The sequence below is a fragment of the Lissotriton helveticus genome, chromosome 5_1 (assembly GCF_964261635.1).
Source record: "Lissotriton helveticus chromosome 5_1, aLisHel1.1, whole genome shotgun sequence".
Lineage (NCBI taxonomy): Eukaryota > Metazoa > Chordata > Amphibia > Caudata > Salamandridae > Lissotriton > Lissotriton helveticus.
Genome location: NC_136065.1, coordinates 2,039,745,805 through 2,039,889,983, shown reverse-complemented (window position 1 = coordinate 2,039,889,983; position 144,179 = coordinate 2,039,745,805). Strand labels below are relative to the sequence as shown.

Genomic DNA, 144,179 nt, shown 5'->3' with positions numbered 1-144,179 from the left:
TGACTGCCAATTCAACACCCTGCCGCCAACCCTACCCTCAAGGAACACATTGCCAAAAAGACAAAGGGGGATATTCACAAGGACTTATCTCTAATTTATCTCCACCTTAACGCATCAAAAGTGGAGATAGATTTAACACCCCATCCACAAGCTGGTGCAAACTGCAGACCTCGCCAGTATTCCCGCGATAACTGCCCCAAAATGTATCTAATGAGATGCAGAGTAGGCGTTCCCGTGCAAAAACACATGATAAAACCACAACACCACTTTCACACCGAACTGCCAGATCTGCGATACGAACCAAAAACAGGCGATAAGCTGCTGTAGGAACAGATATTTAACACCTGCCGCCTGCAGGTGTAAAGCCGGATGACTACCTGCAGTAGGCTACGGAGCCCCACACACAGCCACACCCGAAGAACAAACAACGCCATGGAGCTACTCATCATGCAGCTCAGAGCCCCAACAGGGCCACAACAGCCACTGCCACCACCCCCAGGACCGCCACAACCCCCAGGACCCAGACACCTATCCCCACCCCTCGGACCACCACAGAGGCAGCGCAGAGTAAGACTGTGGACCTACCGAAAATGCACCAGTCTCACAGACCTAATGCCAGAGGAAGTCATTGCCCTCTACAGACTCAAAAGGACAATCATCATCTGCATCATGACCCACATCGCCCCCAGGTTGACGGTCCCAACACAGCAGAGAACCAACATCCCTCCACAGACAAAGCTGCTGGCTGTGCTGCACCTGCTGGCTGTGCTGCACCTGCTGGCCTCTGGTACCTTCCAACCAACAACTGCCAGAGTCAGAGGGGTCTCAAAGCCAGCCCTATCAAAATTCATCACACCTGTCCTGGAAGCAATCCTCAGCTTCTTACCCCAGTACCTTCACTTCCCCCACACTGCACAGGAACAGCAGGAGACCAAGCAAGGCTTCTACGCCATAGCTGGATTCTCGGCCGTATTGGGGTCAATAGGCTGCACACATGTCCCACTTGTACCACCTGCGGATACTGCACACCACTACCGCAACAGAAAGCACACGCTTTCCAGATTGAGAGAAAACACCAAAGATGGGCAAAGTCGACAGAACGCAACGAAAGATCTCCTTTGACCAAAGGAGGGCTAAGGGATGTGAAGCTTGGTAGAAGAAGGTGAGAGCACGCAGGATCCGCCTCAGGAGGAACCTGATGGAGACACCCGCACTAAGCTTTGTGGCAATGGAGAAGCGCCTACAGAGTAGCTCAAAGATGGACTCTCTCTCCAACCGTATGGATAGGATGTCCGAAAGACTGGACAAACATGCACATGAATGGAAATGGCGGAACGCCGCGTCACGGAGGTTGAAAAAGCGCAATTGACACTGGATGTGGGCCACAAGCCGTTGGGAAAAGTTATGCAAGTCCTGCAGGACAAGACAGAGGACTTAGAAGCGCGCTCACTCAAGGCGTAGTAACCTTAGAATCACTGGCCTTCCGGAGTACACCCCAACTGGAAACATGGAACCGTTCATTGAAAAATTGCTTGTTACACTCCTTGGGCAAGAGTCTTTCTCATCCATGTTCGTTGTCGAGCGAGCACACCGCTTTCTTGGTCCGCATCTGATACCTGGGCTCCCCCGATGCCCATCATTGTGAAGCTCCTTAACTACCGAGACAGAGACTCTGCACTTCGAGCGGCCAGAGACAAACAACCACTTCAATTTGAGGGCTCTGCTATCTTGCTGACTTTACTTTCAAGGTGCAAGAAGCAGGTCGACAATTTGCACCCTTGAAGAAGCAACTAAGAGAGAGCAATATTGATTATGCAATGCTCTACCCTTCCAGGCTTCGGATTAATCGCCAGGAACAGTCGCACATATTTACAGACCCGAAGGCCCTACAGAGGGGCATGAAAGATTGGGCTAGAGACAAACGACGCAGCCCGGAACGACCTCTGCTGGGAGAAGCATCGGGAGGAGTTCTTGATGAACAGGACTAATGGTGCAACTCTGTTCCATGCAGATAAGATGCTTGTTGCTGGGGGTTGAGCGGGATGTTGCATGGCTTCAGAGAAGATTTATTCTGAAATGTTGTGTTTTAGTGTCTTATATATACGGTACTGTTGCTATGCAGGGTAGGCGTGCACCGTGATGGTTTGCAGGTGAAAGGGTCTACTGGATTACACCTCTTTGCTGTCATGATTTGTTCACAACTTCGATGTTAGGAGGGGGGGGGGATTTTATTGTATGGTGCCAGCCTCGGAACCTCTAAATCCATAGGTGGTGTGCGAGGTAAAGACCAGGCGTGGTCTCTTTCAGTTTATGTATAGGAAGCGTGCTACCTCTGCCCGCGAGTGTAATGCACAATTGGGGTATTGTTTCAGGCGGGGTGGAGGGATGGGTCCTCTTTGCGTTGTATTGAAGTGTCTGCATTTGCTGTTATCCTATGATGCTGCGCAGGAGGTCTGTCTGACAGTTATTCGTCTAGGCCCTGTTGGGGTTGGCCTGGCGTGGGTTGTGGTTGAAGAGGGATGGGCTTTTAAGATGTGCAGTACTACTTGGAGACATTACACACATTGCACAGTTACATGACCGCTGCGCCTCTCACCAGGCCGGGTCACCCCCTTGCTCCTCCTGCCGCCCCCTGCTCCAGCCTACCTGCCGCATCTTTTCCTGCATTTCTTCCCGCCGCCACAGACGCACCCCTGGTCCCACGAGCGGCCCAGCCACTGCAGAGCCGGCCGCTCGCCCGTTCCCGCCGCTGCTCGCCCAGGCCCCGCCCACCACCGGCCCATTGGCCGAGCCGCTCCCGCCGCCGCCCAGCTGACCCGCCCTCACATCCCCCTTCTTATGACGCCCCCAGAGCGACCGTGCAGCGGACGCGCGCAGCGGGAGCACCGAATGAGCGCCAAAGGTGCGCCAAAGGTAAGCCCGTCTATGCCCGTCCGCGCCTGGACCGCGCCCAGTGCCAGGACCCCTGGCCCTCGCAGACCCCAGCCCACCCGCCGGACGTACGACGCCGCCACCCTCAACGCACTCAACTCCGGCCGATCCCCGGGATGCTACTGAGCCACCCCGAGACGCACCCACGGACCCTTCTGCTGCAACGCCTGCAAGTTCACCTGCAACCGGACTCACGCCTCACCAGCACCCACCAAGCCGACCTCCAGCAGCACCCACCTGAAGTGCATCCTGCTCAACACCCGCTCCATCCACAGACACGCCATCGAGCTCTGGAACCTGCTCGACACCACAGCCCCAGACGTCGCCTTCCTCACGGAAACCTGGATGAACGCCTCCTCAGCGCCCGACATCGCCATCGCCATCCCGGACGGCTACAAGATCATCCGGAGAGACCGCATCAACCAGACCGGAGGAGGCATCGCCATCATCCACAGGAACACCATCCGCATCACGACCAACACCGACGACACCCTCGCACCTGCCGAGCACCTGCACTTCCAGATCCACGTCAACCCCAAGACCACCCTCCGAGGCACCCTCATCTACAGACCCCCGGGACCACGCACCCAATTCAGCGAAGACATCGCCGACTTCATCAGCCCACACGCCCTCCCCTCCGCCGACTACATCCTCCTGGGGGACCTCAACTTCCACCTGGAGAACAACAACGACCGCAACACCACCACCCTGCTGGACAACCTCGCCAACCTCGGGCTCAAGCAACTGGTGACCACCCCCACCCACTACGCCGGACACACACTCGACCCGGTCTTCTCTTCCAGCAAGGACATCACCTTCAGTCACGCCACGGGACTCCACTGGACGGACCACAGCTGCGTCCACTTCAGCTTCAGGAGGACCACGCTCCACCATCACCAGCAACAGGTTCCCCGCAGAAGCTGGAACAAGATCACTGCAGACCAGCTCGCTACTTCCCTGAGCAAGAACCCTCCCGCCAGCTCAACGAGCCCCAGCCAAGCGGCCACCAACCTCACGAAGTGGATCAGCGACTGCGCAGACGACCTCGCCCCTCTGAAGACCCCGCCGAGCAGACCCGGCAGCAAGAGAGCCCCATGGTGTAACGACGAACTCAAGAGCTCCAAGAAGAACTGCAGAGCACTCGAGAAAACCTGGCGCAGAGACCCAACACCGGACAACATGACTGCCCTCAAGCTCGCCACCCGAAAACACCACCAACTGATCCACACCACCAAGAAAACCGCATTCAAGGAACAGCTGGACAACAACGCACACAACAGCAAGGAACTCTTCAACATCGTGAAAGAGCTCTCCCACCCCAACGCCGGAAACAACGACATCACCCCTTCACAAGACCTCTGCAACTCCCTCGCCTCCTACTTCCACAACAAGATCGCGGACATACACAACAGCTTCAGCACTCAACCGACGCACGCCACGACCGAACCACCGCCCCCCACCACCACCCTCCGCACATGGACCCTGATCAGCACCGAAGACACCATCCGCACGATGAACTCCATCCACTCCGGATCTCCGACCGACCCCTGCCCTCACCACGTCTTCAACAAAGCCGACGCTGTCATCGCACCCCACCTGCGGGACATCGTCAATACCTCCTTCGACACCGCTACCTTCCCGGAGAGCTGGAAGCATGCCAAACTCAGCGCTCTACTTAAGAAACCATCAGCCGACCCCACCGACCTCAAGAACTACCGCCCCATCTCGCTGCTCCCGTTTCCGGCAAAAGTCATTGAGAAGACCGTCAACAAGCAGCTGGCCGCCTTCCTCGAGACGAATGGTTCCCTCGACCTCTCGCAGTCCGGCTTCCGGGCCAACCACAGCACCGAGACCACCCTGATCGCAGCTACCGATGACATCCGAGCCCTGCTCGACAACGGAGAAACAGCGGCCCTCATCCTCCTGGACCTCTCCGCGGCCTTCGACACTGTCTGCCACCGTACCCTAGTACAGCGCCTCAGCAACGTCGGCATCCAGGAGAAGGCACAGGACTGGATCATCTCCTTCCTCGCCGGAAGGACACAGAGAGTCCGCCTCCCCCCGTTCAGATCGGAGGCCACCGAAGTCATCTGCGGCGTTCCCCAAGGCTCCTCGCTCAGCCCAACACTCTTCAACGTCTACATGAGCCCCCTCGCAGCCATCGCACGCCAGCACAACCTCAACATCATCTCCTACGCCGACGACACCCAGCTGATCCTCTCCCTCATCAACGACCCCGCCCCCGCCACCGCCAGAGCCAACCTGCACGAAGGGATGACAGACGTAGCCAAATGGATGTCGAACAGCCGCCTGAAACTGAACTCGGACAAGACGGAAGTCCTCATCCTGGGATCCTCACCCTCCGCCTGGGACGACTCCTGGTGGCCCCCCGCCCTGGGCAGCGCACCCAAACCAACAGACCACGCACGTGGAGAAGTGTGGCTCAGGGGTTAGAGGCAGCAGACCCGGAAGCTGAGATCGGTCCTGGACCAGGGTTCAATTCCCCGCCTCGGCGGGGTCTTGGGCTAAAAATTCCACGGACTCGATAATTCTCGCCCCGGTGCCTCCTCGACTCACGGGTTCACACTCTGCGACTCTGGGCAATAGCTTGCTTAATCTCCACAACGGCCCCTCGCGGCGGGATGCCTGACTTTCACCTTGTGGATACCCTGCTATCTCACAGGGGAATACCAGGAAGGGTTCCCTAAGCAAGCGCCGGGAAACCCACTGCGGGTAGCTGTGCGCTATATAAGCTCAACTACATTTACATTTACATTTACGCACGCAACCTGGGCTTCATCCTGGACTCCTCCCTCTCCATGACCAGACAAGTCAACGCCGTCTCCTCGTCGTGCTTCAACATCCTGCGCATGCTACGTAAGATCTTCCGGTGGATCCCCACCGAGACCAGGAAGACGGTCACCCAGGCCCTCGTCACCAGCCGACTGGACTAAGGCAACTCCCTCTACGCCGGAACCACCGCCAAACTCCAGAAGAGACTCCAGCGGATCCAGAACACCTCAGCACGACTCATCCTGGACATCCCCCGCCGCAGCCACATATCCGGACACCTGAGAGATCTGACTGGCTCCCGGTCAACAAAAGAATCACCTTCCGGCTCCTCACCCACGCACACAAAGCCCTACACAACCAAGGCCCAGGATACCTAAACAGCCGCCTCAACTTCTATGCTCCCAAACGCCAGCTTCGATAGACCAGCCACGCCCTCGCCGCCGTCCCCCGCATCCAAAGAGCCACCACAGGAGGAAGGTCCTTCTCCTACCTGGCCGCCAAGACTTGGAATTCCCTCCCGGCCCACCTCCGCCTGACCCAAGACCACCTCGCCTTCAGGAAGCAGCTCAAGACCTGGCTGTTCGAGCGGTAGCGGACCCCCCACCCCCCAGCGCCTTGAGACCCTCCGGGTGAGTAGTGCGCTATATAAATGCTTTGATTGATTGATTGATTATGCATGTAGCAGGATCTTATGGCTGACACTGGCGTAAGAGGTTCGACGGGGTCTGACGCTACTGACCGTACTCCCCGCAGGGTAGGTACACAAGGCACTCTACGTGCTCTTACATGGAATCTGCATGGTCTCAATGACCACAGGAAACTATGAAAAGTATTGGCATACCTGGCAAGACATGACATCGATATCACACTTTTACAGGAAACTCACCTACCTCTCTTTAGCCTGCTACTTCGTAGCAGAGGCTTGCAGGGGAACACGCATGCTGCGGGCTTCACTACACATGCCCGGGGGGTACTCACATGGGTTCGCCCTAAGTCTGCCTACACACTGGAACCCTTACATACAGTGTTAACGGTAGATTTGTGGTTTCTAGCTGTCGGGGTAGGGTCAGGACCTAATGGTTATCAATGTGTATGGGCCCAACTATGACAACCCAGACTTTTATATAGACTTGTTTAGTAGGGTGCAGACTCTCGAAATTTAGTTATGAATCCAGAATGTGACCGTTCAGGAGGACCAACCAGACGTGTCACTTCCTCGGCTCGTACATTTGCTGCCTCTTTGATACGTTCAGACCTACGTGATGTATGGAGACAGCGATTCCCTGACAAAGGGGGATTTACACACTATTCGGCATTCTATGACTTGCACACACGTATTGATTACTGGTTGGCCTCTAGACAGCTGTACAATCAGGGGCGTACTTGTGAGGTCTTTGCACGTACGCTTTCGGACCATTCCCCGGTTTTGGTCATAATTAACACCCCCTCAAAGACAATCCCTCCTTACACCTGAAGGTTTCCCCCATATTCCCTAATGGACGAGACATTCAAGGCTGATCTAGCAGATGCAATTGAAACTGGGAGGCGTTTAAAATATACATTCGAGGGGTCACGATGTCCAAGCACTCGGGAGTTCTTAAAGCGCTGCGCAAGAGGTTGACTGACTTGGAGACCACAGTGGCTGACCTGGAGACACGTCTGTAACACGGTTTGAGGTGAGGGCAGAATTCAAGACCCAACTGGAAGAATTTCAGGAAACGGCTGATGCTGAAATTAAACATTTCTGCAAATATGCCTCTGCTCATATTTACAGTGAGGGTGAAATACTGTGTAGGGTACTCGCACAGTTACTACAGAACCGCCGTGACCGCTCTGGGGGTCACTGTTCTGAATTCTACAGAGGGGGTTACACTAACAATCATGCCATAGCAGAGAGTTTTAGACAATTCTATTCGTCATTATATTCTTTGTGTTGCACAGGCTGGGCGGCAGAAATATTACACTACTTATCACATAGTAAGATGCCATGGCTGACTGATACACATTGCGAATTTTTGATGCGTCCAATAGAGTGAGAGGAAATACTTCTCGCACTATCTATTATGAGAGCGGGCGGTGCCCCAGGGATGGATGACCTAAAGGTGGCATTTTACAAGGCATTCTTGGACCTATTGCTGCCGCACCTAACCGCTTTATTTGATGATATGCTTGTGTCGGTCTCGATGCCGCCCTCCATGAGAGAGGCTGTAATTGTAGCCATTTTAAAACCGGGGAAACCGCCTGAGGAATGTTCGTCATATCGTCCGTTCTCATTGCTCAACGTTGACACCAAAATCTTAACAAAGATTTTGGCCAATCGATTAGTGCCTCTTGTGCCCATGCTAGTTGCGCCAGAACAGGCTGGGTTTGTCCCGGGACGTAACATCACTTATAATCTACGCACAGTGTTTGGCGCTCTACAGCACACCATTCCGGAGACTCGTGCAGTAGCGGTGTTTCTCGAAGGCATTTGACTCTGTTGAATGGCCCTTCATGAGGCAGGTTCTGTTGTGAATGGGCTTGGGAACGGTCTTCTTGCAGCTGTTGGGGATACTTTATTGCTTGCCCACGGCATGCATTAAAATTGGAGACTTGGTAAGAGATCTGAAATGTATATCACGGGGCACTAGACAGGGCTGTCCTCTCTCTCCGATTCCCTATGCGTTAGTGGCAGAACCCTTAGCTTGCGCGCTGCGAGAGTATCATAGATATAAGGGCATTCGCATCCCAGGGTATGAACTCATAGTCTCAACCATTGCCGATGATACGCTTCTCTATGTGAGAGAGCCTGAACGGCATCTCTCATCTGTTTTGCGGGAAGTGGTACTTTTTGGGGGTGTTTTGGGTCTGCGAATCAACTGGTCCAAATCCATTACATTCTCCCTCACGCTGTCTATGACACAAGTTGACCTGGACTACCCACTTCAACGGACGACGTACCCAGTAAGGTACCTTGGTATACAAATGCACTCAGACACGGACGTGGCTTTTAGGAAAAATGATGGTCCACTAGTGAGTAAACTGGAAGATGATATGGACCGTTGGATACGATTACCATTAACACGTCTGGGTAGAATTTCAATAATGAAAATGGTGATACTCCCTCGATTCCTGTTCCTTTTTACAAATATCCTGATGGTCCTCCCCGGTATATTTTTTAAGAAACTCACGACTCTGATGGTTAAATTGGCTTGGGCGGGCAAACAGCAGAGTGTCAAATTGCAAATACTCACGTTACCTTATCACATGGGGTTTGGGAGCTTATTGTACAGCTCACATCTGGAGCATTTTTGTTTTTGTTAACCCCTTCCACGCTGATGACGAGCTGGGCTCGTCATGAGGTAGCCTCCTCGCACGCTGATGACGAGCCCAGCTCGTCACGTAAAGTGCGCTTTTAAAAATCTCAGCGTACGAGCGGAATTCCGCCCGCACGCATGCGGTTAAAGCTCAATAAAGTAATTAATAAAAAATACATTTAAAAAAGCACATGCATTCCATCAATGCGCAGGCAATAGTAGACCACCGGGGAATGTTCACCAATGTCGTTGCAAACTACCTCGGCAGTGTGCACGATTCCTACAGCTTCCGACAGTCCATCATCAACCAGCGCTTCCAGGATGGCACACATGGGACTGCTCATTCGTAAGTGCCAAATCAACACACCACACACCTCAAAGCCACAATCACAAAACGCACAACTGTGGGAGTGCACACGTGACCAAACCACATACAACATTTCAATCAACATGCCCACCTACCAGACACAACAACACTACTCCATGGTGATCCTGGGCTACCCCTGCACACAATACAGCTATATCACAGCACCACAGCCACACAACAGCTGAACCTGTGTAGATGCGGAATGCAGCCATGTGTGAAGGATGCAAGTGACCCGTGAATGAGAATGTACACAACGATAAGTGAGGCGTGGATGTGCAGGACAGACATGGGTATGCAAGCCACAGGTATGCCAATGCAGACAACTGCTGGTGACTGAAGAGTAGTGAACAGTGGATGCAAGCATGTCACCTCAGGCCGTGGCTCAGATAGCGGAAATGTCGCTCACTGCGTCCCCCCTTGTGTGCGTGAACGTAGTGGGTTGGCCCTGAGTACTCCAAGGCTGCGCAGGGGTGTGGACAAAAACCCTGTAGCGCAGAGCGTGGTTTTCTCCCGGAAAGGCCAATGTTACTGACAGGGCGGCGCCCCGCATTCCTCCACGAGGTCGACGCGCTGAGCAGCAAGGCATGCGACCCTGTGCGCCTGCTGCACCCCTGGACGCTGATACCCAGACCAGACCTGCCCGCCCCAGCGCCCCAAGGCCGTACTGCTCACCTGCTGACACCGTCATGTGTCATAGAGGGCCCACCACGTGCCGGTGCAAGCTCCAAGATCCATTTCCGCTACCTCTGCAGCCTCCGCAGACCATCGCTGGCCCCCATGACGCTGGCCCACATTACTCCTTTCTCATTGACATACTCCACCGGCGTCCCCTTCGTCCCTGTAAGTCCCATATGTGGAACTGTGTCCTGAGCCCAGAATGGCAGTGACCCCAAGTCCGTGGCAGCGGCCACAGCACCAGACTCCTTTCGATCAGTGAGGCATAATTCCATGTCGCAAGCCTGGGACACGCGGTGCCACGAACCCTGTTCAACGCAAGCCGGCGACAAGTGGTGCCACTAACCCTGTTTAACGCAAGCCGGCGACACGTGGTGCCACTGTCCCTATGCGCCGTGAGTGACAGTCAACCTCTGGTGGAACATTGTTGGTGTCTGAGCCAGTTGCCTGGGTGTTGTCATCAGCAACGGGCAGGTAAGGACTTGGTGTCTGGCATGGGTCTGTGGCATTCATATCTGCCATGTTGCTGGACACAGCTGGCATGTGCCCTCTGCATCATGCCCTGGGGATAGACCTCCCATTCTCCCCAGAGAAACTCCACGGAAGACACCTATGACACATATAAGACCCTGCTCTGCCCTCATGACCCTAACCCAGTCTCCCACAGGTCATCGTCCCGTGGCGGTGGGCCCGTGTCGGCCGCTGTGCATCAGGGGCCACTAATCCTGTGCGACTCAAGTCATTCACCCTTGTTGTTCTGACATTGCATTTCTGAGTGCCTGATGACTGTTGGAGTTGTTGCCAGCACCAGCTACTCCCTGAGAGCTAGCTTACACTCACCCCACACACAGCCAGCACATGCATCACTGGATTAGTGGGCCTGCCATCACATCCTGCCAAACCAAGTTTTGACTCTTTTCTCCCTGCACTTTTCACAGGTGATCAAGGATATGCACTCTGCCCTTAGTTGATGACACCCCTCCGAGACCCGAACACACCCACACAGAGGCAGTACAATGGGGCCCACATACGCACAAGGGGCATCATTGAACTCACATTTGGCTTGTTTAAGTCATGTTCAGGTGCCTGGACGGCACAGGTGGAAAGCTCCTGTACATCCCTGACATCGTGTGCAAGATGATTGGTGCATGTTGTGTGTTGCACAACATCTGTGTACGCACCAATGCCCCATGGATCCCAGTTCCAGAAGTACTGGACGATGATGGGGACGATAGGGCAAGTGGCCCACATCCCACTGAAGCTGCGGCAGGAATGGCCCGTAGGAACACCATAATTGACAATTACTTCTCATGATCACGTGACATTGTGGCAGTCCATGGCAATCATGGGACACTACAAAATGTCCAAGAGCATGTGATTTGCTATGTTGTGTACATTTGCGGCACCAGTTGAGTCCTGTGTTCTGTTGTGGAGGTGTTGCTGTTTGTACCGGGATGTTGTCAATGTCAAGGTACACTTACACGTATGTGTGTATTCTGTATGGTGGTTGATTCGCTCCTACGGCTCTGATTTGTCTGCCACTGGTCCCTTTCATGCGGTGTGCCTGTCACGGTGCTGAGATGTTGCAGAATTGGGTAACTTGTGCTCTTTGTCGAGTTGTGACACTCAGGCATGGTTTGTCTACAGATGTGTTGTTGTCGTCAAGGCTCTTCCATTGTCCTCCTCTGCCATGCAACGGCATTCACATGGTCCAAGGTGGTGTGCCATCTTTGCCTCTTTGTTGCCAATGGCACGTTGGAGGTTACGTACAGTTGTTGGTGGTGTTCTGGCTCATCCGTGGGGATCATCGGGTTTTCCTGGCGACTGTACCTTGTTTTGCTCTTCCTCTTCTCATTGGCCTTCCACGGGCCCTGTATTCCAGGGTGTTCCTCCATGGGGATTGTAGGGTTGATGTTGTCCTCTGCAGTGGGTCAGGGTGCATCAGTGGTACTCCGCAGTTGATGTAGATTTTTAGTGTCAATTTCCGTATGCTGTTCTTGTGCTTTTTCCCGCATTACAGGTGGGTATTGCTGGCCTCTCGCTGGTTGTCACTGTTTTCTTATCGCGTTTGGGCACATCGCATCTTTTTAAGCGTTGGGGTTTGTGTTTTTATTTCCGTTGCGGTGGTTGTATCGGGGACATTGGCCGCGTTATCGGTAGACTATCGCATGGTATCGCCTTGTTGTGAATTCCACGTTGACACATGGTTGTTTTTCCACGATAGTCTGCAAGGTGTAAAGTTGCGTTAGCATTTTTTGGTGATGTTTAGCACATGTTCTTGTGAATATACCCCAAAGACAGCCTTGTACCAGCTCTCTCTTCTAAAGATGTTCAAAACATGTATTTGAAAGCAACCTCAGACTACTGTTGAAATCCTCCTACTCTCACATCTGTATGGTGGTAAAACCCTACTCCTTGGTCTCCCAGAATCCACAATGGCAGCCTTCAGGGGCATTCTACATGCCTCAGCATGTCTCATCCAGGGCATGAAAAAATATGATCACATCACCACCATTTTGATGGAATCCATTAGCTCCCCTTGCCTTCCCGCACCATCTTCAATGCAGACAATCTCACCACCTCTGGTGGATCTCGACACTCGCAACCAGGACACCATCAGACTTCAGACTATGAAGTGTAAAAAAGTAAAAACAAGACAGTAGGCCTTTTCAATCTACACAGCACGGATCTGTAACAGCATCCCCGCATCCACCAGGACTTCTCCAATGCCACTCCGATTCAGGAAAATGTTGAGGACTCTACTTGTTAAAGAACACTATTTCACAATGCATTAACCGTACACAACTGAGTTTCCATTGCCCTTACTCATTGAATTTGTGCTCGTCTTTGACCATGTACGGTGTTGCCATTTGGCTAGGTTTACGAATATAAATACCATATAGATAGATAGATATAGTCCAGGGGGTACTCATAGTACGGCCCGCGGGCCGCCAGCGGCCCGGCAAGCATTCCTTGGCGGCCCGCGGACCTTGCACACATCCTACTTTTTTTTTTTTTTTTAAGAGTGTCAGCATACACCGCCGGTTGGACTCCGAGAGACTTTGCTCTCTGGGAGCTGGGCGATGTTACGGTAATAGAGTGGCGATGCAGGGGCGCTAAGGAGAGGCGAATCACAACAAAGCCTCATTTGCAAGTAAATGGTCTTTAAAAGACCTGTGAAGTACCCGGGTGCGGCTCTTTGTGTGCCCGGGGAAGCTGTCTGAGACGGGCTGCCACAAGGGGTGGAGGGTGGGAGTGGGAGGGGGGAGAGGGGACAGGGGAATTTGCTGAAGCCCTTTCGGCCAGGCTCTGGGCTGGCGTGGGTGCACACTGCACACTTACAAGTGCAGGAATGGCAAAAATGATTCCTCAAACCGTGACCATGCCACAAACACAATAGCTCACCTCACAGAGCAAGCACGTGTACATGGGCATTTAAAATTTAAAAATTTTATGATTGGAATAATGAGGCTACGAAATTCAAAGCACAACACATTTTAGGTGGTCACAATTCAGTTCATCACGAGAAGAATCAGGAATGTCGTGCAACTTCACATAAGGCTGCTTTGTGTTCCTGCTCTGTCATGGGAGGGCCTCAACCTAGAAATGAATGTTGCTGAACACTTGGTAAGATCACACACAGCCCTACTAAGTATTTTCAATTAGTACATGACCTTTCAATTTGTGAGATATGCTAATCGTATTTGCAAAGTATCTTTTATTTTAAATGCACTAAATTACGATTTTGACAGCATTGTTTTTTACCTACATTTGCCCACAAAGTGCATAGATACTGAAGGGGTATCATACATATCCCTGTACTTTTATGGTTCACAACCAAGCATACCTCTCCCCAGGACTGTTGCTGCTTCCCGTGGTACTCATAGTGAGGCCGGCAGGCCTTCCTTGGCGGCCCACTGACCTTGCAGTTAATGTACCCATGGCCCTCCAGAAACCCACTTTTACCAGTGACAGAAGAGAGTGGGAAGAGAGAGAGTGGAGAGAGAGAAAGAGAGTAGAGAGAGAGGAGAGAGAGAGAGAGAGTGGAGAGAGAGAGAGAGAGTGGAGAGAGAGAGTGGAGAGAGAGTGGAGAGAGAGAGTGGAGAGAGTGGAGAGAGATAGAGATAAAGAGCGTTAGAGAGAGAGAGTAGAGAGAGAGAGTAGAGAGAGAGAGTAGAGAGAGAGAAGAGAGAGAGAGAGTGAAGAGAGAGAGTGGAGAGAGAGGGGAGAGAGAGAGGGGAGAGAATGGAGAGAGAGAAAAGAGATAGTAGAGAGTCAGAGTAGAGAGAGAAAGTGGAGAGAGAGAAGAGAGAGAGAGTAGAGAGAGAGTGTGGCGGGAGAGAGTAGAGAGAGAGAGAGAGGGAGAGAGAGAGTAGAGAGAGAGAGTGGAGAGAGAGTGGAGAGAGAGAAGAGAGAGAGTGGAGAGAGAGGGGAGAGAGAGGGGGGAGAGTGGGGGAGATAGTGGGGGGAGATAGTGAGGGGAGAGAGTGGAGAGAGCATGGAGAGAGAGGAGAGAAGAGAGTGGAGAGGAGAGAGAGATGAAGTGGAGAGAGAGGAGAGAAGTAAGAGTGGAGAGAGGGGGAGAGAGGGAGAGTGAGAGGTTGGTGAGAGAGAGTGGAGAGAGACTGACTGACTAAGAGAGAGATAATGATTTACTGAGAGAGAGAGAGACTGACTAGGAGAGAGACTGACTGACAGAGACTGACTGACAGAGAGAGAGACTGATTGAGAGAGACTGACTGAGAAAGACTGAGAGAGACTGACAGAGTGACTGATAGAGAGAGAGTAAGTGACTAACAGAGAGACTGACAGACTAGCTGACTGACAGAGAGAGATTGACTGATTGGGAGAGGCAGACTGACTAAGAGAGAGACTGACTGAGAGACTGACTGACAAAGAGAGACTGACTGAGGGAGAGAGACTGACAGGCAGACAGACAGAGAGACAGAGTGACTAAGAGAGAGAGACTGACTGACTGAGAGACTGACTGACTAAGAGTGAGACGGACTGGGACAGAGAGACTGACTGACTAAGAGAGAAAGACTGACTGCGAGAGAGAGAGTGACAGAGAGAGAGACTGTCTGACAGAGAGAGACTAGCTGACAGAGAGACTGACTGACAGAGAGAGTGACTGATAGAGAGAGAGTAACTGACAGAGAGAGAGACTGACTGACAGAGAGACTGACTGACAGAGAGAGAGACTGACAGAGAGAGAGAGAGACTGACAGAGAGAGAGAGACTGACTGACTAGGAGAGAGAGAGACTGATTGAGACTGACTGAGAAAGACTAGGAGACTGACATAGAGAGTGACTGAGAGAGAGTAACTGACTGACAGAGAGACTGACAGACTAGCTGACTGACTAAGAGAGACTGACTGACAAAGAGAGATTGACTGACTGACTGACTGACTGAGAGAGAGAGAGAGAGAGAGAGAGAGAGAGAGAGAGAGAGAGAGAGAGAGAGAGAGAGAGACTGACTGACTGACTGACTGGGAGAGACAGGGACTGACTGACTGAGACAGAGAGAGAGACTGGCCTCACCAGTCATGGAGTTTGCTCCAGGAATAAAAAGTAAACCCTTGGGAGTCCTCTTGGCTTTATGCAGTTTTTGGTCCATACCTTTCCACCATTGCGTTTGCAAGACATTGCAGGCTATTGCGGGGCTAAGGATGGGCCAAAAGTAACCCTGTAACGGAATTGGGGTAAAGTGTATATGAAGCTATGCAATGCCTGTTAAGATTGCATTGTCGACTTCTTTAAACAGAGTTGATTTTTTTTACTCTAGTCCCGCCCCCTCACTGACCCCGCCCCCCACTGACCCCACCCCTACCACTGCGGCCCTTGGCCACAAACTACACTGTCATTTTGGCCCCCTGATAGAAAGTTTGTGAGTACCCATGATATAGTCAATGCTTTGGTCCCTCATTGGCATTCATTCCTTCTCAGAAATTCTTCCAGTATTTTCCTCCAATTCATGCACAACTTCAATTATTCTCTTTTCCTTCGCTGGTTGTCATTGCTTGCTCCTACTTTCTTTCTTTGTCTCTCGCCTCCAGTCTCTGTCTTCCAAGCACTGGCTGAGCTATTGTCAGAAGTTAAACTTATAGCTAGCATTTCTACCATCACCTTTTGTGTGTTTGAAGTACCACCCTATGTGGCAAGGTTATGTTCAAATGTGGGTCTTGTGCTCACTGTGCCACTGGAGGCAAACTATACCCGAATGAAGAGCCCTAATCAGGGTGAACAGGTGTTGGGTTGATTGTGTTCCAGTTGCGGGGGGACCTGGCCGTTCGGGCTATACTGTTCCTATTGGAGCACAGTCAAGACTGGGCTTTAAGTGGGATGAAAAAAATGGGGGGGGGTCTCTCACAGGGGCGTGGCCAATGTAATTAAGGGCATGGCTTAAAAACACACAGGCTTAAAATCTATGTTTAGCTGAGTGTATCGCCTGATTTGTATTTTGCTGTTTCTGTCATTGCATCCAGATATATGATACATGAAACATCATACCTACAACAAGTCCATGACTATTGCCTTTGTCAATGGTTATTAGTTGCATAAGATAAATAAGCAGCAACTATGGCTTGTATATAATATTGAAAAAGCTTCCACTTAAAGCCCTGGTGACACCAAAACAATGTTGCTTCTCCTGAGTTTTCAAAAGAGAAGGGAAATCCAGAGAGAAAGTGACTCTCTTTAAAGGATTTCTCTTCCCCTACAACGCTCACCTGGCATGACGTCATGCCGTAACTTCTCCCCTAGTGAGAAGTGAGCAGTGTGAGCACGCGCACATGATGTGTCTTCTGTCACTGCAGCCTGGAAAAAAATGGCCCCCCTGTGTCAGGGCACAAAACAGAGCCCGATAGAGACCCGTTTCGAGGACCCCTTGAAACAAGCATTGGCATAGCCAATAGGTCTCGCTTTTGGAACCTTATAAGTATTTAGTTATTCAGCACAATATCCTTGGTGCAATAACATCAACTGTTGCATAGCTAAAAACTTATAAGTGTGATGCAAGTGTGAATGGGTGGGCAGGGGTGGCAGCACACAGGGACGATGCAAGTGTTAACGTGTGGGTAGGGGTGGCAGCACACATGGATGGATGAAAGTTTGAATGGGTGGGTAGGGGTGGCAGCACACAGGGATGGATGCAATTGTGAATGGGTGGGTAAGGGTGGCAGCATACATGGATGGATGCAAGTGAGAATGCGTGGGTAGGGGTGGCAGCACGCATGGGCGGATGCAAGTGTGAATGGGTGGGTAGGGCTGGCAGAACACATGGACGGATGCAAGTGTGAATGGGTGGGAAGGGGTGGCAGCACACGTGGACAGATGCAAGTGTGAATGGGTGGGCAGGGGTGGCAGCACACATGGATGGATGCAAGTGTGAATAAGTGGGTTGGGGTGGCAGCACACGTGGACAGATGCAAGTGTGAATGGGTGGACAGCACACATGGATGGCTGCAAGTGTGAATGGGTGGGTCGTAGTGGCAGCACACATGGATGGATGCAAGTGTGAATGGGTGGGTGAATGCTTGGGCGAATGGATGCATGATAGGCCCGGTGGATTTTGAATGATAATGTCGGAAGCAGCTCATCAACAGTTGAGGGAGTTCTGTAAAATAAAAATAATCACCAAGTGGCCATGCGTGTCACTTGAGCCAACCTTGGGTTTGTATTCGGATCACTCACTGAACATTAGGGCTTTGAAACTGACATGACAGAGGGTGAAGTTGACACTCTAGAAGGCAAGTCATGTGTGCTAAAATAAGACTGGGCATGATGACGAAAAGCCGGGACTTTGGCAGAAGTTTAAGCAAGGTTTGCTAAACTGAAATGAAAGCCCAGGCTGTGGCCCCTCCATGGAGAAGGGCCGAAAATTCATGTGACTGCAGGTTTCTTGCATGTAGATGTGCTTGATTGTACGTTTATATGGAGAGTCCTGCACAACACTCCTACAGCTGATGGCAGCGCAACGCTGCTATGATTTGTGCAGGACTTATAGAAACTGGATGATTTTAGATACAATTAATAATAAGAGGTGCTTTGCAGAGCTAGTGACGCTGCGCCTCTCTAAATGTCACGTTAAGCGCACTGAAACTATGGGAATGTCACACCTAAGTGAAATGACTGAGCAAACCCTTCCGTGGACGAGTTGTGCAGGTTCCAGACTCTCTGCAGTTCATTCCCAGGGGGAGAGTAACGTCAGTGCGCGAAAAACATTTAATTAATAAAACAGGATCCAAATTAAGTCCTGCAGCTACAAATAGCGCAAATACATAATAATGTTATTGTTTTGAACGTTTGACGCTGAAGCAAATACTAAGCACACGGGCTGTGGGAGGAATAGTTCCTCATTGACTGTGTTCCGATAATGTTTTGTAAATGACTGCATTTAGATGCAGATGAGAAATTACAAAATAAAGCCATAGCCGAATCTGCCCTGGGCTAAGCGCTCTGATGGCATGAATCACTTCCGTTATACAAGTAGACAATGGCGCGCGTCTGCTTCCGCCTATTACACAACCCATGCTGTGCAAGCACATTTAAATTGGCGGTAAGACATGTACACAGCCGTTTGACGCTGTTCATCTGGAAGGAGCCCTGATTGGACAGAACACGAAAGAGCTGAAAAGTAACATGAGGTGGAAGGGGTGACAGAAAATAAAGGTGAACAAAGTGCTAGGTCCAAAAAACACACCGTTATTCTATGTATTGTTACCAAGAAGCGATGAAGCAGCACAGATCAAAGGAAAAAAATCTGCAGCTCAGAGAGAAATCTGCATGGTGAGAACCATAAACAGCCTTCTAAAACAAGCCTGGCTTAAAAAGTGGGGCGCGCGTGAGCGAAAGTGAAAGCAGCACGTTTGCATATGTTTACAATTAACGCGAGACGCGGCGGGGGAGGGGCGGAGGAGCGTTGAAAGAGCAAGCCAGAGGAAAGCCAGATGGTGCCAGATCGGGCGATGAAAGCTGGCGGCTGAGCGCGTGCACGCGCACGTAATTGCAAGCGCTAGGCCAGCAAAAGCCGTTTTAGCACTTTTAAAAGCCCACTTCTAAATGTCTCGCAGCGCATGCGCTGGCTCAGGCAAGACCTAAAAACTGCTGGTGCTCAGCACTGGTGAGACCCGGCCCACTTAAATCCCTGGCTGAATCCAAACTAAAGTGGCATGGTGGACAAAATAAGGATGGTTTGGAATGCTACCCTGAGCCATTGCGAATGGTTAGACAAGTTGCAATGGTTCCTGCCATCAGCTTTTGTGTGTTTGTAGGTCAGTGTAAAACCAGCATAAGTCAGTGTGGGGCCAAAATCGAAACCGTGGGATTCCAGTTACAGACCAGAAGTGAGGGTCACAGGCAATCACTGAGCAGGCCCTAACATATTCCACAGATTCCTCACTCAGAGAGAGTTTGAATTTAAATCGATCTGCGTGATTAAACACGGGGGCAACATAGCTACAAACTAACTCCTTGTCACCAAAGTCAGCTTCAGCCATCCTTATCAGACAAAACAATGGTACCTTGGATGGTACCTAAAATCTGGACAGCAAAACTATAGGTCTAAGAATCCAAAATGTTGTTGGCGAAACTGCCACGACTAGCTGGAAATTACCATCATGCCTCGGCCTGTTGGTAGCTGTGCGGCAGTGGGAAGAGAGAGCTGATATGTTTTTTACAACTATGCCTATTCAAATGCTCTAGTCTAACTATGGAAGAAGGATCAGGGGTGAATCATGGGACTTGGACAAGGAGAAGACCACTATATTGGAGGGGCATGAAAAACAAGTGCAGATTTGAGAGCTTTAGCTGTTACATTTCGCTAAAATAACACTCAATGTTATGTTAGTAGAGATTTGTATCACGTGATATCTTCAGTCATTCCTAGTTTTAGCTAACAGTATTTTGCATAGTGGGATTTTTTAACACCTTGGCCGCGGCAGTAATTCCGCGCCGGTGCTGGACATTCCGATCGCGGGCGTGGTCATGACGGCCTCCCGGCCATCATCAGCACATGACGGCCGGGAGCCGTCATCAGCACCAAAGGGGTTAAACCTATGACTAATAACAGAAAAAGCAAAATAACAAGTCCCAGAATGCAAAGTGAAGTTGGCTAAAAAGTCAAGGTTGACTGAAGGTGACAGGTGATCTGGGGGCACTGGGCGGGAATGGAGAGCAGGAAAGAGGACAGTGACATGCCAAAAAGATGCGACTGTACAAAGCGGACATTAGAACAGGGCGTTTGTGGATTAAAAGCGAGAATATCAAATATTGCTACAAATTACAATGAAAAACCTCGGAATATTGCACTGTGCAAAGTTGGTGGGGGCGTCTCCACCACGTTTAAAACCCAGAGCACACACAAAATGTGAGACTGCTCTACTTAAACACATTATTAAAGCCGCAAAACTCCTCATATTAATTTTCTTTCAGTTCATACTTTACCGTGTGTGTGTTACGACAGAAATTGACATATCTGGGGATCTTTAGTTCAATGTTTAATCAGGGTTTTTTCGGTATATATTTTGCCAAATTTATATCTCCATCTCTAAATCAGTTTGCTGGCTTATATATCCATCTCTATAATACAAATGTCCTTGGTGTTCCACATGAATATTGATTCTTAGATGCTGTTAGAAATATGTAAAGGAAGTCTCAGACCCCCCTCTACAGAACTAAATAAAACCGAGCTGTGTATTAAAAATCTTCAAGTGTACAAAAAATACATTTAAAAATGATGCTGAATATAACTGAAGCTACAAAGTGGCTTCTTGTCAGAAGGGAGCGCTGTGCTAAGCAATTAAATAAACAAAATGAATGAAGAAAAAACTTGCTGCTGGATTGTCCAAGATTTGCTTTATAAAAGCTTGGCACCTGTTGACGTGCAGTTCTGTTACTCGAAGGTGCGGCCTGGGTCCCTCAGTATTCACACCTCCTTCCTCAGAATATGAGTCGCATTCCCTGTCGGACACGGCCTTCATGGAGAGTGAGGTCTCCACGGGCCTGTGGTACTCACCTGTATCACACTCTAGTTGTTCAGTGAACAACTCTTGCCCTCCTCCCTCCGAATGCAACTCGCATGTCCACTTTTCGAACATCAGTGTTTCTTGGGATGGTGTTACCATTGTGATTTTTACTGCTATAGCCATTCGAGGGGTGTTCATATAACAAATCGAATTTCTCTTCCAGATGTTGGCCCTTAACCAGAGGCATATTATCAGAGTGTCCTTCTGATGTTCCTGCTTCTCTTTTCTTGAAGACAATGCCAGTGTTTTCCCTTCTCCACATTTCCATTTCAAGTGCTTCCTTAAACCCAGGTCCCACACAAGGGTATGGACGACACAATGAGTTCAGCCATGAACACGGTCGCTGGTGCAGATCCAGGTCGCTGGTGCAGATCCACACGCGGTGTGTCGGGTGCACCTGTAATCTCACAGGAACTAAATCATGCCTACTTCATGCTTCTTAGTTCCTTCACAATTCTTATTGGTTTCTTGAGGGTGCCCATGGACTGCTCCACCTCTCCCATGATCAGAGGTCATCTGAGCGTTGATGTAGTTTGCACTACACTTTTATATGCTCTGTGTCAGCATCTTGTATTGACCATGTGTTAGTCTTAGCAGCTGTGTTTGTAAGCATTACTTTCACCAGGAACCGTGACTTTATTAACCGTAGGATTGTATACCACTGTAATGGTTTTAGGCACTCGAAGTGAGCAGCAGTTGATCCAAAGGAAATCAACACCATAGTAGTTTCTAGGAGACTACCTGTCTAGTTGGAAATTTTGTATACATACAGATAATCCATTGGTTTTAGATAGTTTTCAAACTATGAACTAGCTGATTAACAGGTCTTTGCTTGTTAAGTGTTACATCAAGTGTTTTAACTCATCTTATGCACTGGCAAGAAGGATGTACGACATTACAACGCATGCTTTTACATCGCATGCTTTTACAACGCGAGTTTTACAACGCATACCATTACAACGCATAGTGCTTTTAGGCGCTGGATAGTGATTTATTTAATTTACTATTCCAACTCCAGTCCCCGTGGATAGTAGGGAAGGTGTTGGATAGTAAATTAAATATATTCCCTATCCTAGAGCGCCCCCCAGCGCAATGCGTTGTAAAAGCTGCGATGTAAAAGCACTGCGTGGTAAAAGTTGTGCTGTAAGTGATGTTCCCCGGCAAGAAGACAGGTATGTGAGGTGATGAAGGTTTTTCCTTGCAACCAGGAGGAAATGCATTTACAGTGTTGTGACTATGTTGGATCTAAGTGGGAACATGCCTAAACAATCTATCCACTTCACCTGAGCGAGTACAGAAATTTGGAGCTAGCTGTTGCACTGGTGCAGAGTTCACTGTGCAAATCTTTCAAACATTCGCCTTTACAACAGACACTGCAGGTACTGCCCTTGACTGATCTGTGAATGGAGGTATCTTGGGACTCAGTGGTCTGGGAAGAAGATGTCTTAAATTTAAAGCACCCTGATGAAGAGCCCCAATGGCTCAAATGCAGTGCAGTAGAAACAAATGGAATTTTACAATCTGGAGGAGTATATGAGTTACTCAATACCACAAAAACAATATTACCAAGCTTAAGACCTAATGGTTTTGAGTGCCAAAGAAGACTTTAGAGTTGCTGGCATTGAGATGGATTTCGGAGCCGAAGGAGTCTTCGGAGCGCAGGATGGCTTGATGAGTGCTTCAAACGCCAGATCCGAAGTCGGCGTTGGGGCCAAAAGCCATGGCTTAAAAGAAATGTTTTCGCGCTAGTAGCTGGCTGGCTGCCGGATCAGAAGCGTGTTTTAGGTGCCAACCATGGTCCTCAGGTAGTGGCAGACTTGAAGCCTGGTGCTGGGTTTCAGGGCTCGATGCCCAACCAGCTCGAGAGTGGTGCTCAGTCTCTGTTCGGTACCAGGGAGGTGGAGGAGGGTGAGATGTAGTCACAGCAGCTGTTTTATTGATCTGGACCTGTACTAACTGAAGGTCTTCGGTCTCATATTAGGAGCAGGAACTTTCCTGAGCAGAGATCTGCAGTTTGGATCCGAAGACCCTGACTGAGGTTCGATTTTGACATCCCAGTCACCAAAGAGATTGGGGTGTCGCCCCCTTGCCGCTGTGCCATGGATTGTGTACAAGACGTTAGCCCGACAGTAACCCAATGGTTTCTTTGATCGGTAGGCAAGGTAGGCGGAACATGAGGCCTCATTATGATCCAGAGAGTGACAGAGGTTGCACACCTGATGGTTGTCTGCCCAGGGATATTTGGCACAACACTGTGTTTTGAGAAGGAGTATTTTCCATCATAGATGGAACATTTTCTGATTGAGTACGTTCCAGAATGGGGCGTAGAAGAGTTTCCGGTCATGAAAAATACAGGTAGTGCGCAGATACCAAAATGGCAGCAGATGCAGTTGTTGTTTTACCGGCGGTCCGAAAACGACAACTAATAGGCGTTGACCCAGAGCTTGGTGGAACACGTACGAAACCTAACATTGGAAAAAAATAGATTCTAACTATGGAGCCAATGCCCATCACCAGCAATAGGTGGAGTCACTATACCTTGTGACTCAAACGCTTCTTCGAAGAAAAACAAGTTCCACACGTCCGAGCCCAACACTAGGAGGTAGAAGTATGTACAGCATGTGTAGCTACAGCTACACATGCCACAAACCTGTGAATTATAAAATAGGTAAATAAAGGCAGAATTTGTAATCCTTAAAGAGCAAGCACTGAAATTGGAACACTGACAAAATATAGGAAACAGAAATATTGTGAGGAGATAATACGGTGTCAAAAATATTAAGGACCAAAATATCGAGAAGGTAAGTGCCTATAGGTATGTATAGATATACTCTTCTAAACTCCACATCTACGTACCTTGAAGAGATATATATTGCATCAAGGTCCATATATATGGAGTTATATAAAGTAAAACTTTGCTTACCTATAGAAACTTAGTGTCACAATATTTGTGTCCTCAATATTCTTGACACAATATTTTGGTTCACACTATTTCTGTTTCTGATATTCTGTCTAAATACCACTAAAATTATGACACAACTGAAAACGTATCTAAACTGTGCTCTGTAAAATTATTTGTTTAGAGCGCCTTGCTTTTTATTTTTCAATGGGTATCTATGACTAGTGATGCTAAACAAGAGGCACAAAGCAAACTGCATGTACATGGACATACAGTGTGGTTGAGACCCTCACGCTGCAACGCCTCGCTGCATAGCGCTTTGCGCTTTTTAACTTACCGCTTCTGATATTTTGGTTTTCTTCATTTGAGTTTTGTCCCCTGATTTTAATAGGGACTCCTGGCCCCCACTTGCACCATAATTGGCTCCTGCACCGCTACTTTGCGGGTCCGGGTTCTGTGGGCTCATAGCTTGCCGGTAGCTTATTAGGCGCCATCTTGGGTGAGGACGCGCCGTTCTAGAGGCGCCGGACCGAGCGCTCTAGCCTTGCGGCCCTCCTCCGCCCGCCCTTCTTAAGGCTGGTCATCGCCTGGCTCGCCAGAACTCTTCGCTGGACATACAGTGTGGTTGAGACCCTCACGCTGCAACGCCTCGCTGCATAGCGCTTTGCGCTTTTTAACTTACCGCTTCTGATATTTTGGTTTTCTTCATTTGAGTTTTGTCCCCTGATTTCAATAGGGACTCCTGGCCCCCACTTGCACCATAATTGGCTCCTGCACCGCTACTTTGCGGGTCCGGGTTCTGTGGGCTCTTAGCTTGCCGGTAGCTTATTAGGCGCCATCTTGGGTGAGGACGCGCCGTTCTAGAGGCGCCGGACCAAGCGCTCTAGCCTTGCGGCCCTCCTCCGCCCGCCCTTCTTAAGGCTGGTCATCGCCAGGCTCGCCAGAACTCTTCGCTGGACATACAGTGTGGTTGAGACCCTCACGCTGCAACGCCTCGCTGCATAGCGCTTTGCGCTTTTTAACTTACCGCCTCTGATATTTTGGTTTTCTTCATTTGAGTTTTGTCCCCTGATTTTAATAGGGACTCCTGGCCCCCACTTGCATCATAATTGGCTCCTGCACCGCTACTTTGCGGGTCCGGGTTCTGTGGGCTCTTAGCTTGCCGGTAGCTTATTAGGCGCCATCTTGGGTGAGGACGCGCCGTTCTAGAGGCGCCGGACCGAGCGCTCTAGCCTTGCGGCCCTCCTCCGCCCGCCCTTCTTAAGGCTGGTCATCGCCTGGCTCGCCAGAACTCTTCGCTGGACATACAGTGTGGTTGAGACCCTCACACTGCAACGCCTCACTGCATAGCGCTTTGCGCTTTTTAACTTACCACCTCTGATATTTTGGTTTTCTTCATTTGAGTTTTGTCCCCTGATTTTAATAGGGACTCCTGGCCCCCACTTGCACCATAATTGGCTCCTGCACCGCTACTTTGCGGGTCCGGGTTCTGTGGGCTCTTAGCTTGCCGGTAGCTTATTAGGCGCCATCTTGGGTGAGGACGCGCCGTTCTAGAGGCGCCGGACCGAGCGCTCTAGCCTTGCGGCCCTCCTCCGCCCGCCCTTCTTAAACTCTGCCCTAGCGCGCAGCGGTGACGCGCAGCGTCCCGCGCCTTCACTGCGCCTGAGTCGTGCCAGAGTCCTGCCCGTCTGCGCCCGTCAGCGCTGAGGAAGCGCTTGGGCAGGGCTCTGCACTTTGGCTGGTACGTCTTTTTGCTTTTAGCTTCCGTCAGGCATGTATTCTAAAACTGACCTATTCTGCCTTCGCCCGACCCTCCCCCCTTGCTCTGAGACTTCTCTCCATCCTCTATGTGGCCCTTTTAGGTGTCCCGGCTGTGCCTTCACGCTTCCCTTAGCCGCCCCGATCCCTACTCATGGCTCTGTCTCCCGTAAGCCACCAGATCCTACTTTATTTAAGATCTACCATCTCAATGTTAGATCTCTGGTGAAGCACCATCTTGCTGTTCGTGACTTACTTGATGAGGCACCGGATATCTTGTTCATGTCTGAAACCTGGCTCCATAACGACGCTTCGGTTGCCATCAATTTAGCACTCCCTCCGGAGTACACAATTTACACCCTCAACCGTGACTCTAGAGGGGGTGGCATTGCAGCCGCTATCAAAACCAGCTATCCATGTACCTGGAAGGCCATGGACATTGCGGGATGCGAAAGTGCCTTTTTCTCAGTTTCTGTTAATCCACACTTTTCCTTCTCGGGCCTACTCATTTACCGGCCCCCGGGCCCCGACGCTGCCTTTAGGGCTGCCCTCCCCGATGTAGTAAGCTCCCTGGCCCTTTAAACTGCCAATTTTAGCATAGTCGGGGATCTCAATCTCCATTTTGATTCCCCTTGTCCCTCGGCGGCCAGTAGTACTTGTGCCGACCTGGAGGCCCTCCAACTTTCTCAATTAGTTGAACATAACACACATATTGGTGGTCACATTCTGGACCCTTTCTTTACCTCCCTTTCATCGGTCCAAGTTCTGCCCCCTAGGCCTATGGCCTGGACAGACCACTATCTAATTGAATGTCACCTTTCGCTTGAAGGTCCTCCTGTAGCTGCTCCTACTTCTGCCATTCTCAGGCGCCCTTGGAAAAAATTGAAACTTAGTGATTCCCATCAGTTCTTGGGCGATGCCCCTTTTGCCCCATTTACCGACGTTGAATCTGGCTACGATTTATATTGCAATTGGCTGACTCGTGCGCTGGACAAGCTTATTCCTGCTACTCAGACCAAACAACGGCGCTCTCATTCCAGTCCTTGGTATGACGACTCTCTTCGGCTGTTAAAAAAACCCTGCAAACAAGCCGAAAGAGCCTGGCGCAAGTCATATAACCCGGTCAGCAAAACTCTGTACCTTGCAACCATCAAGCAGTACCACAGAGCTATTTGTAGGGCCCGGGCCTCCTATTTTTCTCGTGAGTTCAGTGCCAGCACCAATCCCGTTAAACTTATTTTTAAGGCACTTAAAGAGCTCACTATTTGTAGAACCTCTGCCGCAGAGATTTGTTCTCCCTCTCACTGTGAGGACTTAGCTGCCTTTTTCATTAGTAAAGTGGAAGGTATCTATCGAGCTTTCCCCAGTTCTACAGGATCTCGGCAGATTACCACCGCTACTGCTAGCACTACTATCTCGCTATCCCATCTTCCGGAGCTTTCCATGGAGGAGTTCAACAAACTTGTTATTAGAGTGAAGTCGGGTTCCCCTAAAGATCCTTTGCGGCCTGCACAATTTAGAGAATCTGCTTCTCTCTGTCTTCCCCCGCTTTGTAAGCTTATTAATTTGTCCCTGTCCTCGGGCTCTGTTCCCTGTGCATGGAAACAGGCTCAGGTAATCCCTATCTTAAAAAAACCTGCTCTTGACCCTCTAAAATCTGAAAATTATCGCCCCATTTCCCTCCTCCCGTGGGCTGCCAAACTGACTGAGGCCCATGTCAATACCATCTTAGTTAACCATCTCCACTCTGCGAATATTTTAGATCCCTCGCAGAATGGCTTCAGGCCTGGTCACAGCACCGAGATGGCGCTCCTGTACATGGCTGAACATCTGCGCATGTTGGTGGATTCAGGTCATACGGCGGCACTGGTGCTACTTGATCTAAGTGCCGCCTTTGACACTGTCTCCCACGTCATCTTACTCCAACGTCTGGCTGAGGCCGGGGTGGACAATTTGGCCCTTGAATGGTTCAGATCTTTTTTATCTGATCGCTCCTTCAGGGTCACCACCCCCCCCATTCGAATCTAAACCACATGCGATCGCCCAGGGAGTTCCGCAGGGATCGGCTCTTAGCCCCACTTTATTCAACCTCTATGTTCAACCGCTAGCTGATGTCGCCAAGCGTGGGAACCTATCCATCGTGTCCTACGCTGACGACACTCAGCTGGCGGTTGCCATTAGTGGGGCTTCCGATCTTGAGGCTACTAAGTTCCGTGAGGGACTAATATCTGTGGCTCACTGGATAAATGACAATTTCCTGCAATTGAATGCCAAGAAAACCGAGGTGCTCATTGTGGGAAAAAAAACGCATCTATGGGGCCATAACTGGTGGCCGCATGAGCTTGGTCCTACCCCTACCCCCGTCACTGAAGTAAAAAATCTTGGCGTTTGGTTTGACTCCCAACTGAGCTTTTCCGTCCACACAAAAAGGACGGCTGCAACGTGTTTTGGGATTTTGCGTCAACTTCGATCCACCTTTAAATTCTTCGATGCTCCCACCCGACAACTCATTGTGCAAGCCATGATTTTGTCTAAACTAGACTATGCCAGTTCCCTTTTTCTTGGAGTCAATCAGGCTGAGCTTTCCCGTCTCCAACGCGTTCAAAACGCGGCCGCCAGGGCTCTGGTTGGCCTACCCAAATTCTGTTCAGCCAGGAAAACCATTCATAATCTCCATTGGCTTCCGGTGGCTCAGAGAATAATGTTTAAGTCTCTCACTCTGACGTTTAAAATCCTCAAATACTCATCCCCTCAGATTTTGGAGCATCTCATCTCCCCCTATGTCCCAGCACGCTCTTTGAGGTCCTCTGGTCTTCATCTAGCCACAGTGCCTCGTTTTAAGAGATCCAGGATTGGCGGACACTCTTTTAGAGTTCTTGCCGCCAAGCTATGGAATTCCTTGCCTGTCCACATACGTGCTATCGATGGGCTTCTCGCTTTCAGGAAGGCTGTAAAAACCTTTCTTTTCCCCTTAGTCCCTTAGTTCTGTTGTGCTGTGTTTCTCACTCCTGTCCAGTTCTCTGTTCTGTACCAGCGCCAGGACGCCCCTTTGCTGGGGCATCTGTGCGCTCAATAAATCCAGGTAACATAACATAACATAACATATGTAAACTTCCATAACTAAATAATTTAGCCATAGCAATGGTTTGCAGCAGACTTACCCAGATCAGTCACTTTGAGGGGTTAGTGTGAGCTGCAGTTAAATGACTGCTCCCACTGACTGAAGCAGTACATCAGTATCAGTGTTTGAATATACGCAAATGTTTGATCCAACCTGGAAATAAGTGATTCTTTTTTGTTTCACAGTATGTTCTAGGTGTGTGTATTTATGATTACCTGGACTGTGATAGAAGTCTTAGCATGTTTCCTGATTGTACCAGACATTATCTTATTATTGAGACTGGAAGGTACTCCAAGTCTCGCCACGCGTTACCAGGTGTGAACTTAATGACAAGCTCATCTCCTCAGCCCTGATGCTCACTCCGCTGGCTGTGGACCACATCTATGACATTGCTTAGAACATTTATACCTGAAAATATGACATCTGAGCAACTCATAAGACATTCCACCGCAACTACTGCCAATAAAATTTTCACCGCTGACAGTGGATTTGCCAAGATGTGTTTGAAGGTTGATAGTCAATCAGCTTATAATAAAACGAAGCACAGGATATGGGGTTACATTCATAAGATGACTGACTGTGACATGTCAAACCCCTGATTTCTTTGCAAAACGTTTGTTCACTCAACCTTCTCTCCCCCAAGCCATTCGCCCGAAGCTTATCAATCAAAACACACATTACAGATAACATCACACAGAGACAATGGTGGAAGCTCAACTCTATTTCTCGCATTTCTGTTAAAAGAGCTGGTTTATGGTATTGCAGACAAATATGTATTTGCACCGCCTGTGCTGAGGAGCTCCTCAACAGATACGTGGCCGGACAAGTCTATGTAGGTGTTCCATGCCGGGGTCTGTTTTGTTACTTTTTCTGCTGCACCACTTAGCGGGTGACTAACACCTCAATTACCAGAAGTTCAAAGAAAGGGTGGAGGTCCAGTGGCAGTAAATGGAGCATGCACTGCGGCTGAAGCGGGGTCCAGGCGGGTGAAGCAGAAGGCACCACTGAGGAGATGTATCCCAGGCTAGTCCGGGTCCATAAAATGTTCATCTTCCTAGTTGATGGTTAACACTCCAACACGTTCTAGAGGAAACGCTGCTTCTTAGAACTTCTGGATTGTTTCTGACATGGCTCTAAGTAGCCTCCGAACAAAATATCAAAGTAACAAGGGCCCTGAAGGCGTCATGTTTTATGAAATCAGAGCTCCCTTTTAGCAGTCCTAGCTATCTCTGCAGTAGGGCTTAGAGTTTCTTGTTAGAGCCCAGAACTGTCTCTCAGAGATTTGCAGCCAGACAGGAAGTCTTACTAAATTGTACTGAAATTGGACAATAGCGACTCTTGCTGTGGTAACAGCTCTCTTCTAACCTACACAGATATTGCTTTGCACTAATGCATGATTATAAATATCCTTCAGGTCATGGACTATACATAAAACTCGGAAGCCTTGACTTTGCCAAAGTATTGTCAATTGATTGTTGGGTTCTGGTTTTTCATGGCAGACGTGGGGTTTCTTCATCACCTTCTGAGGCAATCGGGGGTGGTGATGTGAGAAGTGTGGTTCTCTTTGGTTAACTCCCCATACTCAGCCGCAGGCCGGTGACCTTCATCAATACAAACTAATTTTCCTCTGCTGTAGGGCGACGGGCAGCTCTGTCCGCTGCTCCTCCATCCGTGCTCCCTGCAAACGAAGTAGCAGCTCAAACAGGTCCTCAGCAGCAGCCGGTATGGGAGGATCGCTGCGTTGCTCCTCAATGCGTTCTGCCTGCGGTGTAGAGTGTAAAGAAAAGAAAAGAAAAGAAAGACACTTCAATGGTATTGTAACTTAATTATTCATATAGATTGCTTGTTACCACACTCTTTTATGCAGCCTTGGAGAGCTTCGAATAAAAACCTTCATCTGTATTAGGCTCTGTAAGACACTACATGCGCTTTGGTGTGCTGGTTATGACATTTGGGGACACCCAAGAGGTGGGGCTGGAGACCTTTTCAATTATTAGACCATGTATCTCTATTTATGAAAATGGCAGGTCTCTGCCTGCCCTTTTTTGATGGATTAGAGCAAACCTACTCAACATGGTCATGCACATTGCTCCTGCAAGAATGGGCAAAGCGTTGTAGCTGCCCACCGGCTTAGCATATCTTGCCTTGTTGTGAGAGGGCATGTTTGAATGGGGTGAAAATCGCCACCACAATCTCTGAAAACCTTATGTGTCTAGATTTGAGATGCTTTTCAAGGGGTCCTTTCCTTTTATCTTATTTATGTTCACTTTCCCTGCCTTTGGTTGGTACAGTTCCATCTTGTGTGAAATTGTTACAAGGGTTTCGTACCCCATATTTTATTTCCTGTCACTGAGGCAGTGTAAGAAAGTTGCATAGGGTTGGCCTATGCAGCTCGCATAGTATCGAACGCCTCTGCATTGGTGAGTTGCACCCCTCGACTATGCAGGCTCCCAATTTCCTTATCATGGCCGTCATTCATGCAGCAGCATGTAAACTTGAAAAGACGACCGTGAAAGTTATCTAAGGACTCCTCAATTTTTGGAGATTGCATCAAAATGAGCCTCTTGTAATCAGAAATGGTTTGCGGGTTGGAATGGGCTTCAAGATTATATTTTGCTTTTTCATGGACATTGCAAATTCCAGCGTCTGAGAGGTTTTAAAACAGTTTGCAAATGTTCTTCTGCGTATTGCAGAACAGGGATTTTTTTTAACTGCATTGTCAATTTGTCACCGTCACTGGTGGTCATGAAATAGTTCTCCAGACTGCCAATTCAGATTTTCCAGCATGGTGCTCCTGTCTCTCGCTGAATGGGGACAAAGGGTTCATTACAGCACCAGTAAGAGGTCTTGTTGGGCTAATCACAGATGTGATGTCCTAATCCCTCATTGTGTGGATTTGCCGACGAGCTCGTGTGCGAATAGATGTGGTAACCACTTCCAAGCAGAAGATGGAAATCTGTGACAATCATCAACGCCTAAGCAACGATGGAGGTGAGCATGGCTGAACGCGCACTCTCACATAGCGACCTCTTTGGACGGAAGAGACTGAGGCATAAGGGCACAGAATCTACGCTCGCATGTAAATAGGCATGGCGTGAGTATATAGGTCTCTTTGCTGCCAGTTTTCAGTTTTCAAACACACTTCTGACCTGAACACTATAAGAGTGCGGGTCCTCTGCAAGAAACAGCTCTTGGGGGCTAATTTACTATTATTTCATGCAGCGTAGCTTAGCAACCAAAGTTGCTGCACTGTGTTCTGAGAAAGGGACAGAGCAGGACAGGACCATATCTACTAAGATATAGTGCTAATACTCTCTTCCCAAATGCTGATGCACTTTCTGGCTTCTTAACACCATGCATACATTTTTGGATCATACTTCAAAGGTGTGCTTGAGTCTAGCATGGATTTGGAACTGAAAGGACGCCTTTGCAGTACAAGACACAATGTGTGCTGTACACATACAAAGTTAGAAAAGTTTGAATAAACCTGTTCTCCTACTTTGCATCTACCTGAAGGATGTGTTTCTTTATGGTGCAAAGACCTGTATACAAATGTTGCCTTAGACCTGAATACACATGGACTTAGTTTTAAAAACCATGGGTGGTTGCATCGGAATGCCCATGTACCACCGATGGAACGCCCCCATAATGCAAAGTAATGCAAAGCACTACTTTGCATTTCTTTTTTAGTAAACTTTCCAGTGCAAAACACATTTTGCTCTATAAAGTAAATAACAAACCAACACTCTGCGCTTGCATGCATCACTTTTGGTGACTTTGCAGTGGCATAATTTGTTGATACGTTTGTCCTTTGGTGTTGGATTGAGGGTTATGCACCCACAGCATCTCCTTTATTGTACTGTGTAGCTGTGCCCAGCCACACGTGTTTGTGTATGCTTGAAATCTTATATTAGCCTCGTTTGTTAGTCTGTTCATTTCTAGATCCCCTAATGCAAGGCTGCAGCCAGCACCTACCTGGTGAATGAGGATCATGTTGTAGAGGGCCTCGTCGGGGGCTTGTGTGGGCCGTCCCGGTGATCCGGTGGAAAAGCGCCGGCTCTGCTTGAACCTCTTCTTCTTCTCCTTCTCCTTCTCTTCCTCCTCCTTCTCGCTCTTCTTCCTCACCTCATCGGCCGCCTTCTGCTCGGCGGCCATCTTCTTTCCAGGTGGTGGGGCGGCAAGGACAAGCACAGGCAGGTCAGGCTCCAGGAAGTCCGCCCGCTGGTCGTTGAGGCGATTAGCCTGGGCCCAGGCCACCAGGTCAAAGAACTCTTCCGTTTGCAAGGACATAGTGGATGGAAAGAACACTGGAAGGGAGGAGCAAGAGAAGAGAATGGAGATGTCAGAAGAGAGACAAAACTTTTATCAGTCACCTCTCCCTGCAGCATCCACAGATAATGTTACCAGATGCCCTCATGTCAGCAAGATCACAATGCTCTAGTTTAAAGTTTTCTATTGCTTTCATGCTGGTGTAATCTTGTGGCTTCGTCCCACGTAATTTGTAGATCACAACACACTTCGTTCCGCAGCAGAACGGGATGGTCCCCATGATGAAGCATACCACAAAGGGGTAACCCTGGTGGGAGAGGGTTATTTAAGAAAACATTGTGTTTTCTTCCCCTTGTGGAGGGTTATTTTGCAGCAAACTGAGTGGCTCCCTATATTTTGGGTACTTAAATACAGCTTTAGCCTTTTTGCCAGCCTCATGTTTAGTAGCTTTCCCCAAAAAATTACCTTAAATGTTATTAAATATATTTACCAAAATGCCGGGGTTGGCAGAAGTAACACAACACAACCTTTGACCTAAGAGGAAGAGACGTCAAATGATTTGAATCTTCCAATGAAGTGATGCCACAAGACCTTAATCCTAAGGGCATAAGCTTCTATATTAACCATATGATTAATATGACAACACAGCACAGACAAATGTCTACCCGGCAAGAATACAGGTGCTACCACATTGGAGGTAATTAGCACAAACTCGTACTACTACATTGGAGGTGATTAGTTCTAGTATGTCATTACCAGTACAAGTATTTAATCATGGGGAAATGCTGGTGCTAGCACACTGGATGTAATTATCTTTAAATTGCCCGTATCAGTGTTTTACAGTGGGTACCTATTATGCCAAGAATTACCTTGTTCGTCACAGGTACCTGTCATGTTATGAATTGCCTGCAGAATGTAAATGTAAATGTACATGTAAATGTACATGTATTTATATAGCGCAAATCACCGACACGGTATCTAAGCGCTTGCTTAGGGAACCCGTCCTGGTATTCCCCGGCAGGGTGTCCACAAGGTGAAAGCCAGGCATCCCACCGCGAGGGGCCGTAGTGCCAGTATTTTACGATGGGTGCCATACAAGCCAAGAATCCCCCTCAGTATGCCAGGGCCAACAGCAGGCTCGCAGGCATGACACCACATGCTCACTCATTTACTCTGACTCACTCATTCTCTTTCATTTATTCACACTCACTTTCACTCACATTCATTCATGCTCTCACTCATACTTTTTGACTCACTCACTTGCACTTGTTCATTTTAATTTGTTCTCATTCGTACAATCGTTTTCTAACACTACCTCACAATCATGCATACTCATTCCTTCTCAGCCACTTTCGCTCACACACACACTCACACAAAAACTCACTCTCACCTGCAAGCATGCACACACCATACAATTCAAAGCAGCTCCTGGTGCTCCATTTTGTATTACCCTTATAGTGAATAAAAGTATTAGGATCATAACAAATGGGCAGAAAACAAGAACGGCGAAAAGCCAGAAGGTGGGGCACCATTGTGTTGTTGCCAATGATTTTGCCAACTCAGAGGCCAAGAGTTGCTAAATCAGTGCCATGGGTTGCAAGGGGCAAGCCAGGAGTTGCAGCTGCAACCCCTGGTGACACCTAAATGACGTCCATGACAGGAAGTGATGGCATTTTGCTTGCACACATTTACACATCCGCCTAAAAAGGGGCTCACTTCTGTGCCAGAGGCGGAGGGTCTCTTCTGCTTTCATTCTGATTTCACTCCATGTTTTTTTTTAATTTAGTTTCTCAAAGTGTAATTTTTTGGGAAAACATATACACGCCGTGTTTATGGGGTAGCATTTTGATTTTTAAATTTTGAATGACAAATGTTTATGTTTGCAAAAAATAAAGTCAATTAAAAAAGGCTTTCCAGAGGCCAGGCCTATTGGCTTTGCCAATGCTATTTTTCATTCAATGTCACTGCTCCCTTTGAATAGGGAATTCCGGCTCCATGAAGTGTCTCTCTGAAATTTCCCAGGTCAATGCGTGAGTAGCTCACACAGACCAAGGGTTTGGCATGGCATTTTCAGATTTATTGTTAAATCATTTTTTATTAAAGAAAAATGACACAGGAATACAAATATAATAATCCGTTCAGATGAAGAAATAAATATGCAGTTATACATTAATAACATCTATAGTCCAAATATTTGACTCAAATAATTAAAAGGCAAAGAGGCGTTAATTGATACATTTTCATACCCAAGTCAATGTGTCAGTGTGACCAGAAGACCGAGTGACACCGCAAAACCAGAGTCACGAGTCTGCAGTCGCCTCCATGAACGATAAACTACACATCTTGCCATCCCCAGGTCAGCTGGATGAATGAAACCCCAACTCAATCTGACCTGCACAGCGCCTTCTTCATGAACATCCCCGAAGTGATGTACCGACTGACCGTCCTACATCTGACCCCCCTATCTCTGGCATATAATGCAACGTAAAGGCTACGTCATGAATGTAGAGGAAGTTGTGTGCAGCCCCATCCGCTTCCGGTCACTCTGTTGCAATTTTATCTCGAATAGCGCCTTGAAGTAATTAAAGTTTGGAGTGCGCTCTACGAAAACTAAATAATCCTGCACATAGGCTGTCAGAAATGCTCAGCGAGTTAAACAATCACTGACAATATATGGAGCGTTCTGCAGATCATAAGTCTGAACTCCTGCAAGACTGACTCAGGGTTCCATCCTCCCAAGGTCGGATAACTTAGTATCACTAAACTGGATAACAGTAAATCTGTTAGTTACAGCACTTAGAAATGGTAGTTGTGCAACAGAGAGCGCTATATAAAAACAAGATATTCTTATTATGAACATTTTTAGTGAGCGTGCATGTATGTCTCTGTTTCGGCCCCATGCTGCTGCGGTTATTTACTGTAAGGTACACATATTATTTACAAAATGACCCTCGCTGCTGACAGCTGGGATCTGCGAGTCAATAGTTCAAATGCGGCATAGCCAAGCCAGTCTTTCAACTATATATATCAGTGAATTGTGTAATAGTACCACCTGATATTTACAGCGCCTCAAAACTGCAGAAACAGGAATACGAAGCGCTATAAAAATGTTATTGTGATTATAAAAACAACGCATTCTTTGTTATGCCTCTTCGGACACAAAAAAGAACATCTGCTGAACTTTCTAACAGTGGCAGGCATGAGACCTCTAGATCAGGACACCAGGCAGTCCCGAAGGCCTCGCAGTGCCACACCAGCCGTCTGTTTCTGAGCCAGGTCAGCTGTCAGCCTGCAGTGTGGTAAGAGCCTCGTTGCAACATGATGATGTCACAGGCCGCCGCTCACTTCCTGCTGTTTCTGGAGCTGCAAAGTTGAACCTTGATCAATAGGCTGTCCTGACAAAGGTCCTGTGTGTGATGTGTTTGCTGCATTGCAACAGAGACCGGAAGTTGGGAGGACTCCCACTGTGGCCAGACCAACCATTAAATGATAGTCAAGAGAGCATATTTTGTTGTCACAGAGACTTCTAAAGTGACATCCAGAAGCTTATTTGGTGTTTATTCTAAAGGTTTTTACTGTAGTGCTCGAAATGAGACTCATACCCAGCTGTATTTTCTTGCAACTGTATACATAAGTATTATGTCTTTGCTTATATCTTTAAGCATCCTCATATCTTGCGATGTGATAAAAAAAAATTTATTTTCCTTTGTGTATGTAAAGCGCTCTGATACCCACGGGTCTAGCTAGCGCTATATAACACTTTATAAATAAATAAATAATTAGTTTAACAGAGTTTTCAGAGGGCGGACATGATTGGTTGGTGGTGTAACAGCGCCTCCAGGGGTTGGGCTTCTGTCCGCTACGTGATGGAACCCAAGTAATATTAAAGTTGGTTTAAGCGGCCAAGGCCTCTGTCGCTGCTCCTGGCGGGATCCATATTGTGTTTTGCTCGTGGCTTAGCTGTGCCTCTGTCATGTGTGACACAACCTGCCCTGGTGGGAGCTCCTCTCTGTCCAGACATGCAGGCTCTCAGACAGGCTCCCATGGACACTAGGGCCCCTCCATGGCCTTCTGGGGACCTGGGGCAGTGAAGGACAGGCTGTTTCAGTCCTATGCATGATGCAAAGCTGCCCCCCTCAGTCTGTGCTCTGGCCCTCACCACTGACACCAGAGCACATCACTCGTAGGTGCCCCCTCAAACAGCCCCCTTCTATGGCCAAGCAGAATCAACGGAGCAGCAACAAGAAAGCGCCTTGGGGCCTTGTCAAGGGTAGGGAAGCGCCATAGAAATGCAACAATGTGATACGACATACCATCCAGGACACCAATTTTGAAGTAAATTAATGGTTCTGAGAAAATGTAAACTCCAGCTAATGGAAGAACAAGAATGAATGCCCTGCACCTCCCCTCTGACCAGGAACACACCACAGTTCAGGGCAGCTGCCTGTGCCGGGAGTGGCTTCTCTGGGAGCCAGAACAGCGAATAAACCAGGGAACAAGGTGCCATCTTCATCTTCGTACTCTCAACTCGTAGCAAGAGTAGGTACGATCAAGTTCCAACAAGGGAGATCCCCTGTGTGTGGTTATGTTGTACTCAAGACTGGAGCACTCAAAATGTGATAGGAGGCTGCTGGCAATAAGTCTAACCACTGCCAATCACTGAGGGTAGCACTCAGCCCATCATTCTCTTGCTCACCATGCCACCTCAGCTTGGACACAGACATACAAACAAGTCTTGACCCTGCTCCGCTGACACAGTAAACACAGAACCCACGTCTGGGCATACCCATGCCACTTAGGGAGGCCCTGTCTAGCAGCTCGGGCTGGAGTGTTCCCATGAGGAGCAGGGTCAAGACTGATTTGCATATGACTGGGTTCAAACTGGGGTTGCATAGTGAGCAAAAGAACGATGGGTTAGAATTCTACCCGAGCGATTGCCAGTGGTTAGACTTATTGCAATCAGCCTCCCATCACCTACTGTGTGTTTCATGTACCACCCTAAGTGGCATTGATATGCCCAGACATGGGTCCTATTCTCACTGTGTCACTGGATTCAAGCTCTACTCAGCTGATGAGCCCATAACTAGGGCAAAACAAGTCCTGGGTTGCTTATGTTCCGGTTCAGGAAGGATCTGGCCTGGTAGTTCAGGACAGACTGTTCCCATGAGGAGCAGGGTCAAGACTGATTTGCATATGTCAGAGTCCAAACTGAGGTGGCACGGTGAGCAAATCAACAATGGGTTGGAGTGCTACCCCACAGCGTTTGTGTGTTTCTTGTACTCATAACTGGGTCCGGAGAGTTGGACTTTGCCGTCTAAGAGATGACCCACGTAGTTCTCCCAATGGGAGTGCCATCCACTCTGGGGTTGTCGGTCGGTGGTCGTGTTTGAGGGCCGTGGTAGCAATGCAGTTCATTTCATTCTCTTCAGCTTCCACTGCGCCTGAGCCGCATAGGATTGTAGCTGCTATTTGTATCGGTTAGGCTATGTACCTACCCTGCTCCTACCCCCTAGACTATGACCCAAGATAACACTACTGCTTACTAATGGTGCCCACTGCATTCCTTGTAGGAATGCAGTGGGCACCATGCTCTCTGCTCTTGGATACTTTGGGGCAGATTTACAAGCCCCTTGTGCCACTTTTGCATCACTTTTCCCATGTTAAAAGTGACGCCAAAAGTGGCACAAGGGGTTTGTAAATCTGCCCCTTTGAGCACATGCAGCCATATATTTTGTACTTATGTGTAGTAAAGTTACGATTGCAGAGTTTCCGCACTCATGGTGGAGTCTCCGCACTTATGGCAGAGTCTCCGCACTTATGGCAGAGTCTCCGCACTCATGGCATAGTCTCCGCACTCATGGCAGAGTCTCCGCATTCATGGCAGAGTTTCCGCACTCATGGCAGAGTTTCCGCACTCATGGCGAGAATTAAAATATTTTAGGGTATATCTATGTTTTTACCCAATTTCCACACATTTCCCCCAGTCTGTCACACAGAGATTTTGATGTGAAAACAAAGACTTGGAATCAGGGGCGGCCCCTCCATTATGGCAGAAAGGCATCACCCCACTGCTTTCTCGCACTGTGGGAAGGCAGAAGTGCCTGGTTGTGGGCAGGCAGTCGGGCAGGTATGCTGGAAAGTAGGGGAGGCGTAGCTAGCCCAATGATGTGGGCCCTGACTGTTTGATCGGCTTGGTTTGAGGGTTCAAGTGGGAGGGCTTTGACCCTAGCATGGCCGAGGCTTTCCAAGTACAAGGCGTCGTCCTAGGAGGCTTCTAAGAGACACTTTAACCTATAGACAGGAAATGCAGCTCACATTTGTGCAGCGTTTATAGACTCAGAGAGGTTGCAGGGTGCAGAACCAAACGTATTTCAGTCCAGGATTTACAGACAACAGTGAAGAGACATATTTACAGGATCAATATTTACAGGATTGGGGTGCTTGTACAACAGAGAAAGGGCATACACTTAAATACAATGGAAAGGGCTCAATGGTGCGACAAGCGAGAACTCTCTCCGAAGCAAGGCCCTGGATTACCGAAAGTTAACTACCTTACCAGCCGGATGTCTATGAAGTACTTCTTTTCTATGTGCCCTGACTCTCTGGTGACATCTAAAAACATACTGTGCCCAGATCCATCCGAGCGGATGCCTTAACACATGAGACGTGGTAGAGGTAATGCATGTAGGGGTTCTCCCGGCATCAGGTTGCGCTGTTCAGGTATGTTAAGGTGCTTTCATATTACCCACTGCTAGTCTGTTTAGGGTTGAAACATCCATCCAATCTGATACAAAGCCATTTTCCTATCATGGGCTTTCAGTCACAAATAGGTGCTTTGTGGGAGTAGTTGTTTTATGCGGTCCACCTAATCTGCTGTACTTAGCCACTTTATGTTATCAGTGAAACGGGGTGGTCTCCAGACTCAGGGATCGTCCAATCCAAGGTAAGCTGTGGTCGAGCCTTCTGAACCACTGTCAGTGTATGCACCGCTTTATGATTGGCATAGGGTGGTTTGAACTGACTCAGGGATCTTCCAACTAAAGGTATGCTGTGAAGGTGTCTTCTGGCCCCCTGCCCCTGTACGCACTGCACTAGGGCGGTCTCCACTGACTCAGTGATTTAGCCACCCAAAGTATGCTGTGGCGGTGTCTTCCGGCCCACTGTAAGTGTATGCAGTATGGAGTGGTCTACCAAGTTATGCTGTGGCGGATTCTTCAGGCCACTGTCCATACACGCACTGCTCTAGTGTGGGTATGGGGTGGTCTTCAGATACTCAGTGATGTAGCCACCCAAGGTAAGCTGTGGTGGAGTATTTTGGCCCACTGTCCCTGTACGCACTGCTCTAAATGTATGCAATCAATCACCTACATCATCAATCAGTAATACTCTACATATGCCTCCGAAGTGAATTAAGGGCTCCGTGTCTTTCATTATCTGCAGTAATGATATTCGTGGAATTCAAGGAATACCAGCTCAGTTTAGTACAAACCATCACTTGTGAAAGAATAGCACACAGTGGCACACATAGACAGAGCACCTGGTAGCCCTGCGTCTGATATGCATCCGATTAGACTGACAGTTTTGCCAGTCACTGTCTTTGTTAGAACATGTTCACAATTGCTTTATTAACCTTCCTGCTTTCTCAAATGTACTCTTTTTTCAAAAATTTCTCGGGGAAGAACCCCCCCCCGAATCCCCCATAGGTTGTTGGGGCTCGCTCGCCGCTGTGCAGTATGAAAAATATTTCATGCCTTACCACTTTCAAATGCCACCAGCCGCCACTGCTTGGAATTCTGTCACTCCCTGCCACCCTATCTGGCCTCTGCCTTCTGCTACCAGACCCATCAGAATGAACAAGTGGTTGGTACGGATGACCATTTACTGTTCATATTATTCTTTAATCCCATGACTGTCACCAACAAGCATGGCTGTCTCTGAGTAGATGTCAAACTCTCTGCGAAGTTTCTAGTAAGTCTTGCCTGTACAGATCTATCCTGCAGTTGTATCAAAATGGGCACAGCTCCAAGAGGACAAGTGAACCTGCTGTGCCAGGCCATAGAACTCATTTTCAGCTGGCTGCAGCACTCGCTCAGTCATATCTCCTTCGTCTCTAGATGATGTGGAAATTTAGTTCGTGTACTAAACATTATCTACGCCATCTTGCAGACCCACGTACGAGCATACACGACAGCCATTTTAGGTACCATGGTCTCCCTGTTCACGATCGCTCATCAGCGCACTTCCCTGACCCTGCAAGCGTCCACCATGCATCCTGACTGCCCCCGCTCTCTCATGCACAAGTCATAAGCCCTCCCCTCCCATGATTCTGTCCCAGAGAATCGCACCCCGCGCCTGACCAACACCTCCTTTCTGTCCATGAATACCCCTCCTTTGATGACCCCTTCCTCTGAGCCTAAACGTCAGTACTGACGTTGGTCATCCTCTAGCCCGAGGATACAGTTTATTGCCCACTACTGCATGCACTCGCCTCTCCTGAAAGAGGCCACTATTGATCATGATATCCCCACCCCCGGATATTCGATCAGGCGCACACATTCCAAAGAGATCGGCAGAACACTCAGCTGCGTGATAGCCCCTCCCGATCATCTGAGGGGAAAGGGTCTCTACTGTTGTCATGTGTTGGAAGGGGCCGGAACTCGGGGGGGGGGTGCCGGTGATGTCGTTCTCATGCTCTACAATGTCCCTGTTGTAATAAAGGACGTTCACATGTCTTGAACCAGTGTATAAAAGACCAGGTCTCAGAAAGGTTGGGAGAGCACCTCGAGACGATACCTTGTTGTCCGATCTGATGTGTTCCACTCCGTCGGAATAAAACTTGTTTCCTGTCTTCCAGTCTCCAGCGCCTGCCTCTTTATTGAGTAATTTCGTATGGTATTAGAGGCGTTTTACGCCGGTCAAATTCAACTTAGGAAACAACTACTGAAATCGCCTGACCATTGTAAATTGATCTTTATCAATTGGCGCCCAACGTGGGGCCCATCAGCGACACGTGGATCCAGTGGGAGAGGTCCCGATGACAGAGTGAACGACTGCAACGATCGGAAGAGCTCCTGTCCGATAGACCCTCGTCTGACAGCCGATCATCTGAACTTCACTGATTCCGAGCAGACCTCTCCCGAGTGATCTACGGTCCTGACTGGGAACCACCAGGAGTGCCGCGATAGCAACAGAGAGTAGAGGACGATCGGGCGCTGGAAGCGGAAGACGAGAAACTGTCCATGCGGTCCGGGTAAGGTCGTGACACACGACAAAATTGCGAGATTGATTGATTGATTGTTTGATAATACTAGTATTACTTATTTGTCTCTGAGAAATTCTCTATTTTGCAAACAAACACAGAATCGCCATACTCTGTTTAGTCTTTGCAGATAGGGGAGAGTAGGCAACGCAAAACTTTAACACGTCGTGCCTATTCTGTTTTTCTCCCCATTGATTGATTGATTGAATCGAGCATTGAATTGTTCGAAGTTGGTTCTCTTAGGAATCTTCTCTGCCTACAAACGGGGAAGAATAGGAATATTCTCTCTCCCTTTGCAGAAAGTGAAGGGTAGGTAACGCAAACCTTTAACACGTCGTACCTATTACGTTCCTCATTGATTGATTGTTTGACCAAACATTGACTGTTTGGAATTGGGTCTTTCGGGAGGTATTCTCTGTTTGCAAATAGTGTAGAATAGAATATTCTGTCCAGTCTTTGCAAATAGTGAAAAGATAGGTAGTGCAGGCTTTTGCCCCCCATGGTAATCCGTCATGCCTATCTTCTCCCCATTGGTTCATAGTTGGGTCAACCCGGACCGCTTATTAGAGATGAACCATCCAGCTCCACTGGAGGGCACCCCTAATAAGGACATGTTTACTAAGCAAGGACTAGTCACTATAGCTTATAGTAAGTTATGGCATAAATATACAAAAAGGGATCCTGAAAGCCAGTGGCCACTGATAGGTTCTTTTGATGAAAATAAAATAAAAACACTAGAAACAGCTGTAAAAATAAATAAGGCAACGCCCACTATGCTCGATAGTATCGGCATGTGGCGCAAAGAAGCAGAGCATCGCAGGAAAAGAGAGGAAGCAAAAACAGTGAAAGAATTACGGAAAGCAGCCCATCTGGCCGCAAAAGAATTAGATGAAGAAATAAGAAGAAGAGAGGAAGTTAAACAAACGCAAGAATCAGGACTGACAGGTCAATGCCCTGTCAGGACCACCCCTACGCTCTACCCGGAGGTTCCCTCCAAACAACGGGCAAATGACGAGTTACTGCTCGGTCCTCCAATGATCTACATGCCTCCTCCTTATGCTCCCTGCCAGCCTCTAGCACAACACTCACCAGTCCAGAGTGCAGTCGAGGGTAACCCTAGCGCTAGTGCCCCGACTCTTACGGTCTTCGCACCAGCCGCATCGGTAACAACACCAGATGAACTTGAGACTGGCAAACAATTAACAGCCAGACCAAATAGGTTGAGCAAAGATGAGCGGGATGGAATCGACCAAATAGCAAAAACCCTGGTAGAACGGAGGGAGAGTGAAGAATATACGATGAATATGCACAACTCGCATGCCGGTAGTCACAGACGGCATTTTATTTTACGGTTCAGCTACCACACTCTGAACGCATATGAGGATAGGTACCAGACTAAAGGCCCTGCTAAATTGACGGCTCTATATAGAAAGGTTGATGTCGGAGATGGGGCTGAAAGCGATATGACGGACCTCTTCATGCAAATGCTTGAGGTCTTCCGCCACCTCGCGGAGCAGAAACCAGAGGTCAAGCTCACAGTCCCTGAGACGATTGAACCCTCACTAGGAGCAGCCAACACTATGATGCCTATCAGAGAAGCCGCCCCCTATTGGGTTCCCCCGAGAGGTCAGGGAACAAACGATGATATCAACCATGCAGATGCCAAAGGGAGGGTTGTGTACAACTGGGTTTACCAACCATGGGATCGGCTAGATATTTTAACTTTTAGACAAACCCTGCCCGATTTAAGGAAAAACCCTACAGCATTCTATACCGAATTAGGCACAGCCTTGGGCTCAACTATAATGACTCTAGCGGACATGGATTTGTTTTTCGGGTTGTGTCTGCCGGCTGATGTGTGGAAGCAAATCCGGAGAACTGACCACACAGAGCTGTTCGGACACACCTGGACAAAACTCGATGAACTAGATAGGCAGCGAGAGCCCGGAAAGAAACCTTTAAAAGACATACTGGAACTCCCCGACAAAATAGTGCAGAAGCTAAAAACGTTGGTCCCAGAAAAGAAGGTAGACTGGTCGATAGTCACGGCCTGCCGCCAGAAACCTCAGGAGGACGTATCAGAATACTTCTCCCGATTTGAAACAGTGTTCTCCGACTACAGTGGCCAAGATATGACCAACGCAACCGGACAACACCTATTCGTGCAGAACTACGTAAAAGGGCTATCGCAAGAGGTCTCCCAAAAGTTACAGACTAGCGAAAGTAGTTGGGGAGCCTCTAAACCTGCAGCTATCCTTCAGATGGCTCAGTATTACGAACACCAAAAGAATGAGAACGAAAGGGCAACTGAGAAAAAGAAAAAGGACCTAAAGGAACGAGTAATGATTGCACAACTACAGGGAGTGACCACAGGGAGGGAACGGTATAGGGGGAACTACCAGTCGAATGCCCCTAGGAGTTCGACCCCTAGAGACCGCAACCCTGCCCCTGGCGCTCCACGAACCGACCTTGATGAGAACCAATGTGCATTTTGTAAAGAATTTGGACATTGGAAGTCTCAATGCCCAGCCCTTCGGGAACTGATTAAAAATAAAGAGACAAGGGACATGACGAATGGGCCCAAAACTGGAGGGCAGGGACGAGGACAGACCCACGACACCACCAATGACCGATCTGGTAGACCAAACACATTTGACCGCCCCCGACAGAATCAGTGCCAACAGTCCGATGACTACAATGATCACGACTCTGCATAGGACTGCCAGGGGCAAGGGAGGGATCCAGTCGAGCTCTGTGTAGACCAGCAAGGTCCTTATGTCACCGCTAAGGTCCTGGGTACAAAGTCTCCATTTTTGGTAGACACCGGAGCGACACGTAGTGTGTTATCAAAACGACTGATTCCAAGGGCACCCTTGTCTGGCTCACACATTACCTCGATAGGTTTCGATGGGACGCCCTCCACTAACCCCCTGTCTGTACCTATCTCCTTTGACCTAGGAAACAATCCCACTGACACGACGTTTCTGCTCTCCTCCAACTCCCCTGACGCTATTATGGGTATTGATTTACTGAAACATTTCCGAGCTACTATTAGGTGTTCCCCGGAAGGAGTCCGAGTCATCCTGTACGACAACCCGAACATGTCCGGACCCTACCCCGCACGACATATGTACATTTTAACAGATGCTGACCTATCCTTGCTCGATTCGCTACCCCCGCACCTATGGGCCAGAAACGACTCAGATGTGGGACGAATGATGATCGATCCTGTACACATAACTGTTCGACCAGATGCAATACTCCCGAAACTCCCACAGTACCGGATATCGCCCGAAGGCGAGAAGGCATTGGTGGCAATTATTCCAGAGCTCTACCAGCCTGTCTTCGAGCAGTAGCCGCTGCTGCTGTCTCTATCCGACAGAGTGAGGGAATTGTACTTTCGAACCCTCTCACAGTATTAGTACCCCATGCAGTTGACACACTTTTGAACCAGACAAAGACTCAACATCTGACTAGTGCACGACTGACAGGATACGAATTGACTTTGCTTGCGCCCCACATCACTCTGAAGAGATGCACGACATTGAATCCTGCTACACTGTTACCCTTGCCCGAAAATGACCCCGATGTGCCCCCTATACACGACTGCGTGACTCTCACAGACGAGCAGACTAGGAGTAGAATTGACCTACGAGACGTTGCTTTCACAGATCCTGACGGAGAACTATGGGTAGATGGCTCTTGCATCAAACTTCAAGACGGCACCACTTCTGCTGCCTATGCGGTAACGACTGCTCGAACAGTAGTTGAAACAGCTTGCATCATACAACGATCAGCACAGGCAGCAGAACTAATTGCCCTCACACGAGCATGTATCATAGCAGAAGGAACCACGACGAACATTTACACGGACAGCCAGTACGCCTTCGGAGTGGTTCATCATTTTGGGATCCTGTGGAGGGAAAGGGGATTCCTGACGTCCCATGGTACACCCATCCTTCACGGAGATCTAGTCTCCGCCCTGATTGAAGCAGTTCTCCTCCCCAAACGATTAGCAGCAATTAAATGCCAGGCACACAAAAAGGTGACAGATTTAGTGGGACAGGGCAACGCACTGGCCGACATCACCGCCCGAACCACAGCTGAGAATAGGGCCACGACACGCATGTATGTGACCAGGTCACAGGCAGAAAAATGGACCGACGCTAGGGAAACGATCAGGGATATCCAATCGACCGGCACACCACACGAACTGACTGAGTGGGCACGGGTGGGTCTAAGGGACGATGAAGGCTGCTGGCGGACAAAGGACACAAACAAATGGTTGCTGCCTGATGCATACTTGATCCCCATAGGTGGAGTAGTGTGGCTCACTGGTTAGAGGCGGCAGGCCTGAGAGCAGAAGTCAGCCTGGGACCAGGGTTCAATTCCCGACGCGGCAGGGTCGTGGACCTTGGTCAGCGGACTCGATAATTCTCGCTTCAGTGCTTACTCTAATCAGGGGTTCCACTCGGCAACTCTGGGCATTAGCTTGCCTAATCTCCACAACGGCCCCACCAATTCCGGGGATGCCTGGCTCCACCTTGGGAACTCCCAGCAGGGACCATCCCACAGGGAAAGCCAGGACGGGTTCCCCAGAGTTATACAGCGCCGGGACGCCCCGTTGCTGGGGCAGCTGTGCGCTTTACAAGTATACTACATTTACATTTACATACTGACAATGGCACACTCCCCTGCACACATAGGTTCTGCCCCCATGATCCAACTCATTTCCAAAGTCTGGCACAATGGCAAGATCCCCGACTCAGCCAAACGCCTAGTCCAACAGTGCCTTATCTGCTTGCAACACAACCCCGGGAAAGGAACTGTGGTACCCCGGGGAGGGTTTGGGATCCCCGACCACCCCTTTGAGGTCCTCCAGATGGATTACATCCAATTAGAGAGGTGCCAAGGCTTGAAGTACGTATTAGTCATTGTATGTGCCTTCAGCAAATGGGTGGAAGCCTATCCGACCCGTGATAACACTGCCATGACTACTGCCAAAGTACTACTGAAGGAGTTTTTCCCTCGCTACGGCCTTTGTCGAATTTTATGGAGCGACAATGGCCCCCACTTCATAGCTGAAGTTATCCAACTTATCCTGAAGGGGTTGGGGGTCAAACAAAGGTTCCATGCGGTCTTCCACCCCCAATCCGCTGGCCTGGTTGAGCGACACAACGCTACACTGAAACTGAAACTGTCAAAAATAGTGGCCACCACAGGACTTAAGTGGCCAGATGCCCTTCCACTGGCATTACTATCAATGCGCTCCACCCCCACTAAACATCACTTGACCCCCTACGAAGTTGTGTTTGGACGGCCTATGAACCTCTGGACTGCCCCCAAACCAACCTCCATTCATGACGTCCCCGACGTCCTGCTGTCAGATTATTTGTACAAGTTAACTAAGACATTGTCTGTCATTCATCAACAGGTGCAGCAGGCCATCCCCGATACTTCCAGGGGTCCCGGTCACGATATCCAACCGGGTGACTACGTCCTAATCCGGAACTTTCAACGAGCGAAGAGTCTGGAACCCCGGTGGACGGGCCCCTGGCAAGTACTGATCACCACTCGGACGGCTCTTCGAGTGGAGGGGAAGAAGCACTGGCTGCACGCCCACCACTGCAAAAAGGTTTCCTCAACCCTGGCTACGACAGACAACGTCAGCACCCAAGAAGAGCTCCTGAACAAAGACCGACCATCACTGAACTGTTATCCTGATACCGAGGCACTTGAACTTTCAAAACACTCTGACCCCACTGTGCCATCTCGAGAAGGGTATTTCCTACGTCGAAAGGAGGGAGCTTCGGCTAAGTAGGCCACTGACTAAGTTAAAAGTCTCAGAACGGTGACCCAAAGCAACCAAGGGTTACCTGGAGAGAAGCTAAACTAAGTCTGGGGTTCTGCCCACTACCGAGCACCTTGAAGATGAAGATGATGGAAGCGCCAGATAAGAAGATGATGGAAGCGCCAGATAAGAAGACATCGGAAGCAACAGGAAATACCCACTATAGGAATCCAAAGACTGACAAATTGCACAGATCAAAGACAATCGCTTTCTTTGTTATCTCCCTGTTCTGCCTCCTCCTCATGACTTCCTTCTGGATCCTGGAGGAAAGCACGCCCGCTCACCAAATGTTGCCGACCACTGTCCAGCCAACCACCGTGAAAGAGCACCACCTGATCACCCTTTCACCTCAGCTTCGAGAAAGGCGTAGGGAATTCTGGAACAATTCCTTTGTACAACTGTTGCACCAGCACAACCTTGCTGCAAATGCCACAAACTGCTGGATCTGTGGGTTGCTCCCACATGCTACCGGACACTCCATCCCCTTTATTCCTTCACCTTTCTCAGTTCACGGCTCTTGCCTCGCCTGGTTGATCCTCATGCAAGAAACCCACAAGGACAACGCCGCTTCTGGTCAGACAGTGTCGCACTTCTACTATGGGTTCTGGCTGAACAACACAGGAAAACCCTTTTGTCCCGCAATTTCAGGTTCAACCTTCCTTACGAACATCCCTGCCAAAGAAAGGGTCGAAATGCAAGTGCTCCACAATCCAGCCAGATCCACCTTCTCTCACCTGCGGAAACAAACGGCTGCCACCCTGACTGCGGCCCTGTCCGTCATCAATGTCACAGGGCTCGTATGCCTCGAAGGACAAGGAACACAGCTGGTGGGTCACAGTTCTTGCCGCATCACCAAACCATTGGCCTCAGCTGACCCCCTTCCTTTGTTGCTTCCCCGAATATGTACTTTGTTTGTGGCACCAAAGCTTACACGTGGCTTCCAAAAGGCTGGAAGGGTACGTGCTACATCGCCTTCATTCTTCCTCCCACGTATGTGGCCCCAGCCAACCACCACCGGCAAAAGCGCGCTGAAGATGTTGAACAAGCCGACTCCACCGGAGCACAGTTCCTGGATGCAGCAAAGGGACTAGTTCCTCTGTGGGGACCAATGGCCAATAGCCGCGCAATCCGACATCTAACTCAGGCATTAGAAACAACCATCAACATCACCGCTGGCGTCCTCGCCAACAACACGGCTGAGCTTCAGGCAGTCCGCCTGGTGGCTCTTCAAAACCGTCTTGTTTTAGATGTGGTTCTGGCCGACCGTGGAGGTGCATGCCGTGTCATCGGCTCCAGCTGTTGCACCTACGTGCCAGATAACTCACCTTCAGTCTAAAAAGCAATCGAACACCTCCACAGACTGTCCTCGGAGGTTCACCAGGAACAGGAAGGATGGTCGCTTGGAGGCTGGTTCTGGGACACTTTAAAGAACTGGGGATGGAGACTGTTCACGTTTTTATTGATACCAATCACGATACTATGTGGATGTTGTTTAGGTATTCAATGTTTACCACCTTTATGTGCACTCATTTCCAACTGTATGTGCCCTAAGACTTTGAACTTTAAACCTGAGCGCATGAGTCCCCTATACGAGGTAGAGGTGCGGGTCTCATGGGGATTGATCCAAACTGACAAGCTGGCGAGACATGTTAAAGGGAGGACTGTGGAAATTTAGTTCGTGTACTAAACATTATCTACGCCATCTTGCAGACCCACGTACGAGCATACACGACAGCCATTTTAGGTACCATGGTCTCCCTGTTCACGATCGCTCATCAGCGCACTTCCCTGACCCTGCAAGCGTCCCCCATGCACCCTGACTGCCCCCGCTCTCTCATGCACAAGTCATAAGCCCTCCCCTCCCATGATTCTGTCCCAGAGAATCGCACCCCGCGCCTGACCAACACCTCCTTTCTGTCCATGAATACCCCTCCTTTGATGACCCCTTCCTCTGAGCCTAAACGTCAGTACTGACGTTGGTCATCCTCTAGCCCGAGGATACAGTTTATTGCCCACTACTGCATGCACTCGCCTCTCCTGAAAGAGGCCACTATTGATCATGACATCCCCACCCCCAGAGATTCGATCAGGCGCACACATTCCAAAGAGATCGGCAGAACACTCAGCTGCGTGATAGCCCCTCCCGATCATCTGAGGGGAAAGGGTCTCTACTGTTGTCATGTGTTGGAAGGGGCCGGAACTGGGGAGGGGGGTGCCGGTGATGTCGTTCTCATGCTCTACAATGTCCCTGTTGTAATAAAGGACGTTCACATGTCTTGAACCAGTGTATAAAAGACCAGGTCTCAGAAAGGTTGGGAGAGCACCTCGAGACGATACCTTGTTGTCCGATCTGATGTGTTCCACTCCGTCGGAATAAAACTTGTTTCCTGTCTTCCAGTCTCCAGCGCCTGCCTCTTTATTGAGTAATTTCGTATGGTATTAGAGGCGTTTTACGCCGGGCAAATTCAACTTAGGAAACAACTACTGAAATCGCCTGACCATTGTAAATTGATCTTTATCAATGACAGCTGCTTAAATAGTATGAGATCGTCCATAACCAGGGCCACTGGAATTATGCGAATGTGCGACTGCTGTGATTTTCGCATACTTATAGATTTACCATATTTGCTACATAATCCATCATCTGCCCCATAATCTGCAGATTTTAACAAACAAAAAAATAGTTTCTACACAGTTCAAAAATGCAGCGACACGTGTTGCTGCTCACTGAAAGACGCTTTGCAATGCTGGACTGGTCACCTTTTTGTTGTTCAATGCTATAATTGGGTATTACAATGGTACTAATTAGGTGCACAAATGCCCAAACAGTATTACCAAGTTTAAAAATGACGAAATAATGGAGAAATACTATAAAAAAATGTGCCGCATAATTTGCCATTTCTGACCACATCATTTCCTCAACCCTGCCGCATAATTTGCTCCTCTCCAGCCGCATAATTCCAGTGGCCCTGTCCACAACCCATCCCTGCTTACAATCGCGCCCTGACTGATGTCAGCTCACCTGTCCTCCTTTCTATGGTGGGAGTGGCAGGGGCCGACTGCCAGGGGCGGTCATCGCCCCGCCGCTTCTTCCGGAAGGAGCATCGCTGGTCATTCATCCTTCGGCTCTGAAAATGGCAGATCTGGTCGAAGAACGTCTCAGTATCGCTCAAGGCTAGAGACTCCTGGAAGACAGAAAGATCCATGGGAAAAAGGCACCAGGTACAACAGCAATGGTCTGGCTGGCCCTTTCAGGGGCTTAGCTTGGTCAGTAAGATTGGAGGGTGCTCAATGGTCAATTTGTAAATTAATAAGTAATGGGGCTCTCTTCAGGAGGCAGCCTGCACCAGCCAATTTCTCCTGTTAGTGCTGCCGAAAACAGAACGAACTACTAACCATGAAATTGGGGAGAGGATATGGTGTAATGGCCTGAACTGCTGACTTCAGAGCTGGGGAACCAGGTTCGTTTCTCAGCGTCAGCTCAACATCCTGTGATTCTGGGCAAATCACTTAATGTCCCCATGCCTACCATAAATGAATGTATCCTTAACTGGTGCTCATGAAAAGTGCAGATGTTGATGATTAAGTGCTGGTGCTGAGCACCGGAAACCACCGTCTCAAATTAAGCACGGAGGTGCTTCAGAATTTCCAACAATCACACTGATTAAAATACATTATATAAGAAGCGGAGCATGAGGGGGGCTTCAGGAGCAGTAGACAGGGAGAGGAGTGAGGATTGTTAGGGGTACTTAGAACTCAATATTTTGACAAAATAAACCATTTTTAAGATCTTTAAGACAAAGGTGAGTGTGTGTCTATTTGTCTGTGTGTGTATATGTGTAAAAACCCCAAATGAAATCAGAGAAACACCTCACAATACCCTACCTGCTATACCTGTTCCCGATTATTTTCTATACAATACATTTATTAGAGGGGTGTAACATCCCAAACAGTCCCCCTGAAGCTGCACGCTTGGGCCCCATCCCACAGAATGTTGCTGACCCACTGCCACCGTCTCCTTGTTCCACCGGGGATGTTCCCATGTAATCCGCCAAGTTCCTTCCACTGTTCCAGTGTAAGTGACTGTGTCATCAGTGTCCATGTGCTTCCTGGATAGGTCCCACAGTCGGTGTCCCTCTGTCCCAGTTACCACGATTTCTTTGTTTCAGACTCTGATGCCCTATTAGTGTCACTCCTTCTGCCTTTTTTCTGTCCCAAAGTAGAGTAATCTCTGTCCCAAAGTACACGTCGTGTCCCACTTCATATGATTCCCCAGCCGCGTGTCTCCTACTACAAAGCTTGTGATGGTTTTAGAATGTCCCTGTATGCTTTTCATAGCAGGATGCATATTCCCCTGTCCCAGAGTGTGTGTCTCACTGTCCTAGTTCCTGTAGTGTGCATGTGGGTGTCATAATAGGGATGTGATTGTGGCCTCACAGTATGGGTGCTTTCACGGCCCCCAGGTACCTTTCTCCTTACCCAGCTGCCACCTCCCCGGTCCGAATGGAGGCTGCGCCGTACCCCAGTGTGAGCGTCTCTCCTGAGTCAGGGCACCCCACTACCAGTGTCAGTACATTCCCTGTAACAGTGTACTCCCTGCCCCAATGTCTCCCTCTCCAGTACTGTATACTCTGGTAGGAGTACCCCGGTCTGAATATAGGCTTCGCCATACCCCAGTGTGAGCGTCTCTCCTCATCAGTGCTCACCCCATACCAGTGTCAGTATATCCCTGTACCAATGTACTTCCTACCCCAGTGTCACTCTCCATCTCCGGTACTGTCCAGTACTCTATACTCCAGTAGCAGTATCACAGTCCAAATGTAGGCTTCAACCGTACCCCAGTGTGAGCGTCTCAAGTCTGTGCGTACCCCACACCAGAGTCAGTATATTCATTGAACTAGTGAACCTCCTTCCCCAGTGCCAATGTCTCCTTCTCTGGCATTGTCCAGTAATCTATACTCCAGTAACAGTATCACAGTCCAAATGCAGGCTTCACCGTACCCCACTGTCAGCGTCTCCCTGAATCAGTGCATACTCCATACCCATGTCATATTTCTTGTAATGGTGTACTTTCTGACCCAGTGTGTGTGTGTGTGTGTGTGTGTGTGTCTGTCTGTCTCTCTCTCCCCCCCCCCCAGTATGGTATAACCCGGTAGGAGTATCCTAGTCCGAATGCTGGGTTCACCGTACTCCGGTGTGAGCGTCTCCTCTGAGTAAGTGGAACACCCCAGTAAAACGTGGGATGTCAATAAGGCTCAGCCACTGGACATCTCTACAAGCCAGTGATCACCCAGATGGTCCATGAACACAAAACAAGTAGTCAATGCAGCATCTTTCAGAGCCATTACCTGTGACGCTGGGCTGTGATCACCTGCTGGTGGCAACAGAACGTGGAGGTCCTCCTCTTGTCTGGTGGCGTCTGGGCCAACCTCTTCTTCCAGGCATGGTGTAAGCTGGCCAGATCGTACCTTTGACCCTTCCACCATCTCTGACTCCACCACAGGCTCTGAAGAGCACACCAGGGCATCTTCTGCGTCTCTGCACCAGGGTACTTGGGTGGTGCAGTCAACGTCTGGAATGGATACGTGTCGCTGGGCAGATCTCTCATGAAGGTCTTCTCCAGCCTCCTTTTCACTTTGCATCATTGACTTGACCTCCAGCATCTCCAGCTCATTCCACAGGGCCTCCTCCTTCAGGGACACCTGGCCTTCCTGGTGGAAAAAACATGATGAACAATATTTGCCAGAGAGAATTAAAAAAAAACAATGGGTTCAATCAATGCAGGAAAAATCCATCGCTGCCAGTAGGGTAGGCACTGAAGAGCTGCTCCAGATGACATTCAAGGATGGATGTGAGGGCAAAACAGGTAAACAAGGATTTAGAAGGATGCGAAATAGGGAATCAAATAGGCTGTCCAGTCTTGTCTAAGATTTCATGACAAGGTAGCCGAGTTTGACCCCAAGAATGTTTTAATTCCCCATCAATTGGTGCGCGTACTACCGTGCAATGCAACCCAGGATTTCCATTTTGATTATTATCCTCGGCAATAGAGGATATAGTTGCAGCCCCCTGTGAAACTATTCAATTTTAGGAATGCAGATTATGACCATTTACATTATAAATGAGTGAGGTCAGGACCAGATCCAAATCCCTTTGGGAGCAGAGTCAATGGTAAGCAGAAGAAGAAGAAGGCCATTGAAGTGCCCCTCAGATTCTCTTTTACAATGGGAAAAGTCAGAGAACTGGGCATAACTTAACCTCTTCACCGCGGCGGACATTTTACTGTGGTGCTGAAAAAAATAATGCGTGCGCGGTTCGGACGGCCCCCGGCCGTCCTCCGCACACGCCCACCGAGACGTCGGACGACCGGGGGCCGTCCGACGCATCGAAGAGGTTAAGAGTGCTGCAATGGTGGATGGGTAATGCTTACAGGTATCTACTAACAACCATATGAGGGATAAAAAACATCCACTCTCCTATCCAAAGCCCAGTAAAACAAACTTAGAAATGTGCTTCTGTATTGTTTCTTGTACCCTCCTTTTGAGCTGTTTGTCTCTTACATTTATTTACAGACGCTGATGTCTTGAATTTACAAACACTAATGTTCAAAAGTCCATGGTGTTCACTAGGCACAGACAGGCCCAGATGAGAAATATTCAGTAGCACTAACTATTTATTTAAATATTGGCCCAGATACGTAATAGTCTGTGGTCCTTCCCATGTTTACAAAACCGCTAATGAGCAATATTCTGTGACCCCCGTCATATTTACAGACTCTGATACTTAATTGCCCTCTCGTCATGTTACACTGATTCTGATGTTCTAGATTCTGTGGTCCTCACTATGTCTGTGTTTACGCTTACACTGATGTTCAATATTCAGTGGCCCTCATGCTTACATTTGCGTCTGATGTTCTATATCCTGTGGACCTCGCTGTGTCTGTGTTTACACTGACGCTGATATTCAATATTCTGTGGGCCTCTTGTTTACACCAAGTCTGATGTTCTATATTCTGTGGTCCTCACTATGTCTGTGTTTACGCTTACACTGATGTTCAATTTCTAGTGGCTCTCCTGCTTACAGTGGGTCTGATGTTCTATATCCTGTGGTCCTCGCTATGTATGTGCTTACACTGATGCTGAGGTTCAATATTCTGTCACTCACATGTTTACAACGGGTCTGATGTTCTATATTCTGTGGTCCTCACCATGTCTGTGTTTACGCTGACACTGATGTTCAATATTTTATGGGGTTCTTGTTTACACTGGGACTGATGTTCTATAGTCTGTGTTCCTCGCTATATCTGTGTTTACACGAACACTGATGAGCAATATTTTGTGGCCCACATGATTACATCGTCTGATGTTCCATATTCTTTGATTCTCCCTTTGTCTGTGTTTTGCACTAACACTGATGCTTAATATTCTATGGGCCTCTTGCTCACACCGGTTCTGAGGTTCTCTAGTCTGTGATCCTCGCTATATCTGTGTTTACACTGACACTGATGTTCAATATTTTGTGGCCCACATGATTACATCGAGTCTGATGTTCTATATTCTTTGATTCTCGCTTTGTCTGTGTTTCCGTAGATACTGGTGTTCAATATTCAGTGGGCCTCATGCTTACATTGGGTCTGATGTTCCATATCCTGTGGTCCTGCGTATGTCTGTGTTTACACTGACGCTGAGGTTCAATATTCTGTCACCCACATGTTTACAACGGGTCTGATGTTCTATATTCTGTGGTCCTCACCATGTCTGTGTTTACGCTGACACTAATGTTCAATATTTTATGGGGCTCTTGTTTACACCGGTTCTGATGTTCAATAGTCTGTGGTCCTCACTATGTCTGTGTTTACACTAACACTGATGTCCAATATTCTGTGGCCCAAATTGTTACATCGGGTCTGATGTTCTCTAGTCTGTGGTCCTCGCTACATCTGTGTTTACACTAACACTGATGTTCAATATTTTGTGGCCCACATGATTACATCGTCTGATGTTCTATATTCTTTGATTCTCCCTTTGTATGTGTTTACACTAACACTGATGTTCAATATTCTATGGGCCTCTTGTTTACATCGGGTCTGATGTTCTCTAGTCTGTGGTCCTCGCTACCTCGCCCTTTAGGCAGAGGTGGTGGGGTCGCCATTATTCACCGGGACTATCTCCCCTGCAAATTCAACGACGCGCAGGTTCCCGACTCTGAAAGCCTACAGTTCACAATTAAGTTAGACCCGACTAACTCTCTCACAGGCATCCTACTGTACCGCCCCCCCGGTCACCCTGGTTCCTTTTCTAGCGCTCTCCTGGACATGGTAGCAACTCAGGCCCACTCCATCACCAACTTCATGATACTAGGAGACCTGAACATTCATTTCGATGACCCTTTAGATACTGGGGCAGCCGACTTGATCTCCGATCTAGCGGCTCTCGACCTCCACCTCCTAAACTCCGGAGCTACACACAACAAAGGTCACTTGCTGGACCCGGTGTTTACAAGCACCCCCACCATGCAATTCAACGAGTCCCTCCCCCTCCCCTGGACGGACCACTTTTTAGTCTCTTTCCAACTACTAGGACCTTTCAGGAAATCTCAAAAACCTTCCTCTTACACCAGGGACAGGGCCTGGTCCAAGCTCCCCACCGAAGACTGGGCCAGGACCCTAGAGTCCACTATCCCCGCCCATGCAGAAGACCCGGCTATCGCCGATAGTAAATTCAGAGACTGGATTACTACCTCCCTGGATTCCGTACTCCCATTTAGAACCCGGGAGGACAAAAACGGGAAACCAGGTTCCGCCCCGTGGTATACCCCGGAACTTCGATTACTACGTAAAAAATGCAAGAAAGCCGAACGGCTATGGAGGAAAGACTGGCAGCACGCCAGCAAGGAAGCCTACCAGAACTCTGTTAGATTTTACAAAGCCTCCATTAAGCACTCTAAAGCCTCCCACTACGACACTCGGATAAGAGAATCTACCAACTTAGCTAGGGAATCCTTCCTAATCGTAAAAGAGCTACTGAAAGTACCAACCACTCCTTCCTCCAACGCCCCCCCTGTTGACCGAAGCAACGAATTAGCCACCTATTTTAATGACAAAATTGCCCGAATCTTAACATCCCTCCCCCCCCCCTGTCCCTCTAGTCACACGGACAATGAATCACCCTCCAGCCAACCAGGAAGCAGCATGCGCCCCCAACTAGCTACATTTAGGGCAGTAACCTGCAACGAGGTAGATGCAACCTTGGCCAAAATGAAAAGCGGATCACCTCTGGATCCAGCACCAATTAGATTCCTCAAAACCGTAGCCCCTGTCATAGTTCCCACGATCACAGAGCTTATTAACAGCTCGCTTGCCCAAGGATCTGTCCCCGATAGCTGGAAGAGCGCAGTCGTGAAAGCACTCCTTAAAAAACCCCAGCTAGACCCAGCAGACATGGCAAACTACCGGCCAATCTCACTCCTCCCTGGCATCAGCAAGGTAGCTGAGAAATTGGTCAACGGACAATTGTCTCAGTTTCTCGAGGCAAATAACATCTTACGGCAATCCCAAACTGGGTTTCGCCCGGGTCATGGCACTGACACCGCCCTTCTGACCGTTATCGAGGAGGCAAGGCGCATTTTGGATTCAGGAGGGTCAGTGGCAGTGATCCTCCTGGATCTTAGTGCAGCCTTCGACACAGTCAACCATCGTGTCCTCATCCAACGGCTGGCGGCAGCAGGGCTCACCGGGATGGCGCTCAGGTGGATAGAGTCCTTCCTTGACCGGCGCACGTTCCAGGTATGGGACAGCAATCACCACTCGTCCACCCTCCCCCTCACGAGCGGAGTCCCCCAGGGATCATCTCTAAGCCCTACGCTTTTTAATGCTTATATGGCCCCCCTTGAAGACGTGGTGACACCCTTCGGCATCAAAATTGTGAGTTACGCGGATGACACACAGCTGGTCGTCTCCCTATCCCAACTAGACGATCACCCAGACAATTTGGCAAATTGCCTTACGAAAATCTACAGCTGGATGTGTGAATCTTCACTCAAATTAAACGGGTCGAAGACCGAAGTGATGCTCATGGGAAAGCAATGGGTGACCATCCCCCCATCAGCCTGGCCAGACGTGTTCGGGGAAATTCCCACCCCGAAAAAAGAAATTAAGACCCTAGGAGTCTGGCTAGAACCCGAGTAATCAATGAAAACACAAGCGGCCAAAACTGCAGGAACCTGTTTTGGGCTTATGCGCACCACCCGCAAGATTCTTCCCCTACTCCCGCCCACCTCCAGAAAACTCCTAGTCCAAGGGCTAATATTGTCACGGCTGGACTACAGTAACATGGTTTACCTGGGTGCCCCTGAGGTCACCTTGGCTAAAATACAACGAACACAGAACGCTGCAGCCCGACTACTCATGAACCTTCCCTCCAGAGTGTCAGCTAAACCTGCCCTCAAAGCCCTGCACTGGCTCCCGGTGCGTCAAAGAGTGGAATTCAAAGCCATGTGCACGGCTTACAAACTGATTAATGGAGCTGGCCCCCCGATTCTCAGCGACCTGGTAACGCCTTATATAGCTCCCAGATCCCTGCGGTCCGAGAATGAACATCTAGCCATCATCCCCAAATTTAAAAAGACACGCACTGGTGGCCGACGCTTCTCTGTGAAAGCTTCCACCAGATGGAACTCACTCCCCCGTTCCCTCAGACTGGAACCCAGCTATCTTATTTTTAGAAAAAAATTGAAAACACTTCTATTTCCGAAATAACGTCCCCCCCCCCTTTTTTTTTCTTCCTTTTCTCTCCTCCATCTCATCTGGATATCAAAATCATTACAGCGCGGGGATGCCTTCGGGTCACCAGGCGCTCTACAAGTCGTTAAAATAAAATTAAAATAAATTTGTGTTTACACTTACACTGATGTTCAATATTTTTGGTCCACATGATTACATCGAGTCTGATGTTCTATATTCTTTGATTCTCCCTTTGTCTGCGTTTACACTAACACTGATGTTCAGTATTCTGTGGGCCTCTTGTTTACACCAAGTCTGATGGTCTATATTCTGTGGTACTCAATATATCTATGTTTACTCTGATACTGGTGTTCAATATTCTGTCGCCAACATTTTTACACCGGGTCTGATATTCTATATTCTGTGGTTCTCGTTATGTCTGTGTTTACACTGATACTGATGTTCGATATTCTGTGGCCCTCTTTTCTACACCAAGTCTGATGTTCTATGTTCTGTGGTCCTCAATATATCTGTGTTTACGCTGACATTGATGTTCAATATTCTGTCGCCCACATGTTTACATCGGGTCTGATGTTCTATATTCTGTGGTCCTCACTATGTTTGTGTTTATACGGATACTGATGTTCAATATTCTGTCGCGCACAAGTTTACACTGGGTTTGATGTTCTATATTCTATGGCCCTAGCTATGTCTTTGTTTACACGGATACTGATGTTAAATATTCTGTATTCCTGTTGTTAACACCGGGTCTCATGTTCTATAGTTTGTGGTACTCAGTGCTTAATTTGTAAAAATAATAAGTGTCAGGGCTCTCGTCAGGAAGCCACTGCAGCTTGCACCACACATTGCCCCTGACAGTGCTGCTAATGACAGTAAAAAACACAACTAATAATCATCAAAGTCCTATGAATGTGACAGTTAAGACTATTCCAGGACCCCAAAGCAATAAGAATGGCTTGTGCTGCAGGTAATAGTCATTTTAATGTATTTTGAATTAATAATTGACTGTTGTGATCAGCTCAGACAGCGCCACCTTGTGGCAGACTGTCACAAGTGCTGGTGTTGACAATTAATTGACGGTGCCGAGCACAGAAAACCGCCGCATCAGATTAAGCACTGCAGTGGGGGCTGCAGAATACTTACCGTCAATGTTAGCGTAAGCATGATCAGGCTATAGAGCGTTTAACATCAGTGTAAATATGGTACATTGGTATCAGGATAAATATGGTACATCAGTGTCAGTGTAAGCATGGTACATCAGTGTCAGTGTAAACATGGTACATCAGTATCAGTGTAAACATGGTACATCAGTATCAGTGTAAACATGGTACATCAGTATCAGTGTAAACATGGTACATCAGTATCAGTGTAAACATGATGAGGAGGCAGAATATTGCCCATCAGTGCCAGCGTTAACATGGAGAGGGTTACATTATACTGACCACTAGTGTCATTGTAAAAATGGTGAGACAAAACATAGAGCATCAGTATCAGTGTAAGCATGGTACACCAGTATCAGTGTAAGCATGGTACACCAGTATCAGTGTAAGCATGGTACACCAGTATCAGTGTAAGCATGGTACATCAGTGTCAGTGTAAACATGGTACATCAGTATCAGTGTAAACATGATGAGGAGGTAGAATATTGCCCATCAGTGCCAGCGTTAACATGGAGAGGGTTACATTATACTGACCACTAGTGTCATTGTAAAAATGGTGAGACAAAACATAGAGCATCAGTATCAGTGTAGCCTTGATGAGGCCACAGATTAATGAGTATCGCTGTGACTATACACTTGACGGGGGCTAACGTATATTGGACATCAGTATCTCAAAATATTGAACATCAGTGTCAGTGTAAACATAGTTGAGGCCAAAGAATATTGAATTTCCAAGACAGTGTAAAACTGGGTGTGTGCACACTGTCAATGTAAGCATGGTCTCTTTCACTGGTTGCCCATCTGAGCCAGTGTATAAAGGGTCAGTGTCACAGAACATCACCCATAAATGCATATATAGCAATGGTGAGCGCCACAGATTATTGTCAGTGTCAGCGTATACACAGGCATAGTCAGGACCACAGAATATAGAATATCAAACCCAGTGTAAACATGAAGGCCACAGAATATAGACATGAGGGCCACAGAATAGTGAACGTCAGTGTCAGTGTAAACACAGACATAGTGAGTACCACATACTATAGAATATCAGACCCAGTGTAAACAAGAGGCCCACAAAGTTTTGAACATCAGTGTCAGCCTAAACACAGACATAGTAAGTACCACAGACTATAGAACATCAGACCTGGTGTAAAAATGTGGGTGACAGAATATTGAACACCAGTAGCGATATACACACAGACATAGTGAGGACCACAGAATATAGAACATCAGACTCAGTTTAAACAAGAGGCCCACAGAATATTGAACATCAGTGTTTGTGTAAACACAGACATAGTGAGGACCACTGAATATAGAAGAGCAAATGACAGGGTTTTGGACGTATGTGGTAGGAATACTGGCGCCTACAGTGAGTGTACGTCTATCTAGCTATCGTAATCATGGGACTGAGCCAACAGGAGGGGGAAATGCCCTGAACCCCCTGAGTTTTAGACCAGTGGTCCTACAACATTACTGACGGCCCGTGCACATGTCTTCATTTAGCTGCAGAGTAATTACTCTATGTCATAAGTTAACACCAATGTACATGCAGTATGCAAACATGTATTTGAAATAACAATGAACACTGGATTTTTGTGTTCTTCTTTAATCCTGAACGATTGCCCAGACAACACGTGTTTCGTCTGGGGAAGTACCCCAAGACTTCATCAGGGCTTATGGCAATGGGAACGGAGAACAAAGATCGTTCTGCCGGTTTTATTTACGTCCCGGCTTGTTATTAGGAGTGAGTGTTTCTTAGCATATTGAAAGGGTCCAGGATAGGGACCACGGAGGTATAGGTATAGGGGCTTCACTCTAAACCAGTTATACTTCCATCCCGGTTTCAGGGAAGAGGTAAGTAATAAGAACCAAGTAGCGGTCCAGAAGGTGCATCGGAGAGTGGAGCCACGAGAAAGGACTGAGTTAAGACAGCAAGTGCGCTGAGAATCAAGAGCGGTCGAAGCGTCTGGGACCAGACGTGTGCACAGGCCTTCAGTAACACTTAATAGAGAACATCAGACCCTGTGTAAATAAGAGGGCCCCAGAAAATTGAGCATCAGTATCCATGTGAGCACAGACATTGCGAGAACCACAGAATATAGAACATCAAACCCAGAGTAAGTTTGTGGGCTACAGAATATTAAACATCAGGACCACGGAATATAGAACATCAGACCCAGTGTAAACATGAGGGCCACAGAATAGTGAAAATCAGTGTCAGCGTAAACACAGACATAGTGAGCACCAGTGCTTAATTTGAGCCAGTCATTTCCTGGTGCTCGGCCCTGCACTTAATTGTCAACACCAGTCCTTGTGACAGTCTGCCACATGGTGTCACAGTCTGCCACATGGTGTCACAGTCTAACTTAGAGATGAGCACATAAACAGTTGTTTATTAGTTCAATATACATAAAAAATTACTACCAGCTGCCGCCCAAGCCATTCGTATAGCTTTGGGGGCCTGAAATAGTCCAAATTGTCACACTTGTAGGAGTGTGATGATTAGTAGTTGTGTAAGTACTGTTACTGGCAGCATTGTCAGGGGTAATGTGTGGTACAAGCTGCAGTGGCCTCCTGGCGAGAGTCCTGGCACTTATTCTTTTGTTTACAAATTAAGCACTGCTTTTGCCTAACCTCTTCGATGCGTCGGACAGCCCCCGGCTGTCGAATGTCACGGTGGGCGTGTGCGGAGGACGGCCAGGGGCCGTCCAAACCGCGCTGGCGTAATTTTTTTCAGCACCGCAGCGGAATGTCCGCTGTGGCGAAGAGGTTGAACCAATAAGAACCTGACCCTATGACCCTTCTGATTCACTGGTGGCAATCAGACTAGTGTTGCTTCCATTTATAGCTGACTGAAAAAAATCACCCAGCCCTTGCACCTGAATAAAGACTTCAAAGTACACTAATACATATATGTCTTGCTGATTCCAATTATACTCGTCTACCTGAAGTCCTATTTAGAAAACGTTATTACACAGCACTCCATAATGTTTCCTGGGTCCCTTGCACAATCGAAAAACGTGCATGAAACTTTAGTCCGCTTTCCCCCTTTTACTTAAAGCTATGTTTCCCGCACTATGCAAATGTTGTATAGTACGTAAGTGGCAGACTCAAGAACCAGCTTCGATATCTGGGTTCGAATCCCAGCCATGGCACTTTAGCAAAAAACATCATGTGATTCTGATCAAATCGATTTCTGTCCCATGCCTCAAAGTGTAAATATGTGTAAGGTAAAATATTTTTGAAACATTCACTATAGGACGTGTAGTTACTGTCTTAATGAAATGATTCAGCATCTGCTTTTCACATCCTGATTTCTGTATTCTGGTCTCAGCTGACCCTGCATGAATAGTGCTCTTCTGTTTATAGTTACTCGTGTTAGAGATGCTTCTGCTGCAATAAAATTTTTATTTGTAAAGTGCTTTGCTGCTGCTTAGAGCTACGTCTGCGCAAAAACAATACATATACCTGGTTAATCTCATTGGTCTCCTTGTGCTCACATCACAGCTCTCACCAGGAAGTGTTAATCTCAACATGGCCTAGAAGCCATGTCTCAGGTCTGTATCCTCCCTTTTAAATCTCAGGGGTTTGAATCACCCTTCAGGAAACACAGTCCGATTCAGAGTTTGGTGGGCGGAGGAAAGGTAGACTGGGTGGCGTAAGACTTTACGTCTGCCACCATACCTTTACTTCACCCACCAAATTTAGAGTTCACCGCCGGCCCAGTGGTGAATTCTATGGGTTTGTTTGAATGGGCCTCACGGCGTTTCGTATAAAGCCATTTAGAAGTTTGGTGTGTGTCCGTCATTGGCGATGGATGCTTACACCACACTTGGAAAAGTTTTCTTTTCTAAACAAAAACTCCCAAAACAGGAACAACGTATGGCCCCAATATCATGGGAGTTTTTTTGCCAAGGGTAATTTTTATTTACTGTCTTGTGACTGACAGTAAAAAAAAGGCATCCAACAACCCACTCTAAATCGGGCGGACAGTTGGATGGCTTAGTTCCAATGGCCCATCAGAGGTAGGTTTATGCTGATGGAGTAAATTTTACTCCATTGGTTCAACCTGGCAGTCCACCCAACTCAAAATAGGGGAGGCGTACTCAGAAAAGTCGGGCAGATTGAGAGGTTGCCGGACAGGGTACGCTGCCACAAAACTCTAAATAGGGCCCATCGCCACTACAAAATAACTTATGCCAAAACACATGCTACTACTGTTGACCTCAGTGTCCTCACGTCACAAAGAGTCCTTTGTTCATCATCTTGATTCCAAGTGCTATGCAAATGCTGGCAGTATAATGTAAATTTCCCCTGCACTGTCCCTGAAGGAAGACAATGGAGGGATTGTCTAAAGGTTCATTTGATACATTTTCAGTGCTTGTCACTAAGCCTCAGCCCACGAATGCTCCTTGCCACCCACGCAGGATATCTTCTTCCTCCTCCTCTACCGGATGTCGCATGACATGTGACACCCTTGCTGGCTCCTACTGCACTGCTGGTGCAACCTCACAACGCCTCACAGAGTGCCAAATTACATAACATTAGGGCTGAAAAGCAGCTAGCTCTCTGGCCCAGGCGGCTTACTGCCGGCCCTACCAGCTAGTGCCTTGGCCTCTTGGCTGCCTGCCTTTATTTCCTGGTTCGGTGCCTTCCCCATCCACCTATCTGCCTGAACCCCCTCCAAAGTATTGCAAAGACTACCTGAATGAGTCGAAACACAACACGAGTCCCAGAAGGCGAGTGTACAAAGAAAGATCTGTGTGGTTAACTTACAAGAATTTGCAAAGTATCAAATATACAAACAAAGCTGTGGGAGAGCAACACAAGTGACTGTGGAACCTAATAGCAGAGAGTACGTCATTGAGTGAATAACAAAGTGTATGTAGCCTTTAGTGGGCCATCCAGTGTAGAGAAAAAAAGGTTCTGTTTACCCACTCCTGTGTCACTAACAATCTCCAATAGCAGGCCTTCTGGAATGTTCCTTTGTTTGAGATCGTCTGCTTGGGTTTGAGATGGGTCATCACTCACTGTATGATGACCCCTTAAAGAATCATTAGTGTCTCTAAATCTCACTTTAGGGAAGAGACAGGGTGTTCCAAAGAGAAGTACCTCCTTCATGTACTTTGCCAAAGAGACGTCCTTTCGATAGAGCCAGTGGAATGAAGGGTGTGTGCACATTCTAAAGGTCTTACTAAAAATGTAAGGGGTTTGCAGTGGCTTAGCAGGGCCCTTAATGCTTCAGGGCACCATCGGACACTACAGGGGGCCATCATTCAGCCCAAGGCTAATGAATATTCGTGAGATATGGGACACTCAGGGGTCCCTCTTCACATTCTGCAGGAGGGGCCCCATCATTTTGCGTTGCGCCACTGGGGCTAGGATAAAAGACTCAATAGCCAATGCAACAAGATTTACATTTATAATGTGTGGTGACCGGCAATCTGTGAGGTGCTCGTGGGAAGAATGACAGGATACACAGTCCAGTTAGGCATCTCAACGAGAAGTCACATATGTTCCCTTCAACAGAGTTCAACATTTGTGTCAAACAGAGGAAATTACAGAGGTTTGGTTTACTGCACAAGATAGCTCGTCCAATAGCCACCCTTAAGAGAAATAGGAGGAATTAAATTACTTTTTGCGGGTGTTTAGTGATGAAAGACTATAGAGTAACTACCATGAGGCGAAAGCTCGAGAGGCAGCAAGGTGCACTGAAGAAAGATTCTGAAGTAACTACGATGAGGCGAGAGCTGGAGAAGCTGCACAGTGAGCTGAAGAAAGACTATGAAGTAGCTATAATGAGGCGGGAGCTGGAGAAGCAGCACAGCGCACTGAAGAAAGACTATGAAGAAGCAACATAGTGCACTGAAGAAATTAGGTAAGAGCTGGAAAAGCAACATGGTGTGTTGAAGAAAGTCTATGAAGTAAGTCTGAGGTGAGAGCTGAAGAAGCAGCACGGAGCACTGAAGAAAGACTATGAAGTAACTACGATGAGGCGAGAGCTGAAGAAGCAACATGGTGTGTTGAAGAAAGACTATGAAGTAACTACGAGGAGGCGAGAGCTGGAGAAGCAACATGGTGTGTTGAAGAAAGACTGTGAAGTAACTACGATGAGGCGAGAGCTGGAGAAGCAACATAGTGTAATGAAGAAAGACTATAAAGTAACTACGAGGAGGTGAGTGCTGCAGAAGCAGCATAGGATAAAGCAACAGGAGTATAACCGAATTGAGATTTTGGTGTACATGTATTATCAACAACATTGTCTCAATCGGATTCAGTAAAGGGGGCAAGTATATATATATATGGCTAACGAAGAAGACCGCCTGGTCGAAACGCGTCGCCAATAAACGATTTTTGAACATGGACCCTGGAGTGCGAGTCTTCTGTGTTTCCTGGAACTTTACTGTGTGGGGAACCCTTTCTAACATATATATATATATATATATATATATATATATATATATATATATATATATATATATATATATACATATATATACATATATATACATATATATACACATATATATATATATATATATATATATATATATATATATATATATATATATATATATATATATATATATATATATATATATATATATATTTCTTTTTTTTTTGACGAAGCCTGCAAAGGCGAAACGCGTCTGTAAGGGGTGAGGGGGGTTTGGTGTTATTAAACTGTGAAACCGGATACCAGTGTGCCTGCCTTCTTTTTTCTGGAACCCACAAGATTGGACACAGAAACGTGCGTTTATATATATATATATATATATATATATATATATATATATATATATATATATATATATAATATATGCACAAAACATTACGAGAACGTGGAAAAAAGGAAGAGAGACTCTGGATTTCAGTTTTTAGAAAGTGCACGTAGCATCATATATTTGAGGACACATTTCATACAAAACAGTAAAAGCAGCACGGTAGGCATAGAATGTGGTGGCAACCCAAGGGGGCTTTGTGCACTAAGTGTTAGTGAAGCAAAGAGTGACGGCGCAAGTGACAAGGGGGTGAATACAGCGAGGACACAAGGTGACAATGTGACAAAAACGCAATATATACAAAGGCAATGGTTCGTCCTCAATCAATGAGTGATGATTCTCTGTTTTGTGAGCCAAGGTTGATGGTGCGCCATAAGTCGCACTGTAAAAGGGTCAATGGTGTTTCGATACTATTTATTTAGGATCTTCATCAGGACCGGATTGCCAGTTTGGTGAGTGCGGCATGGGGAAGGAAAAGGGAAAATGAGGGCCGAAAGGAGGACTGGGGTCGCGGTGTGGCTGGGGGGGTCGCGGGGCTCGGAGGAGTGGTTGTGTTGCATGCGCGGGTGCGCCGAGCCAGGTACAAGCTAAAACTCTGGGGAGCGGGGGAATAGAATCAAGCTCAAGGATGGCTGGTCATCACAAGGCGTGTGAGGGGCAGGGGAGGATGTGAGAAGGTGGGCCACAGCAGTTTATAGAAAAAACGCTGGTAGTGCGGTAGCTCCGGGTAGATCAATGTCCAACAAGTGGTTGGTGAAATCACGGGGAGAGACGCGGTGGGCGGGGAGGAAGCAGGCGAGAAACTGGAAAATCGGACGTGTGGAAGCGAATCGAGTGCCGGATGGCGCTCATGCGAGGTGGTGATCCAGTGATTAGACGCAAGCCAGATAATTGGAAGTGTGGCTGTAGATTTGAGGGATCTGGCAAACAGGCACAAGAGGCGCAGTAGCCTAAGGTAGGGTGGGTGGGTGGAAAGGGACCACAATCGCCTGGATGCTGGCGATAACCTAAGAAGGCAGTTGAGTGTAAGCGGTGAAGCAAGGAGCTGGGGGGCAGGGGGAGGAAGGAAGGGCGGGGGGAGTGGGAGGGTAAGGGCGGCGGACGAGGGATGTGGTTCAAGGAGGCGCAGTAGAGGAGTGCGTTTCCGGGAGAGCGTGGCAAGGGAAACTTACAGCAGCCAGAAATTGGCAAGGGGTAAATTGGTGGTACTCAGGGGGACCCAAGGCTGTGGGTACGGTCTTCACAGTTCCAGAGGACGGGTGTCAAGGGGGGTGCGGCGTCGGATAGGGGGAGATGATAATGTATTGGTTCTGTTGTCATGGTGCTGCTGTGGGGCTGCAGGCAGTGGCAGTCACCACTGGATGAAAGTGGGGGCACCACGCGGGGAGCCGGGGCTTCAATAAACCCATACCCAGTTATCCTGGGTGTGGAGAAATCCTGAGTACAGCATTTTTCTTCATGCATGGTCCTTTTCTCAAAAGCTACATTACAACTTTATGATCAGTAATCTTTATTTGCCAAGTGTGGAAAGCACACAAGGAATCCATCTGGCACTGTGTAGGAAATATTTACAGAAACAACTTAGATAAATCTTGCATGATTCACTCTAAAGAAAGCACAAAATAATGCTCACACTGTACTGTGTTACAGCCTCTAGCCTGCACTTAAATTCGGGGTGTTCAACATGGGTCCGTGCCTCCTAAATATGTTATCCACATAAGACACATGTACATATAATAATACATCAAAATGGGCTCATTAGCATAGTGAGTGGTAATGCTAAAATCTGCCATAGATCAACCCTCGACGTTCTAGACTGGAAATAACTCATGTAGTAGGAGAGGGCTTGTGTTTTTTGGGGTCACAAGACTACTAAGAATCTTTTTTTAATGTATTTCCATTCCAGAATGTTCCCTCCCCTCCCTCCGGGCACCTGCACCCCCCGTGCACCATTCTTTAGAATGCCAGCTGATAGCCTGCCAGTTTAGAAGAGCTGTGTTCTACTACGCTGTCCACCACTCCCGGTGTGCTGTTTCTACTTGAAGAATGAACCTCATACTTTGAATTCCTGCCTACGTGTATTCTTCCTAATAGATTGTGGAAAGAGAGGTGGCTGGGCTGTTATTATTTGAGGTTGGCTGTATTTGCAGCACTCTGTGGGGCGCGTCACGCGTGCCACCCCTTACTCTCACCTGTGTCTCGGCGGCAGGCAGGGCGCCCCTGGCCACCCCCGCCTCGGGCTTCGAGGAAATGCTGAAGTAGGAAAACTCCTCCTGGCGGTGCCCTCCAGGAGCCTCGGAGTGGTCTTCGCCGTCCTCCTCCATCGTGGTCTTCCTCTCGCGGTAAACGTCACAGCCCTGTCAGGGGACACAGAGGTGAAAGGTCAAGCACATATTGAGTGATGCGCATCGGCAGAGCAGTGTGTGTTCAGTGCAGGCCCAGTTCTAGCGGATGGGCCGGGTGGGCCAGGCCCACCCAAACAGGAGCCTTGGCGCAAACATGAGCCTGGCCCACCCAAACAGGAGCCTTGGCCCTCGCAGTGGGGGCTTGAAGGCAGGCGTGCAACAGGTCGTGTGTGTCAGCCCAGGCCGAGACAGCTTCCCTGGCGCGCGCACACACACAGAGACAGTTTTAGAGATGTTCGCAGCCGCACCCGAGTACTTCACAGGTCTTTAAAGAACATTTAAATGTTAACAAGGCTTTGTTTATTTTTTCACCCCTTCATCTCTGCATGGCGAAAGGCGACAAATCCTTTCTTTGACAATGGTAACCTTTGCCTACTGTCCTGCTGCGTTGATATATATTTTTTTCTATGCAGCACAGAAGAAAAGAATTTTGTTTATTCCTAGTCACCTTTCCTGACCCCTGCAGAGGTTTATCACATCAGGCTGTGACACAAAGTTTGACTAATTTAGTAGGTAAGAGAATGTGTTACTACATTTTTTTCTTTTTAAAATCTGCACAGGCCCAGCAGGACACATACTTTGTGTGCGCTTCATTTAAACAGTTTTTATCATTCTCATGGCTGATGCAGGACAACAATAAGACAATACAAAATGCCCAGATAACGCTGGTGATTAATGGTCCTTCTAGAGAGCAATCATTTGTCTGTTAATAGTTTTTAAATGTAGGTGAACTGTATTGTATGTGGATAGCTCAGTGGGTTACTGCCAGTGTCACAGAGATCCTTGTGTTACTTGCAGTTCAGAAGTTACAATCCTAACATAGGACAGTGACCAATGAACTGTCACAAAAGAGCTGCATACAAACATGAATGGTATAGTTAGAACTTCGCTTTTTTTGTTTTGTGATGTAGTTAGAACTTCCCCAGTCTTTCATTATTCTAATGTTGTTAAAATGAGAATGTTTGGGCAGATATACATTTTTATCAGTAAAGCTGACCCCCATGGAATACTCTTTAAATCCTAAGGTTGTGTTTCCCCAGACCAAACCCTCTTAAAATATACTGCTCATCAGTATGGATGACATGGATGACGTGTGATTCATACACCTTGTAATCCTCATTGGTTTATGTGACATTCCCTATAGGCTGATTTACATACTTGTATGATTAATTGTCTCTGTATATTGTGTGCGTTGTGTAAAGTACTGACACACACTACACTGATATGAGTAGCGCTATACAACAAATGAAATGCATATGAGAGAGGGGCTACGTAAAGATGAGGGGCACTGTTGGAGGGTGGCAGTGAGGGAATCCGAGGGAACGCCTCAGAAACATCGGGATACAAGGAAAAGCACTTGAATGGATCACCTCGTTCCTCACCGGAAGAACCCAGAAAGTCCGCCTTCCACCATTCAAGTCCGAAGCCACTGAAGTCATCTGTGGCGTACCACAAGGATCCTCACTCAGTCCCACCCTCTTCAACGTATACATGAGCCCCCTTGCGGCCATCGCTCGCCAACACAACCTCAACATCATCTCCTACGCGGATGACACCCAACTGATCCTTTCTCTCACCAACGACCCCAGCACCGCCAAAACTAACCTACACGAAGGAATGAAAGAAGTTGCCGAATGGATGAAACACAGCCGTCTGAAACTCAACTCAGATAAAACAGAAGTCCTCATCTTAGGTACATCCCCCACTGCATGGGACGACTCTTGGTGGCCGGAAGCCCTTGGAAAAGCACCCATCCCGACAGACCACGCACGGAACCTAGGCGTTATCCTGGATTCTTCACTCTCAATGAACAGACAAGTCAGCGCCGTATCCTCATCCTGTTTCAACATTCTTCGCATGCTCAAAAAAACATTTCGCTGGATCCCCACCGAAACCAGAAAAACAGTCACCCATGCTCTGGTCACGAGCCGACTGGACTACGGAAACACCCTCTACGCAGGTACCACCGCTAAACTCCAGAAGAAACTCCAACGAATCCAAAACGCCTCAGCCAGGATCATATTAGACATCCCGCGTAACGAACACATCTCCGGTCACCTGAAAGACCTCCACTGGCTACCCGTCAATAAGAGGATCACTTTCCGACTGCTAACCCACGCACACAAATCACTCTACGACATCGGACCAGAATGCCTCAACTCACGACTGTCCTTCTACACCCCCCCCCCGCCAACTACGTTCTTCCAACCAAGCCCTCGCCACTGTACCTCGCATCAACAAGACCACCATGGGAGGCAGATCCTTCTCATACCTGGCAGCTAAAACATGGAACTCACTCCCCACTCACCTTCGCCTTACCCAGAACCACCTAGCATTCAGAAAGCAACTTAAAACATGGATATTTGACAAGTAATCCTCCTCCCCTCCCTAAGCGCCTTGAGACCCTATGGGTATGTAGTGCGCTATATAAATTCTTTTGACTTGACTTGACTTGACTTGAGGAGAAGGTAGTGGGAGGGGCTATGAAGCAATGAGGGGCACTGTTGGAGGGTGGCAGTGTGGGAATCTGAGGAAGAGGTCATGGGGTGGAGGGGGAGCTAGGGAGAGATGAGGGGCGCTAGTGGAGGGTGGCAGTGAGGGAATCCGAGGAACAGGTCATAAGGTGGCGGGGCTATGGGGAGATGAGGGGCACTTGTGGCATGCGGCAGTGAGGGAATCCGAGGAAGAAGTCAATAGGGGGGCCATGGAGACATTAGGGGCACTGTTGGAAGATGGTAGTAAAGGTATTTGCTGAAAAAGAGGTCATTGGTCGGGCGCCAAAAAAGACTTTCGCATCAGCCCTGAAGCCAGCCCTGTCATGGCCTTTATGTTTTTGTTTATTTAATTAGCAGTCGGGCCATAAGGGCTACTGTGGAACATACTTTAAAGTACCTGCTACTTATATTTACTGCTATATTGAATGTTTTAAGTATGAAGGTGATTTTACTAATGTTTTTACCAGGAAAAATGAAAGTGGAGCCTGATGGTGCCTGATATGGGGCTGAGGCCCAATGTCATCTGTGAGATAAGGTGCACTGGAGAGGAGTAGTGGATAATCAAGCCTGTAAGGGAGTGCGTTGCAGAGTCCAGGGTGAGGTGGAGGTAGTAATGAAGAGGGATTCTCCCTGAGGCTCCCACCTCAGAAACCTCCTCTTCCCATCAAAGTAACATTACATGGAAAAAACACTTTTTGAGAGTGATAACATTAAAAAGAGATTTGGAAAAGAGTGAGTTTTACAGGTCCTTGTAAGACTAAGAAGAGATAAAGGAGTGCCCTGAAGCAGGCCTGCCCAGACATATATGCAACAAATCAAGCCCGCAGAGGCCCACCCAAATGCACCCTTGGCCCACCCAAATAAAAATTCCTGGAGCCGGGACTGGTTCAGTGCTAGATAACAAGGTGCGATGCATGCCGGGAGGTGCATCTGTGGGCTGCCCAGTGCTGGAACAGCAGGGGGGACTCACACCTGGGCTGAGGTGCAACACAGGAGCCAACACGCCTCAAGTGTGGATTGAGCTTGGCCTACATAGAATGTCACTAGACAGGTCCAGGCTGTGGTGCACCAGCAGAGCTGTGTGTGTTTCAGTACTGGATAACAGAGGTGTGGCAGGACTGAGTGGTACTGGTGGAGCTGTGTGGGACACATATAGACGAGGTGTGAAGGAGACAGGTGAGTGCCTCCTCTGTGCAGGTCAGAACCAAGGCGCTGTAGATGAGGATTGAGGGGCACAGCTGGAGCCACGTCACATGAACTTAAACAGACGCAACGGGTGGTGCTGCTGCCACATTGAGGTGTATCGGGAAGAGGAGTGGTGCAACGGCCAGGGCGGCTGACTCCGGCACACGGTTCACAGTTCGATCGCGGGCGGCAGGTTAACCCAGCACCATGTGACTCTAGGCAATAGCTCGCTTAATCTTCCCGACAGCCCCCAGCGCTGGGACACCTCGCTTTACAACGGCTGGTATTATTATTATTATTCTCATCATCGGCAGAGCTGTATGATAGACCCACAATATCCACAGTGTGGTGCAGTGACAGAACTGAGTGAATGTCGCTGGGCTGAAATAGTATGGGTTGCTGCAGGTTAGCATTGAGGTGCACTGGCAGAGCTGTGTGCAAAGCCCAGGACATGAAACTTTCACCAAATGCCAAGTCACTTGGATTCACTCTGGACACCCGTCCCCGCCTAAAGGAACAACGTGCCAAAAACCAAAGACGGCCTGGCGCCAGCTCTCTCTGCTAAATAAAGTAAAGCAATTTTTCCTAGAAAGTAACATCAGAAGCAACTTCAGAACTACTTTTCAAGCCCTCAGACTCTCGCATCTGGAAGGTGGTGGCTCCCTGCTCCATTGCCTCCCAGGCTTCACAGTCGGGTAGCCCACACAGCCCAGGGCTGGAAGAAATATGATCAAATCACCCCCATCCTGATGGAACTCCATTGGCTCTCGTTGCAGACCAGCACCATCTTCAAAACAATCACTGGCTATGCCACTAGGTCTGGCTAATGAATGAAAGTGCCTTCGGTGTCATGATAGAATTTGGCACTCAAAAAGTCATCATACTTGCACTCTGTCACTCATCTCTGCACCCATTCATCCATCCACTAACTCATTCTTGCATTCACCCTTTGTCTCAGCCTTAATTGTAACTTTTCATTATAAACAATCACGCCTATAACTTTATCGTTGGCTTGCCACCATGACCTACTGTATTGGTTTATCAGCCTTCCCACATGGCAACCATAAGGTATACCATAATGAAGCTACAAATATGTACAATGCACACTTGTCAAAACACTACAAAATCTCTGCTAATAGAGCCTACTAAGTATTACAGTAGTGCACATTGTCTGTCCCCATGGTTTGTTTCAACACCAAAGCTCTTGCCTACTACAGTGATCTGCGAGATTCCTAATAGCAAAAAACCTACCTACAGGCTTTAGCACTGTGTAATAACAATCCACCCCTAAAAACCTTTTGCCTTTAACACATATATTTTGCAATAAGTAAGGCATACTTTGTGTACAAAACAGAGTGCATGTAAAGACTCTGACAACTTTTCCCAGTGAAAGTATAAGACTTCTAGCCTTTATGATTTGGCTTGTTGCTATAATGAACACAACCCCATTATACTGAGCGGAAGCGTTCCACGAGGCACCCATCCAGCATACAGTCAAAACAGCACAAATGCTTACAAAATTACATTTGACAAAGAAAAATATTATCTCTCCAAAAAGAGCCTAACTAAGACGACTGTGGTGCATTTCTTCTATCCCCACAGTTAGTTTGGGAGGATCACCAATACCAAAACCAGAGGTAATCTATGAAATTCCATGTCCCTAAATACCTGCCTACAGGTTTTAGGACACTGAAATTACAATCTATCCATAATAGACTATAGTCTGTAACACATGCTTTTCACAACAAATAGGGTGGGCTGACTAGCTTTACCATATGTTCAATTATAAAGAGATCAAACCTATGAAATTCGGCACAGCTTTCCCCAATGAATTAAAGAAGTTGTACCCTTTAACACTGGCTTTACACTTCTACCCACACCGGCCTATTTAATTGCACATAAACTGGGAAACTTCATGCGAACAGTAAAAATATTCCAAATATGTAGAAAAAGACAGCTTTCAAAACAATATACAACTCCTCTCAACAGGGCCTAACGGAATCATAAACATGACAAACCCCCAGGGTTTGTTAGAATGGGTGTCCAACACCCTTGTCTGCTAAGGTAACAAAAAACCTGTCTGTAGCCTGCAATACAATGTGAGAACGACTAACTGTTAAAAAGCGTACTGGCTTTAACATATACTTTTCACAATTAATGAGCTAGGACAACTAACTTTGTCATAACATTTCATAATAAATAGCCCAGGCCTATGGCGTCATACATAACATTTCCGGTGCTCTAATTGGGCCTAGGGCTTCTCACTATAAACAACTCTAGCCTCCGGTTGGAGTAAAAGCTTTTCCACAAACCGCCATCAGACACACCGTGATAAAACTAGAAAGGTATACAAAATTACAGTTGGCTAAACAAAATACAATCTCCTCTAAGACAGATCTGACAAGGATTCTGACAGAGCAAGACTTCTGTTTTCATTGGTTGTCACAATGGGTGACCAACATCAAAACCACCGCCTACTCTGGTAACCTGTGAGATTCAATGTAACAGAATATCTAGCCGCAGGCTTTAATAAACGGAATTAATAATCCACCCTTAAATGCCTTTCGACTTTAACATGTGCTTTTCACAATAAATACACCTGGCCTACCACCTTTATCATAACTTTTTCTTATAGATAGATCTGGCCTATTCCCACGTGGAAGCAGAACCATACCCCGATATTCTGAACCAAACCCCAATAATGAAGACATCCCAAAATTTACCTCAAGCGGTTCTGCTCCAGATTGATCTTGCGTAAAAAAGCACCCTTCTCGACATCAATTTAGCAGAGTTGCATAAATAAGTAATTGATAGCACTCAATTACTGAATTCTAGATCATGCAAAACTTAAAGAGATGGATTACAGGCATGTCAAAATCAAGCATAACAGAATAAATGCCAAAAAGGCCCAAATGCAGACTTATATATAATAGTCCTAAATATGGATCAAAATCAGAAAGAAAATGGGAAGCATCTCCAGCAGCATCAAGGAAAGCTCAAAACTCTCTGGCTCAACCACAAAAATCGGCGGATCTTATACAAAATTCTTGCATAACAAAGGAATAAGACAGCAGATTCACTGTAGCGTTATTCCAAGTAACAACTCTCTTGACAATTCAGAATAATCTACATCACTACTTAAGTTTATAAGCACTAACCCACTTTTACGTAAGCATCTAACATCCGTAAGCATCTAATATCTACATGTCACCTCCGTCCGGAGATGTTTGAACAATGAACCTCTACACCAATGAATAAGACTAGGTGCATCAACAGAACTACAGTGGAAGGGCCTTGGGAAAATGTTACAGTTAAATAATTAATTCAGAGCACATTTGTAAAGCTTCCATTATATCAGTATCTTCATTTCTGCAGAGCTGGGAAGAGAAAGGATGTACAGAGGGACCAGATGGGAGGGGTGAAGGCAGGAGCTGATTGAAAGAGCAACATCCATTTAATCCAATATGGGGTTTCATGTAAAATGTGGCATCAATATATCACACTAATAAACACACTTCTATACGTTGTGCTAGATTTGTTTCCACTGCAATCATAGTAGTTCAGCATTGGTGTATCGGATTAATCATAAAAATCATTATTGATCAACATTACTTTTCTGCAGAGATATAACCTATGGCCTTGATCACTGACTTACCACCATAACAAACTCAGTCCTGCAGTACAGAGTGTATACTACGTCACAGCCACAAAAGTGCAATACAATCAATCATTTTAGCGGAAGCACACAAATTCCGCCCATTCAAATACTGTACTCATGGGAACCAACATGTGGGTGGAGCATAAGCCCCTCTCTCAGTAGAACTCTGAAATCTCTTTTTGTTGATCACATTAGGTCAGGAAACAGTAGCACTGCCTTGCCAGACCTAAAATTCCATTTAGAATAGTGTAGCCCTGGGCTCTTAACCACAAAACTGTACTCTGAATCCTAAAGATAATGACCACCTTCCTCCCATCTGTGCTGCTGCCTGAGAAAAGCGAACACTGTAAATAATCTACTTATCGAAGACACATTAATATCATTACAATGTCATGTGTGCACCAGAAAGTTCAATCTCAGACATACTACTGCTGGCTCAGGCAGCTGGATTTCAAACAAAATGATCACAGCTGCAAGGAGAGCAAGCACTTTTTTGTGAAAGCACACAACTTCTACCCAATCGTAACAAGCCCTCCTGGCTAACAGCATGTGGGCAGAGACAAAGTCGATCCCCTAGTCATGCTACTTAAAGTCCCATTTTAGGTTACTTACCTGTCTGGCGACAGCTGCGCGGTCAAGCCTGACCGTAGCAGCTGTGTCCTTTTCAAAGCCATCAGGAACAGGACCTCTGCTTTTCTTACAGACAAGCTCACAATCTCTGGTAGTTCTCAGCATACCCGGAGCAAGGACACCATCAGATTGGAAACTAAACAGTGTCAAAACAAAAAAAAACAAGGCAGTACACATTTTCCATGTGCGCTCCCAAGATCGGGAACAACATCAAGAGTGCCCCATTACTGCTCTAATTTAGGAAAGAGTTGAAGTTGCCCCTCTTTTAAGAACAATACATTCCTATGCAGTAATGGATCTACACGTGCGCTCAGAACCCAGCTAACTCTCCTGAATATATGATGTTACTTAGCATACCATTACTCAGCAGGTATTTACTTCGAAGTTTTTACTTCACAAATACCATTACTACTCAGGATTTTAGTGTGCATGCTTTTACTTCGCAAATATATACAAATACATAAAAAATGCTTTTACTTTGCAGTTAAATATTACGCATACCGTTACAACGCGTTATTGGTACTTTAAAACAAAAAAATAATCGTAACCTATCCCCTGGCACGCACCCTGAACCCTAAAAATACCACCTAGACCCCAAAACCCTATCTCACCCTGAAAAATATCCCAGCCCCCCAAAACCTACACGCACCCTGAACCCCTAAAATACCCCAGCACCCCAAAACCTTAAATGCACCCTAAACCCTAAAAATACCCCATGCACCCCAAAACCCTAACCCACCCTGACCCCTAAAAATACCCCAGTACCCCAAAACCTAAATGCACCCTGAACCCCAAAAATTCCCCAGCACCCCAAAACCTTAAATGCACCCTGAACCCTCAAAATACCCCAGTACCCCAAAACCTAAACGCACCCTGAACCCTAAAATGACCCCCTACACCCAAAACCCCAACCCACCCTGACCCCTAAAATTACCCCAAAACCTTAAACGCACCCTGAACCCCAAAATTACCACAGCACCTCAAAACCTTAAAAGCACCCTGAACCCTAAAAATACCACCTACACCCCAAAACCCTAACCAACCCTGACCCCTAAAATAACTCCAGCACCCAAATACCTAAATGCACCCTGAACCCCAAAAATACCCCAGCAACCCAAAACCTTAAATGAACCCTGAACACTAAAAATACACCCTAAACCCGAAAACCCTAACCCACCCTGACCCCTAAAAATACCCCTGTAGACAGTAACTACATTATGCGTAGTAAGTGCATACTAAGTAATGGAACATGCGTAGTAAATGCATGCTAAGTAAAGGCATGCTAGGTAATGGCATCTGCGAACTAAAATATGCGTAGTAATGGTAATACGAAGTAATGACCGATTAGTAACGGTAGAATACCAACTCTCTTACCTATCACATGTTGTCTTGGTGCTTGCCTTTCTGCCTGTAAAAAGCTCTGAACCCAGCTAACTCTCCTACCTATCACATGTTGTCTTGGTGCTTGCCTTTCTGCCTGTACAAAGCTCTGAACCCAGCTTACTCTGCTACATATCACCTGTTGCCTTGGTGCTTGCCTTTGGCTAGGTTTCACTACACAGATATCTTGTACATACAAACTTACAGTCAGTCGCGCTAACACTGGGCAACCTGCATACACATTTGGAGGTGAGGATGCGTACATTAATCATTCTAATTCGAATACTACAAACATTAACAATAATATATTATTGTGGGGCTATTTACTTCTAACGCCAATACTACAAATTTTGGGGTAAGAACATATATTTGGGTGAGTTGAATTTAGTAATTTAACTTCAGTCCATCAACCGTTGGGGAAAGTGCATATACTTGGTGGTGGCATATTTACTATTCTAACTCTAGTCCCACTAACACAGGGAAAAGAACATATCATTGGGATGGGGACATATTTACTATTGTAACATCAGTCCTAAAAACATTGTCAAATGCATATAATACAGTATGAAATTTCATATGTTCCAATTTAGCTTCAGACCTACAAACTTTGGGAAAATATGTATATTTGAGTGACATCATTCACAGTTGGCATTCATGTCATACAAACAATAGCTTTTCAATTTTTAAATTTACTACAACTTTTTAGAAAACGTCTTGTTTTTCACATTTGAAATTGGCAGTACATCCACCCTAATGTTACACCACCCTAATGTTAAATTTTATAAAAATGTTTTTGAAAAATGTTTTTAAATATTCTAAATATAAAAGTACATAGGTAAACAAATATTAACTTCTCAATTGTTTCACAATAATTTTAAACATTCAAAACATAGTAAAATTACATTTTTAATACATTAAACATTTCATTTAATTGGCTTTCATTTTTTCTATGTTGTATTTAATTATCTTACTGTAAAACAAAATTAAAACATACTAGTACTGGAAATAAAAATTATAAACAAATTTCTTCAAAAATAGTTATTTCCTTAATATGTCACTTAATTGTAAATTACACCCCTATTAAAATTAATTAAAAATGTATATTTTATTTGAAATGTATTTAAAACGGTAATTATTAGAACCTTTTATTTTATTTTGATTTATAATTTGTAACAGATTAATAATATTTTTTTTTTAAATGTATTCTATCCACCCAAGATCATCAGTAAGGCCTCGTACCCTGCCTAAAATATATTTAAAATTACTTAACAATGAATTCAACAGTTAAATGAATGAGTAAACAATTAATCAGAAATGTACTATTATATAAATATTTTAAAATACTACCCACTCTATTCCCCCAATAAAAACCAACAAATATTGTAAATGAATTCAAATTAATACAATAACTAAACCAATCAATAAATAATTAACCAAATTCGTTTTAACATCAATATCATATGAACATAAAAATACATATTTGTGATGAAACATTACCCACTCAATACCCCAATTTAACCCAGAACCGAAAATAATAAATACATAAACTAATATATATTTTCAAAATATATTATTTACAACATAAATGTGACAAAAATCTAATGAAGTACCATACAAAAACAATATTAAGTACAGCAATGTTTAAGTGATCAATATTTTAAACAACAATACTAATGTTACCAGAGACATATACTTACCTACAATATTCACTTCGTCAATATTTTATAGTCACATTATTTCAACAACAATATTAAGGTCAAGCAATATTTTGGGGTCAATATTCAGCATCCATACTGTAGTGATGAAAGACTAGAACTATTTTAGAACTATGTTGTCCATTCCCATACTTGAAGATATTTTTTTCAGAAGGGTTTCCATGGTCTATGGTGTTAAATGCTGCTGACAGTCTGGTAGACATTTCCTCCATCCATCACCCGTAGAGTATCATCTATCATTTGAATTGATTGGGTTTCCATGCTACATTTAGGGTGGAAAACACATTTTACGAGGATGTTATTTAATCTGTGGACGAGCAGTTAAATGAATAGGACTTTTCCAAAGACCAGTAATTTGGAAACTGGAGTCAGGCTTGGAAGTCAGTGGGGTCAAGGATACATTTCTTCAGAGTTGTGATCTGTCCAGCGTTGAGGGAGGAATTAAATAAGCCTTCATTGTGAGAGGAGTTAATGATATTGAGATAAAGGGGCCAGTGTCTTTGCTGACGTGTTTGCCAGTTTACCTGGGATGGGACTATCTGTGTAAGAGGAGGGTTTCATTCATTTTTTTGATGTGTAGTGTAGAATGCAAGCTTATTTCTTTAAAGGTTGACCATTTTGGGAGTTGCTTTTTCTGACATGTAGAGCCAGTCTGGTTCAATGGAGGTATTTTTGACTTCATAGTGAATTTTGGCATTCTTGTTGGCAAATATGTTAGCAATTGCTTTAGAGGTTTTAATGATGAGCCAATCAGGCCTGACCCTTGTGGGAGTGTTGTAGGGTCACCCATCCCAACACAACATTTTTGGGCATGTTTTCTCTAACAAAAAAGTGGCTAAAAAGCCACAAATATTTCAGGCAACTAGATAGGTAATCTCACATAGAGAATGTTGTTTTCAAAATGTTTATAGCATTGTTCTTCCCTTTTACATTTTGCTTTATTTTCATGTTTCCATTATGTATACTTCCAATTAGATGCTCAGTCATTGGATTCTCTACACAGGTTTCCCAATATCAACAGAAACCACCAGAGCCAGACAGTTCCTAAAGGCTCATACAGTAATGCTGCCATTTGGGTCACAAGAAACTTACAGGTTCAGCCAGGTTTCATCAATCTTAAAAGTGTAGGCCTCAAGCAGCAGTCATGATCATTGTTTGAAAAGCTTTAGGAATGTAGATGATGAAATGCCTCCCCACAAGACATGGTATAACAGGAATAGCAACAATTGCCTTCTGGTACCAAGAAAATAACATCAGCATTATGTCTATTGACCTCGGAATTATTTATCACTCAAATGTAATATTTGAATATATGTTGAAATGCAATCATTCTAAAAACTCTAGACTCTCAAAACACATGTTCTTTGGTAAAGTATACGCTTTTCATTTGGGACTAAAAAACATTATTCTGATTTACTTACCTACATATCCCTATCCCAATCACGTGACAGGGATTTCCAACATTATGCTAGAGATACAACAATCAAGTCAAGAATACCCACAAACTGTACTGCTAGGCGAGGGCTCGCATTGATTGATTTGAAATTTGTAAAGCGCACAGGTACTCCAAAAAGGGATATCCTTGCCCTGACAGGCAGTGGGAAGATGGTGCTACACAGACTTTGGAAAAAGGTGTGTGTTCAACTGCTGAGCAATTTATTTTCCGCATGAAGCTCAGATGGCAGAACACTCCAGGCTTCAGCTGTCACCAAAGGAAAAGAATGGGTGTCCAATCTGACCTTTCTGTATGTAGGTACAGACACAAAATAAAGAGAGGTGAAACGAATAGCACATATTAGATTGTAGAGACAGAAAAATACAGACATGTAATTGCTAGAAGTGTGGACAAAAACAGCTTTGTGAAAAAACACAGAGCCTTAAATAGTCCGTATTTAGAGAGCTTTTGCTGGTGAAGTTGTGTCAAATGGGGAGAGATGGAAAACTGGCCAAAACCAAACATAAAGCAGCATTTCGTAGAAACTGCTACTAAAGTTTTTGTGTCAGCACTGCACTATAGGGCATTGAGATAATTTTCACGGTAGGTCGTATGTGAAGGAAAAGGCATCAAGGGTCCTCCATAATTTCCTATGTGATATACCCCAGGAAGAGGCGTGAAGTGAGATGTTGTCAGCCCCTCTAAGGAAGGACAACCACTCTTGCCACATCCTAAAGGAGACTTCTTTGGAATGTTTCCACTTATTGAGTACAATTTTACAAGCCACTGTGGTACACCACCATGTCCTCCGTGGTACACCTGTACTGTATTGTATTTTTTTTTCATGACATGTGAAAATTGTGTTTGATAGACCACTTGTATTTCTTTACAACTTCACTGCGACTTCCATGTAACTTGCTGTTTTCTACTTTATTTTTCTTTGTCAGTATTCTTGTGTTCACTGTAATGTTGCCATTGTGTTTATCATTTTACCATTGTGTTTATTATTTATCTGTCCTTTTTGTGAAAATTCAATAAAAACGATTTGAAATAAAAAAGTTTTTGGGTCAGATAGCGCAGGAGGTCTGTGAGCAGAGAGTTGCATGAATCTAATAGAGATTATGACAGCCTGCACCAAAGATTTCCTGGAGGACGAGGGCAGATATAGCGGTACTTTTCTAATGATGATTAATAAGCAGAAACTAGTAGATGTCAAGGTGTATATGTGAATCTCGAAAGAGAGAATGTGTCAAAAATGACCCCCAGATTCTGTGTGCACAGGGCTATTGCGGGAAGAGGGTTTAAAATATCAGGCCACCATCAGGAGTTCACAATGTGCGGTTGCCAAAAGAGAGGACCTCTGTCTATCCTTATCGACAATTCAAAAGTGAAGAGTTGACTCTCATCCATTAGGGAACTTCCCAATGTTCCCTAAATTGTTCATGAGATGAACATACATGTCCATCTAACCTGAGGATGATTTGCGAATCGTTAGCGTAAGTCAAAAAATTTAGTCCAAAGAAGTCTAGCAAGCATGCCACAGGAGAGATTTACAAATTGAATAAGTTAGGACTCAAACCTTGCGGCACGCAGGTATGGATAGTTTTAAAATAGGAACGAAAGTTGGGCAAGGATACTGCCTGTGTACAATATGCCAGAAAGGCGGTGACCCAGCCCACCAATACCGATCTCTGTACGTCACCTTAAAAGGACACTGTGAGAGACAGAGTCAAAGGTGTTAGGTAAATCAAATAAGATTAAGGCGGCAACTCCATCTACATACAAAATAAGTTGAATGTCATTGGTGGCCTTCACAACAACAGTTTCAGTACTGACATTCTTGTGGAAGCCAGATAGTCAGTGGTGTAAAATGGCCTTTTATCTGTGAAATCAGTTGTCAATTGACAACATGCTTGGGCACTTTGGTAGCCAAAGGAAGTAAAGAAATTGGCTTGTAATTAGGAAGGATGGAAGAATCAGCTTTGGGTTTCCTTAGTAATAGAATTACAAGGGCCGATTTCAAAGAGGTAGGAAATATTCCTGTTGATAGAGAGAAATTACAAAGGGCAGTCAAAGGACGAACAACCACAGAAATAACCTTTCTTAGGTAGTGAAATGGGCTAGAGTCAAGTGGAGAACCAGAATTAGTAGAGAGGAGTTTAGAAAGAATAGGCCATGTTATAACCCACGGATTTAGAACGTATGCCATTACAACGTAGTCATTACAACAACCGCATTGTTGTATCATTGCATAGCATTACAACGCAAGTCATTACAACGACTTGCTGTAGGGGGGCGCTGGATGTTGGAATAGTATAATTAACTATTCCAACTCCAGTCTGTGCAACAGCAGGGAAGGTGTCAGATTTAGAACTCAACACCTTCTTCCCCCTGCAGCAAGTCGTTGTAACGGCTTGCGTTGTATGGGCATGCGATGTAACAATGTGGTCGTTGTAATGACTGTGTTGTAATGGCATGCGTTGTTTCGCATGCGGGGTAAATGATGTTTCCTGTTTAGAAGCCACCTGGTCAGCAGCGGCTGAAACAAAAGAAGTTCAAGAAGGAGTTTTAGAGACAAAGGAAGAGTCTATAAAAAGGAAGGAGAAAAAAACAAGATATTAGGGAGGTCCAGGGAGCCAATGATAATAATTTTATCATGAAAGAAGTTAGATGGTTCTGAAAATAGTCCCTGAATTGTCTCAATCTGATAGGTGTTCGCACTCAGTGAAGTCAAGCTCCGATAGCGTGCAAACACTTCCTTGGTGAGAATTTTAGAATAAGAAAAACAATTATGTAAGTGGTTAGCCCTAGTCCTAGGGTGGTAGGTGAAACTGTTAGGTGAAAGTGGTTGGCTCTAGTTGTGGGTAACAATGGAGTTCAAGTTTGCAAAGGCCATAGTCTTCAGCATTGTAACTTCATCTCCAATCGTCTGCAGTAACGTTTCGCAATGCTCAAGCCCAAAGAGAAACAGCGAGCCGAGGGCATTATTCGATGCTGCTTATACATTTTTAGATTAATCAAAATCTCAAGTGACTCAGTTTTATGTATTAAATGACTCCGTGTTGCTCTCAGGGTCGACCGCAGATGGTGTCAGACAAGAACTGTTAAGACGCGAGCACCACTTCTCATGATTCCATTTTGCTCATGGACGTTGTACTGTTGGTGGGTTCAATAGCAATATTGTACTAGTGGCGAAGAAAGGAAGATCAAGTCGATGGTATGACCGCCTGGGTGTGCAGCTCCATATTTTACGCCAAGCAAGCTTTAACTAAGTCCTTGGCTCCAGCATCTCACAAATCAGCTACAGGAACATTACAACCACCTAAAATGAATAACCAATCGATGTTTAGCAAGGAAGAGAACACTGCCTGAAAAAAGGATAAGATAAAATGAATTGAGAGGCCCAGCGGTCTATGAACAAGAATGCAGTTTAAAGCTAGGAGTGGTGGTCAAAATATAAGAATGCACTTTAAAGGTGGGGTGGAGTCAAAAATGAATTACTAGTGAAAGATGTTCCAGGTCTTTAACTTAAGGTGTAGAGTATAACAAAATGTTTCGAAAAGCTCTAAAAATGCAGTATGCTCCACCACCCTTGCTAGAATGACTGACATATCTAATCAGGAATCGAGTGGGAGTGGCAATTATAATTTTGGAGGTAAAGTCTTCCTTCAGCCAAGATTCAGTAATAAAATGTAGGTCTAATTCATTATCTATAATTAAATTATGCACGGCAATGCAATGTTTAACTGAGCAGTGCGCGTTCAGAACAACGCATTTCAAGTGATTAGGACTGGTTGGTGAGGTGAAGCCCTCCATAGGTTTAGAAGCCCTTGAGCTTTCGTCAGCCATAGGAGTGTGTTTAAGACAAGACAAAGAAGAGTAAACTGATACCAAGTTTAGGGGATGGTCTAACTCAGAGGAACATAACTTAGAGACAAGAGGTTCTTAGGGCTTACCTGAGCTCAAAAACCAGTGGCCATGGACAAGGGCCGCACGGGTGCAGACAGGCTTGCCCTTGGGGTGTTTGAGCTTAAATAGGTGTAGGAGGCCATGGCTGAAACGCAGCCTAGGATTAGCAGGAACCAAATTGGCGGCTTTGTCGTAAAAAACAAGATTACAGCTCACAATGGGGTCTTGGGAAGAAAGCTTATTTACCTACCAAGAAAGTAACATTTGCACAAAGTATAACTGGACTTAAAAGGTAAGAAAAAGGTGAAACTAAGATCTGGACAATCAGCCCACAAGTATCTGCACAATGAAACCGGAATTCAAAGCGGTTGTAATAGCAAGCAAAAGCGAGCATAAAGAGTAGCATAAAACACCAGATAGCACTAAACATAATTAAAATCAAAAGCAGGGTCTAAATATATTCCAGCTACCAAGGGTATTCCATTGTGACAGGAATTGGCTTTATAGTGCCAAGGAAGATAGCACTATGCCAGGAATGGCCAGCAGCGAGTCACGGTCAAGTGCCATCAACTAAGGATGCACACAACAGCCAGGAATGATCATCATCATGCAGAGCAAGCATAGCGCTGGGGTAAGCAACAACATGCTCAGGGTTCTCAAAATATGATCTCAATGACCACAATCATGCTACAGATGGTCTCCAACATTCTCCAGAATGTATGTGGGGTGCAAACAGGTGGTCCTTGATGCCATTGGTCAGATGATAAAGACGCCATGTTAGGTGCACTCAATCAGCCACACATCTCAAAAAAGCATTTTGCTATTACCAAATAGGGATTTTTACCAAATCGCTATTTGGTAATCGCAAAATGGTATGCATGTAAGGAATTTGCGATTACCTAAAATTGTGACTGCAAAGCCCTTTATACATCATGAAAGGCTATTTTGTATTCACAGACGGCTGAATTTTGCGATTCGCACCGTTTGTGAATGCAAAATTGTTACATACATGTGGTCCAATGTCACAAATACACGTAAAGGCACGCACATACACAAAAGCAGCAAATAGCCTTCAGTGGCACCCTTGTTCTGCTCCTTCTATACCAGTAAAACTCTGAATTCAGAATGAGTGACACTGATTTTCTAGCAAAGTCTTTAATTCAACTGGAACATCCAGTGGAGGAATGAACCTTAGCAACAACGTAAGGCACTACTGACAACCAGTGGCGGACGCCTGCCTGACTGGCGCAGTTTTAATTGCCACCTAAGGTGACACTAGCTTTTAGATTTTGGGGCAGATTTACATGCCCCTTGAGCCACCAGTGCATCAATTTTCGTGACGCACTGGCGGAGTACTTCACTTCCCCATATTTACAAAGACAGAAAAAGCCGCCCTGCGTGACTTTTCCTGTCCTTGTAAAATACGGCCCCTTTACACGCAACACTTAGCGTGAAAGGGTTCCATGGGTGTTGCTGTGGGTGTTCCAATGCAACACCCATGGAACTTGAGACATTTCCAGAATTTTGAGGAATCGTAAACCTGGAACAGCGTTAGAATGTTTCAGGTTTACGATTCCTCGTAAACCTGGAACATTGCTCCTTGCTACGACATAGCAAGGAGCAACGAAGAGAAATATTTTCATTTCTCCTTGTTTTTTTCCTCTTTCAATGCGTGGTGCATACTGTAGTATGCATTGAAAGAGGAAAATACCTGTAGTGATTGTTTTTCTGCAGGAAGGTGTCTCTTCCTGCACAAAAACAATCTCCCCCTGACGCAGGCATCCTTGCACCATGGTGCAAGGGTGCCTGTGCCGGCGCACGGCAGCTGTTTGTGTGCCAGCGCAGGGGAGAACATATTGTAAATATGTTGCATTCCTGTGCTTTGATAGTGCTGCAGCGTGGCGCAGCCAAAGGGATTGGGGTGCCGCGCGGCTGCAGTTTCTTGTAAATCTGCCCCTCAATCTTTTGTTTGAAGTGAAAATGCCCAGAGAACCGAGCTGTGAACAAATCAACATAATCACCTGCAACTAGAAGTCCTGGCACATGGGTACTCAAAGGGGTCAATTATATTCTGTATTTTGTTACTGTCGCATTCACTCCAAATTCACTTCTTGTGGCACTGGTAACCTAAGGTACAGTTCTACTGAGAAGGCTTCTCATGAAGTGACATTTGGACCTTTTCGTCCAGACAGAACAACCATTTCTTTGACAAGATTCATGGCAGCTGTATTCAAGAAATTGTGCTGTATTAAAGTTAAACACTCTAAGCAAGAAGTTGAATTTTTTTCTAGAGACGGTAAATAACCTAAAAAGTACTGATTTCCCACTTCAAGTGAAAAACTGGCAGAAACTGTCTCACACCCTGAAGAATGCACTTTTTTTGCCAAATGTTGACAAACTTGGTGAAGTTATCTGGACTGCCTTCTCTCAGCGAGACAGCATTCGGAACACTTTTTAAGGCCACCAGCATTTGGAACACTTTTTAAGGCCGAGCCTCAGAGAGCATGAGCTCGCTTGTGAGACACTATTAGTTTCAATGAGGAGTTGTAGCCAACCCATTGCTTACCATGTGTTGGCTTCAGTTTCACTCTACTTTGCTGCCTCCTAATTGGCAGGATCATGCCAAACGTCACTGCTGTTCATCTCTGTGCAGCACAGACCAAGCACAGATTGATCAAACTCAGTCAGTGTCTGTCTGCTGCTCCTGGCGTGATTGAGGTACTATATTTTCTACCCCACCATCCCCTCGCTTTTCTTCCACTCCTCCCACTTCCCCCATATCTGGTGCTCTCTCACTCCTCTTCCGCACGTCCCTTGTATTGTTTACCCTATACTCGTCCCCCCTGCTTGTTTTAAACCTATTGCACGGCAGCGTGGGCAGCTGTGCCCCATGGCTTGGAAAAAAAGTTCTATGACGCGGTCAACGATCGCGGTGTCATAGTGCTCTTTTTTTGCTTTTTTACTTTGATTCCATGTTGCTTGTTTTTTCTCCTTGCTTAAACAACTCTGTGCACCATGTTGCTCAATGTGCTGCAAGTTCTCGTGCGTTTCTCCACCCCGCCCCCTGCCATCCCTCATGTAGCTTCACCCTTGGCATCATTGCACCTTTTTAGATTTTTTTCATTAAACTGGGTCAGTGCGCAGGGCGTCTGGGCTTTTGGTAAACAATGTGATTATGGTCTTCTCTGATCTGTCTTCTATAACCAGCATGAACCTGGCATTGTGTCTGGTGTTTGATTGGTGCTTAGACAGAATATGGGAAACAGAAATATCGTGTCAAGAATATCGAGGACAAAAATATTTTGAAGGTGGACAAAGGTTTACTATATATAACTCCAATCTACGCACATGGACGATATAAATATATATACGCACATGTGGAGTCAAGAATAATAAATCTATACTTACCTTTTGCACTTACTTTCTCGATATTTTGGTCCTCAATATTTTTGACACAATATTATGTCCACATATTTTTTTTTTCGATATTCGGTCAGTGATCTGGTTCTCAACCCCACTCCTGTTTCTTCATTGCAGACTGACTCCCTCAGAACCTCTACTGCCGGCTCCATCCAGCCTTCTGGTGAACGTGCGCGGGTTGTCACTCACTTTCTCTGCTTGATTCACACAATCTCCAACTTGCATTCGCCAGCTGCCCTTTCATAGTTCCTCCTGGTTCCAGGGAGAAGCTTCCTTTCCTTCTCCTGCAGGTAGCCCTCGCTCACTCTGTGCTCAGAGCTACTGGAGCTCATTGGTGTAGACCTCAGTGGAAAAGGCAGTGACAGTGCAATGCGACAGACACTGGACCTCTGGACAGCACGTTGGAAACCATCATAGGCTCCACTCAGTTACCAGGCAGCGACACATGAGAAACCTCAGCAATAATAACAATAACTAGGTTTTATATAGTGCCTAACCCACGTTTTTGTGGTATCTAAGCACTGTAAATGCAGGCTATCACAGTACAGGCTCCTCTAACCTTCCATGCACTGACAGACGACTTCCACAAGAACGAGAGCCTGTTTTTATAATGCACTTCAACCACACTTCTTTGGCTTCTAGGCACTGTCCATAACAGAACATCACAGCGCAGCGTCTTCTTATTCCCACACGTCGGACACACAAGTGCTCCCAGCAATAAGAGGGACAACCTGTCACGCATGAGCCTACCAGGCAGCACAAACTTTCTGGTTGCAAAAGACCTATTGTGGGCTTACCAGGAACTTACATAGACCTACAGCCCGCTGCCCGCCCATTCTTTCCCACTGGTTGGCTTTATTGTCACTCTCATTTGCTTGTTTCTTATTCAGTGTCTTCCCTTGTCCCAGTCTTCCCACCTTGTGTTTCTCCCTCCCCTGGAGCACAGACTCTGAACCACCTCTCTGACTGGCTAGCTTTTATCCTTCCACTTTTCACTTGTAGGGAACCTCTTTTTTTGCGTAAGCACTCCACGAGAGTACATGTATTATCTAGTTCTCTTCCTTGTATGCTTTCCCCCGCCCGCCAGATACCCACCCCTACATCATATACTGCCAAGTGCTTTATGCTGCAAGCACTGGCTTGTGTACTTCTGCCCTACCAAGCTGCCTCCCTCTCTCACGATCCGTGTTGCTTTCTCACTCAAGTGGTTCTCCCGGCCCCCATTTTCCATTCCCTCTTGTGCTGCTTTTTCTCCTCCATCACCCTTCCACCGAAGCCCCCCCACACCCACTGTTTTATATCTTATTTTTTGTTTTTTGGGAGGTGGCACCATGCAGCAAATTGCTGCCAGCCCCTTTACCTTAATGTTTTAAAAAACTATTTTGTGCAGCTTCTTTTTCATGTTTATTTCACAGATTGACTTGGATTGGTAAATTTAAAAAATGTCACTCCCCTCATTTTGTAGACGTGCATGCTTAATGATTCATGCTCACGTGTTATCACACATGCACATACATTCAAAATGACGCAACCACTGCAGACATGTCATCGCACCATTTTTATCTGCCCAAGGCGCACACCGCCGTGCCAATGCTGTACAGAGTAATCAAACAGCATTGGTAAAGCCTGCAGGTCCCAAAGGCGAGATCAATTGGTTTTGACAATGCTTATTTTACATTCTGGCATAGTGCCAATTTATCGTAACTGGAGGAAAACATAATTTTTGATAAGACAATGTCTCTTCGACAAGTAGTTGGTTAACAACTTAAATTCCCATTTTGTTATGTAGCCTTACACTATAATGAAAAGAGGTGTTTTATTGCAACGCATGGACAGTGAAGTATCCATTCACTGCAATGGAAGCCCGCCGCTCCTCTTCATTACAATGGGGCTTCGCCACCTCATAGCAGCAGTCTGTAAATTTGGAAACCTAGACAATGCGCTGACATAAGTAGGAGTTCAAGCAGCAGAAGCGGTCATGTTACTGAATGCTAAAAAGGGAGTCAGTTGTTTTAGTTGGGGAGACTAAACTAAGGACAGGCTATGGAAGCCAGGGGCAGTGTGGATAAGAGTGGAGATAGCTGGCGTTTTATACAGTCTGGCCCAGCTCTAGCTTGTATTTCGCTCTGCCGGTGCCTACCAGGTCCCCCATGTCCCATTGCTCATCCTCCACCCATCCCATTCTTGGCAGCCGCCTGTGCCATTTTCCAACCCGTAGTGGAGAACTGTGGCTCAATGGTTAGAGCGGCAGACCCTGATGCAGAGGTCTGGCCCGGGACCAGGGTTCGATTCCCGCCTCGGCGAGTCTTGGGCTCAATTTCCCCGGACCTGATCATTCTCGCCTCGGTGCCTATTCTAATCATGGGTCCCACTCTGCAACTCTGGGCAATAGCTTGCTTAATCTCCACAACGGCCCCAACAGCGCTAGGATGCCTGGCTTCACCTTGGGGGTGCCCAGGAGTGGGCACTTCACAGGGAAAGGCCAGGAAGGGTTCCACAGCGGTATGTGCCCAGCGCCTGAGAGACCCCTTTGGGGGTGATTCGGGGCGCTATATAAATGCACGACATTTACATTTATTATTTTTCCCAATCATCACCTCCCAGTGAACCAGCCCTGTCCACTTGCTGTGTGGTTCTTTCTACCCAGTGCTGCACAGAGGAGGGACCTCGGGGGCTAATATCCTGATAACATTGCTGGGTACCTCAAGCCTCCACAGTGTCCAGTTCAGTACATCTGAACATATAGGCACAGGGGCTGCAGTGGCACCCACAAGAATTTGGTGCATGCTTTGTTGATCTGCAGTGGGCTGCGAGGGAAGGGGGGCTGTAGAATCTTTTTCATCCTAGCAGAGTGCTCAGTTCCAATTCCAGCCCCTCAAATCAACACGGGTGGCCGCGATGGGCAGACTCAGCACCAGATCAAGAACAAGATGTCTACAGGTAGCGCATTCTACTTTCTCGAACTTTGTAAGTATGTACGGTATGCAGGCCTACGTGTGTAATTACACTAATAATTTCAAATTGTTAGGCAAAGAATTAATAATTTGGTTTGAATTAATACTCAAATGAATGGGAAGCCATGTTATCTAAATTAGAAGAAAGGAAAATGTCATTTAAAACAGCGAGTGTTTGTTCAAATCCATACCTTACAAATTTCACACCTCTTTGCAGTGTGCATTTAACCCACTTTTACCAGGACCGGAATATCGGACCTAAAGGTTACACACGGATCTTTGCGGAAACTAGATTAACTAACTGAGCTATTTTATTAAGATACAATCCCCTGACCTGCAGGTTACACAGATTGACAATGTTAATGGTTTTGTCTTTTGAAAAAAAATGTCTCCAGCTCCAAGAAAATGGATACCACATTGACAACAGCAGTACAAGCTTCTCTGACACAAAACAGCAACTGCCTGAGGGGGCATCAGTGCAGCACCCACATGGACATGGTATATTGCAGACAGAAGCAGTGCAGCCTTCCCTCACTCAGAACAAATGCAGCCTGTACTGTGATCCTACATTGTTATGACAGAAGTAAAACAGTCACAGAAGGACCGTACAAGGAGACAGACCCTCCTGGCAGTTGTAGGTACTTAAAAGAACATCAAAGCTATATGAGGCTGTGAATAAGAAAGTGCCACAAGGTAAAAGAAAATACCCGCCAAGACCTAATTTACTTTCTATAGGACTCAGAACTGAAACAAATGCTTGTCCATTTGGCGCACTGCAGCAGCTCAGTGAGCAAATGTATGGACCTCCAGAAGGAGAGACACCTACTTTCAATCATGTTTAATACACCTTCTGCCTCAAGATGCACCTGATTGAGTGCAGCAGCCCGCTCTTCAGTGCTATAAATGTTGCCTGTCTGTGCTGGGACCTGGTTTTCATGGAACATGGGGAACGCAGGACATAAAATAAAACCAATGCTATAAAGTCTGCATTTGAGTCAAACCCTGACAAAAATATGCCTGTTACTGGGCATTTACGGATGAGCTGTGAGGGCTGGGAGCACCACAGAGATCGAAAGAGACAGGGACTTTAGGGGTAAAGCAGCACATTGGGGAGAGAGCAAGTAAACAAACGCATTTCCATGGAGATCTGGAACAGAAAGATAAAAGTAGTTCTCTGATGTGAGCCGCTGAAGGATACAAGTCTTCTAATCAAAAGGATAGTAAAGAAGCTAAGTTGCAGGGGAGGGGCACACACAAGAAGAGGAAAGAAAGCCATTGAAAATGAAGCAAACAAAACCCATAAATGATAACCAATGTGCTGAACCAAATCCTATACATGGTATAGTTATTGTCCACAGTGGATCTTTGGTAGGTGAGACCTAAAGCCTTGCTTTCCTGCCACCCAGTGGTCACAAATATGGAAATGCTTTCCAGTCATTAAATGAACATCAATAACAAAGAGTTAACTAGTGCTCAGCTCAGTCCCGATCATCAGGTCTACTGCCTCCAGCCCTGATCTTTTTTAACAAATCATTTATTTCTGCTGTGTTAGGCGAATTAGGTCAAAGGAAGGAAAACCAAACTACAACACCCAGAAATCATAAGTCTAGCACACAAAAATCCAAGACTGGAAAGTATTCAGGGAGGTGGTCAACCAAATGTCTAACCCTGCTGTGGTTTCACTGGTTGATGTGTTCATGGCTGATGAAGTAGCAGGAAAGCCTTTTTAACTGAACTGTGAGTATTGAATGACCAAGATCAAAAGTTAGCAAAGGGAACCCTTGCCCGGTTGTGAACTTGTATTTATCAGGTCGCTTCGAATATTTATTTTTAGCCTGGAATGTTCTCTCTGTAAACATTATTCTCAGGAAATGCAAACCATGGCTTGCCCTCTCCCAGATCTGTGCTTCAGCCTAGACAATGCCAGCTCAGCCGTAGTCCCATTTTTCAATTGATAACCCAGGACATTGGTTGTGGCGGAGATTGATGTCGGGCTGGAATGGCAGCAGCAGTTTAAAATATCTTGCTTCAGTGTCACCGACGAGGCGGTGACCTTCGCTATTAGGCAATGTGCACCATAGCTTCAAATTAAATGTATGTCAGTATAATGCGCTTTATCCAAAAAGCTGAAGATGAAAATTAAACAGGAAAGAATCAGAAAGTGCAATTAGAAGCCTACAAGTGAGAAGAAATTACAAGACGGGAATCCCTGAGATTGTGACAAAATGAGTGCAGATTAGAAGCAGTAAGGGGAGAGATGAAAGATGAGAGAGAGAGAGAGAGAGAGAGAGAGAGAGAGAGAGAGAGAGATGGGGCAAGGGGCGTTATTTCTGTGTTTGGTTAGAACAAACCAGTTGGTTACTTTTGGTAACTGTCTTTCTGGTGGATACTCTAACTATCTGCAGATTGCTCACCTTTGAAATAACAAATTCAACATTTTCTGCAGAGTGCTCGGGTAAATGTCTCCCATAAGATGCCAAGGGGCAGGTCGTGTCGTGGCTGCATGAAGATTTCCGGCACCTGAGCTCTGGTCATGACTCCAAGTCACGTGAGAAGTGTGCCCTGATGCACCTGAACACAATCATGGATCGGGAGGAGCAGCTATTCATCCCTGAAGAGAAAGCAATGGCCCTGCTCCCGGTCACAGGGCCGAAGTCGCTCCAAGTTGCAAGACCATTCCCATGCTAAATCCCGCTCCTGCTCAAAGTCATCGTCAGAGTCGTAATCCAAAAAACCCCACAAGCACAAGAAGGATTCGCCCCTCTGACCACTCAAAGTCAGATGAGAATCCACGCGGTTGGCCCTAAATGCCTCCATCACCCTCAACATCTACTGAGTCTGCTCAATTGGTTCCGGCACACCTTGATTTTCCCAGGCTGTTGTTGGGGTGTGGTGTGTTAAAGATGAGGATTGTAATGTCCGAGTGGGTGATTATGTGGAGATAACTGGGTTGGAGGGGTGTAGACTGGGGCATAGAAAGGGGCGAAGGTTGTGCAGGTAATTGTTTAAGGTGTGGTGTGGAGTGTATGAGGTCCTGGTGGTGGTGTAAGGTATTGGAGATGGCATAGATTGTGGATTAGAGTTATGTTTTGGTTTATGTCTTTTATGTGTACAATTAGATTGCTGTACTGTGCAGAGTCATTGGTGCTGTGCGTAGTTGTGTAAGCTGTTGAAGAGTTTTAGTGTAAGGATGTAGGAAGAATGTGGTAGAGTGTATAAAGCTGTATGGGATATTAAATAAAAGATGGCTAGGGTGTGACTAGCGGTAGGAGTTGAAGGTGGTTTAGAAAATAGTGGGCAGCCTAGTGTGTAGGTAGTCTTGTAGGGTGAGTCTTTGTAGACATAGGTGTAAGATGGTAATGCACGTTTTTTGGTTCGGAACGATTTAGGTAGTGTAAAGTGGACGTACTGGTGCAGGCAGTCATGTAGAGGTGAGCAGTCGATTGTGATCTTAGTGGTAACGTGCTGGGATGAAGGGGGCAACAGGGCTGGTACCAGGGAAGAGTTGTGTTATGTAGGTATATGCATAGGATGTAGTACCTATAGGTTGAGGTGCAGGGTGTAGGTGGTATATAGTTGTACGATGCAGGGTGCAGGTAGCGATGTTTGTAGTGGAGTAGGGGTCAGACGGTAGTGAAAGTTGTGCAGGTGGTGGTGTAATTGAGAGTTACAGGTATGTGTATGATTGAGTAGACCGGAAGTGTAGGGGTAGCGTAGGGTGTTATTAGTAGCTCAGGGCAGTGAACTGGAGCAAACAGGAAGTACTGGGGGAACCGTAAGGCTAATGGCAGGAAAGAAGTACCGCCTGCTCCGGGTAATACTCGGGAAACTACCAGCCTGGAAGTAACAGGGGATGTGATGATGCCAGCTGTGAGTTATTGTGTAAGGTGTAAGATATAGATAGTGGTACACGGTTTAGGGTGTTGATTGTTATTTCCGTGGTGGGGCATGGCGTATTTGACAGCGAGGTGAGGTATACCGGTGGCTTGAACACAGCTCCCCAGTTTCTCAGGCCCAGTGCTTTTTCATTCTGTGTTTTCTTTGCATTCTGGGACTTGTAGTCATGTTTATCCCATAATAAAATCAGGCCTATAAATCCCAGAATTAAAATCCAAAAGCTGCGCCTGGGAAACGTGAGGGGTCTGCTGCAATGGTCTTACATTATTTACAACAAGGGGTGGTGAGGGACAGAGTCTCTGAATTAAGCAGAAGACGGCTGAAATGCCAGAAACCGGTCCCCGGAAGCTTGTTTCCTTCCCAGTGTAAGAATTGGCTTTTGTAGTCTGGTCTGCCCTGTTCCCATGATGCACTGGGCCAGGGACAGACTAATTTGCATACAGCCAGGTTCTGAAACTGGGATGGTGCAATGAGCTAAAAAACGGTGTTGGATCTAGCCCTGATCTCTTGACTGGGTGAGAGTATTCTGCTTAATTCAGAGACTCTGTCCATCACCACCCCTTGTTGTAAATAAATGGTCTTACATACACTCACAAAACAATGATGGACAGAATGTGGATCAATGTCACACATTCACCCCAGTCCAAAGATCTGGGCCCAAATCCATCGTTTTTCCACTCCACACCACCCTGGGTTAGACAATGGCGATATGCAAATCAGCGCTGACCCTGTGCCCCATGGGAACAGTCCAGTCCGAACTACAAAAGCCATGTCCTTCCCAGAACGGAAACAAGCATCCGAGGACCGGCCCGGTTTCGAGGTAACACCTCTCATCAGCCCGGCTAGCTTGATTCCAGTGGTGTGGAGTGCCTGGGACTCACGTCTGAGCATCCCCAGTACACTTAGAGCGGTAACTGCAAACAAAACAATGATGGACAGAATGTGGATCAATGTCACACATTCACCCCAGTCCAAAGATCTGGGCCCAAATCCATCGTTTTTCCACTCCACACCACCCTGGGTTAGACAATGGCGATATGCAAATCAGCGCTGACCCTGTGCCCCATGGGAACAGTCCAGTCCGAACTACACTGTTGTGTTTGCAATTACCGCTCTAAGTGTACTGGGGATACTCAGACGTGAGTCCCAGGCACTCCACACCACTGGAATCAAGCTAGCCGGGCTGATGAGAGGTGTTACCTCGAAACCGGGCCGGTCCTCGGATGCTTGTTTCCGTTCTGGGAAGGACATGGCTTTTGTAGTTCGGACTGGACTGTTCCCATGGGGCACAGGGTCAGCGCTGATTTGCATATCGCCATTGTCTAACCCAGGGTGGTGTGGAGTGGAAAAACGATGGATTTGGGCCCAGATCTTTGGACTGGGGTGAATGTGTGACATTGATCCACATTCTATCCATCACTGTTGTGTTTGCAATTACCGCTCTAAGTGTACTGGGGATACTCAGACGTGAGTCCCAGGCACTCCACACCACTGGAATCAAGCTAGCCGGGCTGATGAGAGGTGTTACCTCGAAACCGGGCCGGTCCTCGGATGCTTGTTTCCGTTCTGGGAAGGACATGGCTTTTGTAGTTCGGACTGGACTGTTCCCATGGGGCACAGGGTCAGCGCTGATTTGCATATCGCCATTGTCTAACCCAGGGTGGTGTGGAGTGGAAAAACGATGGATTTGGGCCCAGATCTTTGGACTGGGGTGAATGTGTGACATTGATCCACATTCTGTCCATCACTGTTGTGTTTGCAATTACCGCTCTAAGTGTACTGGGGATACTCAGACGTGAGTCCCAGGCACTCCACACCACTGGAATCAAGCTAGCCGGGCTGATGAGAGGTGTTACCTCGAAACCGGGCCGGTCCTCGGATGCTTGTTTCCGTTCTGGGAAGGACATGGCTTTTGTAGTTCGGACTGGACTGTTCCCATGGGGCACAGGGTCAGCGCTGATTTGCATATCGCCATTGTCTAACCCAGGGTGGTGTGGAGTGGAAAAACGATGGATTTGGGCCCAGATCTTTGGACTGGGGTGAATGTGTGACATTGATCCACATTCTGTCCATCACTGTTGTGTTTGCAATTACCGCTCTAAGTGTACTGGGGATACTCAGACGTGAGTCCCAGGCACTCCACACCACTGGAATCAAGCTAGCCGGGCTGATGAGAGGTGTTACCTCGAAACCGGGCCGGTCCTCGGATGCTTGTTTCCGTTCTGGGAAGGACATGGCTTTTGTAGTTCGGACTGGACTGTTCCCATGGGGCACAGGGTCAGCGCTGATTTGCATATCGCCATTGTCTAACCCAGGGTGGTGTGGAGTGGAAAAACGATGGATTTGGGCCCAGATCTTTGGACTGGGGTGAATGTGTGACATTGATCCACATTCTGTCCATCACTGTTGTGTTTGCAATTACCGCTCTAAGTGTACTGGGGATACTCAGACGTGAGTCCCAGGCACTCCACACCACTGGAATCAAGCTAGCCGGGCTGATGAGAGGTGTTACCTCGAAACCGGGCCGGTCCTCGGATGCTTGTTTCCGTTCTGGGAAGGACATGGCTTTTGTAGTTCGGACTGGACTGTTCCCATGGGGCACAGGGTCAGCGCTGATTTGCATATCGCCATTGTCTAACCCAGGGTGGTGTGGAGTGGAAAAACAATGGATTTGGGCCCAGATCTTTGGACTGGGGTGAATGTGTGACATTGATCCACATTCTGTCCATCACTGTTGTGTTTGCAATTACCGCTCTAAGTGTACTGGGGATACTCAGACGTGAGTCCCAGGCACTCCACACCACTGGAATCAAGCTAGCCGGGCTGATGAGAGGTGTTACCTCGAAACCGGGCCGGTCCTCGGATGCTTGTTTCCGTTCTGGGAAGGACATGGCTTTTGTAGTTCGGACTGGACTGTTCCCATGGGGCACAGGGTCAGCGCTGATTTGCATATCGCCATTGTCTAACCCAGGGTGGTGTGGAGTGGAAAAACGATGGATTTGGGCCCAGATCTTTGGACTGGGGTGAATGTGTGACATTGATCCACATTCTGTCCATCACTGTTGTGTTTGCAATTACCGCTCTAAGTGTACTGGGGATACTCAGACGTGAGTCCCAGGCACTCCACACCACTGGAATCAAGCTAGCCGGGCTGATGAGAGGTGTTACCTCGAAACCGGGCCGGTCCTCGGATGCTTGTTTCCGTTCTGGGAAGGACATGGCTTTTGTAGTTCGGACTGGACTGTTCCCATGGGGCACAGGGTCAGCGCTGATTTGCATATCGCCATTGTCTAACCCAGGGTGGTGTGGAGTGGAAAAACGATGGATTTGGGCCCAGATCTTTGGACTGGGGTGAATGTGTGACATTGATCCACATTCTGTCCATCACTGTTGTGTTTGCAATTACCGCTCTAAGTGTACTGGGGATACTCAGACGTGAGTCCCAGGCACTCCACACCACTGGAATCAAGCTAGCCGGGCTGATGAGAGGTGTTACCTCGAAACCGGGCCGGTCCTCGGATGCTTGTTTCCGTTCTGGGAAGGACATGGCTTTTGTAGTTCGGACTGGACTGTTCCCATGGGGCACAGGGTCAGCGCTGATTTGCATATCGCCATTGTCTAAGCCAGGGTGGCGTGGAGTGGAAAAACGATGGATTTGGGCCCAGATCTTTGGACTGGGGTGAATGTGTGACATTGATCCACATTCTGTCCATCACTGTTGTGTTTGCAATTACCGCTCTAAGTGTACTGGGGATACTCAGACGTGAGTCCCAGGCACTCCACACCACTGGAATCAAGCTAGCCGGGCTGATGAGAGGTGTTACCTCGAAACCGGGCCGGTCCTCGGATGCTTGTTTCCGTTCTGGGAAGGACATGGCTTTTGTAGTTCGGACTGGACTGTTCCCATGGGGCACAGGGTCAGCGCTGATTTGCATATCGCCATTGTCTAACCCAGGGTGGTGTGGAGTGGAAAAACGATGGATTTGGGCCCAGATCTTTGGACTGGGGTGAATGTGTGACATTGATCCACATTCTGTCCATCACTGTTGTGTTTGCAATTACCGCTCTAAGTGTACTGGGGATACTCAGACGTGAGTCCCAGGCACTCCACACCACTGGAATCAAGCTAGCCGGGCTGATGAGAGGTGTTACCTCGAAACCGGGCCGATCCTCGGATGCTTGTTTCCGTTCTGGGAAGGACATGGCTTTTGTAGTTCGGACTGGACTGTTCCCATGGGGCACAGGGTCAGCGCTGATTTGCATATCGCCATTGTCTAAGCCAGGGTGGTGTGGAGTGGAAAAACGATGGATTTGGGCCCAGATCTTTGGACTGGGGTGAATGTGTGACATTGATCCACATTCTGTCCATCACTGTTGTGTTTGCAATTACCGCTCTAAGTGTACTGGGGATACTCAGACGTGAGTCCCAGGCACTCCACACCACTGGAATCAAGCTAGCCGGGCTGATGAGAGGTGTTACCTCGAAACCGGGCTGGTCCTCGGATGCTTGTTTCCGTTCTGGGAAGGACATGGCTTTTGTAGTTCGGACTGGACTGTTCCCATGGGGCACAGGGTCAGCGCTGATTTGCATATCGCCATTGTCTAAGCCAGGGTGGTGTGGAGTGGAAAAACGATGGATTTGGGCCCAGATCTTTGGACTGGGGTGAATGTGTGACATTGATCCACATTCTGTCCATCACTGTTGTGTTTGCAATTACCGCTCTAAGTGTACTGGGGATACTCAGACGTGAGTCCCAGGCACTCCACACCACTGGAATCAAGCTAGCCGGGCTGATGAGAGGTGTTACCTCGAAACCGGGCCGGTCCTCGGATGCTTGTTTCCGTTCTGGGAAGGACATGGCTTTTGTAGTTCGGACTGGACTGTTCCCATGGGGCACAGGGTCAGCGCTGATTTGCATATCGCCATTGTCTAAGCCAGGGTGGTGTGGAGTGGAAAAACGATGGATTTGGGCCCAGATCTTTGGACTGGGGTGAATGTGTGACATTGATCCACATTCTGTCCATCACTGTTGTGTTTGCAATTACCGCTCTAAGTGTACTGGGGATACTCAGACGTGAGTCCCAGGCACTCCACACCACTGGAATCAAGCTAGCCGGGCTGATGAGAGGTGTTACCTCGAAACCGGGCCGGTCCTCGGATGCTTGTTTCCGTTCTGGGAAGGACATGGCTTTTGTAGTTCGGACTGGACTGTTCCCATGGGGCACAGGGTCAGCGCTGATTTGCATATCGCCATTGTCTAACCCAGGGTGGTGTGGAGTGGAAAAACGATGGATTTGGGCCCAGATCTTTGGACTGGGGTGAATGTGTGACATTGATCCACATTCTGTCCATCACTGTTGTGTTTGCAATTACCGCTCTAAGTGTACTGGGGATACTCAGACGTGAGTCCCAGGCACTCCACACCACTGGAATCAAGCTAGCCGGGCTGATGAGAGGTGTTACCTCGAAACCGGGCCGGTCCTCGGATGCTTGTTTCCGTTCTGGGAAGGACATGGCTTTTGTAGTTCGGACTGGACTGTTCCCATGGGGCACAGGGTCAGCGCTGATTTGCATATCGCCATTGTCTAAGCCAGGGTGGTGTGGAGTGGAAAAACGATGGATTTGGGCCCAGATCTTTGGACTGGGGTGAATGTGTGACATTGATCCACATTCTGTCCATCACTGTTGTGTTTGCAATTACATACACTCACAGCATCTGTTCAGGCGTACACGATGCCTCCACCTCACCAGAACACCTAATATTCCGTACAGGGTTCGTCTATTGTCCTAGTCCAATTGGTTCAGGCTAATCATAGTTAAAAGATTCAATTATAAAGGGTGCACTGCTATGTTAAATTAAATCTCAGAACTGCAAATAAGGTTTCACTGTGATATGGCGTCATTCAGTAGCCTTATGTACAATGCTGCTGGCCTGCTACTGTATCCCAGAACTATCGACTGAGGTATGTCCAATGATGCCAACCAAGCTGCACAGTGGAATAGACCGGCTCAGCAACCTACATACTTGTATCTGCCTGTCCCTCCCTCTCTGAGGTTATAGCATGCCTGGATGTCTCCAAGAAGGCAATGCTCCAGTCCTGATTGTTACCTTTATAAATCACTGTTTTCTGGAGTGTTAGTTAAAATGTGGTTCAACTGAAGTGAACCAGGACTACAACTCCCATAATGCACTGGGTGTATTACCAAATATTCCGAACTGCAGCACTGGCATTATCTGGTAAACTTACCCCTCTCAGAGAGCATGGCTTCCTGACTATCCTGTCTGTTAGCTTTCGGTTAAACCACTGTGTGCACAACCATGTCACAACGAAAGGTCTTTGCAAATACGAGTGACACGCCAGCATAGGGCACGAGCCGGTAGACAATCTCCCTGGGCACAGCACCTTCATGTGCCAACTGCTTACAGTGATTTAGTGATCACATAAAAAGTACACAGATACACTAGATGTATGGCTACCACAGTGCCCAATAGTTCATGTCATCAAAAAATGCGTAACACAAACATATGCCTACCAGCGCCAAAGAAACGGTTGGTGTATGTGCGTTTATAAAATATTTTTTAACATAACATAACAAATCAAGACTGCCTTAGCACTAGTATGTAGGTAGAAGCTGTATAAGGAATTGGTAAAGCCCTCTGGGCTCTTGTTTCTGACACCAAATCATAAAAACACACAGCTCAATGAATAAAGTGCCAGATTTGTATTCTGCCGGACTGTCCTTTTCTTCGCCAGGGCAACGGAGTAAGTTTCTCCATCGCTCTTACGGAGGTACCGTCCGCCAGATTAGGAAATGACTGCCAAGCAGGTTGGCATTTACTAAAGCATTGCTAGAAACAACCGTCACAGCAGTTCCTGCAAAGGCGTGTTCCAATTTGGTGCAGGGCTCCATCAACATGACAGAGCCGTTTACCAAACTTTGTTCTTTTTATTTTTTAAATGAAAATCCTGCTTCAGGATTTTCTTTTTTAAAGTAAAGAAATAATGCCACCCTCGCCATTGAAGTTATCTTCCATGCCAAGGGGGCATTTCAGCCCATCCTAATGGGGTGGATGGACATATAGCCAATTCTCTGACGGTCCTTGCTCCGTTGGGACGTCAGAAAAGCTTAGCCATGGTGGAGACAGAGTAGCCACCGAAGTAGCCAAACTATGTTCTGTCCACATTTAAATTGGGTGGGCGGATTACTGTGTTGGCGGGGAGGGAACATCATCACAGTTGCAACAGAGTACCCTCTCCGCCAACATATAAATTAGGCCGTAAGTGCCAAACTAAGAGACCTATTGGAATACAATATCCATAATACATCATCAACGGGAGACCTATTCAAACACAATACCTAGAACACATCCTCACTGGGAGACCAATCTGAGCACAATATTAGTAACATCACCACCGGGAGACCTCCCAGAAGACAATATCTATAACACATTATCTCTGGGAGACCTATTAGAACACAATGCCTAGAGCACATCCTCACTGGGAGACCTACCAGAGCACAATATCCATAACACATAATCACTGGGAGACCTATCCGAGCACAATATCATTAACATCACCACCGGGAGACCTCCCAGAAGACAATATCTATAACACATTATCTCTGGGAGACCTATTAGAACACAATGCCTAGAGCACATCCTCACTGGGAGACCTACCAGAGCACAATATCCATAACACATAATCATTGGGAGACCTATCCGAGCACAATATCATTAACATCACCACCGGGAGACCTCCCAGAAGACAATATCTATAACACATTATCTCTGGGAGACCTATTAGAACACAATGCCTAGAGCACATCATCACTGGGTGACCTACCAGAGCACAATATCCATAACACATCATCACTGGGAGACCTATCCGAGCACAATATCAGTAACATCACCACCGGGAGACCTCCCAGAAGACAATATCTATAACACATTATCTCTGGGAGACCTATTAGAACACAATGCCTAGAGCACATCATCACCGGGTGACCTACCAGAGCACAATATCCATAACACATAATCACTGGGAGACCTATCCGAGCACAATATCATTAACATCACCACCGGGAGACCTCCCAGAAGACAATATCTATAACACATTATCTCTGGGAGACCTATTAGAACACAATGCCTAGAGCACATCATCACTGGGTGACCTACCAGAGCACAATATCCATAACACATCATCACTGGGAGACCTATCCGAGCACAATATCAGTAACATCACCACCGGGAGACCTCCCAGAAGACAATATCTATAACACATTATCTCTGGGAGACCTATTAGAACACAATGCCTAGAGCACATCATCACCGGGTGACCTACCAGAGCACAATATCCATAACACATCATCACTGGGAGACCTATCCAAACACAGTATCAGTAATACATCATTATTGGGTGACCTATCTGACCACAGTATAAATAACACATAAGCAATCAGAAACATTTAGAAAGTAAACCCCCATCCACAGACAGCTGAAAGAGCTACATAGACATATCAATATCAGACTGTGCACACTACACACCAGACACACTACAGGCTACAATACAGCCCTTCCTCTGTAACAGTGTACACTGCATCCATCCGCCACATCCTGGTACACACTGCAGCCTTTTCACCATGGACCTCTGTAGAACAATCCCCTACTGCTGCCCTTCCCCTACAGCCAGGGCTTTAACTAGGAAGCAAAAATGTGGTGGTACTCTGAAAGAGCTGTAGACAAAGAAGCAAAACTATGGCTGCTCTACAACAGAGACGTGGCCTAAGGACGGAAATTAAAGCATGTGAACTAAAACCCAGTGCTTCACACATTGTAGCACCTGAATAGTATTTGTTTGTCTGTGAGTTTTGTGTTATTGCATACAGACATATCATATGACATCAAATAAAAGCCAGACTTATTGGGTTTGCCAATGCTTGTTGGCTGGATCACATAAATGAGTAACAATTATATTATTGGGAGTAATTAGAAGTGAAAATGTTTTCGTTTTGAAAATATAGACCTGCCAACTGCTAAAAAAAAATGTATAATGCGTGAGGAGGGGTGGGGCTTAATGCCCAGCAAAAGCTGAGGCACTTCTACGCGCCCACAAATCCACCACCAAAAACAAATAAAAAAAACCTCAATACTACAGGCAAACGCTTGGGAAGGTTTCACACCCCATAATGAAAGTGTTTCCAGCTCACATTTTGTTTCACGTGTAATATCAGCTTTTCACCAGGCGACCGTGTGAAAGGAGCAGATATCGTGTTTCACACTATGACACCGTGTGAGTTGTCAGGCCTGAAAATGAGACTGCGAGTTAAACATTACTAAGGTCTGTGGAAGGGTTCTTCAGTGTGTCTCAACCTCTCCCGTTCTGCCCTTCACACCACTTTCGTTTGCAATCTTCACTCTGTTAGAAAAATAGACTTTTTCTCCTGACATCTTTCTAAAATTTGCAATCTGCACGTTTCACACGTCATCTTCTTTTTACTGTCTTTCACTCTGCGCTTCTGCATAAACCTTTTTTCATCACCTGCGCTTCACCATGTCTTCTCTCTATTACACACAAATAAACTTTCCATATAGATCACCTGTAAACACAGCATTTTCTTTTCCTTTGGTGCTACCAATATTTCAGCAGCTATGTGTGTAAGCCTCCTTCATACACGTCCGCATAAAATGGAAATTACAATTGTACGTGTGTGGCCATTGCTATGCCCACTTCACAGAGAGGCCATGGATTGCATGAGCAAGTAGTGCAAACGCAATTGGGAACCACTGACAGGAACTGTGAGAAACTGGCACTCCCGTCATGAACCCCCACCCATAGCCTGATCTCACCCAGACACCTAGAGGCGTCGCCGTTCACAGAGTACAACACACAAGGGTGAAAATGTTTCATGACAACAATCTACAGAAACACTTAATCTAGCAAAACAAATACTCATAGGAAATTTCAGATGATGTAGAGCAGGTGAAATGTACACAGGACTGCATGGACGACGTGCATTACCCAAAGGGATTTTACAGTCACGAGTAAGAAATCGATCGGGTTTTTTCCCCAGTAAAGTTGAGGTCGTGAATATACAGCCCTTCCACCCTACAACTTCACCGTCATTTTGCCAGAGCGCCCTTTTCACACACAATATACAGGTGCTTTTAAAACCATATTATATACTTGTAAGCACGGCGCCCCCAGCGTCCGGTGCGGTGGCACCGCTCGCACCGCCCATGGGCTAGCCCTCAATACAGCCCTTCGCTGTATCTATGCGCACACTGCAGGCCTTTTTGTAGTGCATCCTACAGACCCCCTACTGTCAATAACAATTAATATGTACTCTGTACATATCACACGTCACGGACTGAGTGACCAGGCCCCTAAATGGATTGTAAGCCGTCAACTGCAGTTCACGCACACATCATGCAGCAAGCTCTCAACCTCCCGAGCTATCCACGGGGCTCCCATAAATCTCTTCCCTTTTTTTGTTACTCTTTATCGCCCACACGATGCACTTTGTACCTTTGATGACGCTGCACTCTGGCGCACAGGCACTCCTGAAATAAAACGGTGCTATGGTCGCGTGTCCTCTCCCCTGCCTCACAGACCATCTTTTGCACCGGTCATCTCACAGCCCTGCAGTTCTTGCGGGAAGAGACCTCCCCCACCCCCTGGCGTGTCTCCTCGGCCTACCTCACAGCGTCCTCCGGGTGGGCTCCATGCTTCCTTCTCGGTGCACTCCCTTCTTTCTGCGTCTGCAGCAGGCCGCCCTGCCCCTGGCCTTCAAAGATGGCGCCTCACCGCCCCGTGGGGCGCTTGCCTCCTCTCCACACCCCAGGCTCGGGCCGTTGTGTCACGCCGCCCTCTGATTTGCCTTAGGTTTCCTGGCCCTCTCTTCCGTGTCTGAGGTCGCCCCCAGTCCCCATTGTCGTCGCAACGAGCGCGATACGTGTCTCACCACTTCCTGTGTCGCCGACCACAGCGGAGGCGGTGATGCTGCCTCGCGCAACTTCTGCTTTCTTGCTGAAGTAACACAAAAAGGAAAAGCTAAAAAAATAAAATGTAAAGCCAGTGCCATGGTTGCTTCAAGCTACCAGGAGTCTTCAGACGACCCACTTGAGTTTTGTCCAAGTTTAGGGGTCTTTCTTTCAAAGGGCGAGGCAACCTCTATTTTAGGAGACAATCGATAACAGGGGGTGATTGCTGGGCGCCATCTTGTCACTGTTTGGCATCCACTTCTTCAACTTGGTAACTTCAGAAACAACTAGACAACACGTTTTGGTGCCCATGTCCCGTTACTCAGTCAAGGGCTGCTGTGAAACCAACACCACACCAACACAACATAACACACACTGAGTACTCTCACACCGATTGGCAGAAGTCCAGAAGAATAGACAAAGGAGTAACCTGTAACATATGGTAGGAAGCTGGGACAGGCGAGGCCACAAGAACATGGAACATAACTGACTCATTTTATCTTACTGCCATTTAAACAGGGCAACATCTGCCACTGATGGGCACTCCTGTGCCTTCAGTAGTCCAGGGTGGCGTTCCAGATTCCAAGTTTTTCATCTCAGACCTGAGCCGGCTCATTCAGATGGGTCATCAGAAGGATCAATCAATAAATCAGGGGTTTGTAAAGCGCACTACTCACCTGTTACGGTCTCAAGGCGCTATGGGGGGAGGAGGGAGTGTGCAGTTCCGTTGGGGGCACCTGAAGAGCCTGGTCTTGAGGTTTTTCATGACCTGGAGCAGAGTGGGACTTTGCCAGAGGTGGAGTGGAAGGTCCTGGGTGCGAGGTAGGAGGCGGCTTTCCACCCACTCTAGTCCTGTAGATGCGTGGGACGGTGGCCAGGGAGAGGTCAGCTGAACAGAGGTTTATCTTGGGGGGCGTGGAAGGAGACGTTTTTTGAGTTAATGTGGTCCGATGTTGTGGAGGGCCTTGTATGCGTGCGTGAGCAGGTTGAAAGTTATTCTTCTTTTGACGGGGAGCCAGTGGAGATCGCAGAGCTGTTGGGTGACATGGTGTGCCAGGGGGATGTCAAGGATTAGTCTTGATGTGGCGTTCTGGACCGTCTGGAGCTTGCGGAGGAGTTTTTTGTTAATTCCGGCATAGCGGGCATTGCCATAGTGCAGTCTGCTGATGATGACGGCATTCGTGACAGTTTTTCTGGATTCAGAGGGGATCCATCCGAATGTTTTACGGAGTATACAAAGGGTGTTGAAGCAGGCTGAGGATACGGCGTTCATTTGACAGTTCATAGTGAGCGATGAGTTCAATATGATGCCGAGGTTACGTGCATGATCTGTCGAGATGGGTGTTTTTCCAAGGGAGAGTGCCACTAGGTGTCGTCCCAAGCTGAGGGGGTGGAGCCGAGGATGAGGACTTCTGTTTCCTCTGAGTTGAGTTTCAGGCAGCTGTCCTTCATCCAAGGTGCTGACAGCTTTCATCACTCATTGGAAGTTGTGCCTGGTGATGTTGGATTCCTTGGTGAGGGAGAGGATGAGCTGGGTGTCTTCAGTGTAGGAGATAATGTTGAGCCCGTGGTTTTTGACAATGTTTGCGAGGGGGGCCATGTAGATGTTGAAGAGGATGGGGCTGAGGGAGGATCCCTGGGGTACAGCGTCAGATTGGTAATGCGGGCACTCAGGCAAGGCCAGAGGGGCTGGTGTCCAGTTCCAGCTGTGGGCTGCTTTTTTTTAGCAGTCTGGGGGGCTGATTTGGGTGGTTTCTGCGTTGTTAGGATACAGCCAGCGGCCCAGTGGGTGCCTGAGTGGCCTTTCTGGAGGCAGATGGGTGTCCATTACCTCCCTGTTATCAACGGGCAGAGGTGTTACTCCCTTTCTCTCGCTGGGTCGGCCCATTAATATATGCATATTGAGCGAGGGCAGGGGGCCTGAGCAGAAGTGGCCTCACTTGTTTTCAGGTGTGTTTCACCAGTGTAAACTAATCCGTGCATTTTTTTTTTAGCCCTCCCCCTTTTTTTAATAAAATTTCACAGAAGCTGTGTTTTGCGGAAAGGCAATATGCAAATGTGGGCCACTTATTTTTTTGCGTGCCCGGCCCGATTTTTAATCCTAATCCAACCCTGCTGGAGTACTCCGCATCTGGTCTCTGTCGGTTCTGAGAGGTAGGGCGGGAGTCTGACTTTCTGTGTTCTTCCTGTGAGGAATGAGCGTATTCAGTCTAGGGCCTTTTCTCGGATGCTGGTGCTGTGGAGTCTGGTGGCTAGTGTGCAGTGGGAAGACGGTGTTGAAGGCTGCCGATAGGTCCCGGAGGATGAGGGCTGCTGTATGGCCCCAGTCGAGGTGGGAACGGATGTTGTCAGTGGTGGTCTCGGAGGGTTGTCTCGGTGCTATGGTTGCTGCAGAATCTGCATTGGGAGATGTCTAGGACGTTGTTAGTTGTTGGCTTCAATGAAGCTTGCTCGTTGAGTGTTGACGGCCTTTTTGATTACCTTGGCTGCGAATGGAAGCAGCAAAATGGGCCTAAAGTTCTTTGAGGTCTATCGGGTCTGCGGAGGGTTTCTTCAGGAGGGGGTTGACTTTGGCGTGCTTTCAGTCATCAGGAAATTTGGCGGTCTTGAGGGAGCAGTTGATCGTTCAACATAGCTCAGGTGCGATAGTTGTGGCCGCCTTGTGGAAGATATAGGGCTGACAGGGGTCTGAGGGTGCTCCAGAGTGGATGCTCTTCATGGTCTTTAAGTTGTCTTCTGTCGCAAGTGGGATTCACATGAGTAGGGTCTGTTGGGTGGTGTCACTGGGGGTGAGAGTTGAGGTGGTGTAGAGGTGCTTGGTCGTTGAAGTTGTTGTAAAGCGTCTTGTGGGGAAAGAAGGTGCTGAGCCTGTTGCAGAGGTCTTGGGAGGGTTGGACATCTGTGGTTTCGCTGTCAGGTTTGGCAAATTCCTGTATGATGGAGAAGAGTTCCTTTGAGTTGTGGGCGTTGGAGAGTCTTCTGTCTTGGAGTAAGTTGCATTTTGTGGATTTGAGGAGTTGGTGGTGTGCTGTGGTGGCCATTTTGTAGGCGTGCGAGCTTCAAGGGTTTTGCTGTTTCTCCATGTCTTTTCAAGTCATCAGAAGGAGCGCTTGGATTCTTGGAGTGCTGTGGGGAACCAGCTTGTTTTCTTGTAGTGTCGTCCTGTAGACTTCTGGAGGGGGGGGGGGGTGTTAGCGCAGTTGGTTATCCATCAGCGGAGGTTGCTTGCCGCGGTGTTGGCGTCTAGCGTCGTTGGGGGGAGGTGAGGTGTTCTTCGGTGACTGTTCTATCTTCTGCGTGGAAGGCGGCACGTGTGCTTGTGTGCGGTGGGTTTTCTAAGGAGAAATGGATGCAGTAGTGGTCCATCCACAGCAGTTCTGTGGTGTGGCTGAAGAAAAGGCTGTTTCCTCCTGAGAAGACTGGGTTGAGAGTGTGTCCTGCTGTTCGGGTGGGGGCGGAGACAAGTTGCTTCAGTCCTATGTTGGTGAGGTACTCTAGGAGAGCGGTGGTGGAAGTTTAGGTCTCCGAGTAGTATGTAGTCTGTGGAGGCGAGGGCGCGATGAGGTCATCGATGATGGTGAAATGAGGGCGGGGGCCAGACGCTCTGTAGACAAGAGTTACGCGTAGCGTTGTTTTGAGGTTGATCTGTATCTGGAAGTGGAGATGTTCCATAAGGGGAGGCATCGTCCGGGTCATTGGTTGTCATGCGGAGGGAGCTTTTGTGGATGATGGCGATGCCTCTTCCTGGGCGGGTGGGGCGGTCTTTTCCAGGATCTTATATCCGTCTGGGATGGCGGTTGCGTTGTCAGGTAATGAGTTGACATTGGTCCAGGACTCTGTGAGGAAAGCGACGTCGGGCATGTCTGTGCAGCGAACGCACGTTGAGGAGAATGAAGTTCAGTGGCTTGAGTGCGTTGGCGGGCTGGTGGCTGCTGCTGGGGTCCGGAGGTGGGTGAAGGCGTGGCGGCAGTGTCAGCAGGAGATCGGGCATTGGGTGTTGCTCTGCATCGAGAGCTGGCAGTTGTTGCTGCGTCCGGGGTTTAAGAGTGTGGAGGGTGCTGGGGTCGTAACGGCGGGGGGTCGGGGGACCTGGGTCCCTGGCGCTGGTTGGGGTCGGGTCGTGGACGGTCGCTCATGGGTTTGCCTTTGGCGTGCCAGCGGTCGCCATTAAGTAGTGGTCAGGAGGAGGGTGGTCAACTGTGAGTGACACGCTAGGGGGGAGGGGCAGCGGGAGCATTAGCGACGGGGAGTGCAGGAAGAAGGATCAGAAAAGTGGGGGCAAAAGAGAACAAGCATTGAAAATGCAATAGGTCTCGCCTTTGATTAAGTTAAAGCCATTTACTTCGCTAATGGTATTGTATTCTAGCTTTGCATTATTTAGTTTATATTTGTGATATGGGCATATATTTGCTCTCCCCTCGCCCCTTTTGTCTGCCTCATGCTATTGTAATCCTCACTATACGAAATTAACACACATACTATTCTTCTAATCATTCACCTCCCAAATCTGAAACACTGCTCTTTTCCTACTAACGCTATGCTTTAAACTACTACACAGCTAACAAAACAATTCTAACTACATACAACTACAACATATCACAAATGTACACTAAATAATGCTAAGCTAGAATACAATACCATTAGCAAAGCAAATGGTTTCAACTTAATCAAAGGCAAGACCTATTGCATTTTCAATGCTTGTTTCATTTTGTTTCAGCTCGCTCCGAGAGTGCATGTTTTCCCGATGGCTCCCTCCCCCGCCTAAAGATATGTTCCTCTCTCCCACATATGCCTTTACCGAGGGCAATATACGCACGAAGGTCTTTAAATTTACAAAAATTAAACACAATCAGTTTTTAAAATGTCACCCACTTGCCCCCAAATAGTCTCATGAGAATCCCCCTAATGTAGCATCAAAATGCTGAATGCCCTTTCACCAACACTGTGGCTAGGAATCACCCATTACTGCAAACATCCCTGTGAGCAGCTTTTGTGGGGCTGGGATCGCCACCTGGATGTGGGGCCCTCCTCTAGTTTAATGGTGACAGTGACCCCTTGTGGCAGCTAAGGTTATCTGCCTTATCGAGAGTATATCAGAAGAAAACCATGCTAAGCCTTCTTTTGTGAAAAATACTACATTTATTAGTAGCGGGAGGTGGGGGGGCCTGAGGAGAGCGGAGTCTTGGGGTAAACAGCCTGGGCTGCTCCCTTCCCGTGATGGCTCATCTGATAGTGGAGGGGGCGACAGACCGCCATCCTGGGGTTTTCATACTGTTATGAGGCCAGTATTCCTTCAGCACACATTTCAGCAGAAGATGTGTGTTTTAGGCTTAGACACCCCGACACAGCCGTGCCTTTACTTGTCATGTCTCACCTGGGCTCAGCAGCCAGTGATGTGTGGGTTCACATCTGAAACGATGGAAACAATATCTGAAATACACCAACCACCAATGTCTTAAACGTGCCCAAAATAGTACAGCAGAGCCCCCATGTCCCCTCTCCCTCCCCCACACCTTTCACCCCAAGGACAGCAAATACTGTGATTCATGTGTTAAGGATGTCTCAGTGTTACATAAACAGGTAGGTGTAGATTCTTGGTGCTGGATGTTGCTCTCCTACGTGAGGTTACTGTGCCGGCTTCAATGAGTTGTAGGTGTGGGTTCTTGGTGCTGGATGTTGCTCTCCTACGTGTGGTTGCTGTGCCTGGATAGTGTGCCGGCTTCAATGACTTCTAGATGTGGGTTCTTTGTGTAGGATTATGCGCTCCTACGTGTGGTTACTGTGCCTGGATAGTGTGCCGGCTTTAATGACTTCTAGATGTGGGTTCTTTGTGTAGGATTATGCGCTCCTACGTGAGGTTACTGTGACTGGATAGTGTGCCTGCTTCAATGAGTTGTAGGTGTGGGTTCTTGGTGCTGGATGTTGCTCTCCTACGCGAGGTTACTGTGCCTGGATAGTGTGCCAGCTTCAATGAGTTGTAGGTGTGGGTTCTTGGTGCTGGATGTTGCTCTCCTACGTGAGGTTGCTGTGCCTGGATAGTGTGCCGGCTTCAATGAGTTGTAGGTGTGGGTTCTTGGTGCTGGATGTTGCTCTCCTACGTGTGGTTGCTGTGCCTAGATAGTGTGCCAGCTTTAATGACTTCTAGATGTGGGTTCTTTGTGTAGGATGATGCGCTCCTACGTGAGGTTGCTGTGACTGGATAGTGTGCCGGCTTCAATGAGTTGTAGGTGTGGGTTCTTGGTGTTGGATGTTGCTCTCCTCCGTGAGGTTGCTGTCCCTGGAAAGTGTGTCGGCTTCGATGAGTTGTAGGTGTGAGTTCTTGGTATAGAAGGGTGCGCTCCTACGTGAGGTTGCTGTGACTGGATAGTGTGCCGGCTTCAATGAGTTGTAGGTGTGGGTTCTTGGTGTTGGATGTTGCTCTCCTCCGTGAGGTTGCTGTCCCTGGAAAGTGTGTCGGCTTCGATGAGTTGTAGGTGTGAGTTCTTGGTATAGAAGGGTGCGCTCCTACGTGAGGTTGCTGTGACTGGATAGTGTGCCGGCTTCAATGAGTTGTAGGTGTGGGTTCTTGGTGCTGGATGTTGCTCTCCTCCGTGAGGTTGCTGTCCCTGGAAAGTGTGTCGGCTTCGATGAGTTGTAGGTGTGAGTTCTTGGTATAGAAGGGTGCGCTCCTACGTGAGGTTGCTGTGCCTGGATAGTGTGCTGGCTTTGATGAGTTGTAGGTGTGGGTTCTTGGTGTTGGATGTTGCTCTCCTCCGTGAGGTTGCTGTCCCTGGAAAGTGTGTCGGCTTCGATGAGTTGTAGGTGTGAGTTCTTGGTATAGAAGGGTGCGCTCCTACGTGAGGTTGCTGTGCCTGGATAGTGTGCTGGCTTTGATGAGTTGTAGGTGTGGGTTCTTGGTGTTGGATGTTGCTCTCCTCCGTGAGGTTGCTGTCCCTGGAAAGTGTGTCGGCTTCGATGAGTTGTAGGTGTGAGTTCTTGGTATAGAAGGGTGCGCTCCTACGTGAGTTTGCTGTCCCTGGAAAGTGTGTCGGCTTCGATGAGTTGTAGGTGTGAGTTCTTGGTATAGAAGGGTGCGCTCCTACGTGAGGTTGCTGTGACTGGATAGTGTGCCGGCTTCAATGAGTTGTAGGTGTGGGTTCTTGGTGTTGGATGTTGCTCTCCTCCGTGAGGTTGCTGTCCCTGGAAAGTGTGTCGGCTTCGATGAGTTGTAGGTGTGAGTTCTTGGTATAGAAGGGTGCGCTCCTACGTGAGGTTGCTGTGACTGGATAGTGTGCCGGCTTCAATGAGTTGTAGGTGTGGGTTCTTGGTGCTGGATGTTGCTCTCCTCCGTGAGGTTGCTGTCCCTGGATCGTGTGTCCCCTTCGATGAGTTGTAGGTGTGAGTTCTTGGTATAGCAGGGTGCGTTCCTACGTGAGGTTGCTATGCCTGGATAGTGTGCCAGCTTCAATGAGTTGTAGGTGTGGGTTCTTGGTGTTGGATGTTGCTCTCCTCCGTGAGGTTGCTGTCCCTGGAAAGTGTGTCGGCTTCGATGAGTTGTAGGTGTGAGTTCTTGGTATAGAAGGGTGCGCTCCTACGTGAGGTTGCTGTGCCTGGATAGTGTGCTGGCTTTGATGAGTTGTAGGTGTGGGTTCTTGGTGCTGGATGTTGCGCTCATACGTGAGTTTGCTGTCACTGGATAGTGTGTAGCCTTCAATGAGTTATAGGTGTGGGTTTTTTGTATAGGATGATACGCTTCTACGTGACTTGGCATTGTGTGAAAATTGAGCGTCTAGGTCAATGTCACTAAGTTAAGTTTGGAGCAGATGTTACGAGTGAGAACAGTTTGGAGTAGTTTTCAATGAGAGATGTAGACACTGAGCTGAGTGGGAATGAGAGTCAACCTGTGGAATAAGCAGACAAGAACCTCAGGGCAAAATGGAGAAGACAGAAGTGAGAGGACAAAAGTAGACGGCGCATGGAAACTGCAGGAGATAAAATGAAAGGAGTACTGAGACAGGGCGTGGATAAGGCTGGGGGCACTTGGCTTAGATCCTTCGACTTACGTGCATGGGTGAGTAAAGCTTACTAAAGGAGCAATGTCTTGTGTAGATCCTGATTAATAGCCTATCTTTAGTTTGAATATTTTCCCAGGTGTAGAATAGTTCCTCTGGCATTTCAATGGAAGCAAGTCCTTGATGCGGAATGATAAACAAACAGCCAATAGCATGAGGTGAGAGAAAAACTCCTCTCGGTGGAACCAAAACCTACCCTAGCTATTTTAAACAATTGGTAGAATTCGACTAGATCATGCAGATAGCTACCCCGTCAACCCAGACTGAAGAGATCCCTCCATCCAATTTTCACTTCATATCTCTACTTCCTTTTGCACTGGAACTCTTGAGCGGCAGTATATCACTGTATACTTTTTCACTGAGATACCATTATTTAGAAGGCACTACATCAAAAAGTCACTACTGTAAATACTAGAACAGTGAATAAGATAACAGTTAACCCTCAAGCATAAATCTTACTTTAACCACATGCGGGCTAGCGGTTTTCCCGCTGTGCGCTGCGTTTTTTTTAAAAAACGCGTTACATGACGAGCTCAGCTCGTCATGAGCGTATGAGCGTCGTCACTCATGACGAGCTGAGCTTGTCATGAGTGCGGAAGGGGTTAAATCTACCTTTGTCCTAAACCTGACTCAAATGCTAACCTTAAATCTAAACCTATGCCTAATCCTAGTCCTAAACCTAATATCTACACTAATCTGCACATTAGCCTTAACACTACCTCTTACCATAAACCTTAACTTAATTCCAACTTTGTCTTTTCCTTACTTTCTGTATCATCTACGTACACATTTATTCTCAAGCTCACACATCTAGCATGGTTTAGGGCTGTGCACCCAAGCACTGGACCACTGGGGATGCTGCTGAACCATCTCAAACACAATTCATCATAGACAGAGATCATCGCCTGTGAAAACTGAGTGAAGCATTGCCCGTCCACCTACTGGCCTTGGAAACCTTCATCAACTATCCAATAACATACCAAAGGTTATGTTATGCCTATTTGTAGAGCACGCTACTCACCCGTGAGGTTATCCAGGTGCTTTGCAGGCTGGTACATGGTGGTCTCCCAAGGTGAAATTATGGGAAAAGCCAGGTCTACAGCTTTTTTGGAAGTCAAATGTAAATGTATGTGTCTTGTAAAGCGCACTGCTGCCCTGAGGCGTCGTGGCGCTGTAGACCGCTGGGGAACCCGTCCTGGCTATCCCTGTGAGATGGTCCCTACTGGGTATCTCCAAGGTGAAACCAGGCATCCCCGGCGAATGTGAGGGGCCGTTGTAGAGATGAGGCAAGCTAATGCCCAGAGTTGCCGAGTGTGATCTCTGGTTAGAGTAGGCACCGAGGCGAGAATTATCGAGTCCTTTGACCCTGGTCCACGACCCTGCCGCATCGGGAATTGAACCCTGATCCTGGGCCGTTCTTTGCTTCCGGGTCTGCCGCCTCTAACCAGTGAGCCACATCACTCCACGAAGCAGTGATGTGCTGTAGGAGAACGATCCATGCTTTGGGTGAGATGTACGAGAAGGTGCAACCTCTGGCTCTGTATTTGTGTATGCAGGGTACGTGTGCTAATAGGATTACGACTAAGCAGAAATGTCTGGGAGGTTGGTGAAGTGCATGTGGTTGTTGTGGAGGGTGGGGCCTATGTTGTGTAGTGATTTGTATGTGTGTGTTTGAGGCTTGAACTGAATGCTTTTGTGTATGGGGAGCCAGTGGAGGTCCTTGAGGTGTGCAATTATGTTGGTGACTTCTTCACCAAGCAAACTCTGCTCCATTCTTTCTCTTAACTAGGATTCTCTCAGAGGGCCAAAGTGCCACCTACTTGGTACGGTCTCACCTGGCTGCGATAACAATCTTTTCACCGGAGTCTCACTCTACAGATTACAAAGACTACAGAAAATTCAGAAAGGGGCCACCAGACAAACACATCATGACCACATCACTCCTCCTGTGTATGCTCTCCACTGGGTACCCGTTGCTTTACGCACTTCTTTCAAAGCTTGTTCATTCGTCCACAAATTCAACAAAATCAGACCGTCTTTCCTTCAACTGAAACTTTGCCAATACACTTAAAAGAGGGCCCTCCATTGACAACAGGCCCTTTTGTCTGTCCTCCCCCCCCCCTCAATATAAAAAGTGCATTTACTGTACTTCTTTCATTGTACGGACAACCATGTTCTGGAATTCTCTCCTGGCCAAAGATAAAGAATATTGAGAATCACATCAAATTGAGGAGGCGGTAAAGTGAATAGATCTCTTCCACCGGATTTGGCACAGCAGAACCAACACTAGACTGTGCCTAAACCCAGCATTATACTTGTTGTAAAATGTGCAGAACAACCATCCAGTTCCAAACAAGACAATGAGTTCCCACACAGTTCACTCTGCACACCAACAGCCTCACAAACCTAACAATGGAGAGAAGAGATAGATACACAAAGTTGGCAAGCATCCGCACATACTAACCCCTACCCTCAACTCCATAATTATTGTAAATGTGTAACCTTTGGAAACCTCTTGTGGCTTCTATTTTGCTAGTTTGGTTTATCTGTATTTGTGATTTGCCTGCATCTTTGTTACTATTATTCATCCTATTGTATTGTCGCTTACTTCACGTGTAACCAGGGCACAAGTCCTAAAAAAATAAGTGAAGGGAATAACAAAGTTAGGCAGTATGCAAGTGACATCATGGCACGTGCCGTCAAAGAGCGTGGCATCGCACGTGACCACAAGATGTGACCTCACTAGAAGTGACATCACAAGAAGTGACTTCAGATATTAAGACCACATACATTATGAGTACATCAAGCTCATTACGAGATATAACAAATTAAATTTCAGGTTGGGATTGTGCCAAAAAAGTCGCGCAACCGGACGCACAATCTTGGCCTTAACTAATACATTCATTTATTTATTTTAAACCCTGTCACAAAGAAATTGGCAACAAGGGAAAGTATGGTAGTAGTTCTGCTTAATTGGTTGCAAAGTCTGCATTTTTAAATATTTTATGGGTTTAAGCCATCTGCTGCAGAGATCTTTGTGTGCCCAGAAAATCTCAATGGATAGTAATATAGGTAAGATAACTCTGGAGGTTATCACATTTTCTGGAGAGATCTGTGTTTTGTTTAGTCCTAGACTTGAATCAAAGTAGTATGGAAGGTTAATGTGCATCCTGCAAAGCACATCATGTACCATGCAGATGACAGATTTTTATTTTATGAAGATAGGCAAGTTGGTTACTGCTTTCAACTCAGAGATACTTTTGTTACTTGTAGTTCATAAATTCTAATCTTTCTAATATAGCACAGTGAGCTGTGACTGACATGTGATTCCTAAATCGTGTAACCCTCTCTGTCTGATGTACCACATCGTGTTCATTGATTTACACACTTACATGATTTACTGTCAATGTATAATGTGTATGTATCGTAAAGAGCTCTGACACCCTGCATTGGGTTGCATAGCACTATAAAAGAAATAAAATAGTGCTATTTAAATTATCTGTATAAATACTGGGACAGATCAACACATCTTACATTCTTACAGTGCATGCACTTATATACAGGGACTGAACAAAGTCAAAAGCTACCTCTCTTAAGTACCTGTGGAGTGCAGTGGTGTAACGAAACTTGAGGGGGCCCTCCTGCAAAGAACATGGAGGAGGACCATACACTCCAGACCCAGTCAGGAGGTCTTAGGCCAGGGGTCTGCCACCCATGCACAGTGCCGGAGGGGGACCCCTGGAAATCAGGGTGGACCCCTCGCATCGCATGGCTAATGTCACGCCACTGGCTGGAGGTGAAAATTTAAAAAAACCTTGCTACCTGCACGTTGCTCCTGGGAATGGAAAGCAGACAACGTGCAGGCGCTGCTGAACGTGTCCCAGTGTCTGAAAATTACACCAGGATAAGTTGAGCATATTTCTGTGGGGCCCAACTTCTTAGCAGGGTGGACGGCGTCTACCCAGTGAAAATAGTGTGTGGGCGCTGTCTACCGGCATGTACCCACCCCCCCGACTCGTGCCGTGCGTGTAACGACCCAATATGTATATGACCTTAAGGAAAACCCAATGTGAATTAATCACAAGTGCCTTTAGAGCACAACGTAGAAAGATTATCTGCAACATGATAAACGAAAACTGTAAAATAAATTGCTCTTGCCCTGAAATGCACCCCCTGGGCAGCAGTGGGCGTGGCGTACACTGGAAGGTCAAATTAATTATTCTAACTCCAGTCCTAGAATATTTGGCAAAGAGCAGCTTTCCACCAAACATTCCAGGATGCTCATTTTCTATTCTAACTTCAGTCCTGGAATATTTGGGGGTAAATTATAAATCCCAGAAGTATTTGTAGGAAGAGTTGAAAAGTACTAATTTTGAATGGCAGAAAGTGCTGCCCTGAGGGCACATAGCTCAGGCCAAAAAACTAGGAATACCAATAAATGTACATGGCTGTGACATTGGGCTGAACTACTTTTCAACACGCTATTGGTTGGAAGCGCACACGTGACATGGGACAGACACTATGACACCAGGCAGCTCAGGTCTTAGAACTCAGGGCAGGGCTGCTTTAAAGATGGAGACACGTGGAGGGAAGTCACACTTGTACACGCTGCCATTTTCCTTCCAATTAATAACTCAGGCCCAATTACTCGCCTGTCTTACTTAATTACAAACCAGGAGCGAGCAGGGTGGCATTTTTTTTATTTGTCTTATTTATTAATGCACATACTGCGCCACCTTCACACTCGGTTAATTAATATCAACTCTCGCTTGCTGCTTAATTGCATTGAACCTAATTAGCCGTGCAAACGAGGTTTGCATGCGGAGGGAGGCCAGCCGGTCGGTACCGGGTGGGCAGGAGTGGCTAGGTAAGTGTTAGGAATTACACAAGAAGTGGGCGGAGAGGGGGGCTTCGAGCACCAAAATGTGGGCGCAGCTGCAAATCTGCGTTTTATGGGGTGAGAAAATGAAGGGAGGGGGCAATCCGCTTCCGCTGACGTTCACACCTTGGAATAAGAAATAATGTAACAACATTGCGTGTTCTGGGGTGAGTAAACAAAGCACGTGCCCTCCTCAAAGCGCCTAAAAGGCTCGTCAGAGGTAGTAAGCGCTATATGGTGGACACAATTACAATTTGCTCCAGTGAATTACTCTCACGTTGTAATCCGGTTTCGGGCTCACATTCCACTGCAACCAAAGCAAGAGTTTTCCCCCATAAGGGAAATCCCCGTCCTATATGGATCGGGGTCTAAGAAGGTGGTTGCTAAGATCAGTATATAAAATCAGTGGCGTGTGAAAACTGACCTTTTAGTAAGTACCCTGGGGGGTAAAATATACGCATTTCTCATATTTAAAGCTTTTCCGCCAACAGGGAGTGGCAGTAACCGGACAACATGTTATTTTAATTGCCTTAATATAGCAATAAAGCCACTAATACACGTTATACAAAAAAAGCATTGGCAAAACCAATAAACCGCTTTAATGTCTCAAATCGGCAAACAGCATTTATGCATGGCTGTGTTAGCAACCGGCTACCACTTTAAAGCCAGACATCTTGGCTTTATTCAAGTTTGTTTTTACTAAAATGACACTACATAGAAAGTGAATGAAAAAAAACGCAGACCGCAGAAATTAGAACAAACACTAAAATAATCTTTCACCAGGTGCGCATTCGTGAAAAACAAGAGTCACCCAGAAGAAGGCACCCTGAGGTAACCCCAGCGCATGCACGTCAGGGCACAAGGCGCTGTCAGCTGCAAACAGTAAAGCGCACACACAGCCCTTCATGCAGTCTTCAGCTGTGAAAGTGAGGACGCCGCAGGCACAGGTCAGCCCTGGGGCAAGCTGATGGGGGAAACCGAAGCAGCCTGGAAGTTCGCCCAGTCTGTGCTGTTTACATCCAGTAGATGGCAGCAGTGTGTAGGACAAGAGCGGAGCATCACAAGGCAAGCACGCATGCGTGTACAGTCAGACAAGGCATCTGCGGCCATGCTGTAGTGAGAGAATGCATTTTAAATATTGAAGTCTGGTAACAACCAGCACACGTCAGGAAGTACAATGTATTGCACAGCGGAGGCTCGTCCTTAAGGGTGGAAGGGCCCGCCCCCCTCCTTTTTCCCCACCTGAAGAGTGTCTCAGACTCAGCAAAGGCCAATCTGGCAGACGCTCTTCTTGTTTAGGCCAGGCATCTAGAAGCAAGACCTGCGCTAAATGTGCAAGCGGGCTCACGGCTGCCCGAGCTGAGCTTTGCAGGGCTGATGATGTCACATCCCTGTGGGTGTGACTTCCTCAGCAGTGGCAGCTCCTCCGTAATGGCGGAGGTGCATTGCCCCCTTGTCTGGCACGTAGCCAGCAAAGAAAAGTAAAGATAAAACGATGCTCTAGCATTGTTTTATTTTTCGTTTGCCAGCTTGTGCACACCCTATTCCCTAAGTGCTCATGTGTGTTTGGCCGGCCGTCTCCAGCTGACCAAAACACACATGCGCACTTAGGTTTTCTCCAGCCCAGCTGCATTGAGCAGCCAGGCTGGAGAAACCCCCCAGTATCGTCTGAGCAGGGTGTCTTTTCTGCCTGCTCAGACCAATCCGCGCGCTGCTCTGCACCACAGGGATTGCCTGGGAGTCTGTCCCAGGGGCTGCTGGGACACAGGAAATGGGCAGCAGGAGCAACGCGTCGCGGGAGCCAGCCGGCGGCGTCAGGTACGTTTTAAAAATTATTATGAATCCCCCTCCAACCCACGCGCTTGCTCTCACCCTCCACTCCCTCCCCCCAAGCTCACCCCACTCACTCCACGGCCCCACCACCCTTTGTTACTGGCGGCCACCACTGCTCTTCAGCCGGACAAAGTGCTTGGTCTTACCCCTCATGATGCCCCCACCAGTCCAAAACCAGTCCCCACCCTTCTGGCCCACCGGGAAAACGCCTGGTGCCCGCTACAGCCAGTCTGGCCCTGGAGCCAGCAGTTCCAATCCTCAGGAACCACAAGGCTTCCTCCCTGCCACCCGTGATCACCACTGCAGACCTGCACACATTTCTTTTTAATGTTTGGTGCATGTGTAAATGTATGAATGTATGTGTATTTGTTACAGTATGTTTTGAATGGATGTGTGTGTAGGTTCTTGTGAATGGTGGGTGAATGTGTGCTCATCTGTGAATGCAAGGGTGTGAGTGAGTGAGTGTGCATGCAAGCGTGTGCTCGCCCACCCCCTTCTGCTCCAATTACCGGCAGCCATTGGCATTGAAACTGTTTTACTGCAGCATATCACAACCATTTTAAGCCAGCCCAAAAACATTTATTGTTGAATCTGTTTGATATTAGAACGATCTGACACCAAGATAGCCCACAAAGTGTTTCAGTATCGCAGCTGTTGTTGTCTCATGAAACTTTGGGCGGCCAGCATGGGGTTAGTTAGGCCATCCAAAAATGCAAAAACAAAACGGAAGACATGGCTCTTCAGGCACTCAATCTAGGTGCCTTGGTCTGCTGCCATTAGTCTAAGCGCCTGGACACTCTTAAGTAGCTGTGCGTACAAATCACACTAACACAACAACAACATAACAAAATCCAATAGGACATATATCACAGGGTCTAACTCACACCGAGGCCTGACAAATGTATTAAAAAAGAAAGACTGCTGCAGTTTAAAAAAAATAAGTATTGCTTTGTGTTTAAAATGAAGTGGAATATAAAAGATTGAATGTAATAAAAAGTGTGATAACTATTGCACTTTTCAGAGGTAAAATAGTCCCTCTCGCATTCCAATGGAGGCACTCCTCAGGAGGATTCATGCACTAAAAAGCCAACCGCATAAATTGAGAGATGTTTACAATTCTAAAACCTGCTTTTAGTATACCATATGTATATTTTAGAAGAGAAGTAAAAAATTCTCCTTCAGACATTTGCACTGTCAAGCCAGACCTAAAAACAAGTTATTGTTTACCATAAAGCAACATCTCCACATTGAGCTATCTCAAGGCACACAAAACTAGTGATGCTATTATCACAATTACAAACAACTCTATGCTTCCTACGATCTGTCTTTAACATACAAAGATCACAAAGCACTGTAACAAGACAGCTATCAACATTAAAAGACTAGCAGAAAAGAGTATGCTTAATAAATCCCACCTAACACTAGGTAACAGGCTCTCAAATACTTCGTACAAAAGTGCATTATGTAAAAAATGCTTACTTTTAAATGGGAACCACACACAAAATATGGTTGCACATGAAGAACAATACAGCTCTTAATTTTCGGAAAACTATACTCATAACAATCTTATCATTTCACGCCTCTGGGTCTTTTGACAATGATATATTAGGAAAGGGAATGCCCCGGAAAGCATTAAAACAATAAATGGCAATTCAAAATAAATGTAAGGAACATGGAAAAACTATATTAAGTGACTTGATTCATTACTTTCATATCTTAACATCTTAGTAAATTGGGAAGATTCCGCTCATGACAACTCTTGGCACACCTTTACACCCCTCAGTGAAAGTGACATCTACAACACTCTTCTTGCTATCAAACCACCCAGCCACTTCAGCGACCCTCTACCACCTCCCATATTCAAAGAAATAAAAGCTGCCTTCCTCCTCATTTGTGCAAAGGTTGTAAACGCATCACTATTGCAAGGCACAATACCCGTCTGCCTAAAAACAGCGAAAGTATCCCTCATTCTAAAAACACCTAACGCAGACTGTTCTGATCTGAATAACTTCCATCCTATTTCCAACATCCCCATGCTCGTGAAACTTCTAGAAAAATGTGTGCAATCTCAACTCTGCTCTCACATTGAGAAATTCCACTTGTTGGACGTGATGGTGGATGTGGTGGACGTGGTGGTGATGGTGGTGGTGGACATGGTGGTGGATGTGTTGATGGTGGTGGACATGGTGGTGGACATGGTGGTGGTAGACATGGTGGTGGTGGTGGACATGGTGGTGGTGGACGTGATGGTGGTGGTGGTGGTGGTGGACGTGATGGTGGTGGTGGTGGTGGGGGTGGTTGACGTGGTGGTGGTGGACCTGGTGTTGGTGGATGTGGTGGTGGACATGGTGATGGATGTGGTGGTGGATGTAGTGGACGTGTTGGTGGTGGACGTGTTGGACGTGGTGGGGACATGGTGGTGGACGTGGTGATAGTGGACGTGATGCTGGTGGACGTGGTGATGGACGTGGTGGTGGTGGTGTGGACGTGGTGGACGTGCTGGTGGACATGGTGATGGACGTGGTTGTGGTTCTGGTGGTGGTGGTGGGAGACATGGTGGTGGACGTGGTGGTGGTGGACCTGGTGGTGGTGGACCTGGTGGTGGACGTGGTTTGGTGCTGGTGGTGGATGTGGTGGTGGTGCAAGCAAAAGAGAGAGTGAGTGAGGGGGGAATAAAAAAAAACCATGGCCCACGCCAGATAAAGTACTGACACTGCTTGAGTTATTCAATGAACTTTATGCCCTGCAGCTGGTAGGAGGTAAGTAACATGCAAACATAATGCCATGAATGTGATGGGACACTTTGGAGAGAAAGCTGTGCACGAGGGAAAACTTATAATGTGATATTTTAGGGCTCCGTAGTGTCTGCCTTATATTGAGGCAATGGTAAATTGTAAGACGAATTGCTGTCTCTGTGCGACCTGCGGCAAGAAAGAGAGCGAGAGACAGAGTGCGAGCGAAAGAGAGTGAGTGAGGGGGGAATTAAGAAAGAAAACGAGGCCCACACTGTATCTAATGCTGAAACTCAAACAAGCAGCAGCTTTTTCAAACACACTCGTGCTTGTGGTGGCATCCGCTTTGCGGGAGCGAGCAGCGTCCAATTAGCACGCGCCCCGCTGCTTGCTCCTGCAAGGTGGATGCCACCACAAGCACGAGTTTGCTAGAAAAGGAGCAGGCCGATGGCTAAAGGCCCTCCTCGAGCAGCGTATTCACGCTGCCTAGGCGAGACCTAAAAAGGAAGTGAAAAAAATCCTAATGCTCAAGTTCTTGCCCGAAAGGCCTGGGCTCTGAAGCTTCATTATTGCCCTCTTTTCCGATGCTCTGGCTGTCTTTTCCTGGTTGTACACCTGGGAATAACCGTGTTAGCCGGCCATTGCCCATATTTGTATTGCATAAATGGATTGTTCTTCTCCCATTACCTGATCGGGAAGTACGTCGAATCCCATTAACCACTTCTTTCAAAAAGGAATTAACATTTTTATTTGTAATGCTCATGTTTCTGCCATATAGGCCTTGACTCTGCTGCCTCATTCTGCCATCTTTTCTGATGCCTTGATTGTCTATTACAGCGTGTACTCCTGTGATTAACAGTTTTGGCAGGCTATGCACATATTGGTATTGTATATATATTGATTGCTCTTCTCCCATTACTCAAATGTTAAGCGCGGTGAATTGCGCCAGGGTCATGCTTACGCCTTGCACTTATTTGTAACAAATGTTCTTTTTCCACTATTGTATCCTACCGACCCAAATTGTGAAACGCTCAGATACCTGCCTGGGTCAGGTTCGAACTATAAAAAACGTTATAAATAAACTGTTACATTCATGTACATGATATGTGTGCTCTGCTTAACGTGTACACTGTACGATTGATTCATCCTTGTACTTGGTGTATACTGATCAACTTTTCAATAAAAAGAGTTAAAAATATGTACATATACTTTCATCTTTCTCCTCTATTTGCACAGAGCTCTTGAGTTTCCCAGTTCCATGCGGCATGAATTCATCCAGTACAGGTTTTTTAAGCGCATTCTGTGATTTATAGTTTTGTTAACCTCATATAAAATCAGGACACCAAGCCCCAGTATCAAAAGAAACAAGCACTTGCAAAGACAATAGATCTGGCAGTCATTTTGAGCACTGGCTAAAACATAAAAAACATAATTCACTCCAGTGAAAACAAATATTAAAAAGCCTGCTGCAGTGAAAAAAACTATTGTTTTCTGTAAATGGTGATATAATGAGATAATGAATGTAATGTGTGATTGCAGAGTGTACTTTGGAGATGTGAAACAGTCCATTAGGCATTGCAATGATGGCCCCATAGGTAGTGGCCTGAAGTTAGAGAGAATATTCCTCAGGGCGGAGCCAACACCACATTATGTATACCTTAACCAATTGGTAACAACCGGTCAAGCAGACAACGGCAATGTCAAGGAGACCTGACCTACTAATCTGAACTGGATGACTTACTTGCATATGTAGCTTTGGAACCTCACCACTCTGTGTGCAAAGGTAAAAAGCAATAGCTTGACAGGAAGACTTAAATATTATTTAGAGGGCAGGATCCAGGGTCACTGGGTAACGTTCTCTGTTTCTGTAGCAGTTTCTCCTACCCATCTTGGTTTGCACCCACTGCCCTCAAATTAATTCTTTTCAGATAGCCTCTTAGCCACCCCCCATCCCCCAAGTCATGACAGTTTGGGGGATGGGCGTGCAGGAGGCCGCTTTGCCGAGAGCCGAAAAAATCATGATTTGGGGGTTACGTCCCTTTGTCTGAATTTAAGAGTATATAGAGTACAGTGCCATCAGTAATTTTCACCGAGTTGCACCCACAGAACAACTGGGAAGGGTAATACACTATTCTAACTCCTACAGTATATGGACAAAGGGCACCTTTCCCCAAAACAGTTTGTGAGGATAATTTACTACTCCAACTTCATGCCATGAATATTTTGGGCAAAGTTATCAATCTACAAATAATTGTACATCAACACCGAAATGTTGTAAATTAACGTTCCAGAACTCAGCTAAATGCAAAAAACTAGGAATACAATTCCGCTTGAACTGGAGCGGGCTGATGACATCAAGGTTGAGACCAGATGCTGGCGCCTCTTTATGTGGCCTTTGGGTACTTATTTTAAATGGTGACATTTGGTGTAAGAGTTGTGACTAGCGGCACCATATCCTGCTTTTGTGCTTGTAACCCCACGCAACACCACAAGTCTACTTTCAAACATCACCCATGACACACAATTATTTCTCAAGCATAAAATAACCTACAGCTAACATCCTGAGGCCTGTAGTGCACCCAGAAGCCGGAGATATCTTTGCTCTTGTGACCTCATCAGGGCCAAGGAGGAATGATACATAACATTTACATATGAAGTAGTTACTTATGCAACCATTGCAAAAGCAGTTCAGGCCTAGTAAAGGGTATAAAAGAGCTACATCAACAAGAGTATCGTATACCATGAGGTCGCCTTCTTTCCAGTCCCGTGCTTTCATCTACCACACTAGTGCATTCTGGACCACCGCCTCCAAAAACAATGGAAAACACACACACACCGGTCTGGAAAAGTTGTGTACTTATGTCCTCAAGTGATATGAGGCAAGGTTCTCCAAAGTCGATCCTAGAGGGCCGGATCCATGCCAGATTTTTAGTATATCCCCATTTAGATAAATGTAGTTATCCTAAAAATCTGGCATGGATCCGACCTTCAGGACCAACTTTGGAAAACCCTGATATAAGGTATATCCATGTTATGTTTATCTGTAAAATGTTGTGCATGGTAAACAACGTTTGCGATTCCCTACGGGGAAAAAGGCTGCGGGATTTCAACACATATTGGTTGTGCATATAATGTTTTTCGTGGATCTCTGTTGATGCATCCAACTCGGACTGCATAGCTGCCAACTGGCCCATGAGTGCAACACCTTAAAAAAACTCACACTTTAAGCCCACTGTACTTTAACCTATTCAGAGGCCTATTATGTGGCGAAGTGAAAGCCATGTTTCAGCCAGTCCTGGCTTATTAATCTATCATTAATCAACTAGGAAAGGCTAAAACATGGCTTTCACGCCGCCACATGTAATATGTGACCATCAGCCTGTTCTGAGTCCTTAGCTGCCAGCCCGTTGCATACTGGAGCTTGTAGTTTTGCTGTAAATATCACAAACATGTTCAAAAATCTCAAATTTCAAGGTGCTGTTTGAATTTTTTTTTAAACTGTTGGGATTAAATGAGGCCACTTGGCATGCTGAATATGTAATAATGTGACCAGAGACGATATGTAGCAATTTTACCAGGTGCGCATCATTGATGCGTGCGTGCTATATCTGCGTCTTTGTGAATGAATCATACATATTTTATGGTGCCTGTATTTATAGTTGCCTGTGCATGTGTTCAGAGCTGTGCGTTCCCATTCCATGTGTGATCTACTCATCAGCACTAGCCAGGGTTTTTAGGTTTGGCATTAGTCAAAAAACTTTGATTACACTAAAATTACACTGGGGCGGAGCTTGGTCAGTAAGATTGGGAGGGGGGTGTGTGAGCTTCAGATTTTCTGACAATCAGGCTGGCATATAATGTTAAAATACATCCTATGAGAAGCAGGGTGCATGAGAGGGGCTAATGGGGCAACGGAAAGGAAGAGGAATGCAGATTGATAGGCGTACTAAGTGAGAGAAACACAATATTTTGTAAAATAATACAAATTCTAAACAGAAATGAGTGTGTGTGTGTGCGTTTTTATCAGTGTGTGCACGCATACATCACAGGTGAAATCCGACAGACACCCCACTATACCCGACTGAAAGCCCCTGTACGCAACTCTTCGTCAGGAAATACATTTATTAAGAGGGGTAGGGGTAACACCCCCCTGAAGCTACGCCCCTGAAATTACAGGTATAATATACTTACTTAAAGGGACTTTCAATCAGTTCTCTTCATGCACTATTGTTGTTTTTCCATTGGTGTCATTCATATATTTCTTCCACCCACTACAGCATGGGCAATGGGTCAGCCCACTTCTAGCCCTTTGCTGACCAATGACTATAAGTGACGACTTTTGGTTCTTTCACTAGGAGTACGTCCACACACGAGGCAGTTCCCTTGTGTGCCAGAGACTACTATGGCATTGTGTGCTTTTTAAGACTAAAAACATATTATGGACTTTAGTGATAGATTCCACAACAATATTGTTTTGGAAGACCCATGCCAAAACAAAATAAGCACTAACAAAGCAAAAAGGTTAGCCGCTAGTGCCAGACCTATTGGTTTGCCAATGCTTACTTTTTTTTATTCTGGTCCTTGTAGGGCTGCATGAATTAAATGTCAAACAGGACTACAAACCCAGGAAGAAAAAAAGGGCTGGATGACGCACTGAAGCCTGGAATAGGAAATTTGAGAGAACTGGCATTTGTGTGTCTCATGCAGGCTGTTGTATGATTGTACATGATTGCTTGTGTACCTGTGTGCCGCTTTATGTGTGTGGCGTACGTGTGTTGATAGCAGTAGCAGTGGGAGTTTTGTGTCTAAATTAGATACACCCAGCCACATTCCCAGCACATTCTAAGGAGATCACCTGGTCCTAGGCATATATTTCCCTACTCGCCTACAATCTGCAATCATTTATATTAGTGGATTTTTAGAAAAAATATGTTCATGTATACACTTACAGGTGCAACAAACTTGTTTGCAAAAATGGGGGAGATTGGTTTAAATGATCAGGGGACAAAGTTTAAACATACTCAAATCGCCTTATGTTACGACAATACTGCAGGTCAGTGTTGTTTCTACCCGCCTCTGGGTCAATGCATTTACTAACTAGTTTATGGATTAGTGTAAATGGCACAAAACAACTCATTTTATGGTGGCAGACTGGTAGATTTTATTAATCCCATGTATGTGGAACATTAACTGATGTGACCCAGTGTGTAAGGCCTGTCTGTATATAAATATGCCCACAAGTCCTCATTTAGCAGCAAGAGAAAGGCATGTTCCACTTTCAAATGCATGGGAATTGCGATTCATCATAACACAGCAGGTACCTGAATTAAGAGATTTCAAACGCTTGTTTCTTCAGGTTTATTCCGTCCTTTTGGTTCTGGTACAGAAGCTCGAACGGACGGATGCGGTGGCTAAAGAGGACCATCCACCCTTGGTTATCTGTCCTTGTATGTCCAACACCTCTCATGTTGCCCCTGGGCTGTAGGATCATTTCAGTAGCCAACATCTTTCGGCCTTGATGCATTGGAGTAGAGGAATTTTGGTGAGGGTCTTAACCACTCCAAGAACTGCACTGGAGGGTCTTCGGTAGGACCTGAAAAGATGAATGTTTACAGCATGGCAACTGTTTTGTGCATTGCGCTGCAAGAGAGAGGTGCATGAACCAGGAAGTAATGCATGAGTTTGCAAGTAATGTTTATACCAGGTAAGTATTTGTTAAATAATGAAAAATGATGGACTGGGAGAAACCCTTCAGCAAGGCTCATACTTTTATACTGAAAAGCTCCTTGACCGGGGTCACCAGGGTTCATTTGACAGATGTTCAAAGATCTCAAGGCCCAAAAGTTCTGCCAGAAGGATATAAAGACCTCACTAAAAGATGGCAGGGAATAAGTTCCAAAAGATGTTATCCAATTTTTTGGGGCGGGTTATGGTGTTTTCAAGAGGGGCTTCTGTCGTTCCTTTGAACCTTCTGGAGGAAGGAAACTCGAGGTGACTGTGGACCATGGATTTTCAGTGGCCTCCCAGAATCAGACTTCGGGCAGACAGTCTGTGCCTTGATGTGGGCCGATGGGGACGTGAACCCTTCCCATCTTGAGAACTCCCATAGACCTGCTGCAGGACGGATGGAGGTTTGGTGGCTTTTGCTGGGGCCTTCTTTGCATGCCGCTGCTTGCACTGAGGGACTGGTGATGTTGGCCGCTGGTCAAGTGATTTCCCCCAAGCCAATTGGATAATGCAAGCTGTTATCTGCCGTATCCACCTCTCTCCCAAACGAGTGCATGGCACCACGCTCAGGAGCTGGGAGAGCTTCTGCCTCAGCATGTATCGACGCCATGCCTCCTGAATAATGCTAGCGGCACGTATCTTCTTACGAAAGAGCTCCTTCCTGGCTCGTTCTCTTTCAATGATTGCAAGCCTGACTGAGGTTGGGATGGCCTCTATACTCTCACTCTGCCAAGAGATAGGTGGGCAGAGCTTGGGGTTAATAATATCCCGCTGAGTACATTTTAAGTCAATGATCTGTTCTGGTAAAGTCATCATGGTTCTGGTTGCTGAGGCACGGTTTGCAGTTCTGTCTTGATAGCGCAGGTGCGCATGTGCAGAGCTCTTCCATCCATTGCTTGCTTTTGCACCATCACTGTTTTTCACAGGTCCCCCATTGGCACTACCAGGCCTGCTGGAGCCAGCTGGTGAAAACCTCCCATCCACAAGTCCTCGAATCACTGCATCATTCCCAGGCTTTGGGCCTAGAGCAGCATTCCCTGTGGTGCCTGGTCTTGGGGCCTTCGGTGTTCTGCTGAAGAAACCAGTGGATTCGTGCTGACATCTACTCATAGATGAAGCTGGCCTAGGGCCTTCCAAAGAAAGTCTGGTGCAAGAGGCATGCTTTTTTTTGCACAGTGTTCCATCGTTGATTGTGTCTGCCAGTGTGTTGTTACAAGTCCTGCCTTTCGATTCTGGTTGCATGACGTGATCAATAGATGTTCTCTGTGTGTGTTGTTCCGACTTTTTATTAGAATGGTAGTTGATAGTTGATACCCTACTCTTAGAAGATCGCTGGGACACTTCTTTCTTTCTATTTCCTGCTTCACTCAGTGGTGTTGACTCTTCCTCTAACTTGTACTTATTTTTGGCTATCTGTGGTAAGTGGTTGTTGACTTCCTCCAAGACGAAATCCTCTTTGGTTGCCTTGAAGAACCTCTTGCTTGCTGTAAGAGGAAAGGGCTTTTCTTTGGCTGCACTGGGCACCTCTTCGTTGGCTTTCTGGTGTGGATGTCTGTCTTTAGTTGTCTTCGGAGAACCTCTGTTTATTTCCTTGGACGAAGGTTTGCCTTTACCATCCTTCATTGATTCTTCATTGATTTTCTTGGGTAGGGACTTGCCTATGGCTACCTGGGTGGAACCATCAATGACATTCTCAGGTGGAGCACTTTCTTCGGCTGCCCTGGGTGACTTTTTGCTGGCTTCCCTTGGCGAACAGGTCTTGCCTTTATCTGACTTAATTGATCTCTCCACTTCCTCCAATCGAATATTATCTTTGGCAGTCGGTAGTGACATTGTGTTAAGTTCTTCTGGTGGGGACGTTTGTTTGGTTTCCTTGAATGAAACTCCCTTAGCATTCTCTGTTTCGGCACTCACAGTAGAGGTAATAGCTTCTTCCCTTTCTCTGCTGTCCACTGGCTGCAAACAAACACCCCTCTCCATCCTTTTCTCAAAACACGGGGATGCCTCTGTCACCAGACCCGGGTTGTCTCCCACAGCCTCTCGCTTCCTGTGGCCTTCTTCCCTCTTCTTCGCAGCAGCACCCTTCCTCAAGAGCTCGTGCTTCATGAGCAGGATCCTGCGCTCCTGGAAGGCACGGCGTACTTTGTATCCCTTATAAACTGCTTGTATCCTGGTGGCAGCAATGTCCTGGATAGCAGCAATGGACAGGGCGCCACGCTCCAGCATGAATTGGACCACCTGATGGTGCTCACCCATGAGGGCGTAATCCAGCGGCGTGTACCTCTCCTCACTACTTTCCATCTGGTTGGGAAAGGCTTCAAAGGCCAATAGGAGCTTGACGGCATCAAGGTACCCATTGTTGCAGGACCAGTGTAGAGCTGTCCTGCCCTCTCGGTCCTGGACATTTGCATCAGCTTTGCTCTCCAGCAGCGCAGCCATACAGGTGATGTAGCCCCCATGGGCAGCACACTGTAGTGGAGTGCGCCCCCCTAAGTCCTGCATGTTGGGGTCAATGGCATTTTCCATCAGGATCCGGCAGACGCTGGCATTCCCACCTAGGGCGGCCCAATGCAAGGGGGAACGTCCATCTTGGTCCACAAGGTCCACCCTGGCTCCACCCTCAATGAGTGCCTGTACTACAGCCTGATGCCCCATCTCGCAGGCCCGGAAGAGTGGTGTCTGCTTCGCCAGGTCAGAGGCATCAGCCCGAGCACCCCGCTCCAGCAATAACCGCACTGTTGTCACATGGCCTGCAAGTGAGGCAGCGTGAAGAGCTGTTCCGCCATAGCGATCTGCCAGATTTATGTCCAACTCTGGCTTCAGAGCCAGCATAGTCTGCACGACATCGTCACTGCCTTTGCCAGCTGCCCACATGAAGGCAGTGCGACCTTCCAGGTCAGCATCATCGCTGCCAGATGGGTGTCCCAGGAAAACCTCCACAGTTTCTGGGTAGTTGCTCTGCGCAGCATAATGCAATGGAGTGGCCCCCTGGGCATCAGAGGGCACAGCACCCTGGCGGTGGCGCTCTAGGAGCCGACGGGCAATAGGTGCATATCCGAGCAGCGCTGCCCAATGCAAAGGGGTACGGAAGAGGTTATCGTAGGCAGTTACGCGGCAACCCTGGTAGGAAGTCAGGGCCTCTACCACTGCCTCATTACCAGCAGCCACAGCAAAATGCAGAGGTGTGCGCCCCTCATAGTCTTGCCAGTTCAGCAGTGACTCGGTTGGGGCAGCATCGAGGATGCAACGTACCATGTGGACTGCAGCAGGGTCTGAACTGTGGGCTGCCCAGTGCAGCGGAATCCGGCCATCTACATCAGGGATGCCGATGTTTGAGTTGTGTCGTATAAGTAGCCTACCATGCTCTGGGTTATTGTGGTACGAGCTCCAGTGCAGGGCTGTTTGCTTGTTGCGGTCCTGTGCATCTACTTCGCCTGGTGCCATGTGTTTGAGCAACAGTGCCAGGCACTTGGCACTCTTAGGTCTTGTGGCCAGGTGGAGAGGTGTCGTTTCCTCAGCGTCCTTCTGCATCCAGTTGGCCCGCCGGGCAAGAAGCAGCCTGACAAAGCGATAGTTGCCAGTCTGTGCAGCCAGGTGCAGGGCAGAGCGTCGGCTGCGGTCCGCCCAATTGACATCAGCACCAGCTTTAAGAAGCAAGGCAGCGCAGTCCATTCGGTCAGCCAGCACACAGTACATAAGTGGCGTCCGGCCAAGTTGGTCCTCTTTGTCTTTGAGCTCAGGATGGACAGCCAGGAGCTTCTCTAGCGTCCGCTTGTCGCCAGTTACTGCTGCAGCATGGATCGCTGAGACCGGCGTTGGGTCTCCCGGGAGACCCTCAGATGAGACGTCAGCCATGATGATGACAGCGGGTCACTAGATCCTTCCTCCAAGAATGGAAACTCTCAGGAAGCTGCTACAGCATTCGCTGGACCAGCCACGTTGCCTGAGGCGGGTCACAGGACTTGTCTGAACCAAGACCCCAGGCCCGAGCGTTTCTGGGGTGGCCATAGTGGGTGCGATTGGTCAGCGAACACTCCTGCCGTACTCCTCACAAAAAAGAACGGAAAGTTAAGGAAGCTGCTGAGGTTTTCAGTAGATTTGCCATGATGGTTACTCATTGGTCTCAGGATTTTGTCTCGTTAGGTCCGAAACATCAGGAAGTTGCTGAGACGTTTCCTGGTTGGCCCTAGAGGTTGGTGTAGGCCTCTTTAAGCTTGCTCTTAGGGGTCTAGAAGCTCAGGAGGCTGTGGGGGTCCTGCCTGGGTGGGCTAGCCAGGCTCGGGCGGGATTTCCGGCTTCTTCCAGTCACTCTTTTCCTCACAGTGTCAGCAAAGTTCAGCAAGTTGTTTTACCTCCTCTGGTTCGGGTTCTGAAGCCTGCAACCTGCAGTAAGTTGGGCTGGGTCTGAAAGTCGTGGCCGGTCTTCCGGTTCAGGAAGCCGGCGGGGGTCTCCTGGTCAGCAGTACCTTGTGAGGCCAGTTTCTGCAGCCTTTCCACAGGGTCGAAGTCTGAAGAGTGCAGGGAACTGCTAAGAAGCGTCTGTGTTTGTTGTGAAAGTTGAGGCGGGTCTTCCTCTCTTCCTGACTGAGTTTGGAAAGTTTAGGAAGGGCTGGGGCGTCTCTGGGTCAGCAGTAAGCGCTGAGGACGGTGACCGGGTCCTACCTCAGGGTCCGAGGCCTCGGGGGTGACTGTATCCGCGGCCTTCCCCCGTGCGGCCTGGGGCCAGCTGTCCGTCCGTCCCTCCCTCCAGGAAGCAGCCGAGGCCTGCTCTGAGCCGGCGGCTGGGAGTGTTGTGTCGAGGCCGCCTCCTGGGCTCCAGGAAGGGAGGGAAGGAGAGAGGGAGGACCCAGGAGCAGAGGAGGGGGCCGAGGGGGCGGGGGGAGCCCGGGGCAAGCAGCTGGAGCAAGGAGGCGGCCAGCCTGGCTGGGAGGGGAGTATGGAGGGCTGGACTGGGGGGCGAGGGGAGGAGTGTGAGCAGAGGGGGCAGCTGGGGAAAGGGACGGAAACAGCAGCCGTGGAGGCGCGAGGTTGCATGCGTGAGACCGCCGGGCTCCCACATTTACCAGGTAGGGGTGTCAGCGGCAGCCCCCCTGCACCGTCCTTACACTAAGGCTCTCAGAAGTCGCCCTCGACCGCCGTGGGAGGGAACGGATAGGATGCCTGGAAAATGCCGCCTCCAGCGGGAAACAGCGCCGAGGCAGCACCGTGTCACTGCAGACACCTGGCACAGGATGCAGCAGGAAACCGCACACACACAGAGGAGGAAACTGCAACAAAACCACGCCAGGCACAGCATGGATGTGACGTGTGTCAGAGGCAGAACGGGCATGTCTCACCAACCACGAAACAGCAATACTAACCGGGGAACAGCAGAGGGAAGAAACGATAACGCTTTTATTTATTTATTTATGTACCAATAGTAGAGTCACTCAAGGAAGAGATACAAATTGATATACTGACGAGTCACATAGGAATGGTAGAGAGTACCACGGTTCGAATGTTTTGGCTTGGGAGGGTGGCTTTGAGGGGACTGTATTTATGCTGTTTTCCGTTTATGCCGTCTCCTATGCCTTAAAACAATAACAATTGTGTTTAAAAAAAAATAGGAATGGTAGAGAGTACACAGGTCTACTGCATATACTAGTGATTAGAGTTATCTCTATATACTTAGAGAAAGGATAAGGATGGATATACTCTAAGAGTCACATAGGAATGATAGAGAGTACAAAGGTCTACTGCATATACTAGTGATGTAGAGTTATCTCTATATACATAGGGAGGGGATACGGGTGGATATACTCTAAGAGTTACATAGGAATGATAGAGAGTACAAAGGTCTACTGCATATACTAGTGATTAGAGTTATCTCTATATACATAGGGAGGGGATACGGGTGGATATACTCTAAGAGTTACATAGGAATGATAGAGAGTACAAAGGTCTACTGCATATACTAGTGATTAGAGTTATCTCTATATACATAGGGAAAGGATACGGATGGATATAATGTAAGAGTCACATAGGAATGATAGAGAGTACAAAGGTCTACTGCATATACTAGTGATTAGAGTTATCTCTATACACATAGGGAGGGGATACGGGTGGATATACTCTAAGAGTCACATAGGAATGGTAGAGAGTACAAAGGTCTACTGCATATACTAGTGATTAGAGTTATCTCTATATACATAGGGAGGGGATACAAATGGATATACTCTAAGAGTCACATAGGAATGGTAGAGAGTACAAAGGTCTACTGCATATACTAGTGATTAGAGTTATCTCTATATACATAGGGAAGGGATACGGATGGATATACTCTAAGAGTCACATAGGAATGGTAGAGTACAAAGGTCTACTGCATATACTAGTGATTAGAGTTATCTCTATATACATAGGGAAGGGATACAGATGGATATACTCTAAGAGTCACATAGGAATGGTAGAGAGTACAAAGGTCTACTGCATATACTAGTGATTATAGTTATATCCATATACTGAAAAGCAGAGTTCCATTAAGTGGGGTCGGAGGAGGGATGCAGTCACAGCACCAAGGGAGGGTGGGAGGGATACAAGGGTATGGAGAAAAGGCAAATCAGAAAAGGGAAGAAACATTTGAGGATCGTCAAGGGGGAAACGAGGGAAAAGGGTTAAAGGACGAGGGAATGGACAAGATGGCAGGTCAGAGTCCAGAGAAAAGCGTCCGAGAGCAGCAGCAGAATGGCGGCCAGGACAAAAGAAAAAGTAAAGAAGTCCAGGAGAGTCCGTGGCGTAGTTTCTTTCATTCGAATCCGGTGCTGCTCTGGCCCCAGGGGGCGCGGGGAGCCCGGGCTCCGCTACAGAGCAGGCCGGGGGAGCCGCTGTTGTTGGGTGGCGGGGTGGACGCCAGGCTGACGGGACGGAGGTAGTGTGCGCGGGGCATCAATGGAGCGCATGGTGGGACTTTGCTCTTTGTGCTGGGGGGAGACTGCGCTTCTCCAGCAGCTCCCCCAGCACCTTTGCACATCAAGTTTACTGGTTGATTTGTAAAACTCCACCACTATCCGTGCGATCGGAGCAAGAGAAGAGACGTTTCGCGGGCAGACAGGCATGGGTCGGTGGCGCCGGCTGCGAGCCCAGTATAGAAGGGGCTCCACCAGCGTCACGCCGCCATTTTGGGAGCTCCGGTCGCGTTATTCCGCATGAAGGCACCTAGTTGTGAAGGGCATGCTAGGGTTGACTGAGTTACTTCCCTCAGTAAATCTGGTTCGGGAATTTCAGAATAGTTAAAGTTATTTAGTGCGATAAGTAAGGTCCCGGTAAATTATAGCCGCGCTGAATGAAATGGCCGCCATGATAAGGTCAGGCAGTACGGAGAAGGCAGTCGCAGCGATCTTATGTTTGCTGCCGAATAACAAAGCACCCACCTTCCGTATCACTGGAGCGGAAAGAAGGGCAGCGCTGTCCTGTGTGAGGAGGGGTCCGCAGATGTTAAAGCGTGGGGTGTTGGTCTCGGCAGCTCCCTGGATTTTCCCTCTAATGGCGGCTGCTGCAGGTAGGGGCCCAGCCAGGCTGACGGGACGGAGCCTCTGCGCCCAGCCACCTCTGACCGCGCCCGGGACTCACCGAGGGCGGCGCTGCGGGCCCCGCGTCCGGCCAGGAGCCCTCAGAGCCAGGGAGCGGCGCACAGGGAAGGGGATGCCGGCCTTCCAGGCTCATTCTCCTGCCGGCCGCAAACAGCCCCCTCCAGCAGGTTCCGGGGACCCTATTAGGGCGCGGCGGCGCCCCCAAAACATTGATACAGCAATGTAGAGCAGAGACATGCTGCAGTAAAACAACACAAATCAGGAGATAGCAAGCAGCAGATAACTATTTTAGTAAAAGCAGAGGCATGACTCACAAAAAACAATACTAACCAGGAAACAGCAGAGAGTAGTACATTTTATTGAGTGCAGAGTAGTGCCACAATAAAATAATAAGAAGCAGGAGAAAACAGAGAGCAGCTCACGTATATGCATGATAACGAAAACACATTACAGCAAACAAACGAGGGACGTAATGCTGACAATGTAAACATTCTCCCCCAGTTCTTTTTTTTGTGCATTTTTCACCCCGAGTGGGACAGGTATGCCCAGATGTGGGTCCCATGCTCTCCATGTCACTGGGGTCAAGCTATCATAGCTGTTGAGGGGTGAAAGCCCGAAACCAGTCCTAGGATGCTTGTTTCCAGTCTAGCAACCTCCTGGCCTGTCAGTTCGGGCTAGACTGTTCCCATTGGGCGCAGGGTCAAGACTGATTTGCATATGGTTGGGTCCAAACTGGAATGGCATGGTGAGCAAAAAAGTGATGGATTTAGGCCCAGGTCTCTGTACTGGGGTGAATGTATGACATTGTTCTACATTCTGTCCATCAATAGTTCTTTTTGCATTGATAATTAAAACACTGCACTCTACAACAGCAGCAGCCAGGAAACAGAATAAAGGGAAAAAAGTGAATGAGGCTGTGGCATAACACACTACAAGACAGAACCCAAGAACAAAGATTCAGCATAGAAGACTCTGAGGGCAAAAACGGCACGAGAATTATCACATGGCACAATAAGGAAAGGCATGGCACACAGATCATCACACAAGCTGTGCACCCGACTAGTCCTTTACCAATACTCACCTGGGACCATAATCAATAATCCAAAAAACTTAAGCATGTAACCTTCGCTCTACTATCAGTGTATTTTATTCATTTAGGACTTTTGATCTTTTTATACCTTGACTTACCAATCCACGTCACCGGTACCTAAAGTCCTAAGGGATCAAGGGTGTTAGAATAATAGGAAAACCTGTGAATTGCGGACTACTGGGCGGAGGCTCCTTCATCTTTGTTCTCTGCCGCCGTTGGATCGTCCTGGGACCGAGGGACAGCTCTATGCCTTGCCGGACCTGCTGCGCGGGTCCCGCTGCGCCTGCTGACTCTGTGGGGCCTCGGGAGGGGAGCAGAACTTGCCTGAAACCTCTCTCCGCACAGGCAAGGCTGCGAGCAGCCTAGCAGGGACTCAATTGTCCAGGAGTCCCTGCGTGCTACACCTGTGGCCGCTCTCCCTGCTGGTCACGCCCCCCGAGCCGGATAAAGCAGCACTGCCTCCACTACCCAGCGGAAAACCTGTGAATTGCGGACTACTGGGCGGAGGCTCCTTCATCTTTGTTCTCTGCCGCCGTTGGATCGTCCTGGGACCGAGGGACAGCTCTACGCCTTGCCGGACCCGCTGCGCGGGTCCCGCTGTGCCTGCTGACTCTGTGGGGCCTCGGGAGGGGAGCAGAACTTGCCTGAAACCTCTCTCCGCACCAGCAGGGCTGCGAGGAGCCTAGCAGGGACTCAATTGTCCAGGAGTCCCTGCGTGCTACACCTGTGGCCGCTCTCCCTGCCGGTCACGCCCCCGAGCCGGATAAAGCAGCACTGCCTCCACTACCCAGCGGGAAACCTGTGAATTACGGACTACTGGGCGGAGGCTCCTTCATCTTTGTTCTCTGCCGCCGTTGGATCGTCCAGGGGAAGCCCCGCCCCACACATAGCTAAACTCTCCTCCTATAAATTCAAACAGCGACCCCCGCGTCGCGGGAGCGCGCGGGAGCGCCCGGGGAAAAGCCCGGGGATAAGCCCGGGACAAGGGCGGGACCGTCTGTGGCCTAAGGAGGCTGGGCTGGGCCCACTCTCTTTCGCCTGCACGTCCCTGATTTCAGTCGGATTACGGTACAGGCTTTGAACATGCCTTCACCTGCCCTAGGCGGAACCCCAGTGAAGGCGGTGGGAGGCAAGCCCGGGACTCTGGATAACTACTTTAAATCGGCTAAGGGTGATGGGGGAAAGGAAAGCTCTTTGGAGAAGCGCAGGGCAGAGCGCCGCCGCTCTATCGAACACATGAAAAATAGGTCCCTTAGTGATATAATCCCCTATCCTATCTCCCAAGAGGAAAGTCCCCTTAATGGTAGCCAGGATTTATTATCCCAAGAAGGCGTCCCCCTACTATTACGGGATAGCATTCCCAACCCCGGCTCATACCCCGAACAGACTACGGAGGTCATCCCACTCCCAATTTCTAGTAGCATGGCTGTTGATTTAGTCAGCCAAACGCTCCCCGTAGTTAAAACCAGGAAAAACAAGCCTAAGCAAATTGTTGCGGCAGAGGTGCACGGCCCACCGCCTAACAAGCGCAGAAGGAAGACGAGGGGTGGCCAGGGGAAGACCAAGATACCCCATTCTGATTTTGGAAAAAACCATAACTCTGCACCCATGTCAGACAGGCCCAAAGAGAATGCGTACAATGCTACTCCCCCTAAGGGTACCAACACTATCTCCGCTGCCCCCACCAGTGACCAAGGGGTCAACCCACCCAATATAGTACCCCCTGTCACATCTTTGGGGAACATAGAATTCCTACTCAGATCACTCCTGCTGCCCATTAGCGAGAGTCTGAGGAAAGTAGAGATCAGGCTCACCATCCTAGAGGCAACCCTAACTAGCCTGAAAGTCTCAGCCAGTAAACAGACCAGATCCACCGAGTCCAATCCACCAATAGGAACCTTCCCCAATATACAAAACCTTTCCACTAATACGGGACCCCCTCTGGGTGCCGTTGCTGTCCTCCCATTGCAGCCACTTATGGCCAACCCAGCTTCAACCCCATCCAACAATTCTAACATCTTACCTCCACAGACAGTAGTCCCAGCTTCCCACAGTTCAGCTTTTGGTACAAATTTGGGGCTACCACCGAATGCTAGTATTTTTCCTCCACCTCCTGGTAAGCCCGCTCCCAGACCACGGAGACCCGACTTGCCACCGGAAGCTAACAGCCTTATGGTGGTTCTGGCGGGTGCCCCCCCTCTCGAAATGGGCGAAAGTGAAAACTTCCAATCACTCAAGAGGAAAGTCATCAAATGGCTGAATTGGAACAGACCTCTCCCAGCCCACCTCAACAACGAGATCATTATGGTGAGAAGGGTACCATGGTTGGGGAAGACGAGAAAAACAATAACAGGGGACTGCATTATGGTGTCTTTCTGTGACCCTGGGACAGTATTGCATATCTGCGCTGGGTCAAATAGATCACTGGAATCCACCATACAGACTTTGTCAGTCTCTTTCTTCTTTCCCCCCATTCGCATGCACCATGACCTACCACAAGGTAACTGGACAAGGGTAGAACGGAGACCCAGATTTAGGGGATATGCTGCACGTCCTGGTTATCGACCCCCGGAGACACCTTTTTTGGACTACAATCGTTTTAATTGTCTGAGTGGACTGGATGGGGTCGATTGACTGTCCTTAAACTTTGACTCCAATCTTGTGACCTCGGACAACGGCCCCAGTGGTCTTTCTGATCCAACTGGACTTATTGCTGACAATGGTCCTGATGTAGTATTTGGTGTAGCATCTGGCACTGGCCCCCGACTCACTCCCAACCCTGTATCCCCCACTGCCGCGGCTCCGGCGCATCTGAGACTAATCTGGTGGAATGTGGCCGGCCTAGCTAATAAGCTGGTCAATCAAGACTGGGTAACTTACATTGAGTCTGGGGATGTTTGCATGTTCCAGGAGACCTGGGCAAGGGAAGAACATAGGCACCAGGGCTACCTGTCATTTTCCATCTCGGCAAGGTGGGAGGGCAAGGGTCGCCCTTCAGGTGGACTCACAACCTGGGTGGCATCCCACCTAGGCTGCCAGGCATCACGCTTACCGGTACCATCAGATGATATCCTGGTGGTTCTATTGGCCTGGCCGAACCAAGCGAAACTTGCCCTGATAAACATCTATTCCAGGCCAGTGGGAGCTTCTAGGGAATCTTCCACCATTAATGAGCTTTCAGTTTATTTAGCTGAAATGCCAAGAGAGTTACCCTATGTAGTGGGAGGAGATTTAAATTCCCATTTTGAGCCGCTGCCTGGCCTCCTAGAGGGATTCCCCATGGAAGAAGAGTCCAGGTGGTCAGTACCTTTGGTATCTGCTCCCCCCCCGAAGGCATGGACCCCTGTAGCACTGCAGATCACTGCCCTCACCCTAAAACATGGAATTAGAGCCTGCAATGGGCGTATTACGTCTGATGTACCAAGCAAAACCACCTATAATAGAGTGGGAAGAGAGTCCCGCTTGGATTACGCCCTTGTACAGATAGTGAATTGGCCATCTATCCTGAACTTTAGGGTCACTGAGAGACTGGATAGTGATCACAACGCCCTTGAACTTGATCTCATCCACCCCGGCCGTCAAGCCTCTATAACAACCAAGGAGGAGAACAAACCTGAACTTCTACTGGGTAACAACAGGAGAAGAATCAGGTGGGAAAAACTAGCCACGAGCCAAGTGAAACTCCCGAGGCTCTATGCAGGATTAATCCCTATTTTGGAAAGAGTGGGAGATTTAGCTAATGGCGTGGGCAACAAAGATTCCCATGATAAATTATAGCAGGCCCACGAGGACCTCATAAAGGGAGCGGCCTCCAACCTCTTTAGTAAGGTACAGAATTCGAGGAGGGGGCAGCAATACAAATCCTCATGGTATAACTTAGCCTGCAGGAAGGCAAAGGGAGAACTTCTCAGAAGCATCAAGGAGGGACTAGGAGGAGAGAAGCTACGAGAAAATAGACCGGCATAGAAAAAACTAGTCGCCCATGCTAAAACTGAATGGGAGGAGAACCAATGGGAGGAGCTAACTAATTCCCTCGCAACAAGAGACCACCGAATGTTTTGGAGAGTAGTTAACGGGGGGTCGGGGAGCCTCCACTCGGCAATAGAGCCCAATATTGCAGCAGCGGTGTGGCAGGCACACTACCAGTCTCTCTATAGTCCTGAGCTGGGAGAGACCTTGAATGACATTGGTAATGGATTGGCTGAGTACGACGGGGATCTGATAACAGTGGGGGAGGTCAAGGCAGCAATAGCGGGACTGATGTCTGGAAAGGCGCCAGGATTGGATGGCCTACCAGGGGACCTGTTCAAGCAGGAGCCCGATGTTTGGGCCCCCTACCTTGCCGTTCTGTTTAATGGAGTCCTGCACGGCATGGAAATCCCGAGTACATGGCTGGGGGCAGAGGTGGTTCCCATATTTAAAAAGGGCTCGCCCCTGCTCCCAGCCAATTACAGACCAATCAGTTTAATTGATGTGCCACAGAAGCTGTTTGGTAGGATACTGTTGAACCGGCTCCAGGACTGGGCAGAAGAGACAGGTGCCCTTAGTCCGTATCAGGCGGGCTTCAGAAAGGGAGTCTCTACAGTGGACCAGGTCTTTCGTTTGAACATTATTTACTGGAGGGCAGCGATATTCGAAGGCGGCAGCTTATACACAATATTTGTGGATCTGAGGGCCGCCTTCGACCTGGTGCCCAGAGGGAAACTTTGGAGTGTTTTGGCCGAAATGGGGGTCCCCCCGGATATCCTGATAATTTTAAAGAGACTGCATTATAACAACTATGCCCGGGTCAGGTGCGGGAAATTTGGGGAACTGACGGACAGATTCCCCATTGACAGGGGGGTTAGACAGGGTTGCGTATTGGCACCGACCCTGTTCTGCCTCTTTGTCAACGGGGTAATCGCCCACCTAAATGGCACTGAATACACTGACGCCCCAAGGTTGAACGGCAGCAGGGTGCCTGCACTCATGTTTGCAGATGACACCCTGCTGCTGTCCAAAACCCCCATGGGGATACAGAGGATCCTTGACTCATTTGTGGCCTTTTGTACAGATAGGGGCTTAGAAATCAATGCTACAAAAACTAAGTTTATGGTCCTGAACCCAACCCAAAAATCACGCCCGAATCCCCTATTGGGATCTTCATGGTTAGAGAGAGTCTCCACCTTTGAATATCTTGGTGTAACGTTGAATGAAACCATGTCCTGGGGATCACACCAGACTAGGGCTAATCTTAAATTAGTTCAGACCACTGGGGGCATTACTCGGATGATGAATAGTTCCACATATCGTCCGCTGAGGCCGCTCATCC

The 144,179-nt window shown here is 47.5% G+C and overlaps 2 protein-coding genes across 3 annotated transcripts; both read right to left on the bottom strand.

Annotated features, from left to right (window-relative positions):
* Positions 1–29,569: 29,569 nt before the first annotated feature.
* Positions 29,570–129,942, bottom strand: GPSM3 (G protein signaling modulator 3). Of its 2 annotated transcripts, none has more exons than XM_078645861.1 (6): positions 129,808–129,942; positions 69,119–69,283; positions 53,592–53,954; positions 51,266–51,428; positions 32,840–33,171; positions 29,570–30,626 (listed from the first exon to the last, which is right to left on the bottom strand). In XM_078645861.1, exons 2-6 carry the CDS (start codon positions 69,248–69,250, stop codon positions 30,471–30,473), a joined length of 1,146 nt encoding a protein of 381 aa, XP_078501987.1. In that variant the 5' UTR covers positions 69,251–69,283; positions 129,808–129,942; the 3' UTR covers positions 29,570–30,470. The 2 variants fall into 2 exon arrangements, with proteins under 2 accessions (XP_078501987.1, XP_078501986.1); XM_078645860.1 differs by lacking the exon at positions 129,808–129,942 and adding an exon at positions 106,708–106,961.
* Positions 129,943–130,356: 414 nt separating this feature from the next.
* INVS (inversin) lies at positions 130,357–134,626 on the bottom strand. Its single transcript, XM_078645858.1, has one exon. The coding sequence runs from the start codon at positions 134,066–134,068 to the stop codon at positions 130,499–130,501; it is 3,570 nt and encodes a 1,189-aa protein (XP_078501984.1). The 5' UTR covers positions 134,069–134,626; the 3' UTR covers positions 130,357–130,498.
* Positions 134,627–144,179: the final 9,553 nt, after the last annotated feature.

Coding starts and splice junctions, on each gene's coding strand:
- INVS (XM_078645858.1), bottom strand. CDS start 134,068: ATGGCTGACGTCTCATCTGAGGGTCTCCCGGGAGACCCAACGCCGGTC.
- GPSM3 (XM_078645861.1), bottom strand. CDS start 69,250: ATGGAGGAGGACGGCGAAGACCACTCCGAGGCTCCTGGAGGGCACCGC. Junction 51,429..53,591: donor ATCACAGCCCAGCGTCACAG/GTAATGGCTCTG, acceptor TCTGTCTTCCAG/GAGTCTCTAGCCTTGAGCGA. Junction 30,627..32,839: donor ACATGATCCTCATTCACCAG/GTAGGTGCTGGC, acceptor TCTACACCGCAG/GCAGAACGCATTGAGGAGCA.